Here is a 144,179-nt window from a genome sequence, read left to right as displayed (position 1 = left end):
AAATAAAAACTCTAATAAAATAAACCGTTTAATCAGTTATTAAATTCAAATATCTTACAGAAAGTGGTACTGCATTTTAATATGTATGATTAACATAATTATGAAAGAGAAACTGCAAACACTTAAAATACTGCTAGATAAAATAAAAATAAATAGATGAAATGAATGCCAATGCTTTAAGAATCAGAATTAGATTCAACTCTAAAAAGTCTGTGAGTCACAAGGACTTTGTTGCACAAATAAACTGTTTGGATGAGGAAAAACAGGTTAATGGCTGGAAAACCCACCCTGAATTTAAGGCTAAAACTTTTATTTTAGTCTGGAAGAAAGAAGCTTGAATTAGTATCAGTTCCTTGCTCGCTGGGATTAGTGAGTGTTTATTTTGATCAGCGTCTGGCGCAGCAATCTAGTCCGGACTTAGCCAACCCGGCAAATCCCCATGTTTTGGCTCCCACATCACTGCCTTTTAAGGTTATTGTTGACTAGACTGTAGCCTTGCACTTGACATACGGGCTGTACCTAGAGTTTTGTAACCCAGAGCATAATCTTAGAGGTCTCCTTTTTATAGAATTGAAAAACCTTAGTCAGAATATAAGAATTGCTCCACATTTTGTATATTTCCACAGTTTAATTTTTTGGCCATTAATTTTAAATTTACCAAAACTTCACTAATTTTGGAAGAAAAACCACCAAACTGACTGTAATTAGTCAATTTTGGTTGCAAAGGGCAACTTTGACTTTTTAAGAGTTTGCAATTCTTCGCTGATATGATATGTGAATCAACTGGTCTTGAAACCAAAGTTTGATCATGACACCTCTAATAGAAGCTGAATCATCCATTTGTTGGAAATACACATTAAAGAACTGTCCCAATTACTCATGGTTATCATCTGTTTGAGTGATTTGGTGATGAGAATCTCTGGCCATTAACTCCAGAGAGAAGGGCAGCAAAAAAAGAGGAGGCTCTTCAAGTTGTTCACTACTTATTGAAGATAAGAGCCCTTTAGCCACTGTCAATTAAGATATGATGGAGGTTATGTTTAGTTGCATCACTGCAGCCATAAAGTGTCACACAGATTCTAAACTGGGCTGTTTGCACTCAAGCCTTCAGGACCTTTTTTTCGGGTGACACCCACCCAGTATCTCAACTTTAAGAACAATGTACAAAACAAACAAAAATTAAAAATCGGTAGCACCAAAATAATTTCTTTTTCGAGGATTCCTTCTACTAGGCACTAGCTCAGCTCTATGTATAAATTTCGGGGATTTCCGCAAATAGAGCCTGACGCTGTTGTGGGGGATTATCCGTCCCATACTCGCGACCTTTGACATTTCAGTTCAAACATTTCCCGTTTGTTTAGTGAAGTGTGTGTTGTGTTTGGTTGGGTGTGAATTGTTAGGACGTGTATTATTCTATAGTGATTGATAATAAAAAGAAAGAAAAAATATGTATTATTATCCATGACCTTTATCGTATACAATTTATTGCTTTTTACTTTCGATGGGTTGATACCACCAACTTCCACACCGGGTTGCCAGCCAAGGTAGCTACGCCACTGCATTATGTAAGCGACATTATTCTTGGTTCACATTATTGATCATATAGAAATTGTATTATAGATCAGTTAGGGATGATCGCTTCTATAGATGCAATTGTTAGTCACTTTGGTTTAGTACATCAACACACAGCTTGAATATTTATCAGCTGTGTAATCATGGACTGTGGTAACTACCACAGAGTTAATTAGTATATCTGCACACAATTAAGAGATAACATTTTGTAATTATGGGATAACTGTTGAGTTCAATTATTTTCATTTCGTAATAGTTGTAAAAATGGGGTTCGAGATAGTTCAAGGTGATTGTTAAAAACTGTTTCTCTTCACCAAAACTAAATGATATCTTCTAAATAAATTTCTGTTCAGAGAGAAAAGAATTACCTTCCTCTTAAGTGCAGCATCTGAAATCAGATGGTGTTGCAGACTTGACTCCTGGATGTGTGTCTGAATGGGATCCAAAAATAGTCAGCGACGAAGAACAAAGAAGTCAAAATGGCCTCCTTTCATCATTTCGACGTCAGGAGATACCTAGACTACAAAATAAACTATAGTGTAATCTAAGTGAAGAGGTATCAGAAGAACAATCAGAATATGATGTTGTGGCAAACAGTCGGGGAGCTAAAAAACAATTCCTTAGTATGATTATGTATGAGGTATCATGAATTCTGAGCAAACATTCATACTGGTAAAGGCATTTTGGTTTAGCATCAATTTTCAAAACAATTCTCACTTTCATCAAAACGTTTTTGAAAATAACACTAAGGGTATTTTTTACCCAACACCTCACACTTGTTATTTTGTTTGAGTTACAAATGTATGTAACTATGAAATTGGGTATAACTTCAAGGTATAAATGTTCACAAGTGTTTTAGTAAAATTTCATTTTGAGAGTTCCTATTTTCATTTCATTTTTTAAGACTACAGGGTGTAGAACCCTGGGATCAGATAGAAAAAATCGTTTCTTGCATGAAAATATAGTGGGTGCCTGCATTATGGAAAAAAACATAACTTTTTCTATTTTAGTTATGGAAGTTTGGGTTGGAAAACTACTGTCCTAGCTAACCCTAGGACCCTTTATTAATATAGATAATTTATCATTTTCTTAGAAACACAAAGTAGAGCACCTGTTAAGTGCTTGATTTTAGGCATAAAAAAACCTGTTTATTAGAGGAGCAGGAGGCGTAGCTAAAGGAAGGATGAGGGGGATATATAAAACTCCTAAACTTTAAAAATATATTCATAAAAGCCGCAATCTAACTTGTTTGAAATACAGCATTTAAATGATTTACTTTGAATCAGGCTTATCTAATTGTATTAAAGTTTAGATTTATTCCATATTGCCCTAGTGTGGTGCGTTCTTCAATCAAATTCATACAACCCCCCCCCCCAAAGCTAAGTACTAGTTACGCCACTGTAGAGTCCTCTCGAGTCAGCTGTTTCAATATTAGCAGTTAGAGCAAGATAAAAAGAGAAAGAAGAAAACATACACAGTAACATGTGCTCAAGTAGTTTATGAATCCATTCTAAATTCTTTCTTCTTTTGTTTTTAAACTTTCTCTCTGTTTGGTCCCAGATTAAAATGCATAAAGTATAAAAAATTAAGCATACAAACCATAAGGGCTACTTATAGATTTAGTCTCTATCCCAATAATGCAGTAGATCTCTTACTTACATTTATTATATCAATACAACTTGTTTGAAAATACAGCAATTAAATAATTTACTTCCAAATAAGACTAATGCAATTAAATTAATTACATTATTATTAATTATAAAAAATAAAAAATATGAAAAAATTATTTTAGTCTTAGTTACTGATTGATTTAGATTAATTGATTTTTATCTGTTCAAGAGAGTTTCTCAGGATTATATAATGTATTTCGATTTTGAGTTAATATCTAAATTAAAACAGGAACTTTTCATTTGAACCTCTTTATTTTGAGACTTTTTTTATTATCATTATAAAATAAATGTAGAATTGACAATTTTATTCTCAGAGGAATGTTCAATATATTTTCAGGGTTAAAATGTATAATAAAACTATCGTTTTACATGCTCACGTTTGTTTATATCAGCTGTTACTGATTATGTGTTTTTTTTTTCCTTCCCTACTACAGTGTTGTCAGTCTACAAATAAAATTATTTCATTCCCAATATCACTTTACTTTCATACTGATAGCAACAAATTGTTATTATCAAAGTAGGCCAATAGTTAATCTTTCGTTTGCTGAAGTTTTACTCCTGAATGTAGAATCAGTGGATTCTGTTTCACATGGATCTGGAGAAAACTAAATTCTCAACACGCAAGGGCACTACATTTACAGAGTTGTAAAAATATCTATATTCAAGAGTCCAATACATTTCGACGGTAAGTCAACAAGATGTCACTATGCTTTATGATATAAGCTGTGTAATAAAATATCACCTAACTGAAATAAACAGTAAAAACTGAAAACAAATATTTATTGGTTAAAAGAATTACGCTCGTCATTAGCAAAAGTTTGCAAACAGAGAACGAGATGTAAATCCGTACTGAGAATTTTTTTCATTCCAAGAATTTTTTGACAGGGATTGGTTTAGCTCTCAATATGTGTATTAATTAACAAACTATTTATTACCATAAATATAGAATATTTTATTAAGTCTGATATTGGATAATTATAATCAACTATCTAAGTTCTTTATGTGACTATTCATTGTACATTCTGTGCATTTGTTTGTGAATAAAGAATTTCTGAATCTGCATCTGAGATTGTGAACTCACTACCAGGAAATGGGAGGCTTTAGAAATTCGATTTGTGGTGTGGCCTTAGTTTTAGAATGAAGTGATGGGTTGTGAAGGGAGAAAAGGAAGTTAAAACTTTCGCCCTTTGTGGCAGATACATCCACAGACTGCAGACTGCAACCGTTAAAGCCTTTACATCGTACTCCGATGTCAAAACAATGTAAAAAGTTGATTTGGAACCTTCCTTCGTTGCCGACTTTTTTTTGGTTCTGTTTAAGACGAACATGACTCCGTATCAAAGGAGTCACAGTCTGTGATAGCGTCAGATTTCAGACGCTGCACTAAGAGGAAGGTGAATTGGAGATGAACTTAAAATTCACATTAAAATCAACGCTTCCCACCACAGCTACGTTATGTGTAGTCAAAGCTGTTCATAGATTTACTTAGGGGAACAATGTAATGGAGTTTCTAAAGAAAAAGTTACTTCTGTTAGGAATTTTAACAGACGAAGGACCTTTCTAGGACTAGGACTAAAGATATTGATGAAAGGTCTGCAGATTTTTCAAGTGGGGGGAAGTAGATCCAGTGGAAATGAAGGAAGTGAAACAGTATTTTTCCGGACCATTTGTAATCCTTTCAGTGATACGAAAAATAAGCATTATTGAATTTTTGTATCACTGAACGATGGCAAATGCCAGGAAAAATCCTGTTTCCTACACAATCCTTCCATTGTCAAAGCCCAACTTAAAACATAGAAGAATAAATAAGTAATAAAATATATAATAAAGTTAAACTCTATTAAAAATTTCTGAATATGTATTACTTATTTTTAGTAATAGTGCAAACATTTTATCCACCAAAGAGATGTGGTGTCCTTTTTATGTACAATAAATAATTTAAGTGAAATAAAAAAAAGTACTGATACAATTATTTAAATTATTATTAAAATTTATTTAATCTTAATTCTTAAAAACATCAGTTCAGTTCAATGCACATTCTTTATGCCTTATTCATGTTCAAGCTTAATGTCTGGTGCAAAATATTATGCAAAATATTAATTAAAAAAAACCAATTTCTAACTGTTTTCAAAAATATGAAAAACTTAATTTTTGTACGCCCTTTAAGTTGTTTGAGAACTTGGCAAATGCAGCGGTCATAAATGAATGAAACAATACCATAAATGGGCGCATGAATAATGTTGTTTACTCCGCAACTGCTCAAAATAGTGAGCGACTGGGGACTGGGGCGAGGGGAGGGTGCGAGGACACCCAGATGGACGCTCCTGTTATGGTAGTGCTAGAAATAACCTGACTAACTCGCTTGGCTCGCAAATTGCCTCTCAGAGCCAAAACTGTCTACTCCCAACTCTCTCGGTTTGTGTGGTATGGGGTCTGTGAGTCAATGCATCATCATCTCTGGCAATTTTCATTGTTTTGTTTTAATAATTATTAAATATTTTAATTATTTACTATGTTATAGTAAAGAGTTTATTCAGTCTCAAATTCAAAATAATAATACAATTCAAAATAATAAATAATAAACATTTCTGTAGTTCATTGTAAAATTCCATCTACTTCCAAGCTCCATCATCATGAAAACTCTACGCACCATACATTAGATGTACGGAATATTTTAAATAGTCCGAGTAAGGTAACAGATTGATCAAATAAGACACCAAAATTAACAGATAAATATACATACATTTATTTTACACGATATTACAATGTTATTGAAAATAAACTGAAACGAAACATAAAAACTTATCTGTAAATGTTATTAGAAACACATAGGAATTGCATCTTGAATCCAACGCCTCGCCTCGTAAACAACAAATAATAAATATCAATCTTCTGTCAAGTAGACTAGAGGTCAGTACAATCTCCGACACAGTACACATGTGTTCCTCCGTTACAGCCACACATATACATATACATATTTACAGTAGACTTATTACAAGTTTGTGCTTTACCTTACAATGTTACATTTGTATAATTTAATATTGGTATTAGAGCTAGCATAGCAGGTGTGTTCGCTTGCGACATCGACCACTGGCCTAACGGTTAGCCTAAACAGTTAAAACACGCTGCTAAAGGAATATAACATGACATCAATAATCAGGTACACATTGTTACAATATACCTAACCTATTCAGTTAACTTAGTGTCAACTCAGTGATCTATGTGTCTTCATATTTGGAGGATTTTCTAAAGAATGGTGACAATAAACATCTATTAGACAGTAAATATTCTACAACTAAGTAAGAAAGTATATTTCTAGTAGTAAGTAATTTTGTTTAGCTATACTTACATTTTCCATCTAAACTCACTTAAATGAAACAGTTTCCATACATACATGAAAAACCCACATGGTTTTTGTGACAGTTTTTGTTGTCTGCTTGAGTGAAGAAGAATAGACACATTCAACTGATTGCAATAATATCAAAACATCAATATAATTTTTATAACTTTAATGGAGCACACTTTTAAATAAATAACTTTTAAAGAAAAATTAAAACTGCCATAGTAAAATAAAAATAGGACTGGAACAAAAAGGAAATACTACGTTAGTCAGTTGGAGATCAGATAGTGACGTATTGGAAACACCTGTGCAAAACCTGTGTAGATCACATCCAACAATCTGACGACATCAGGATTGGCCTTGACTGACCTTGTCCTGTTACCTAACTGATAAGTGACTATCTGACTTATTACTCACACCACTGGTCTCATAATCCATTGCCTGGAGGACCTATCCGCTCTTACCATGAACTCCACTCCACTTTGAGTGATTTGTTTGGTAATATTGTCATTCTGAGGACACTACACCACAATTATCACTCTTATGTGACTGCTGACACATTACAGTGACTGTCAGTCTGTGTGAACTGGCAGACAAGTACTGCCTGAGGGCAACCTTAAACCTTAACGAATTACATACATTTATAACATCCAGACAAGTTGTAATTTAACAACTGCATTTCTTCTCATAACCAGACATCTGTATTCAAATGTCTGTCAACTGTAGACAAAGCTAAACAACTGCACACAGCTATATAACCAGGGGACACCTGTCATAAACTGCTTGGCTGGTTTAGAGATCAATAAATACTATACATAACTAATTTGATAATATAACTAGATATAAGCCAAGACATAGCCCACATAAGCCAGCCATATATATATATACAAAAACTAATTGACTATGGACACCAACAATATATGTCAGCACACACTTTGTACTCAGTAGGCAGCTTAGTATTTGCTAAAATAAAAAGCGTTATCCCTATTGGCCAGCTGTAAAATCAGAAAGAGTAAAAAAATCGAAGTCGAAAAAAAATATAAAGTACCAAGTCACTTTTTTTGGTGATAATTACTACTGCCTTTGTCAAACTGAACGAAATATGTCAGTATTCGGAGTATAAAAAAAATTCATGGCAAAATCAAACCTGACAATTTTAAAAATCATGAAAAATTTAACGGAGGCCCTAAAACTGGCTGAAATTGCCTCAAATAAATAAACAGCTATAAACCGCAGCCCACTGGAGAATGAAACAGAAGGACCCTCTCATCCCTGTACTTTTAAGCAAAAAACTAATAAAAATTTAACAGGAAATTTGGGCAACTTTCATCAACTCCATTGTGGAACTTGAGAAAATAGCCTCATTGAAAGTAATCTCTTAGAAGATTCGAGTATCGATGACCATATAAATTACAGATGGCTGCGAAAATTGGATCAGCCCCTGTTAGAAGAAAATAATGTCCTAAAAGAAGCAAAGTTTAAACTAGAAACCAGATTATTGATAGATGGAATGGATCAAAGTTAGGGGAAATGGAAACCAATGAAAGGAAAGTACATTGACAAAGTTGAATTGCTACTACAACAGACTGCTGGATTACAGGATCGACTTGAAGAAGAGAAGAAACTCCGTCAAGAAACACAAGCTATCTCTGAGGAGCGGACCTTGAACTATGCCAAACTCATCAACAATCAATCAAAAACAATAGACGAACAGAAAAAATTTACAATTCTTACTCTACAAAAGAAAATTATAAGTCAGGGCGCAATAAATTAAAACATACCAGAACTCATACACACAAACCAAATACCCCAGTGAGTGACAACACAAAATATTCTGTATGCTCAGCACAAACTTTTGATTGACCTTGAAGAAATTAAAAACTAAACTTAACCAGATGGAGGCAATGCTCAGGTTTCTGAAGACTGATTTGAGCCAGGAAAATAAATTGTCCACTGCAATGCAAAATAGCCAATCTCTTAAGAAAATAAAATGTACAGACAGAAAAAACTAATGTTTATAGTGTCTCTCTCCAAGCTGCCAAATACGCACAAGTATATCAGAAAGAGGTGACTGGGACACCTGAGTCGATTCTATTCATGGACTCCCACAACAACCTCGGCTGAGGAGACTGACTCCGAGACACACATACCTACCACGGCTGAGACACCTGTGATTACCGCAGCAGAAAAGACTATTGAAATTACAACTAATAGTTCTGAAAAAAACCTCAGTAAAGACTACTTGGGAATACCCTGAACTGACACAAACATGGCTACTGCGGCCTGAGAAAATTACGACTGCAGGATCCAAGACATGCCTACTACCGCAGCTGAAAAGCGCATGTCTACCGTGGCTGAAAACGAACCTAAACTGTAGCTCTCCATTTTCAATCCTCTCAAGTTTCCCCCTCAGGGAAAAAAAACCACCCCATACATCCACAAAACTAAAGGATGGTGAAAACATACCAAGATTTCTTCAACAAAAATATTGACAAGGCCAGGAAACTGCGGAATGAAATACTTACTGCCTCAAAACAAACCATAACGCCGGTAACAAAACCTGTTCATCAAACTCCAAATAGAACTACTACAAAACTAACTAAGAAACCTTTTTAGCCCTTCGCCAGTGGAAAGAATACAGATACAAAAACAAGAAAATTTCACAACTCACACCACCACAGAAAATACAACGGAGAAATAGTAAAAGGGATATAGAAGTACTGAGAGTATTCCATCAAAATGTAGATAGAATATCGAACAAGGTAGATATACTAAACGACACTCTACAAACAAATTATGAATCCCGATGTGCTGGTACTTACTGAACATGGCCTAAACAAAAATAAATTGAAGGAAACAAGACTAGACGGCTATGTCCTTATGGAGAGCTTCAGTAGAGAGAAATCACCTCAAAGGAGGGACAGCCATCTATGTTAGGGAAGATCTAGCAGGTAGCACATCCAACTTAAACATAGCAGACTGGAGCACTGAGCTTATATGTGAAGTGGCAGGAATAAAAAATCACCATAAGACAAGACAGACTACCACATCATTGGGGTGTACAGACCTGAAGGAGACTTTACCACAGCAGCAGATACCCTGTCAAATGTATTGGAGGAAATTCCAACATGGAAGAGCCCAGTAATAGTAATGGGAGACATTAATGTTGACTGTCTAGGCACTGGCCCGAAACAATCAATCTTAAATGATACACTTACCAGTTACAAACATTATCAGGCTAAACCTACCACCAACCAGGATTACAGACCACAGCTCCACTTCAATAGACATGATCTGCACAAATTCAACCGGACTCCAAAATAAGAGCTACAGTAATACAAGCTTATGTCTCAGATCACACAGGCCAGCTATGCAGCATCTATGATAAAGATAAGTCCCAACCACCCACAACAGTAATAGAGGGAAGACAATTCAGTAACAGGAATATACTGCTGCTGAAACACCTCCTACAAAAGGAAACCTGGGAAGATGTAAACGGACAAGAGTCTGTTGAATCCTCTTACGACTGTTTCATAGAAACCCTCACATATAACTTAAATATAGCATGCCCCAATATCAGAAAAACAAATCTCACAAAAACGAAAGCCTCAGATACATGACTATGAACTAAAGCTGAAGAGAGACAGCTTCCTCAAAGCCAAAGAAACCTATACTCTTACGGGGAGCGAGCAAAATAAGATCGACGCTAATACAAGGAAAAAAGAATACGATCTCCACCTAAAAAATGTAAGAAAACAAAGAGCAGCAGATTTTGTTAAAGACTCAGACAACAAATCTAAAGCTATGTGGAAATTAAATCAATAAAGAAAGGTCAAATAACAGCTGTGGAAATGAACTGTACAAACTACATGTTAATGGGAGAACAATAGAAAAACCCAGCTACGATCACTGACCATTTGAACTCATTCTTTGTGAATATAGCCAACAATACCTTGGCAAATATTGAAAGACCTGACGTAGAAGTACCACACACACTAGATGACTCAATACTTGGTAGCCTCTTCTTCTGGCCAACTGACAACCAGGAAGTGAGCAAGATAATAAAGACAATGAAAACAAAACACTCCGCTGGTCCAGACTAGATATCTCCAGCAATAGTGAAAAAATGTGAGGAAGAATTGGTACAGCCACTAGTTAACATAATGAACAAATCGCGTAGAGCAAGGTATTTTCCCCGCAAAACTCAAGCTAGCCAGAGTGTACCCGAAACTCAAAAATGGAGACCCTACCGATCAGGGGAACTACAGACCAATATCCTTACTATCTACTTTCTCTAAGATCTTAGAGAAAATTGTATTGACCAGACTTCTTACATCACTTCACCATAAACAACATTCACATGAAGGGACAACATGGTTTTACAGCGGGGCACTCCACAACCTCCGCGATTGCCAGCCTCGTTGAATTCATTATCCAAGCTACAGAAGAAGGAAACTCAACATCAGCAATTTTCCTAGACTACAGTAAGGCTTTTGACTGTATCAACCATGAGATGTTACTAAGTAAACTGAATAAACTGGGAGTCAGAGGCCTAACTGCCAAATGGTTCAAAAGCTACCTACAAGGAAGGAACCAAACAGTTGAAATAACTAGAACTGCAGATGGTGTAAAAAAGAAAATCAAGTCAAAACCATTGCCCATACAGAGAGGAGTCCCACAAGGATCAGTCCTGGGACCTGTTCTCTACATCATCTTTGTCAATGACCTCCCAGACTACCTAAATAATCTCTGCTCAACACTAATGTATGCGGATGATACAGTGCTTTTACTGAAAAACAGAACACCTGCACACATTGAGGTTGGGTCATACATTGCTGTCAATATGGCACAACAATACTGTGAGAGAAATGACCTAATATTAAATGAAAAAAAGAGCCAGCAGCTAATCATTTGGAAGAGCAAAAAAGAAGAGGTATGCGTGCTACCAGAGATCCTAGAACAAAATTGGAAAAGTTAAGTACCTTGGGGTCACAATTGACGACAAATTAACATGGACTGACCATATAAAAAAACCTATGCAGCAAACTTAGCTCTGCCCTATATGTACTGAGGAGACTCACTCACATCTGCAATCAAGACATGGCGAAGACTGCTTATTATGCCGTCTTCGAATCGCACCTCAGGTATGGGCTTGTGGTTTGGGGAGGAACCTCCAAGGCAAACCTCCAGAGAGTCCTAGTGCTCCAGAAAAGAGCTGTTCGCATCCTCACTGGTCTGGGACCAGAGACTCCTGCCGAGAGGCCTTCAAGGAACAGAAAATCCTCACTGTAATAGACTTATATATACTGGAAACAATACTCTTTGCTGTGCGGCAAAACCCAACAAGAGGTAATGAAACTCACAATCACAACACAAGAACAGCAAATAACTTTACCTTTGCCAATACATCGACTAGCAATGTTTGAAAAGCAACCCACATATGTAGGCTCTAATTTCTGGAACATCCTACCTGAAGAAGTGAAGAAGGAAAAGACGCTGAAAATGATCTCACGCTGGCTCCTCGACCGTCCCTACTACACAGTGGAAGAATTCAAAAACTGGAGGAGGGACCCTCAACCGTGGACTGACTAAAATCATGCCAGAAAACTAAGTATCACAAACACAACACTTACACCATTATAACACAAACACTATTTTTTGACTTTTAATCTGTTCTCAAGGAATATGACTAATAAATGGTTTCTGATTCTGATTCTGATTCTGATACATCAAACATTGTCTTGCTCGTTCACAGGTATAACCACTTTCTCTAATTCTGAACGTTACGGCAGTTTCAGGAACACATCCATCGAGCCAAAAAGATCCCTTGCCAAAGGGATCGTAATTTTAACAATGTTAAGTATACAGAAAGACAACTTCTCAATGATCAAAATAAATACATGGGTATTCACCTTTAAAACACAATTTCATTAATTTCTTTACATATTATTAATGTGCAAGATCATAATTTCTTTTAAGCATTAAAAATATCTATCCATATTATATTTATACATTAATAATATTATAGGTAAACAATAATAACGAACAGGCAGTGTATCAGTTTATTTACAGCAATGTACACATTTCTTAACAAGTATTTTGTGAAACAAACTCAATACCCGAGACATTAAATTCGTCTCTCCACAACTATTTAAGAATCGATTATTGTTTTGTTGCAGTTTTTAATAAAATAAAATTACTTATGATAAGTTTTAAATAATTTAAATATTAGAATAGATTAATTTTTATACGATTATATATAATAAGAGCTAATGTTTTACAAAATTTGCAACAGAATAAAATTGGTTACATGAAATAAATAGAATTTTTTTAACAGTTAAATTCATACTCAAGAAACTATATTTTATATTGAGGAAAGAATGAATAATAATTTACGTAAGAAAGTTAATAATTTGAGAAATGCAGACTAACAATCATGGAAAGACAGAACAATTTCCGGTAAATCGTTTTAATTTCAAACCAACTCCTCTCAAATTCCCAAATAATTAAAATTTATTTTAACTAAGGGAACTGAATGAAACCAATTTTGCCCAATCATCTCTCCAATTTTGTTAGTCAAGGCCACAAGGAGGCGATAATAATCCGAATAAAATATATTACCATTGATAGTTAGTAAGCTAAATACGGCTACTACTTGAGCTGCTACTTGGCTATCAAACTTTAATAAAACACCATTTAGGTTCTTGAAACACTGAACGAAGTTAAAAATATGAAATTTTTCAACCGTCAAGAGTATGATTTAGTAAGAATCCGTGTGGGCAAAAAATTAGTTTGGCAGATAATCGACTACAGATAACACAATAGACATGGAAGTGTCGTTATATTTCTGTTACAATAGGTTCAGTATGAAATACTTCCACAACTTATTATCTTACGTGTGGAGAACATGAGCTGGAACTGGACTGAAACCCGGATGGAATGGCTGGAGATACTTCAGAGGACCCTTAGGCCCCTACGTTGACAAGACCGTTCACTTGGAAGCCATTGGTGAAACTGCTATCTGTCATGTCCAACATCTGAGGAACAATAAACAGTGATTAATATTGGCCACATCAAAATATTAATTTGTGAATCTGATAAGGTATGAATAGGTCTACAAGAATATTTAACAAAAATGCCTAATCGCGCATTTTTACAAAATTATAATTACTTGTGTTATTGTTAAAATAAATTACGAAAATAAATTTGTTACATTTTCAGTGGCGAGTTACAGTTACAATACAAAATAACAGTACATTTTCACAAAAACAGAAGACTGCAAAACAAATTGATTAAGATATTAACGACCAGTGGAAGTGTCTACTCGCGAAATGATTGAAAAAACCTGGGAAATGATATTGAATGATCAGCGAATTAAGGTGAACGAAATAGTTGAAAACAGGTGCAGTCGCTTTAATTTTCCATGAAAAACAGTTAGTAAAAACAATTTCCGTGGGATGGGCTAACCGAGGACAATAAGAACAACCATGTGGTTGACAGCCTAATTGGCTGAAGTGAAGTTTGAAACATTGTAACACCCACTGTATTCGCCAGATTTAGCCCCCAGTAACTTTTTCCTGTTTCCAAATTTTAAAAAACTGCTTGGCAGACTAAGCTTTACTATAAACAAGTAGGTTACTGAGCAAGCAAATGGTTATTCTGAAGAATTTCCTAAATCTATTTTTTGGGTAGTTTACAAAACTTGGAAAAAAGATTTGATAAATATATAGAGCTGAAAGGAGATTACGTTAAGAACCTGACCAAAAAGTTGCCAAAAAACTAGTCTTTCTATCTTTTTCTAAGGACTTATTGTACTTATGAAGGTCCAAACGAGGCTGAATCACTATTACCTAATTTTTAAATATTTATGAGTAAAACTCAAACCAAACTCAAGTTATCCACACCTCTCTCAACTCACATCGTCGTCGCTGTCGCTGTCACTGGCAATGTACGTGTCCACACCGTGGTTGCGGAGAGCGGACGCAATGTCCTCGTTTATGTCCCAGACAGCCTGGTACGCTGTATAACCTGCGTAATTCATCTCATCTGCATCTATCCCGGTCTCGCCCAACAGGAACATGCAGAGTCTTGCATCTGCACGCTCTACCGCCAAATGTAGACATGTATGTCCTCCTTTCCATTCCTGTGGAAGAGATACGATCATTAGATACAGTTTGAACAAAGATTCAAGATTTTTATTGTTGGAAGACTGTACAGCAAAAGAATGGTCAAAGATCACTAGGGCTAGAATATTTTCCAATTAAAGTTAGATTTAATTACGTCAAAATACTCACAGACCATGTATAGACAGTTTTTGACTAGGAAGGTCAAAAGATTTAGGTCAAAAAATAAAGATGATATTATATAAGAATACCAAGTAAACTTTTGGATACTCAATATTTAACAAAAAAGCATACGTATCTCTAACTATTCACACTTATATTTAGCAACTTAGAACAAATTTACTGTGTTTTCTTTTAAAAGAAAGAAGAGTTCAATAATATTAAAAGGCAAAATTACTGCCTGGAAGATTTATTAAGAGACTAAAAATTTCTTTTTACAAATAAAAAAGTGACAGGGTTATGTTTCCGTTACAGTATTTAACTTTCACAATATTAAAATTATAGGCATGTGATGCATACATGTTGTACAGAGAATTTAAACATTTGTCAATATAATAAATATTTATTATATTGTATTTTATCATTTGCAACAACAAATTCTTTAAAAAGACACTTAAGAAATAAAATGTAATATATTAGAACAAATTTAAACGCTTCTTTACAGGATTAGCTATACACTATGTAAGAATTTGAAAATACAGTACTATTCTTTTACGATAATATTTTAATTTTGAATTGAATTTAACACTATTCCATTGACAACATTTGCTACATATTGATGAGAAAACATAACCATTGGCTACTACAATGCATTTATAGAATTTATTGTGTCTACCTTTAACACAGTAAAACTGTTCTGTACTTTTAAATCCATATAATCTTCCAGTAACTCTTCTCAAAATTAGTCATCTAGCTAGAAAACTAATTTTTACAAACAGAAAACATGATAATCGTAGTCGAGTGAGGAAAATATATATGGTGTGATTACTCCCAAAACACCATTACCATCTAACCTTGAATAAAACCGCCTTGTGAACCTTATCAATAACTGACCTCGATGGACAATGTTATCTTCTACTAGCGTCATACTAGTTAGCGTCAGACACAAACTCTAAAGTTTACTGGTTACTGCAATAATATAACTTTAGAAGATCGTAACAAATGCATCGCTAATGACAAGCGTCATAATAAACAAGATAAAAATCTTGTTATTGTAGGGGACATGTCATTGCAAGCCTGGACATGTGGATTTATTGTTTACTAACAGTTACCCACGAAGTTACTAACTTCACATGCAATTTCGTGGGTTTGCTCATGAATGAGCACTTCTGGTTCAAGTGAATTATATTTCTGATGCCCATGTTGAGTTTGCTTTGTTGCCACGATCATGAAAATCTGTCAAAAACTGTATATTTATGACCATTGTAATTTAATTTTACGTTTCTTTTTTTTTCTTCCTTAGTTGATTTTGCCTGGTTACCCGATCAAGAAGATCAAAAAAGCCTCTTCTGTCGAAAGACAATTATAATGGGTTTCATAGCAGTCTTTCAATTTATAGTAAAATTTAGATAGTAACTTTGTCTTTTATATCTAATATTTTATATTTGCTAAAAATGTACAATTTAAAAGAATAATTTTAATAAAACTTTAACTTTTTTAAAAGGACTTGGAAAAAAGGTTGAAATAAGAAGTGTTGTTACTATAAAGCTTACTCTATGTTTCCACACTATAAATTAAAACAAATATAAAGAAATATTTAAATTAATTAAACATAAGGTTGTGATGTCTTAGAACAATGTTTTCAAAGAACAGTTGATTACATTTGACAGGCTCTTCCAATTAACATATCACAACTTTAGAAATCAAGATAGGATTTTTCGCTACTTCAGAAACCACTGGGGCATAGCCCGGAGGGATTTTCGAAATAAGCTTAGGCCTATATTCATCCCAAGGACCGTATGAATGTCCATGTAAAATTTAGATAAAATCAGTTGAAATGTTTACGCAGCAAAACAAAACAAACAAAGGCACTTTCGAATTTAATAATGTACTTGTGATATCGCCAGAAACCAATCTATTACACTCATGCAAACTTTAAAAAGTATATCTCGGGCCTTAGTGCACTAAAGAACAGTTTATTTGCCACCAGCCAGGCTTGTAATGATATGTCTCATATTATTGTATAGATTTTTTATTCCAAAATTTAATTCATACCAAGAAAAAGAGCTAACTACTGATTAAAGAGCGAAAATAAGAAATCAACGAAGACACTCAGATAGAAAGTGTCTGTAAGTTTGAGAGAAATGCCAATTCATGAATTGTGGGATTTTCGCAATCAGCAGATACGGGAAATCTGGCCTCAAGTTATCAGGTTTGACCCTAACCTGCTGCTTGGTGTAATGTCCATCATAAAACTCAATTTTATCTCTTCATTGCATTAATTTAAGTTTAATTCCAACTCTAGTTAATTTATTTCGAATGTTGAATAGTTAATCATTGTGCGCATAAACTTTCACAATTCTTGACTATCATTCTGGACTAAAACGCAAAAGTGCTTGCCTTAGCATTGATGTCTGCTCCGAACCAAAGGAGGTGACGAAGAATCTCTACGTTGCCATTAAGAGCTGCCAAATGGACACACGTTTGACCTGAAACAAGAATAATAAAATGACGATAAAATTAAAAATTTATTACAAAACAAAAGCATTATACCAATAAGTAGCTGGTTAAGATTGTTCAATCCACCCTAAATTTACAATAATTAAAATTTGTAGACTAGTTCTGTATCCTAAAGTTAATTTTATAACAGAATGTAGAGTTTTATAACGGAATACAACTACAACTACAAATTGATAACCAATGGTTTACTGTATTATAACAGTAATATTGAAGGTACACATTAAAAGCACTATTACTAAAATATGTTTAATTTAATACTTTACAAACTATTTAATAGGCAATCTGTCATCCTATTTTTGTTTCTATTTAAAATCAAGCATTCATCCATCAATGCTGAAGGATGAAATATTATTTTCACAGCGATAAGTACCTAAATGACATGGTGGAAAGTTTCACGGCTCGAGAGAGGATGGTGGCATTGGTAAATATTTACTAGTCGGTTTACATAAACTCTACTTGCAGATAACCTGTGGTTTTCCCAGATAAGGCCACCACAATGAGGTACTAATGGTGGGATAGTTGGACAAGTGTAAAACTACATAGTACTAGTACTAGTACTCCAGTACTCCTTTGAGTGTTTAAAGTAAAATAGCAACACAAAAAAAACTTTGCAAACACATAAAACTGTTGTAATGTTGAAAATGAAGCTTGTATTGGGTAGTAAATATAATTATATTACTATAATATAAAAATACATATTGCTATCAGTAAAACAAGCATATTTATATAGTATAATTCCAGTAATGATTTTATTTAATTTTACACACTACGCCACACAGGACAAATTAATATTAAAATCACATATGTCTAACTATTATTTTTTTAAATGTACTTTTGTGATGGGTCTGATGAAGATAACCTTGCTAATCGAAAAGCCTCAGAAAGATATAAAGTTTTACGTATTGGTTGGTGTGTTGTAAATGTATTCATGAACATAAAACTGTAAATTTTAAATATACAGGCATTATTGTGAAAATAATTTGTATTAAGAGGAGTTTAACAATCTGAAACAGTTCAGATATTTACAAGTTGGCTGCAATTGTACAAAAAATGAGGTTGTAAACAAGATTATCTTAGATGAATTTTCTGAGAATTTATTAAGTTTTTTTTGTGACTATTTAAATTTAGATGTACACACTCTTTCTCTGTATTAGCTGCTAAGTTATTAGTTACACACTCATATACTTGTACAGTAGAACCTCGGTTAACCGAGGTAATTGGGACCGAGGGTACCTCGGATACGGCGAACCTCGGATAAACACGGAACGTAACCTAAAAATCGTTACCGGGGCTAAAAATAGCTCAAGATATACTAAAAACATGAACAAAAGTTATTAACTGAACTGTTGTTTAGTTTATTAGTACAAGAAAATGTTATTAGTACGCAATAAAACGTGAGAGGAAACGGTAACACTCACAATACTAAACACTGTTTAATATAACACTCAATTTATTGCACAACTGAATACGTTATGATATAGGCTACACAATGTACAGAAGTTTAGTTACAGTACAGTATTCCTGTTTACAAAAATTAAATCAAAGAAATGAAAATTAATTTACTGTACATTGTACAAAAATAAACAAAGTAAGCTAATCTTTTTTCCCAAAGAAATCAGTTATTGTTTTTTTGACTTAGATTAGAGGATCTTAGGGCTACCGCCCTGTTGCGCCAGCGTCGCAGCCAAACTAAATCGTTTGTTGTTGCGGTTTCTTGTTGTTCAATGTATGCCAGTGCTCCCTCGATCGTTCTTTAGACCTTCTGTATGTGATATTTTCTCAGTCGCCCCATCAGGTTCATCGCTGTAAAAAAAAACTTTTGTTTTACGTAACCGTAACGCAATTCAAAAGGCAGCAGTTGGAATTGGTATGAAATTAGTTTTGGATTGATGAATGGGCAACATTTAACTAAAGTGTAACAAATATACTGTAGTTGTGTTAAAAAATTGATGTTGGATTATGTTTTTATGTTAAAATTTTGCATAAATAAAAAAATCAAAAACTTACTTGTCATCATCTTCTGGTTGGTTGAGCATCTGGATAATCACGTCATCAGTTAGGGCCTGATCCTCATCTCCATTGATCCATTCACTGATGTCCTCTGCACTGATGGGCTTCAGCCACTGGAAGTGGTGGTTACAAAGATTCACAAGCTCTTCATTTTCAGGAGGACATGCTCTTGGCTGGTTTTCAGGAGCAGCTGTCTCTTGGCGGCTTGCCTTTTCAATTCCGAAAAAGTTTGCGCCATGACCTTCTTATAGTGTCCTCCCTAACGTTATCCCAAGCTTCTGACACCCAGTAGACAACATCTTTCATTGTGATTAACTTGAGAGCATCAGTGACACCCAGCCCGTCCTCTAGCTTCTCCAGTAGATTTCTAAGCAGCCTCTTTTTTGTAGTTTCGCTTAAAAGTTTCTAGAACTCCCTGGTCTAGAGGCTGGATGAGGGCAGTAAACGTTTGGAGGCAAAAATAAGGCTCTAATGCCCATCGCTGACTAGCTCATCAGCATCTGGATGGGAACGAAGCGTTTGTCAAGAATAAGAAGGGCCTTGCGAGGGAGTTTTTTTGTTTCTCCAAGAAAGCTTCAACGACTGGAACGAATTCCTCAAAAAACCATTGTTTGAAAATCCGCGAGGTCCATCCATGCGTTTTTCTGGTTTGTGTATGTGCTGGGAAATGTGTCCACATTAGTATTTTTAAAAGCACGTGGCTTTTTATACTTGCCTATTACAACTGGTTTGAGTTTCAAACTTCCTGCAGCATTGGCACATCCTAAAACTGTAACTCGATCTTTAGATTTCTTATACCCAGGAGCTGATGTTTCCTGCTGACTGGCTAAAGTTTTTTGAGGGCAACATTCTGAAGTTAAGGCCTGTCTCATCACAGTTTGAATATTTGATCGGATGTAAGACCCTCACTCAAAATCAATTTTCTTATTTTTTCTTCAAAAACTGTCACATCAGTTTCATTACCTGAAAGTTTTTCCCCAGATATATTAAGTTGCCGCACTCCATAACGGTTCTTCCATCGCATTAACCACCCGGAACTAGCGGTAAAAGGTTCATCGCCATCGCCAAAAGATTTATGGAAATCTAGCGCTTTTGCCTGCAAAATAGGCCCACTTATTGGACTTCCCCTTGCTCTCATTTCCGAAAACCATAAGAATAAAGCCTCGGAAGTTTTTTCATACTCACACTTTTTTAAACGTTTTTTCTCTCTGAATTGCAATTGGAATTTTAAGCTCTGAGCACCCCATTTTTCTAACTCAGCCCTCTTCCTCCTCCAATCTCCGACGGTAACCTCACCAACACCCAAGTCTTTAGCGACTGTTCTTATTGACTCACCATTGTCCAGACGACGAATCGCATTTAGTTTAGTCTCTAAGGACACAACGACACGTTTGCGTTTAGCACTCATTTACACCCTACTGTAACTGCACTTAAAACACACAATAAAAAAAAACAGTGATAGACACTTGACTTGTAAAAAGTAAACAAAGGACTGCCACTGAGACGAAATGGCGTCTTCGGGCAGACCGATGATGATGCACGAACACATCCGAGCTGAAGCTGTACACCAGGACAGCCCACTAGATGCGCAATAAGCTACGGAGTCGAATCGGGGTGGTGGGGAGAGCGAGTGGCTCAGTCGCGTCTCGGCATTGAAACAGTTCGCATTGGTCCGGCGGCGAGCGGTGTCGGGTTACAACACCTGCAGCTGCTCTGGCGAGCGGTGTCGGGTGACAGTGCCGTATGCATTCGGCAAAGATAAGCGCTAAGCTACGCAAATATTTTGGCCGAGGAAACACAACAGTTGCCAACAATTTACTGTACAGTAGTTTTAACGCATTGCAGGCTAGCGTGCGTATTGCGATAAAAGGAGCACCCAAACGCTCATTACTGTACGTAGTTTGTGCGTGTTTTCTTTTGCTTTTTTAAATAAAAAAAATCGTCCGAGGACGGCCTCGGTTAACCCGGAGTCTCGGTTAAGCGAGGCTCGGTTAACCGAGGTTCTACTGTATTCAACATAGCTTTTTTAAGCTAGTGGGAGGTGAAATTTAATTTATTAGTAAATAGACATGTATATAACCGTCTGTTGCACACACAAGGGAAATTATTTCCTTTAGACTTGACAAGCTCAATTTGTTGTTAAAATATACATAAAATAGACGGATGGATATACAGATGGACGTACTGCCCTTTAAATCCGAAACCAATAGGGTTTCCTTTGACCTGGAGGAATCAAGTACCAAGTTTCAAGTCTCTAGGACCTTTCTGTCCAGATTTATCCACACAGACAGACATACACGAGTCTGAGTCTAACAAGCCCGTGTGGGCGCTCGATAACTAAACTGCAGTGATGTGACCCTACAATAATTCTGAGGTCGTGGAAATATGGTAATTTTTAGACTGAATACCGATGGCGGTGACGAGCAAAGAGTGTCCGAACTTTGATTGATTTCTGGACGGGGAGATGGGGGAGGGGTAAATTCCGATATCCCCACTACGCCCGGCGACGTAACAGAACGTAACACAACAAGGTCGAGTTGTTGCGTAGCGACGTGACATGCAGCGGTTAACACATCTGGGCGCTAACAGTGCGGAGTCAGCTGGCGGGGAATACCGGCGACACTCGGCGGGATAAGAAAGCTTAGAAAGTCCGGGCGGCCGTGCCTCGAACAATTTCTCTCTTCGGGTATTAGGGAAACCCGCTGGCGATATAGGATAGCAGATAGCGGCACAAGTCCACGGTCCTGTCTTGTGACCAACGCAGGTCAAATTATCCTCAAGTCCATGTCAAACACATTTGCAAATCCAAAAAAGACGTTTTTCTTATCTATTTCCTTATCTCACCAGGTCCCTTATCTGTCGGATATACGATGTTTTTCTTATCTTTTTTATCTCACCAGGTCCCTTATCTGTCGGATATAAGATGTTTTATCTTTAATTTCGTACAGAGACATTAGGACGAAATACTGTCGCAGGAAACGAGAAGGCCTCACACTGTAGTACACTCCTTTTTACATTGCAACATAACCTGTCCAACATAAAAAAGACGCCACCCTTCTGTGACATATTATATTAGTAAGAAATTCCCTTATATGTTTGACCCAAAGTGGAATTGTATAACACAAGCTCAACATCTGGGGTATTTGATCGATCAATTATGTATATATAGGGGTTACGGTCAAATACGTCTTTATCTGACTCTTAACCTGGAGACCAGCGGCTTAAGGTGACTTCTGAACGACCACGACTGTGTAGGCGGGCGGCTTGCAAGGTCAGGATCGCTCAGCGGTCACCCATCCAAGCAGAAGCCACGCTCAACGTTGCTTGACTCTGTTATCTTGCGATAACCCCTGTACCCGCTCCACTGCGTCATCGACCAGTGAACGAATATACGTGAGGAACATCCAGTTAACAATTAGCGTCAGAAGGTACACCCCGTTGCCTTGAACCTACCCGAAGGGTATACGCCCGCCACGAAGAGCCGTGTTATTGAGGGGCACGTGGTGAGGACGAGGGTGAGGACGTCATGTTTGTCGAGTATGGCAAGAGGAGTCAAGGTCACTCACAACTCACCCGCGGCAAGCTAACGGTCCCGCGCTCGAAAATACCCGAATGTAAACAAATGACAGTCCGATGTAGTTGCGGCGCCTGCGCCCACTGTGAGATAGCGCAATCCGGAGTCCCGCGACCTACAGGATAATTAGCATACTTAGGCATTCCCGGCTCGGATATAAAACGGGCATTAAGCGGACAAACGGGCGCGTGATAAGCTAATCACATGCTGTGGGTGATAGTGGAGGGAGGTCGATGGAACGGTTTCCTATTCCGCACAAACAAAACAAACGAGGATAACGGGACTAGACCGGCAGCTGTTGTCCTTGTGTAAGATACGATGCTCGTGGCTGTCTTATTAATAAAATTCTCACCGTGTTTGGGTTACAACCACCAGGAAATAAAAAAAAAAACACTCTGAAATTTATTTTGAATTTGAAAAATTAATATCGTATTAATAATCGTCAGTGGGGCGATGGCTTGTTTTGCTCATAGTAAAGTAGTAAATTGCCCGAGTATTTCCAATACTCCGCAAAGTATGTTTCTGTTGACAGGTTGATTCTGCGGCACAGTAGCCAAGTATTATTGGCACATAAACGGATTATATAAAGCTATGTTGCCTTTACAAAAATACTTAAACGATACACGATATATGTATATTTAACGCTCGCTAACCTCAAAAATATTTAGTTTGCTGCTCGGGAATTTGTGCATTACAAAGTTAACCCGATCGTTTCAGGTCCGGCGTTCCTCGGACAATAACAGTTCAGTAGTGTCCACTGACCAAGTTATGACTGCAGAGGCCTCGGTGAACCTTTTATTGTTTCAGCTCTCTGAATTGGAAAAATGTGCAACTGTCTGGTTTTGATGGTCAACCGGAGAAAAAGAAAAGGTTGTTGTAAAGATCATAAAATAGTTCGTTGGACACGAGTCGCAAATGCACGCTAGTGAAGCTGCGACACTCATCTACGCCGTGTCGTGGAACAAACAACGACCGAGAACCATGGGACACGGTCCGGTTGTTTGTGGACGGCGGGGAAGCCCGAGCCCGCAGCCCACTCACTGGAAGGAAGCGAAAGTCCGACAAAATGGCCGCCGCCCAGCCGAGCCTCCGCTCATCACTGATGAGAACCAGAGTGGCGGTGTGGGATTTGGAAACCCCCCGAGATGAGGACAAAGACCTGGGGTTCCACACCACGAGAGCTCGGAATTTATTTCCCGTTTCCAGCTGTCTACCTGGTAAATACTGACCTGGCCGATGCCGAATCTATGTTCAATGTGATCTGAAAAATGAATCTAATTGATAGTAATCGGCGAATCCGTGAATTCTAAATCGTTCAATGAAACTGCATAGAAGCAAAAATTTTGATCGAGTACTGTTATCCTAACCCTTTCTACTCTTTGTTTTTGACGATGGAAGGATTGTGAAGGAAACACGATTTTCCGGACATTTGGCATTGCTCAGTGATAAAAAAAAAATCAGTAACACTGCGTTTCGACATTTACAACCTGATGTTTTCTTCAGGTAAATAACTAACCTAACACATAATTAAAAACTAGGTTAAAATAAACTACTCATACCAGAGCGTTGAGACACGTTTTGTGTCAACTTCACTAACTCTAAAACATGCACTTAATAGAAAACAAAACACAACACTAATTATTAAAACTGCAGAAAACAGATCTGCATTCGCCGACCAATGATCTCGAAACAGTAGTGTTACTGATTTTTTTTGTATCACTGAACGATGGCAAATGTCCGGAAAACCCTATCACAAAAATTAATCTAATCATAATTTTGAATGTGCCTTTGTTCGCGCCCATGCCGAGTTCTTAGAATTGAAACCCCACTATCTCGAAACTTGTCAATCGGGTCAAGAGCTACTCGGCTTCTAATTAAACTGCATTTAATTCTAGAAAGCCTAACAGGAGACGGGGATATCTGATGGAAAGTACCTCGTATTCCGGATTTCTTGAGTTAATCCCGACCCAAACAACTTTATCGCGCATCTAGCACCGTTAATGTGACAAACACACGATTGCCAATCTCTAAAAATACAAAATACTAATGAACCGTAATCTTCTTGTCTGCCGAACACTGCACCCTTGTCGTGTTTACTCCCGCAAAGGATTTACCTAAGAGCACATACGTAAGTGTTGACAGAATTTCTTGGAACTTTCGTCAATACTTTTGACAGTTAGTAATTTACGACCGCTACACTTGAAATGGAAATTGCCATTATGTAGACAATGAGGCGTGAGCAATCAGTCAAATGACAAAAAGATAGCGGCACGTGGACGCGATACAACACAATGTGCAACACCACGCATACGTCTTGTGCTGCTACCCAACACTATAAAGGTCAAGTACACAAGTATTCCGCGATTTATGGAAGTTTCCCATCCCAAATGTAACATTGCTACGGACTAAGTCGAGATCAGTGCACAGTACTTTTATCGTGATCAGATAATGATGTTGATTAACAGCTAAAAATAGTAGCTTCCACTGGACTGTTTTTTCTCTCTTTGTTGAAAATTAAATAACCTAATAGTAAGTGCAGTAAAAGAGACGGTTACTAACATTGGATGTAACATTACTGTATTATTATTAATTAATTTTCTTCGTGTCCCATTTGAGACACAGAACGTATCGTAATTTGAAGAATTACAAGGGAATGTGTCATGAAAAAATGTTGGGAATATCGTGACATTTATTGACAAAATAATAATGTTTTCTGCTATTTTCTATAAAATAAAACTCACAATAATTGTCCAATAATTTTGATTTTTTCACACATGAGATTTTTTAGTGTGAAAAAATTAAAATTCTTGGACAATAGTGAGTTTTCTTTTATAAAAATAGTTTTTTCCAATAAGAAGAGCTCCTCCTTTAAGAAAATAATGCTTTACTAGTTATAAATAGCTAGTAGACCATTGGTAGTGACAGTTAGGTAAAAATCAACAAAGGAAAGCGATGCTAATATTTTGTACTATATAGGTATCTCCAGCCACAAAATTAAGCTTTGAGGCAGATGAACAATTGCTGTCGCCCACCCCGAACGATTAGAGAGGGCGGACCACACGCGCAGCGATGTGAATGTAGCAATGTAGCGATGTAGCATCCAATCTGAGTGCCGCGATAGCGCCACCGCGGCACCGCCTCCAGGGCAGTCACTGTCGCTGAACGGTAAACAGACACGGGTTCCGAGAAGTCCTAATGTGGACCGGCACTTTTACAATACGCCTTTCAGCCGGGGAAACCCCTTGATCCGCGGCGAAGGGGTGGGTCGTCGAGGCCGGCGACTGAACACAGAAACACTGGGATGTGCCTACGTTCGGTTTGTCACACCTTGAAACTCGATTCTCAATTTTGGCAGCAGAAAACTTCAAATGAGGAATTTTAGTTTCGGCACCTATGTTAAGGTATGTTTCTAGTGAAATCGACAGAGAAAAGAACCGAGTTAGTTGTGGAGGTGGTAGGGGTGCGTGAAAGGTTCAAAATACAAGATTATTTTTTCTCGCATCATATTTTTTAAACATCGACTTGAAACCAACCGTCAGGCAAGGAAATAAAAGCAAGGTTAGAGTCAGTCAACTTTATAATAACATTGTGGCAATATTCGTCTCTCAATCCGTGTGAAGGATGGGTCTGTTGTGCTGTACGGTATCGGATAATCCGCGTGAAGGATGGGTCTATTGTGCTGTACGGTATCGGATAATCCGTGTGAAGGAAGGTAAATGTGCTATACGGTATAGGATAATCCGCATGAAGGAGAGGTCTACTGTGCTGTACGGTATCCGATAGTTCGCGTGAAGGATGGGTCTACTGTACTGTATCGGATAATCCGTGAGAGCGAATGGGTTTGCTGTGCTGTACGGAATAGGATAATCCACGTGAAGGATGGGCCTGATGTGCTGTACGGAATCGGATAATCCACGTGAAGGATGGGTCTGCTGTGCTGTACGGTATAGGATAATCCACGTGAAGGATGGGTCTGCTGTGCTGTACGGTATCGGATAATCCACGTGAAGGATGGGTCTACTGTACTGTATCGGATAATCCGTGAGAGCGAATGGGTTTGCTGTGCTGTACGGTATAGGATAATCCACGTGAAGGATGGGTCTGATGTGCTGTACGGAATAGGATAATCCACGTGAAGGATGGTCTGCTGTGCTGTACGGTATCGGATAATCCACATGAAGGATGGGTCTGATATGCTGTACGGTATAGCATAATCCACTTCCCTTTCTACTGTTGTCTATTTTGCTATATTCCGTAGTCTGCGTTAATGTTGTTGACAATAAATAGTATAAATATATAGATGACTCAACACAAGTCTATTTGGAAAAAATATATGTCAGCCGTATTAAATGTACGAAGATTCCGAAAAGTCTTTTGTGTGTCCTTTACGATTATTTTAATATATCCCTGATTCCACATATATTTACACTGAATAAGTTGTTTCAGTCTGAAATACGCGTTCATCCTTCGACATGTTCAGTCCGATCCCAGAAGATCTTGGATGTGGATAATGCGTGGATAAATACTCCACACCCGTTATACAGTGAAACAACATCCCGCAGCATAAAATACCGCTTTCTATTATTTTCGTCGGCTTTCCTCGTGTTATTCTATGAAGAACGAATTGTTGAGCGTTATTTGCCATAGAGAAACCCCTAATGAAAGTGAGGCCACCTCGGAGCCAGGCTTTCCCGGCATGCATCATTTCCCAGAAACAAATTTCACGTATATTCCCGGTGACGTGAGCCGGAAGTATGAAGAAACGTGTTTATACGAATGTGTACACACTCGTCGCATTACATACATGTTTTTGAGTTTGCAGACTAGAATGAAAAATAAATTGGACGTCCTTTTAATATGTACCGACGTATTACACGTATAATCGTTATTACGAAGTTTAGTTTACGCTACAATTACACTATTATTGTGCTTGTTCAAGTGCACTTTTTTCAACAACAGCAGTGATTCAACGCTACAAATTACACGAAGACGTTGTAACAACGTTTTTGCGGAAAACAAGTTCGTAATAAGTGGTTTCTAAACTGGTCTGAAACGGGAAAGAAACGATACAGTAGTGCTCTTCCTGGGCAGAGACTTTATGTCCCATTGAGGAACCCAGAATCTTGTACCTCAAGGCCTGTCGACCTCAACACAAGAATTTCTCATCGCTATTCAATTTTCCAATCGAATTGAATATTCGCTGAATGTCCAATCACAAGATATCGTGTACGTTGGTTTTAAACTCTCGTTACTCACAGTGCATTGTGGATAAACCAAACATTTCCTCAATTTCAATGCACACATCCAATCGCTATTTATAATTAGACGGTCGAGGCCACGCCTAAAAAGTGTAAGCCTCGACCGCCGTAATCGCCATATTAGGAAAGACCGGAGTAACTGAGACCATTGGTGAGATCAGATCGGCCAGACTCGCGCTGCAACGTCGTCATGGAATTCCCGAGCTCTGAACATGGAGGCTGATGTTCTTATCGTGATTCATCACGGTTCAGTGGATGTACTGGCCACATCAACCGAGCTACAAGCCGACTCACAAACCACAAATGTTATCCAAACGAGACTATTACAAACATACGATTCTGTGTAAAAAACATCAGTGGTGCTAGGAATGTAACCTGATGTACTCCTAGTTTAAAATTGCTTAAATGTTATTTAATTAAAAAGGAGTGGTTGCCACTGCTTAAATAAACCTTTCCTAGTAACAAATGAACATGTTTTTAATAAGTACACATTTTCTAAGTACAAATTACTATGGAAATCCTGAAATATGCAATGTTTCTCTACATTACTTAGGTTTGTAACATTTTTTGAATTAGTTAGTTTTTACAAGGAGATACGAACTCAATTGACTGAATATGACTTGAAAAATTTTAAAAAATTAAAAGTTTCTCATCAACAAGGCTACATATATATATTCCTTTAATGCATTCCTGTGATGATTCTGGAGGTAGAGAACTCCATAATTAATAGTATTGTGCCAAAAAAGCTGATTTAGGTGTAACTGTTTAAACTGTAACGGTTTTAATTGTAACTGTTTTAATAGTAACTGTTATAATTGTAACCTTTTAACAACTGTAATAATTGTATTTTAAACTTTCTCTATTTCCTGTGATATATTTTGTATTTTCTGTAGCCTAAGTTTGTTTTCAATATACGAACATGTAATTAAATCTTGATACTATTCTTGTATATGTGTGTATATGCTAAATGAATAAAGCTGTTTTGAATTGAATATAAAATTAATGGTTTTGAGAGGGGCAGTCTTTTTACATTATTTTCTATTTCTCTAAAGCGGAAAAGTTTAGTATATAGCTAATAACCTTGAATACAATCCAACCTCTCCTAGCTCACATAATTGTTAATCATAACCACAACCTCAATACTATGATAAACAGTTAAATATAAAACAACCAAAACCACAACTTTAGAGTGCATATTACTAATTGTAATAACTGAGCATTATATAAAATAATGTGTACACACCTTAATATATTACTTGGTAATAACAACTAAAATTATTTCAAATATTTCTTAAAATTTACATGGATTAATAAGGAACCTGTGTTTACTCTTTTTGATCCTCACACAAAACATTTCTAATCAATAACAAAATTATTTCTGCACACAATAATTAAATAGTAGGGACAAAAAGGAATAAACTTCAATTTATAGCTTTTCACGTTGTTCAGTAATGGCACCATTAATTAATAAATATTATTGCACTTTAAAATGATGCCCTGTATCTACTGTAAGGCTGGTGTTTATATAGATGAATCATATGTATTTACTAAATAAAGTATTATTTATTTTATTAAAAAAAAAAAAAACTAAAATAAAAACGTTACTACTGATGAGCTGTGGTCATCTATGATTATTGATTATACAATGTATAGATGTATTGGTATAGTGCGTACAATATTGACACAGATGGACTCAAGAAAAAAGTAAAGAATTAAGAACCGACCAAGGATGCACGCACACATCTCTATAACCTTGAACAGTGATCATGGATCCTGCAGTGACTCATGGGAATTCCGAGTAGTTTGCAACTGATTCCATCATTCAATGTTGTTCTTCTACGTTTTAACATTTTAGAAAAATTCCATCTTCGTAGCAAAAGTTTAAACCAAGACGGAACACGGAATCACGTAGATAAAAAAAAAGTTGAACATAATTTCTCCTGTTATATATCTTATGCAAGCACAATTGGCACAGTTCCAATTCCAAATCCTTGTAAATGTAAATGATGTTCAATTTTACAAGAAATTATTTTAGGCAATTATTATTAATTTATGGGTTTAAATTATACCCAAACCAAATAGTGTGTGTGGATGTGTATGATTCAAGAGGCTTACATATTTTTCAAATTATATTTTAAACCCTTTTTATTTTGTTTTAGGAAGATAATACTGTAGTTAAAACAGTTTTTTCATATATATATTATATATATATATATATATATATATATATATATATATAACTGAACTTTCATTGGTTGTATTTAGGTTTAAAGTTTTGTTAGGGTTAATTTTCTGTATCTCTTATAACGTTCTGAAGCAACAACATTTTTCAAAGCTGCTTAGAGCACATGCAGCTACAATCATATGATAAAAACATTAATGTCTGAATTACAATTATTTATTTTGACTTTAAAGGCAGTTTGAAAATAAATTTCAGAAACTCAGTAATTATCATTTTCATCCTTTTATTAGGCACTGCAGTAAAGTAAAGAATTAAGAACCGACCAAGGATGCACGCACACATCTCTATAACCTTGAACAGTGATCATGGATCCTGCAGTGACTCATGGGAATTCCGAGTAGTTTGCAACTGATTCCATCATTCAATGTTGTTCTTCTACGTTTTAACATTTTAGAAAAATTCCATCTTCGTAGCAAAAGTTTAAACCAAGACGGAACACGGAATCACGTAGATAAAAAAAAAGTTGAACATAATTTCTCCTGTTATATATCTTATGCAAGCACAATTGGCACAGTTCCAATTCCAAATCCTTGTAAATGTAAATGATGTTCAATGTTACAAGAAATTATTTTAGGCAATTATTATTAATTTATGGGTTTAAATTATACCCAAACCAAATAGTGTGTGTGGGATGTGTATGATTCAAGAGGCTTACATATTTTTCAAATTATATTTTAAACCCTTTTTATTTTGTTTTAGGAGATAATACTGTAGTTAAAACAGTTTTTTCATATATATTATATATATATATATATATATATATATATATATATATATATAACTGAACTTTCATTGGTTGTATTTAGGTTTAAAGTTTTGTTAGGGTTAATTTTCTGTATCTCTTATAACGTTCTGAAGCAACAACATTTTTCAAAGCTGCTTAGAGCACATGCAGCTACAATCATATGATAAAAACATTAATGTCTGAATTACAATTATTTATTTTGACTTTAAAGGCAGTTTGAAAATAAATTTCAGAAACTCAGTACCGTAATTATCATTTTCATCCTTTTATTAGGCACTGCATGCAAGCAAATTTCTTAATTTTCATAAAATGTAAACGACAAGAAACACAAAAATACATACGTTTTTCTTTTAATGAAGGACTTATGCTTTATAAAACGTTCAATCATTTCACGTTTAAAGAAAATTAGACTTTATTTAAAGTTACGATAAAATATTTTGTTCTAGGCTGTAACTGAACCATCCTAACAAAAACTCCATAGCCACTATACCTAGGAAACCAAATTTAAATATTGCCTGATTCGAATAAAAGTTCTCACTCTCATAACACGTGACTCGTGTACATTTGAAATCTATATCTATACTGATACAGTACAGATAAACATTTGTAATCAATAATGAAACTATTATTGTTACAATACATATAAAAATCTAATTATATGTACATTTGAGTAAACTTAATAGTTTTCTTTTTGTATCGTAATATGTTACTTTACTGGATTTTTATGTTGAACAGGTTTATAGAATTAAGTATATAATTTTTTATGCCAAAAAGTTATTTTTTGTCCTTTTTCAAATTTTTGTTATTTTTTATATATTGTCCACTAAGTAATTTTCACTCTTCATGTTCGTGTGATAACCGTGTAAACGAAGGCAAAAGCCTATTTGTGTATTGTATATTTCCATAGTACAATAAACACTAGAAATAAAACTGTATAATATTCCTGGACGGGTGACATGCAACTACATGCAGTAGGTATCTACACTAGGATGTACTTACATCTAGTAAAAGAGCTGTATAAGCTGTATTAAAGAGAGTATATATTAGTTTGATCGGGGAAACAAAGCAAAACCAACATTGGTGCCAGAGATATAATTCACTCGAACCACAAGTGATCATACACATGCACAGCCTAAGAAATTTTGTGTGAAGCCACATAACTGCTACTGTATAGTAAATGTTTATTATATAAAAAAATATAGCTCAGATTGAAACTGAGTAGTGACTTGATAAAGACAGGCAACATAGGGTTGTTGGTGAAGCTTGTGTATTCCCAATCTAACATGATGTTAAAAATGAGGATTATCCCATAGAGTATTCGCAATCCCGATCATTAGTCACGGCGAGGTAGAGGTGATTATCCTGCTACGTGATTGATTGAGCGAGATACGACAGCCAGGGGCGCCAATGTATTTCTAATAGCTTCCTGAGCACTAGTTATATAAGCATAACTGGTGAAGTCATGTGTTCACAATGCTGCTATAAAACTGATAAGATAGGTGATGGTATAGCGGCCATATTTCCAATGCTACGATCCACTGGGAAGACTATTTTCTCTATAAACCTAATAGGGCTAGTGTTTGAAGGCAGATATTCGTCATTAATTTATCAACATAACAATCTATCACGCCCAATATCTTTACAAGAAAATATCTCCCCAAAAATCATTCATAAGCTTCGTTAAAATGGCAAAATATTGCAACGATTGGAAAAAATAAGGATGACCTAATGACAACTGAACAGACCTGGGAGCTATTGGGGTTCCCCATAGAGCATTTTCCTGCAGCCAAGGTCAGAGGCTCTGCCACATCAAGTGGCAGAAACTGGCTCAGATAAGGTCAATGGGGGACCTTGGCATTTCCATCCACTACATCTCAGTCTCGAGCTGTTTGATGGTTATTGGTCTTTTTTGACTGTCCACTGCGGTTTTTCGACTCAATCAATGAAACAATATTAATTAACTCCGTATAAACTCTGAGCCATTTCATTACGGTTATAATTATCTGGGGTCACTTAATAAACTCAAAAAAATTAAAAAGAATTTTTATTCAGCATTAAGACTTTTAAATATTCTTTTAAAACTGCCAAAACTGTATTTGAAGGAAACCTCTAAAATCCTATTTTAATATTTCACTCCTACTTGAAGAAAAGGGATTAAACCGATCTCAACACAGGAACTGAATGGAATATTCAATCCTCTGTAGGTGAAGACCATTAATAGCTTTCCGCCTGCTTTTAAATCCACAGGGACACTTCTATAAACACTAATCATGACATTCATTCCGGCGTCATCAGCATCACAAAGGAGCCTATTCATTAGTACCTATGAATTAATGACCTACGCTACATTCAGAATTAAGGGGCCTTTCTGGGTTCACGATTAAAACCGTATCTACTATAGTGTTATTTTCCATAATTTTAACTTTATATTTATAATTCCTAATAATGACTTATCTGCCCAAATCAACACTGATTATTTTATCTGTTAAAAATAAAAATTATTGAGACAATTATTTGTATTTTTAAATTACTGTTTCCGATGAAATAACAGTGTTTAAACTCAATTTATCTATATCTAATACAGCACAGAACTAACAAAATGTCAAATTTTGTGTAGGTGTTGAACATAAGTAAAACCATTACTTGCAGAAAATTCTATAGGCCTAGTAAAGTTAATGCTAGAAGAATGGGTCTTAACTTGTTTTACTTTCAAATTACTCTTGGAGATTCTAATAATTACCAGTTACCACATAGTTGTTACCAGTAACCACATAGTTATCAGTTACCAAATAGTTAGCAGTCTTCACTGGTAGTCATAATAATTAACACTGGTAATCCACCAGTACTGGTGCCTTCATAAAAGTGGATGATAAATTAAAGCGCTAACAACACAAGGCCACACAATTGTAACTGGTTCAGAGTATACACTGGAAACAAGAGAATTATGAACAGATAAAATGATATTTTCAGTTTACTGGCGACTGTTGTGGAGTAAAAGTGTTATGAAGGGAATCAGGTTTGTCAGAAATGAATAGGCCTACTTTCTACTACATTTATGGTCCGAGAATTGCAGTGTTTAGGTCCATTCATTTTGCAGAAAATTTTTTTTCACTTTAACAGATTATTCAGAACTTAGCTGGAGTTACTATTGTCTGACTGTGCAACAATTTAATGGCACTTTAATCTACTTTGTCTTGTCAACTTTCCACTTTCCCACCGCTCAGAGAAAGCCAATAGTACTGACAAAATATCACTTTATTCTGATTTACTTAATCTTTTTGTTACATACTTTTATTCTTCCCTCTGACATTGCAAATAAATCTTCTGGACATAACCAGATGTAGATTTTGTGTAAACTTCTTTATACCTAGCTTATGCTGCACTTCACGTAAAAAAATTTACAATGACTAATAATTAAAACAATAGAATAAAACTGCCTATTTAAGTCACTTTGGAGTACTCTACAGTCAAAGGAAACATTTATACGTTAAAAGTGAGCTATAAGATTCAAGAGTGTGCAGACAGAGACCAACTATACTGCCTCACCTGAAAAAAAAAACAACCGAAAACATGCAACATGCAGACAACACTGAACTAAACGCCTACCTTCATAGTTGTGGACATTAGCGATTTCTCTGTGTACATGGAAAGGCGTGTACTGCAGATGAGCCTCGAGAATCTCAGGAGTGGTGATGGGATCTATGATGGCTCGAACACTGTTTAGGTCATCAGCTTGCACTGCCAGGTGGAGTGCAGTGTTTCCTTGTCGGTCAAGCTCAGCGGACGATGCTCCCGCACAAACTAACAGGCGCACCAGGCGTGGCTCCCTTGTCAACACTGCCAGGTGCAACGCCGTCTGTTCAAACAATTCAGCACTTCAGTTTGTGTTTTTCAATTATGGCAATAATTTCATGTCAATAATGTACCATATTACACATTTGTAAGACACTATTGCATATTATCTCACCTGACGATCTTCATTTTTGATGTTCAAGTATTTTGGATGGGGGACCATCCGTACGAGGGCGTAAACGGCCTCAATAAACTTGTGGATGATGGCAAGGTGCAGCTGTCTGTGGACACAACAAATAATTTTGAGTGAAGCTTCAACTAGGAGATAAAAGTAACAGGTGCTGTAAAACTACTTTTGTAAGTTTATGGCATATTACTTTATTAAATAAACAAAAAAACTTTATATTTCAACCTGCAAAACATTATATGGATAATAATATTGTAAATAGTTGTGATGCATCCAATAGGATGTCCTTTTTCATTAAACCACACAAAATAATCAATCTTTTAAATAATTTCTAATAGGCTATTTAAAATAAATTAACCTAAACAACTAGGGATTCATGTACTTTACATTGGTTCAAAACTTTAATGAAACATGTACATCTAACTATTAATACAAATTTAAGGCTATATATTAGTAATAAAAGTTTTAAAATTCTCAATTGGGTCAAATATTTAAAATCAAGTGACTTTAATTATAAATTTGTCTGCAAGTTTGTTCAGCTTCCTAGAATTTAACTTTGTGATGCCAAATTTCATGTTTTATTTCAACATTCATGTCGAACCAAATTATTTTTTCATTAAATATGTAGCTTAACCATGTAATATTTTAAATTCTAGACAATCATTAACTAAATCACTATGTACTCACAAGAATATATTAACTTAAAGGCCTTGTACTTAATGTTGCACTGATTCTGACAGGTGTGACAATTGAGTTAATGTAACCCTAGGCTATCATTAGCTTTCTTATTAGGCCTACAGCATTTTAATTTTATAATTTAGCTTTACTTACGTGTCTCCATCTTCATTTTGTTCAAAACGCTCTAACAGTGGTAGCTTGTGAACAGGGGTTTCCAGAGTTTTTTGACCACTTGTAAATTGTTCATTGATGTTGGTTGTAGGTCCCTTTGTTTTTGATGAGGGATCATTAAGATCATTGTAGGACTCGGCATCCTTAACACTTAATTCACTTAGATTCTGGCTCACACTGTTAACGTCAATCCCACTGTCTAACCTCATGTAGCTTGCCTTATCACCCAACACTTTTTCAGAGGAATATGTAAAATCACTGGATTTCGACACTGGTGACTCTGGTGTATTTAGAATCTCTTCTGAATGTATGTTCGATCCAGACCAAACACCGGAATCCGAAAGTCTTGAGTCATATACACACTTTTCACTTGATTTTAAGTTGAACGAACTGGTTGGCTGCTTAAACCTATCTGAAGCTTCTGCCTGTGCGTCATGTGGTTGTACACTGTACCCTTGACCAGAGCTGGAGGTACAGCCTGAAAACAAATACGGATTTATTATTTTCACACAAAAATAACTTACATGTTCACTTATATAACTTACAGAGGCTGGCTATTATACTAAATTTAAGCACTTGGTTTAATTTTACTTAAAACTTTTTTGTGTAGGAATTTAAAAATAATTATGAATCAGTTATAATTTGTGTCTAGTGACACCAACATTAACTAAAATGATAGTCAAAGTCAATCACTGTGTAATGTATATTACCATAAAGATAGGCTAATAGGAATATAAAGAGTATTATTATTATATGCTACTAGAATAACAGCTGTAAAAATACGAGGTTCTACTAGGCTTTGCAAATATTTATCTGACATTACCCTTCACTATTATGTTACCCCCAGACTGAAATAACATCATTAGCCTATGTCCCAAAATGTAAAATGATCTTATTTTAATATTTTATTTGTTAATTTTAATTAGCAGAGAAAACTACGAACTACTGCAATTAGCCTAATTAAGACAAAAACACAATGGGGGTTTCTTCCAAATCTAGTCTTGTAAATATGAGCACCTTAATCATGTTAAACTAAAAAAAATCACAAGAATTAGGCCTACTAATTTTTTTCTGTGGCATGTAACCTCTAAACACAAACAACATATAATCAATTATAGAATCTTTTTAAATATTTCAACCCTTGATATTATTATGAAACAAAATTAAGAGCTGTTGAGCTTGGCAAATAAACCAGATGGCTTACATACCAATTCGATTTGAAAACTGACTACCATAAAATGACCCATTTTGCAGGTTATAAATATAAGTACATGTTATGAAACTGAGTCAGATCTAGAATATCCCCAAAAATGATTTGTAAAATCGTATGGCAAAATAGAACAAGAATAAAGCCATGAAAGTAGTTATGTAGCAGTAACAGCCTTGGAAAGCTATGTGCAAAATGGGGAATTCCAGTGTTGGCAGGTAGGAAACCCACTTAAAATGAACGAGTTCAGATTTTGAAAATCTTACCAAACGAAATGTCTTCCTTTCTGCTCATCTTTTTTTCACTTAACTGCAAACTGAGATAAAACACAACTATGATCTAATGAGAAACTATAACGAACATGATCGCACACACAATATCAACATGCGACAACACAACCGACAACACCGAATGAGGACTCAACACTGACTGAACTAAATGCGATTGCCGCTGTGGTAGACCGTGGCGCTGATGTAGCTTGAGCTTCTGATCAGAATGGCATTGGTGAAACGGAATGGGAAGTCTAGTCTGGTTGTGTTGTGGCGCATGCGCACTGCGCACCAAGGCAGAGGATTGAGAGGAATTCCCAACATTGATGGCCCTATTAGGACTGTGTTTACTTTCTATTGTTTACCAAGGGAAATACCGTTATTTCGGGGGTTTATCGTTTTTTTTTGTGAGAAAGTTCCATCGATCCATACTCCTATACTAACGTAGGTATCCCGTGATTTTTTTACTTCTGATCAGAAATAAACATTTGTGTGCCTAAGATTTACAAGCTCCTAAGTATGTAAAACTATGAATAAGAATAAGCCACAATAACAAATTTTCTCTGTTAAAGTTTACATTTTTATTAGCATTTCGCATTTCTGAATTAATTTAGTTCAATAAAGTGTCCATATCAATGCATTAAGATACGAAAAGGTTAGGTCAAACTGCTCTTAAAGCTAATAATTTCGATCAATATTTTGGTAGATAGGTATTACGTTTAAAAGCCCGCTTCTTTTGGTTACGCGACTTATAAAAAAGAAAGGCTGTGAATTATAAAGCTGACGTATGCTATAAACTATCAGTAACAATTTTCAGTGGAACATTTTCAAGCAAATTTCACTTTTACTTACAAAATTATTTGATGAACAAGAAAAATAAATAGGTGATAAATGTAACTTTTTTCCGTGTTCTACTTTTCATACATTACATATAGTAATAATTCCACCATAACAGATAGGAATAACATTAGATCCTCTATTACAAGATAATGCACAACGGAACCTTTAATTTTGACTCTAACGACCAATTAATTAATTGATTAATTTCCTTCTTTCTGTGAAAGACTAGAAATTAAGACCTAGTTAGCTTTAGGCCTAAGCTGTGTTAAGTGCATGTTCATTGTATTATATGTTGTATTTATTGAATTTCTACTGTTATTTGTTAAATATTATATATTATATTTTAATTTATTAGCACTATTTATTTATGTTCGCTCTTATCAATCTTATACTTTCGTTAGCTAGTTGATTGCTTGTTTCTGTTGCACAAAAAGTGTTTATAAATGTATTTTCCTTTACGTAATTATTTATTATTCTACATTTGTTGATATCTACCTATGCTTTAGTTGTTTCTTTATTGTTTTTTATGTAAAGTACAATTTATTTAAATCAATTTTCTGAGTTGTTTCCATACTTGAGTAATTATTGTTGTTTGTTAATCTTTATTTTTATTTTTTGTTATGTTTTGGATATTTATAACTTGTTATATCTTTGGATACTTATTATTTATTATCAAATTTTTGTATACCTATTTTGTTACTTTAAGTAGATTTTTCATCTGATTGTATTAATTTTATTTTCCGCTGTATTCTACCATTTATGCTTGTCTTTGTAAATTGGCTGCTGCCGTTGGAAATAAAAAAATAAATAAAATTTAAAAAAATAAAAATAAATAAAGCATTTATAAAGACCATCGAAGCGGTAGACCGTATCTCAGACTTTTATTAGTGGATGGGAAATCCACAAAGTTGTTACTGTATACTACCAACATTAATGAATGTACCAGTTTAAGTTATTATTTAATTTTCAAAACAAGTAACCTAGTTCACCTTTTTTCTATTTAACTGTGGTTACGAGAAAGTACACAGTGTAAGTACATCGCAATGCTCTGAACAATGAATGTATAATTAGAAAACACAACAAATTATGTATCTACTGTAAGAGGTTGTATTTGAGGTATCGACTGTAAATACCTATCAATTTTTAAAATATATTTAAAACTATTATGATGCAATCGCAGTGTTACTGTACACGTATCCAATGAATTATATAACATCCTACAATGAGGCATAGATAGGACGTTACATTATTGAACATTAAATTGTTACATAGGGTTTTGAACTATCTGTGATTAATACCGGTACTACATCAATTATTTTACAACTAGCGACCCGATTCGGCTTCGCACGGGTCAATTAGAGTTTTTATTCTTTTAATATTTCTATATTAAATCATAAATGATTAATGATTTTTATCTTTATGATTCTGATATTTATCAGAATTTCCCCCCGAAAAACTCAAAATAATATAATGTACTAAATTGGATAGTAATAACCAACCGCCTTACTAATCAAATGATATCATGAAATTAGATAAATTTACAATAATTTATCTAACATTAGACTATTTTTATTACTAATAACTGCAAAATATCTTTATACACAATATTTACAGTAGGTTTTTCGTTGGATAACACTAATAGGTTATTCTTGGAAGCTACCCGTGAAAGGGCAACATATACGAGTAGATGTCCATGTGAAAAACATCAAGCGTTTAAATCTAATCCTGCAACATTGAATATTTGACTCTGTCACTCATTAATGGTCATTAGAAATTAAAATTTCACAGGAAATTGCTGCCGCTTAAATTGGAAAGGCAAGTCTGTACGGATTAAAGGAATCCGAGGAATCAAAACAACTTCTCCACTTCCACATCCAGTCAGTATTGTGCATTCTATTATGTAGGTTTTTAAAGATTTTAAGTGTACCATTGCTTAATTTATGCGGAGGTATTTCAGAGGGCTGTAAGGAATTCAAAAATTCTGTAGGAAAATGAACTGCCTCATCAAGATCTAGTTCAGTGTCTACAGAGTAATTTGAGATTCAATTTTAGAAACAATCAATGTATTTGCTTTGCCTAATCGTTCGTTTGTTCGTGATAGAATTGCTCTCTCCCTATACCAAGCTATAGTCTTACAAAATTATGCAATTTTTAATTACCACATAAATACTACTATACCTACTAAAACAACCCTAGTAAGAATTAAATTGCTGCAAAATAAAATGTTATTTTTTACTATGTTATAGTAACAAAATAACAAAATTTGAGGATCTAACGGAATACTAAGGTAGAAACTCTAGTAATCAGTTTTATTTAACTTTAGTTAAAGATTAGTTAATCTTGGATTGCATTATTATGCTTCGCAAAGAATTGGTAGGCTAATGCCCGCTCGACCAATCAGAGAACAGGCGCCGTTCTTGGGTCATAAGTCGCGCAACCAAAACACGCAGGCTTTTAAACGTAATACCTATCTACCAAAATATTGATCGAAATTATTTGCTTAAAGAGTTCGACCTAATCTTTACGTATCTTAATGCATTGATATGGATACTTTATTGAACTAAATAGTTTCGGAAATGTTACTAAAAATGTAAACTTTAAAAAAAAAATGTATTGTTATTGTGGGTTATTTTTTGGAGATAGATATACATGCCACCGAGGACTTTTTTGCAGGTCTTTTTGAAATAAAGAATTCCGTAGTAAATTATTTTGTTGTAAGTCGTAATGCTTAGTCAGTACTAACAATGTAAACTACTAAAAATATTAATTTTCACATTATACAAACTTTTCTCTGATTTCCATGTTTAAAATATTGATGTATCATGCCTAGGAACGTACCCTAGTTCATAACGAAGCCGACAATGAAAACCGTATCAAAGATTGGATTTTGACAGACCAACACAAACAGCGACTTTAATTTATACCATGTTTTGTTACAGTAAAAACTTTTATTATAAAAACATTAAAAATGAAAATCCATTCTTAGGCCCAATGTCTTCAAAATCTCAAACTTCTGACAAATTAACTTCTATTTGCATATTGAAAACCCTTATTACAAGATTATCGGTAAATTTGATTCACCCTGACGACTGAATTTAGAGCATTAACAGTGGTACGGACAAATTTTAGCCCAAAACATTCAAACTTATTAAACGCTAATGTTGACATTTTGGACTTCATATAACGTCACAAAACTAAGTGAATACTATAATATTAAACATATCAACGTGAAATTAATTTAGTTAGGAAGCTGATCAAACTGGTTCCCTTCTTCTCTACTCAGTACTCTCGTTGTTGAAAAAAAATATTTATGCGAAACCAATTAACTGTGGTACCAACTAAAATTGAAAATACCCTTTACTATTAAACAAATAATTTATGCCATGAAATTATTCATTATCACTACATACTTGTGAAGTCTTCTTGCGACATCGTGTGAAGCTGAAATCCCAGCAGAATCACATAGCTTAAAAACAACCGAACAAACAAACAAACACAGGCCTTGGTGAATTCACAGCGACAATAATGAACAGAGAATATAACCTAGTCTGTGGACAAAGCTTCGCGGTGGCAGTGGCTCTGGGATCAGGGTGGCATTGACTTCAATTGGCGGGTTTTCCCAGCTGTGACACAATAACCGACGCTAATCCAGATAAGAAGGACGTGCTTGAAAACGCAAAATTTCGTAATAATTGTTTAGAAACAAAAACTTATTTAATGTTGGGCAATCGTATTACTGTACTTTGCTACAGGGATTCCCTTTACGAGCGAGATCTGGTTATTACGAGGAAAATAACTGTTATTGGAAATTATACGTGTTTGTTTGCAGAACGTGGTGGAAAGCTGCATGAATATCAATAGGGAAGCACTGTTCCAGAAAGAGGAAATACTTTTTTGGCGGGATCTATTTTCTTTAAATAATAGCTTAGACTTAAAAAATTGGATTTGTTTAAAAAAAGTCCAAAACATAATTAAAATAGCAAGTTTATATCAAGTAAATCGTATTTGAAAATTTTTACGATGCACAAGACATACGTATAGACATCTGTGATGTGGAGATTTTGTCATATGCATGCAATAATAACCGATGTGTGTGAGTACTTTCTAATTTTGTTACTAAATATGCCATCCTGAATCAGTAAAGTCAATAATTTTGTCAAAAAAAAATTAAAATTAAACCCCACCACATTAAAGAAACATTTATAGATGGCGAGGCAGATTTTTAAAGTAACTAAATGCGTAAGTAATCTTAATAAAGAACCCATTGAAAAGAGTCCACCCGTAGCTAAACATTATAAGAAGTTTACAAAATGAACGCAGTTTTCTCTCAACTCACCGAGTGTTTGTTGCTGACAGAGATGTCCACATGTGACTAGATGGGAGAGACTGCCACAACACTTCTTCCACGGACATAACTCTCTATCTGTAAGCTAATATGCCATATTAACTCCCACCAAGTTCGCTGGACCAGCTGTTGTAATCTAAAGCAACATCTGTAATAATTGTTTTTTTTGTTCTGTCCTTATGTCTGTAATTATGTTTTTTTGTTCATAGTGTGGACTTATGTCCACAGCATGAACCCACGACTCTCTTTACGATTTAAAAATTGCTTTCAAAATTTCCAAGGATTGGTTGAGCTAGAAAAATGCAATTAAAGGTTTAAAACATCTGTAATTGTAGGTCCTTAAAATCTTTTGTAGGAAAAAATTACCTAGAAGCAGCTATATCGGCAAAACTAGTCCCCCGCGAACCCCTTTTCTAAGTCACCTTAGGGAGGTTTCTGACGTGCCTGAATACAATTTATTTTCATCCAAGGTGATTCAAACTTTACCTAATTCACGTGGGCCTAAACGTGAGCATGGAAACCCTTATAACAGTTAGATTACGCAGTGCTAGAGAAATCAGTTATCCCAAGCCAATATAAATAAGGAATACTGTTGTCATAAATGTTACGAAACGTACCTAGGAATTTCTGAATACGTAGTTACAAAGTTAAATTAAGAGATAAAATTACCCATAATTAATAGGCTTTCTGTTAACTTTTGTGGGGGATAAGGAATCTAAAATACGTAAATCCTGAAAATGTTTAAATTTTAGTTATATCGTAGTATGAAACATCCGGACTCGTGAAACGATGTTTGCTTGTTGTAAGTATTCGGTTTGTAGATACAAACGAAGCTGTACGTATTCTGTTTGTAGACGCACACGAAGCTGTAATTATTCTGTTTGTAGATGCACAAGAAACTGTAAGTATTCTGTTTGTAGATGAACACGAAGCTGTAATTATTCTGTTTGTAGACGCACACGAAGCTGTAATTATTCTGTTTGTAGATGCACAAGAAACTGTAAGTATTCTGTTTGTAGATACAAACGAAGCTGTAATTATTCTGTTTGTAGATGCACACGAAGCTGTAAGTATTCTGTTTGTAGATACAAACGAAGCTGTAATTATTCTGTTTGTAGACGCACACGAAGCTGTAATTATTCTGTTTGTAGATGCACACGAAGCTGTAAGTATTCTGTTTGTAGATGCACACGAAGCTGTAAGTATTCTGTTTGTAGATAGACACGAAGCTGTAATTATTCTGTTTGTAGATAGACACGAAGCTGTAAGTATTCTGTTTGTAGATAGACACGAAGCTGTAATTATTCTGTTTGTAGACGCGCACGAAGCTGTAAGTATTCTGTTTGTAGACGCACACGAAGCTGTAATTATTCTGTTTGTAGATGCACACGAAGCTGTAAGTATTCTGTTTGTAGATAGACACGAAGCTGTAATTATTCTGTTTGTAGATGGACACGATGCTGTAAGTATTCTGTTTGTAGATACACACGAAGCTGTAATTATTCTGTTTGTAGATGTAAGTATTCTGTTTGTAGATGACACGAAGCTGTAAGTATTCTGTTTGTAGATACACACGAAGCTGTAATTATTCTGTTTTGTAGACGCACACGAAGCTGTAAGTATTCTGTTTGTAGATGCACACGAAGCTGTAAGTATTCTGTTTGTAGACGCACACGAAGCTGTTAGTATTCTGTTTGTAGATGGACACGAAGCTGTAATTATTCTGTTTGTAGACGCACACGAAGGTGTAATTATTCTGTTTGTAGATGCACACGAAGCTGTAATTATTCTGTTTGTAGATGCACACGAAGCTGTAAGTATTCTGTTTGTAGATAGACACACGATGCTGTAATTATTCTGTTTGTAGATAGACACGAAGCTGTCTGTAAGTATTCTGTTTGTAGATAGACACGAAGCTGTAAGTATTCGGTTTGTAGATAGACACGAAGCTGTAAGTATTCTGTTTGTAGATAGACACGAAGCTGTAAGTATTCTGTTTGTAGATGGACACGAAACTGTAATTATTCTGTTTGTAGATGCACACGAAGCTCTACTTATTCTGTTTGTAGATGCACACGAAGCTGTAAGTATTCTGTTTGCAGATACACACGAATATGTAAGTATTCTGTTTGTAGATACACACGAAGCTGTAGGTAATCTGTTTGTAGATGGACATAAAGCTGTAATTATTCTGTTTGTAGATGCACACTAAACTTGACAAACACGCCATATTATAATGACCCTTACGAATTTACTTTCGTCTTCTTAAATTAAGGCAAAACATTGTTTTAAAATGAAATAAATTTCTGCACAATTTCTTTTAAACATGATTTTAGGAATTAGGTAATAATTTAACATCTTTTTATCGCATTAATCTAGCAATTAATTTGCGATCAGGATATCACTAATGAATAATCTATTGTTATCTTAATGTAGTGTTTTACCCTCACACACTCCGTTGTGAAGAAGAAAGTTAGATACTGTAAGCTGTGCCGTTGTATTACCATATTTATAAATTGTAATCAAATTTGTAATCATATTTTTACAAACCCGTTCTACGTTTTTACAGTTCTCGAAAGAACGTGAGTACGTGGGGTATGATGTGTTGTAAACAGTGCGTAGTCGGTGATTCAGAGCCGACCTTTAGTCCGGAGACCTCGGCAGATTTGCGGACTAAATATATCCAAAAAGGCGGGCTAAGTCGGGAGCTGGGGGATTCCCGCGGGACGAAAATAACGGGAGAGAAGGCGAAGGCATTCCGCAACTAAAAATACAGGGGCAACGATCGGCAGGAGTGTGTCATGGAGGGGTGCTTTCGAGACGGTTTGGGACATCTGCTTCTCGGAAACGCGCTGAGGGGGACACCGCATAGAAACTTCCCCAACCGCCTCGCGTGACCAAAAAGGGTGTGGGGAAGCACGGTCGCCCCCCTACTGGGGATTTTCCAAACCCAGTCATCGCTCCCTGCACGCATTGGTGCACGCTGAATCAATTTCAATTCTCATCATTCAAGTTGAATTTGTTTCAAATATAGTGCAAATTTTTAAATAATAATACAGTAATTAAAATTTCTAGCAAAAGTAAACTTACATTCCATTTTTACTGGTGGAGAAATCGTTTTTTGTTAAAAAAGTAAAATATTTATATTTTGAATTTTTTTACTCCCTCGATTTCTTCTTTATTTGCAAGATCGTAAACGTATGGAAGTACGTGTGTCAATCTCTTTATTAGGCTCTATTTAAATAATAAAATGACAACGTAGATAAAATGCTAAATATAATATAGTTTTATTTGACGAGTTAACACGAAATATGTATTGAGGGAACAGGACTTTTCCGGACATTGCCATCGTTCACTGAAACAAAAAAATCAGTAACACTACGTTTCGAGATCTGCAATCTGATCTCTTATTCAGGTAAATAACTAACCTAAGACATAATTACAAACTAGGTTAAAATAAACAACTTATACCTGATCGTTGTGACACGCATAAGTCAGGAATCACAACCACCATGTTGTGTGTCAACTTCACTAACTCTAAAATATGCACTTAATAGAAAACTAAACACAACACTAATTATTAAAACTGAACTACAGAATACAGGTCACAATAAGTCTGCATTTGTACACCAACCACCTATCTACAACTGACCAGAGGCCAATAGCTAAAGGATTTGTGATACCTGACTTAGGCGTGTCACAATGTTCTGGTATGATTTGTTTATTTTAACCTAGTTTGTAGTTATGTGTAAGGTTAGTTATTTACCTGAAGAAGAGATAAGATTACAGATCTCGAAACGTAGTATCACTGAGTTTTTGTATCACTGAACGATGGCAAATGTCCGGAAAAATCCTGTTCCCTTCACAATCCTTCCATCGTCAAAAATAAACTTCAAACAAATAAATATGTGTATCAAACCAGACATGGAAATCTGTTAAACACGTCAAGAACGTCAAGAGAATATATAAAAAAACAGATGTATTGCAGGAAAATAAGTCAATTGGATGACGACTCCACCTTTGTCCAGAAACGACACTTAACTAGTCCTCTAAATGATATTAAATCTTTTTAACGAGAATTTTGGTACTGCTTAGATTGCCTTCTCTAGAAACCATCATGCGGTTGGACGATGGGAAACTTTAGTTTACGTCTGAGATAAATACTACTTCTTTGTATAAGTGGATTGCGCGTAAATTTTGTAAAGTAGATAACTTTATTATGATAAAATTTCAACAGCTTTATTGTCGTCTAGAGTAATGTGACAGTCATTCTGAAATTGACTGTACATCTATTTGTGGAGATATACCAATGCATTTATTAATACTTTCAGGATTTGAAAAAGATTGCATCATGTGATTAACTCTTTCAAAACTGTTTGTACATTTACTTTAACAGGCACTTGTTAGAGATAAATGCAAATTGCTGTATTTTAAGGTGAACTCTGCGAGGATTATTAGGGTGAATAATACTTGACAGAAATTAAAACTAAATTTCCTCAGTAAAATCATTAGTTACCATTAAACTTTGTATGTTATGATTAAATGTTTTGTTCCAGAGTGTTTATTGCAAGTTTAAGGATGCCTGCCTGCTACTGCAGGACACTACATCCATTCACAACTGCGCATAATCTGCAGAAAGTTAGAGTAGGCGCTTTATGTGAAGTTTTTATGAACTACTATAGTACGAGATACTATACTATAGTGCAAGCCTGCCCGTTTGGATTTGTTTTATGAACTACCATAGTACGGGACACAATACTATAGTGCAAGCCTGCCCGTTTGGATTTGTTTTATGAACTACCATAGTACGGGACACAATACTATAGTGCAAGCCTGCCCGTTTGGATTTGTTTTATGATCTACCATAGTACGAGACACAATACTGTAGTGCAAGCCTACCCGTTTGGATTTGTTTTATGAACTACCATAGTACGAGACACAATACTGTAGAGCAAGCCTGCCCGTTTTGATTTGTTTTATGAACTACCATAGTACGGGACACAATACTATAGTGCAAGCCTGTCCGTTTTGATTTGTTTTATGAACTACCATAGTACGGGACACAATACTGTAGTGCAAGCCTGACCGTTTGGATTTGTTTTATGATCTACCATAGTACGAGACACAATACTGTAGTGCAAGCCTGCCCGTTTGGATTTGTTTTATGAACTACCATAGTACGGGACACAATACTGTAGTGCAAGCCTGTCCGTTTTGATTTGTTTTATGAACTACCATAGTACGGGACACAATACTGTAGTGCAAGCCTGCCCGTTTGGATTTGTTTTATGAACTACCATAGTACGAGACACAATACTATAGTGCAAGCCTGTCCGTTTGGATTTGTTTTATGAACTACCATAGTACGGGACACAATACTATAGTGCAAGCCTGTCCGTTTGGATTTGTTCTATGAACTACTATAGTACGGGATACAATACTATAGTGCAAGCCTGTCAGTTTGGATTTGTTTTATGAACTACCATAGTACGAGACACAATACTATAGTGCAATCCTAGCAGTTTCGATTTGTTTTATGAACTACTATAGTACGAGACACTTTACTATAGTGCAATCCTAGTAGTTTGGATTTGTTTTATGAACTACTATAGTATGAGACGCTTTACTATAGTGCAATCCTAGCAGTTTGGGTTTGTTTTATGAATTACTATAGTACGAGACACTATACTATAGTGCAATCCTAGCAGTTTGGATTTGTTTTATGAACTACTATAGTACGAGACACTATACTATACTGCAATCCTAGCAGTTTGGATTTGTTTTATGAACTACTATAGTACGAGACAATATACTATAGTGCAATCCTAGCAGTTTGGATTTGTTTTATGAATTACTATATTACGAGACACTATACAATAGTGCAATCCTAGCAGTTTGGATTTGTTTTATGAACTACTATAGTACGAGACAATATACTATAGCGCAAGCCTGGCAGTTTTGGATTTGTTTTATGAACTACCATAGTACGAGACACAATACTATAGTGCAATCCTAGCAGTTTGGATTTGTTTTATGAACTACTATAGTACGAGACAATATACTATACTGCAATCCTAGCAGTTTGGATTTGTTTTATGAACTACTATAGTACGAGACACTGTACTACAGTGCAAGCCTAGCTGTTTGCATTTGTTTTATGAACTACTATAGTACGAGACACTTTACTATAGTGCAATCCTAGCAGTTTGGATTTGTTTTATGAACTACTATAGTACGAGACAATATACTATAGTGCAATCCTAGCAGTTTGGATTTGTTTTATGAACTACTATAGTACGAGACACTATACTATAGTGCAATCCTAGCAGTTTGGATTTGTTTTATGAACTACTATAGTATGAGACGCTTTACTATAGTGCAATCCTAGCAGTTTGGGTTTGTTTTATGAACTACTATAGTATGAGACGCTTTACTATAGTGCAATCCTAGCAGTTTGGATTTGTTTTATGAACTACTATAGTATGAGACGCTTTACTATAGTGCAATCCTAGCAGTTTGGGTTTGTTTTATGAACTACTATAGTACGAGACAATATACTATACTGCAATCCTAGCAGTTTGGATTTGTTTTATGAACTACTATAGTACGAGACACTATACTATACTGCAATCCTAGCAGTTTGGATTTGTTTTATGAACTACTATAGTACGAGACAATATACTATAGCGCAAGCCTGGCAGTTTGGATTTATTATTTATCATTCAGTTTTCCCCTGAATTTTCTGAGCAAGTAATAATGCCTAACTAAACATTGTAACAGCGAATCATTGCGACATAAAGCTCATCGAGAGGAGCAAGCCAGTCAAATGCGACAATGTGAGAAGCCAACAGAAAACTATCCGTCAGGTTTCCCCCGTAATATTCCAAGTAAACACTCGATTTGCATTAAACCGATAATTATTCATCAGTCTGACTCATTTAACAGAAACTGACGAAATGTTCCTTATTGTTACGCGGTGTAAGGCTGGGCATTCCAGTTGTAACTGTATTCACCGAGAGAGCAAACCACAAAGTATAAGTTATAGTGTCAGTTTGGTTTTATTATTTATTAATAATGTAAAGAGATCGCAATTAATTATTTTCATACCAGTGTTATTGCACTAATCTAATCTTCCATACTGGTGCGATGTATACAACAGTGTATTTACCACAACTCAGTCTGCAATGATATATCGTACTGTTACTAAGAATATCACATTAAATTAATCTCTCTGTCCAAATCAAAGTTAAAATAAAGCGTTTTCTATTGAGCATCTATCTAAGAGGCTTCTTGAAAGTGAGCTAAAGGCGATTTAAATCAGTTTCAGACTGACCGACCTAACCTTAAACCTTAATTGTAAAAGTTTAGTCAAAATTCTTCTGTTGGACTTTGGAATCTGGGTTCCATTTTTTTTAAACTACCTAGCTCATATTTGACCAGATTGACTGGGTTGGACCTGTACTAAAACCCTCATTCTAAAAGTTTAAGTAAACCTCTACTGCAAGGTTTTGCGTTACATTTTCCGTAATTAGTTCATACTGCACCAGCTACCAAAGTGGTCTATGGGGATACCACATAGCCTCCTGAATTTTGAGTTCCATTTTCCAAAATTATCTTATTTTAGACCTACCTATGCTTAGTAGACCGTCCTAAAAGTGTTGACAAAAATCCTTCTGCAAGATTTTGAGTTTAATAAAAGTTCAATAAAAGCCAGCTTATACTTGAGCATAGAATATCAGGTATACCAACTTATGTTACAAAAATGAAACTTTTCGGAGGGTCACGAAATTTAGTATCTAAGTCCCATAAACCCTTACACCCGGAAGCTGAGGCACTTTTTGTTTTCGTCTTCTGAGAAGTTGAAATTGCAGGTTAAATTAATGACTGCATCAATGTGTTAACTAAATTGATCATTCCCCGCATTTCAGGATGCAATCATAGTTACCTTATCCCCATGCTAACATTTTACAATTTTACAGTTTACGTTTATTAAAAACTGATTTTTGCTCAACCCCATTTTCTTAAAGTGTAGGCAGTTATTCAACTGGATTTCGCGATCCATTTTGAAGAATTCATTCACATTAAAATATAGGATTATATTATATTTTATGTAATATAGCGTCCAGATTAAATCCTGCTCAATTTTGATCGTATATAAAGAATGCAATAAAGTATCTTTGATTAGTAAATCCTTGAATTGGTACTTAGTTCTAGTTGTAGTAATTGGTAATGTAGTTGTAGTTCTGTGTAGGCCTTTATATCATTACATCGAAGAAAATTATTTTATAGTCTCTACAGAATTTTTCTTTAAGAGCTATGGACATAATTATAGTGCATTGAAGCAGTGTAGTCAATATTTTTTGTAACAGGTTGTACTACAGGTTGAACCAAACGAAATATAGTAGGCAACTTACACCCAAGGCATACATGTCATTGCGGTGTATAGCTGACTAATTAGTGATTCAATACAAATATCGTATGGCATTTCATTGCAAGCCTGGGTTGTGGCAAATACACTGTTGTTTAATGCACTTAAGCCTTGGATATATTGTTTAAACATCACACCAGTATAGAAGACTAGTTTTGTATGATAACACTTCTATGAAAGTAATTAATTGCGATCTCTTTTGCGCATGTTTGCGCAAAATTATTTTCAGCCATTTATGTCTTGAGGTCTTTAGCCAAGTATAGCCCAGCTCAGGTTCTGATGACGGCTTTATTATGGCTTAATTTACCGCCACCTTGCCTACGGAGTGGTTTTGTGGGGGGACTGTGCAAACAACCATTTCGTGAGAGTGTTCAAATTGCAAAAGCAAGCGATTCGAACAATCGCTCATTTGAATTTCAGAGATGCTTGCAAAGAAACCTTCAAAAAGTCTCTAAATTTTCGAAACAACTTTGTTCTATATGTGTAAATTGCACCATGACAATTGGCCAAGACGTTCATTCGTATGAGACCAGAGGCAGGGAAAACTACCGAACTGGTAGACGCAGAACGGTGGTTTCGAACATCTGCCCTCACAGGCAGGTGTTCATTTCATCAACAAGCTGCCCAGTTGAACAAAGAATGCAGCAACACCCAATGTGCAAAAACACTCGTTTGAAACTCTTTTTAGCGTCACAAGCATTTTATAATGTTACCGAGTTCTTGACTTTTGACTGGGAGATCGCCCAATCGGGAGATTGAATTCGGCTCTGTAGGTGGATAATTGCAAGGAATTTAAGATGCATGAATGTTGTTAAATTGTATGTTTGAATGTGATCCTGATGTGGGGAGAATGTGCCAAATTTTAGCTCTGAAATTTGAATATCGACGTTTGCTATACATGTAACTCATGTCTTTAAGAAGCTGATTGACTGATTGATTGATTGACCCAATCTTGCGAATTATAATGTAAGAATTACTAAGCATTTATTTCACGACATCATCATCATAGCTTTACACAGTTTAAAAAAACAGTAGAATTTAAATTGAAGAGTTTGTGGCTGAATCTTTTTTAATGTTGTCTGTTCAAATGTTATTTATTTAAAATCAAGGGAACATTCCGACAACGGTCATTGTTTTGAGCTGTCTATCAAAACGAAGAGTCATTGTCAAAACACACTTCAATGTTCTTAGAGGAACGTGGAGCGCAAAGAACACAATCTAAACACCTCTCTCTTCTCTAACTCCCACTCCGTCCCCCTCTCAATCTCCCTTCACCTTCCCCCCATCACCCCCTCAACCTCCCACAACATTCTCACTCTTACTCTCTTAGGGTGCCTAAAAAATACGATGATAACAGTGTCAGGACGTGGCATAAATAAACATAATTTTGTAATATATATATATATATATATATATATATATATATATATATATATATATATATATATATATATATATATATATTTCCAATTTGTCGTATTGTATATTCACCCAATTAATATTTAAATAACTTAATCATTTTAAGCAACCAGACAATAATATACTATATTATAGCCTAGGTATAATTTGAATGTCACTAAATGCTTAATAAAATTGTGGTAGATATTTCACTAATATATTTTACGAAACTCTCTGGTCTGTTAAAAACATTGTAATTATTGCTTACTAATCTCTCCAAGCCCAGATTTTCATGAACGAAATTACTTTGTAAACAAATTTATCGAAAGTAATTTATAAAGGGGCGGTTACGCCATGAACGTAGCTAGGAAATAATTTAAGTGGAATCCAGACAACTGATATTTTCCCGTAGTGGACAGAGAGTAAGGCCCCATTTTGTTCCTTAAAAAGTTCATTAACTGTTTCTGTGTTGAGAACGATCTTTCAGCAGTACGTAAGTAATTATGAATTATTTAAACAATAATAATCGTTAAACAAAATTAATTGCAAACTTTGAAAATTTGGGGGGATCCGGCCCCTTGGACTCCATCGGTGGCTACGTCCCTGGATTACTTTAAAACTAAAAAACCGCAGATTGTAAATCTCTGTACATTTTATTTTTTTTTAGCATGATAGCCATAATAGGTACTTTTCTTACGGAAATGCTATGATATAGATTGAAACTGTACTCAATATAACGATTAATCACTTGCTTAATTCAATTTGCACGCACGTCGATTGATTAGATGCATAGTAAGTGCACCATACCATTCAGAACAGGCAGTAAATAAGTATATACAATGTACATATGATTCACTTACACATATCAGAATCAGCACAGCGACTGATAGAAGACCATACGCTCAGAAGCCCCCACGGTGTAGAGTCCAGCACTATACTGCCTCTAACGACAAGAGTACAGTGGAGGCTAGGGAATTCCTACACAACCATTCCTCGCTTGACCCGGAAACAGATTAGGAAATGTCAAGAACCCTTTTCCGGAATCCTGGCTCCATTTCCAACTGTTGCAGGGAAAGAATGTTACAAAAGAAATCAATTTAAAAAATGTTGGGACTACCACGCTATAGGCCTAAAACCACAGAGGGGTTTTTAAGCAAGCTTCCGCGTACTTTACTTTGTTGCAACTCATTTGACCACTTCCAACATCGTCAATCGGAGACTTATTTGATTCGGATTTCATTTTAAGTGTGGAATATCTTTATAGTTATTCTTATCACCGAGGTATTATTTAGTAGGGTAGTGTTCCGGAATTTGGGTGGTGCTTACATCTCCCCCTCCCCTCCACCCCTCACAATCACCCACCCCCTCTCACCATCCCTCTCCTTCCCTATCTACCACTCTCCATCCCTCTCTCCTCACTCTCTCTCTCTCTCTCTCTCTCTCTCTCCCTCTCTCTCTCTCTCTCTCTCTCTCTCTCTCTCTCTCTCTCTCTCTCTCCCTTTTTGTATCACTGAACGATGGCAAATGTCCGGAAAAACCCCTGTTTCTTTAATCTGTTAATCTGACAATATCAGTATTCGCAGTTAGTTCATGCATAATTTACTTAACAATTTTATTTAGGGCGAAGGGTTTTTAATTGAAACAATAACAAAAGAAAATACTTCATTTATACTGGTGGCGAAGAACTATACAATGCTCACAATCATAAAACTGCATTTAATAAAACGATTTCTTCGGAGGGTTCAATGGCAGCGATTTGTTCCAATGTAATTTTTTAATAATATTTAAAAAATCAATCTTCAAAAGGTGAATACACACGAGAGTCTGTAGGTTTCAAACCAACAGCTACTTCCTCAGTCATCGGTGTTTCCCTGAAGAATCAGACCTACAAGAGTCACAACTTTGGTATTTGACAACTGGTCGTTCACTCACGCTCTCGACGGATTTGTGGACTTGAATGGACTACTGGCTGCATGCACATGAGCCACTCTGTCTAGTCATCTTTAGGTCAGGGACTGGAGGTGTGACAGTTCCTGGTAGTGATGACGTCACAGTAGTCAGCTGATCGCACGCGTCATCCGCGCTTATTAGATCAGCTGTTATTGACTCACCTGGTTGCACTTTGAGGTTATGTTGTGTTCTTTGATAAACCAATTATACTCTCTAAGAATATAATATTGCTGCTCTTTTCTTATGCTCCGATCAACGTAGATCATTGAATCACTTTGAATTCTTAGCAAATACAGGTTTAAAGCAGAAATGAAAGGCTTGGAGTAAACGAAAACAATATGTTCGCCTAAATTCTGAAATGGTTCCTAACCTTAAAATTCACGCAAGGTTTACATTACTTGCCTTATAGTATGAAATGATTTACGATGTATGCTGTGTTTTATAGAAATAATAACACTTTTACAGTCTCAGCGTAGCAAGGAAAATATTTTGGGAGGTCAAGACAACTGATATTTTCCCAAATTGGACAGAAGGTAAGGCCCCCCCATTTTGTTCCTGAAACGTTCTTGACCCGTATCTGTGTTGAGAACGATCTTTCCGCAGTACATGTCAGTAATACTGAGTTATTCAAATAATCGTTTACTAAAAAAATTATTTTAGAAAATTTAAAATTGGGGGTCCTAACCCCATGGATCTCCTTGCTGGCTACGCCCTTGGGTTACGTTAAAAATAAAAAAAAAACACCGCAGCTTGTAAATCTCTCTCCAAAAACGTACTTTTTGGAAACTTACTCACGATATATTGTGAAGGATGGGGTTAGTGTAATTGAAACAATTAAAAATGTGGGGGTCCGGGTTCTTTAGATCCCTTTGCTGGCTACGTCCTTGTCTCAGCAAAATATGTATTAGTGCGTTTTTATATCATGTCTGGAAATTACTTTTAAGTTTCAAGGTCCGTTTCACTCTATTGTGTCCGCTTGGTGAGAGCAACGCTTGTGCAAGTTGGATTCAAGTGGAGAAGAATACGACAGCTTAGACCAGGTGAATTTAAAATTAGTTTGAGGTGAGAGAAGGGTAAACGTATATCCTTTCTGATCTTAATCCGCTTTCCATAAATGTCCAGCTATGATTCATGAATCTAAATGACCAATGGCTGCATTGGATTCAGAAAGACTTTCGTCCTAAAGAATTCCAGAATAAAATTGTATCATATGTAATTCCTATTAACAGTTTATTCAAGTATCTAACGCTAAAAAATTCGAGAAAAAAATCTAGAATTGGAAACGGTGGGGGAGGAAGGAAATTGTAGAGTGGTGTTTATTTAACATAGTCAACAAAACATTCTTTCTCAAATACAAACCCCAACGGTAATTGTAATACAGTAAGTCTTATTATAGCCAAATGTGTAATTATTTTTACTTAGAGACCGAACCACAGACATTGCGGTCCTTGCCCTGCTAGAATGCCATCAACATATCATACTCGCCCCCAAATTAATTGGTTTACTAAATTACACCATAGCAGTGCGCCATAGTCGAAAAACGCACCTTGAATTTTGTACCACATAGCATAATTAACGTAAATAATTGTTTTGTAAAATTGTTTATTTGCTCAAACAATTATTTATATTTCAAACCAAGTAATATAGCTACACTATTTTGTTTGCTACATGTAAAAAAGACGTAAAAGAAATGAATATTGCTTCCAGAAGGACTTGATTCGAACCTGATAAGGAAATAACAATTTTGTAGAATTCTGAAGGAACAATTAAAAAAGGATTATAATCTATTTTGAAATTACTTGGACTTACAATAACAGATTAGAGAACTCAGAAGGTTCAATGGAACATTCTTCACAGCACTGTCCGGCGGCCTGACCTAGGACTACCAGCTATTGACGGTACGTAGCACATCACTAGCGAACTCTATTGACTGGTCCTAGGAACTAACCTCAGTAAGACGTCTAGGTTTGGGATGTCTTTGATCAAAAATGTAACTAATTTAGATACGGATCATGATAAGGGGAAATAAAAGTTAAAAGGATAAATTAATTAAAGTAACTAATTGTCTTGAATCTACATTTCCTAGCCTTCGGGTTACTCCAGAATACTCGTTATTACCATACAATACGGAATTTCCTACTGATTAATAACGCTTTATAGATGTCGAAATCCCGACAAATCGCAATATCGGATTCCCAGATTGCAGAAACACTCGCGATATATCCAGGAAAGGAGGAGACCCCTCCCCCTACAATCCAGTAATAAAAATGGAAATAGAATTTAAAAAAATTATTATTTTAGTTATGAGTGACGTCAACTATAAATAAAGTTACTTGGACAATCTTACGTTGATGTATTATTCCAGTCAATGTGTTCCGTAAAACAGCAGATGAAAAAAATCATTAAAAAACAATATTTCCCATATCAACTGTACAACCATATACTCGTAGACAAATGTCCGGCCCGTCTATACTCCATTATGCTCCATATTCCATCCATTTTTTTTGGCAGCTGTTAATTACAAGCGTAACTATTTATTGTTATCTATAAGCAACGTCCTATTTTTAAAAAATTTTAAAAAATCTAAAATTGATTGAATTACACCTATTATAGCTAGACAGTTATTGTACGTCGTGTATTGTCATATTCTAGAGAAATAAAGCATTTCAATCATAAATTTAGAACATAACCTATTAAAAAACCTAGAATTTCAATCCGCAATTATTCGAACTATAATCCATCCACAGCGACGCACTGATAACAGCGCCAGCGAGGGGTTTACTTAATAATTTTACAAAACCAAAAATACTGTTTTTTACTGTTTAAAAATGCCACAATTTTTTTTCAACATAGTGCTAGAGAACTGAAATTTTCACAGAATATTTTTAAAACCTATTTAATGAATTTTGTAGAGTTTGAAAATGTTCGTTGCATAAATGGGCAAGTAGTATAAAATCAAACGTTTAAACCTCTTCGTGGGACACTGTATATTACGTTGTAAACACATAAAATGGCACTAAAGGAAATCCATAAGTTTATTTTTTAATTTTTTATCACTTAAAAATGCAGCTGGACGAAATAAAATACGGGTTTTTACTGTTTTTAAAGTATAGCTTTCAAAAACGCCACCACTTTTTTTCAAAAATTACTAGGGAGCTGAAATTTTAACAGAATATTTTTCAAAACTGATTTAATGAATTGTGTACAGTTGGAAAATGTTCGGTGCATTAATGGGCAAGTAGTATAAAACCAAACGTTTAAACATCTTCATGGGACACCCTGTATATTACATTGTAAACACATAAAATAGCACTAAAGGAAATCCATAAAATTTTTTTAAAATTTGTTATCAATTCAACTGGGCGACCAAAAACGATTCGGACATATTGCTTACAAAACGAGTTGATCGAGGCCGAGTTTACTACTCAGGGCACTGCGCAGTTACATCTGAGACTTGTTGGCCAATGGGGGATACCCCTGCTATCATGTCCTATAACGACAAGGTAACGTTTATCGGTAAACACCTTGACAGGGGAAGTCCGTAGTCGGCCGACAGTGTCCTCGACACGGGCTCACTTTGATAACAAATGATAAATAGTGAACATAATCTCCAGAAAACAATTCAGCAGTCGAGAGCTAATGTGTGTAAATCACCGGTTCAAGATCTTTAGTAATTTACTACTTCAAGTTCAATAAATTAGTCTAAACAATGAGTTGTATTCATTTCACTAATGTTACCACTACAAGAGTTGTAATTATCTGCAAACTGATAAAAGTCTTTCAAGACTGTCTTCAGGACGGAGCTAGTCTAAGCAAAATTACGCTTTTCAATAATAAACTAAGAATTGACTGATGTGGCGTCATCAAAATAACACAATTTGTAGAAGGATACCCAATTGAAGTTTATTTTATAAAGTAACCAGAAACAAAAAACATGATTTTATTACTTTTACACGTACATTGATTGATTGACAAGGTTCGTAGTTAGAAATAAGGGGAACATTGCATAATGAATAAACGACTAAATAATTTCTGACGTCATCATATTAATTCAATGTGAATGTTAAAATAATCTATCCATTTCGTTATTTCTTTACTACATTTGGTAATAACCTGCTTCGAACATTTAAAGTCTGTGCTAATAAGTTGCGGTGAGCATGTACAGAGGAAGCAAGGTCAAGGTTAGGTTATGTTATGTTATGTTATGTTAGGTTAGGTTATGTTATGTCTAAGTTAAGTTATGGTTAGCTCTAGGAATACAGGATTACAGTTACGAGTTATTATTGAGAATGCACAACTGGAGGCAAGGAACTGGTCTTATTCCAATAGGCTGTTACCGCGATAAATTAAAACTCCGAGATTCTGAGCTTATCTGGATTAGTTGAACTGGCTTGGTCCAATATCGATAAGAGAACTACTTCAAAACAATTTCCAGAGTGAGTTTTCTGTTTGGAAATTGAGAGACTTAGGCTAATATCTATGGAAGTATCTGTAAAAGTGTTACCTACTTTGAATTGCTTCGATCTCATATTTCATATTGCCTAATTCTTCGAGGACACACCCATCTACAGCTAATTATTGTCAATTCAATAAACAGTTCTAATTACAATTTATATGAGACTATCACAAGATCACTGCAAACCATTATTCATACATAATAAAACATTAATCATCTTTAATCTATTACATTGTACATCCTAATAATGTTATAAATGCGAAAGTGCCTTTAGTTGTTTGTTTTGCTTCCACGCGTACGTAAACTATTCAACTTGTTTTTTCCGTGGACATTCTTACGGTCCCTGGGATGAATATAGGCATATTCTTCTTTCGAAATTCCCTTCGGAATACGCCCTACTGGCCTATAAAGTAGCGACAAATCTCACCTTGGTCTCTAAAAGTTGTAAAATAATAATAAAAAGAGCATGTTTAGTGTAATCAACTGTGTTGTGTTAACATTGTTTATTTTAATTTTTTTTACATTTATAGTGAGTAGGCCTACATTTTCAAGGAATAATCATTATTTTTATACCGTTTTAGAAGTTCAGTGATTAGGTACTCATCTACTTTAGAAAATACCATAAATCATAAGATGATCAGAATTTTACACTGAAGACTCCCTTTAAAGCATTCGGCAAGTACTATGCTAAATGAAGGTTTGCTACATTGTGATGCTTTGAACTAATGTGCTAATTCCAGCTCTATGTGTTCTCAAATATTAACAATATTTTTCAGTGTATAAAGAAACATTGTTAATGTACTTTTGACTGCACATTTTATCAAATATTAAATATTAGATCTAATGACAATGTTATTACCTAACTTTTACTATAAATTTAGAGACTGATATAAAATCCATCTTAGTTCACTTTTTACAGAAGTAGGCTTCTCTGATCTGTAGTATGTATATTCTCTTGTTCGAGAACAAGGCAAAATGAAGCATGGAACAAAAATACTAAAAACAAATTAAATTACAATGGCCATAAATATAAACGTTTTCACGTATTTTCTTGATCATGGCAACGAGCCAAATTCAAGATTGGCGTAATTCACTTGGAGTTAATTCATAATTAACTCGAACCAGAAGTGCTCGTACAGGTACAGACCCTACGAAATTTCGTGCGAAGCCACGGTTAACTGGTAGTTTATAGTATTTTGCTACACCTAACCATCATTCACTCTCTTACAAGCATGCCTTTAATTCAAACTCTCCAAAGGCATAACATTCATTCACACTTTTCAAGATACAAATGTAAACTGGACCTACCTAAACACATACTAACGAAAATTGGATCATCACACCAGGTAAATTCAGTAACAAATTATAATAATTTCCATATCAGCGCTAAAGGTACCTCTTTAGAAAATTTTAAAAACATTATACTTAACTGACTGCACGCCAATCCAGTTTATTCTGTACAAACATGTTTTAATATTGCCGTGGAGCGGGGGTTTTAAATTAATTTAACACATCCTAACTCATGAGCATACAAATTTTCTTATTTAAAATGTTTGTCTAATAGATTAAAATAAAAATTATTAATATAAATAATGTTTTGAAAATAACATTGACTTTTTTGTCTTAGGACAAGAAGCTTAAAAATTGCACTTAGTCCTATAAGAACCTTAGTGCTGCTTCCGGAGTGGCAGGATATTCAGGATGGGTAAGGTTAGGGGGTAGGGGCCGCCTCCTATTGAGATCCATGAGGAAGAATTAGGGCACTAATCTGAAAGTCATGTCTCCCCGGAAGAAGGGGAGGCCAGCTCTGAACAGCCTCTTCAGTCAAAGCAGGCAGGGGGTGCCACACCCTTGTTGAGGCTAGCAAGAACCTCTGATACTTAGGGAACGAACCCCACCAACTCCAACAGTCATCTCTCGCAGCAGACTAGACCTATCGAATTACCCTTGCACTCCAGAATCTCGACATCTGCGGTTAGTGATGTGCCGCTCCTGGACATCCAAAGGGTTGCCCAGATTTAAGTGACACATCGGTTTTTGCTGTGCCCAGTGGTAAGTTCAACTGGAAGGTATAAACCAGCCAGAAGTGATTTCTGCTAGGTAAACATTGATCTTTACTATTTGATGTAATGGTATGATCAATGAAAATACAGATATTTGACTACGTGACATTGAGTTTTACGTTACAGTGCGTGAATAATTAATCAGTAATCTCAAAAATTAACTGAAGATCATTACAAGCTCGTGCTACATCGTTTCCGAATAAGGTTTAATACAGACAAAACTGTCCCTACTCCAACAGAGTTAAACAACAATTTCTAAACTGTAGAACATACCATAATAATGGGTGATTCAAAAAGAGCGCCGGTTTCGATATATAAAATTAAGATAAATATTTTAATGAAAAGAGTAAATATAAATACCTACGCCAACATCTTCATATAACCTTCCGATTTCACGTATGAAACATGATATGCACGTCACCTCTACTGTGCTGACACGCAACAACTCTGTCCATGAAATTCCCTATGACTGCACAGCAAGTGTCTTATTTCCATTTTACCGACAACTCTTCGATTTCCTCCTTCAAGCCACTGATGTTCCTAGTTTTATTGGTATTCAACGATGACTTCACACAATCCCAAAGACGAAAGTCACAAGACCTTGGTGGCCATTCATGGTCTGATTTCCGAGAAATGACGCGATCCTGGAAAAAACTTTTCAATGGTTAGACACAGAACGCAAGAACGAGAGAAATACCAGCCGTGTCAATAATCTGAATGTTCCAGGAAATAGATACGAGAACAAACATTGTTACCAACCGATAAACGAAATTTTATCAGCCGTTTCAAAACCGGCGTTCCTTTTTAATCGCCTGTAAAGAAGTCGTTTTAATCATTAAACTTTATCTGCATGGACATTGAGGGCCAGAATTGTTAATATGCCATAAAACAAGAGCCAAGTCTCTTATAATAGGTGCCAGAAGTCGGATCTAGCCTTGGGGAAGACCGGCTTGCCTGTACTGTCGGCCATATTGGTTTTAGCCCTATTGGTGCAAAGTTAAATTTTGGCAGTTACAACAGTTTTTGGTCGTAGAAGTATGGGAGATAACCCATTTTATAGATGCTATTAATACCCGTTATGGGATAATACAAGTATGGGAAATAACCCATTTTAAAGAGTATGGGAGATAAAAAAGTTTATAGATGTTATTAATACCCGTCCAAATGTTTCTTAAAAGATGAAACAGTAGAAATATGATATAATAACCCACTTTAGACCTGTTATTAATACTCGTTCAAGCGTTTTTTTAAAGATATTTCTATTGATCTTTCAAGAGGAATTTCAAACTAGTTTTTACCTTATCGTTTGAATACTAAGAAAATAAGCTTTATAAGAAGAACGGAAAGAGTCAGTAGACTATACGTATTACTATTATCTTTATAAAAGATATGTTAACTATAATTCTACTACCATACCGAAAAAAGTAAGGACGTAAAGAGTTTCAATTATATTATTATCGTTTCCTGATCATTAGAAGATTAAATAATATACATACATATTCATGTTTATGAATTGTATAAATTTAGTGGATTGGCAGATTAACCTACTGGTAATCGTCTTTCTAACCTAAACATAGTTAAATATCCACAAGAACATTTAGTAAAAGCGTGAAATCATAATCATACGATATCATCAGTGGTAGGTAATTCCTATAAATTTCTTTGCTAGTGGGGTTTTTACAGACAAATCGTAAACATGCGTCTAAATTACGTTATCGCATAAAATGGCGTATCTCATTATTTGGCAATGATGCAAAGAACCAAGCTGAAAGATTAAGATTATTTATAAAATCATTGACGTTTTCATATACCAAGTAAATATTATACTAACTTAACTGCCATATAGTAATAAATTACGCATGTTAACAAATGTAAATTTAATTTCGTACAAATTACGTTTTATATTTATTTATTGATTTTATATATCGTGTAATCCTTGAATGATTATAGTTTTTAGTGTAAATGTAACAAGTAGAATGCTGGTTCTTGTTACGTAATTGAATAGTAAAATAATCATTGTTTATGAATATCATCACCGAATAAAAAGTAGAAAAACATTAAATTGTAGTATTAATATTAGATAACAGTTTATCATGCTCTAATGCCTGATGGATCTCTTATCCCCTTTTTCGGAAAAGAGCCAATATCAAACACTTCTACAAGTAAACTTTAAGTAGCCTATTTGACGTTTTAGGCTGATTCTTTTAATTAAAAAATGTATCATGTAAGTAAACTACACAATCTGCAACTTTATATAACAATATAGAATACCTGTTAGATACAAATTTATTTTAAATTATGTAGAATACAATTATGTTTTCCATTTCTATATTAAGGTGGTAATTAAAAAAAGTACATGCATTTATTCATGGGCAAATTATTTTACCTTATACTTTAGTATTTTTCCATAATAAAGGGGAAAGGGGGAGGTTTTGTGTGTTTTGAAAACGTTTAAACAGGGACATAAATATGTCAAGTCCTATAACTTATAAAGGGGTGTTGTTTTTTTGATAAAAATAAATTATATAACCTCTAAAAAAATTTTTTTATCAAAAAACAGATACAGTGTATTTTAATAAAAGAATTCGAAAAAAAACGAGATTTATTTTAATTGTGTTTAATGACGGTTATTTACAAACTCAATTTACAGATTATAAAATGTAACCAACTGAACACAATATAAATAATTAAATACAGTTAAATCTGTAACAGTTAAAAATGCACAAGCAAAGATGTATTGTATTAAAAAAAATACCTATTGAACTCTGGAGGAAAGTGTGTGTTTGTGGACCACTCAAAATAAAAGTATTGTTACAGTAGTAGTACTAAAACAAATGTTAGATCATCTAATTGGAAGGACGAAACTAAAAGGGCAAATTATAGGTAGCAACGAACTTTTTAACGTACAGGCTTTTTGATTTTAATAGCTCAGCCGTGGGAAAACATTCTACTCTGTTATTTCGAAGATGAACAGTTGTTTAGTTCCCGAACCGGACTGGGAAGGTCAACACAGTCAGAGAACCAACCAAGGTCTGCGCGGCGGTCAGTATCTGTTATAATTGTTTACAACCAACTGATAATTTATCACTGATCTAATCTCGAATTCCTTGGGAATGTGCGTCTAAAACCAGCCATATTGATACTACTAATGCAATGAAACAAATTACATAATTGTTACAAAGACTGTTATTTTGTAAAGGTTTCTTAGAAAAAGTTAAGGAGTTTTTGGCTGTTGTTATCAGTGAGGAGGCCGAGTCCCTTATCTCTGTTGACTACAGATGGACATGATTAACTGACAATATTGTTCCTTCTCTTTGCCAAACTAAAGATATAAATTCTTTTTCCACTAATCAATTATTATTCATTTTTGTTCACTCATTATTTTTATTTTCCTCGTTCATTTTTTTCTACATTATTGCTAATTAACAGAAAATTCTCGAATCATTTATTCTACATGAGATTATTTCTTCAAATTAAAAATTGTATAAAATTAATCCAAACACTGCTCAAGATAAAAATACGAAACCTAAAATCTTCAACTCGAGTCTACGCACAGGCCATTAAGGCCCTTGTGGGTTCTTTTCCCAGGTATTCTTAATTATACAGAAATTAGGTAGCAAAATAATTTATTCTAATCGTAAATTCTTTTTCACTAGGCACTTAAAACAAATGTAATTATCTTTCTTAATCTTGTTCATATATGGATTTATTTCGTTTGTGATGTAAGATATTTTTATTATTTAGCTTTATACTATTTTTTGTTAATGGTTTAGAATTATTACATTAACATCTGTTATAAAAATGCTACATTTGTTTTCTTTTTTAATATAAAATATTTACTTTTGTGTGTTCAGTAAGTTTTTGAAATAAATGTGATCTTGATTTGATTTTTGTAAATTCAATTCGTTCTGATGAGATATAAAACGTAACCTAGTGATTACTCTATGAAATCGGTTGCGCTTGAAATTCCCTTTCGACCCAGTCCAATATAGCAGTTGTATTTATATGAAACCGTCTTTCAATTCCAAAATATGGAATTATAAAAATACAGCGTTTCAAAGATGTCAATACTATGTCTGCTATAAAATTTAATATTTCTTTTTGCTGAGTTCAAAGTTTTTATATAAAATCTTTAACGGATCAATTTTTTTCCGAGACACGAAAAATATACCGCCGCAAATATACCCATATTTCCTTGATCAGGAACGATGCAAAATCAGCCATGGAACAAAAAATACTAAGATCGGAGTAAATTACAATGACCATAAATATATACACTTTTTAACATATTTTGATGATCGTGGGAAGAAGTTAACCCAACATTGGCGTCGGAAATATAATTCACTCGAATCAGAAGTGCTCGTACAGGTATAAAACGTACGACATTGCGTGAGAAGCCGCGGGCTAGTCGTTTAATAATGAGGACACAAGTTTTCATATCAGCTTTTAAAGAGATTGGGTTTGAAGGTCTAGTTGTTTAATTAGCGGAAATGTAAAAACAAACTAAATGTTATTTCTGATAATAAAGTTGTAACACTGAGCAAATTTTAACAATTTAAATTCCTTGAAAGAATAACAGGATTTTGGACATTTGCCATCGTTATAGGTTATAAAGGTGTACCACAACGTTTCGAGGATTAGAATCTATAATCTTTGTCAGGTGGGAATAAATATTCCAATCCTCGAAACGTTGTGGTACACCTTTATAACCTATAACGATGGCAAATGTCCGAAATCATGTTATCCTTTCAAACCTTCCATCGTCAAAAACAAACTTTAAACCCCTTAGTAGGCATTTCAAAATAAACAAAACGTTAAAAAATATAATTATATCCTGGATGAGATAGTATTAATAATTATGTGTTCTGAAATGTAACCGTATTAGAAAATGTTTTATCTTATAAGTTATAAGTATATTCAACATTTAAAAAACTGATATACTCATGAGTTACGATAGCTCAAAATCAAGTATGTATAACCCATCTGCAAGATGCGGTAAGTAGACATTCTAGACAGAGATAAACAGCTGGGCACTCCTCCCCAAATCTTCTTAAAAACATTTTTATAGCTTGAATACTCCATACAGTTTCGTGAATTTTAATTTTCAATCCGTCACACTTTTTTGTTTCCTTTTAAAACCTTCCAGCTCAGAATGATAAACTACAGAAAAATATTTACCTAGCAAATTCTATGTTCATACTTTTATGTACTAGGATTAATGACGTTATTTCCTTATGTCTAATTAAGTATTGCAATTAAATGGAACTGTTAAGTTCCCAATTAAATATTTAAGTACAATCTCATTCCAATGTTCTATTAAGATTGGATGAGTGCTCCGTGACCTACTCGCCCGTTAATATGTTCATTGTTATGTTGATTGAAATCGTTGCACACTTATTTCGTTTAACAAAATATTAGGAATATTAATAAATAAATATGAACATCAGAAATAAATGAGCTAAAATTACTTATATATACGATGTGCCACCCACAATATACAGTTATATCTGTTACTTTAAAACCAAAGTGTGCATATATAGTAAATATTCCACAAGGAAATAAATTAATTCATATTTCCTAAACTTAGGATTACGTTACAACAAACTTTAATCGATTGAAGTACGATTACTCACTAAGTTTGTCATCCAGAAATGAGGATTTTTAACTAATTTAAACTTTTTGAATGCCTCTTAAAATATCTGAATTTATTGTATGCTCCCACTGAAAGTTCATACACGGAGTTTTTATTATTTAAAACCTTAAGACGCACAAGAATGATTCCTTTGCTATCGAGAAACTCTAAATGCAAGAAAAGAGAGCATAACTTATTTTTCATTTTAGGAATACCTGTTATGGCTTCAGTAAGAGTAATAAAAACTCATAATTAGTGAGAAATGCATCAAAATAGTTGTAAAAGGTTGAGAATAGTTTTCACAATTTCTTAATTTGGATACTTATCAAAAGGCCTGTGCTAGGAATAGAGTAGGCTACATCGAATTCTTGGAGCTCTTATCTCTACAAGGAAATAACCCAGAATGCTCTGGATGATTTTTTTTCTTTGTATGTAATTTGAATTGCAACTGTACAAAATACAATATTGCGTGTATGTATCGCATTAGAAGACTTATCAAATTAAGAGATCGTTAGATATTTTAAAATGTTTTGTGATGTAGCTGTTGCATCACATTTGAACAGTTAGGTACTTCTTTGAGGTAAGTTAATAAAAACTCATTTTTATTGAAAAATGCATTAAAATAGTTGTAAAAGGTTGCGAATCGTTTATCACAATTTCTTAATTTGAATACTTATTAAAGGCCTGTGCTAGGAATAAATCGAATACGTGCAGCTTTTATCTCTACAATGAAATAACCCAGAAATGTTATGGATGTTTGTTTTTTGTTCAGTGTATGTAATTTGGATTGAAACTGTACAAAATACAATATAGTGTGTGTATATATCATATTAGAAGACGTACAAAATTAAGATATCGTTAGATATTTGGCAGTGTTTTATGATGTAACTAGAGCATCACATTGAAAAATGAGGAACTTCTTTGAGGTTAGGAAGACCTTAAGAAGAAAGTACCCTATGGAGACCTACTGGAGAAATGCCCTAAATAGAAATACCACTGAAAGTCGTGAATGGTGAATGGTGAATGGTGATAGAATAAAGAGGCACAATTGTCATACCTGAGAGCAGGAGGGACGGCATATTGCGGAGCGGCTGCGGCGGTGAGCCTCGACTGCGGAAATCCCATCATGGCCACCTGCCTAGAGTTGCCAGGGAAACCCAGGAGTCATTATCCGGCAACGCCACCGCCAGCCGTCCATGGAGTGCGCGGGGTCCACGGGCAGAGTGATACACGAGCACACATGCCAGAGTCCGTGGCCGCACAACTGCGTCCTTGTGTCGCAGCTACGAATTGATGTGTGGATCAATTATCAACACTAAGGGTGTCATTTATACAACTCACCCACGACTTCGCACGCTATTGCCTTCTGAAAAACAGGGCAACCTTGAGCATATTTTTTTTGAACACTCCTGAGATAATTTATGGTCCCCGAGATGCATTCCAGTCTCCTGATCCACTTCAGATTTATGTTTTGGAACCCTCAGAGTGAAACAGTACCTGTGAAATAACTCGAAATCCTCATTATACATTATATAAACCCAGAAATATACGATGACCTCTTTATTTGATACGTCTTTTAATGTGATACGACATATATACATAATATCGTGTTTCTCATTATACATTATATAAACCCAGAAATATACGATGATCTCTTAATTTGATTCGTCTTTTAATGTGATACGGTATATACATAATATCGTGTTTCTCATTATACATTATATAAACCCAGAAATTCTCTTAATTTGATACGTCTTTTAATGTGATACGGTATATACATAATATCGTGTTTCTCATTATACATTATATAAACCCAGAAATATACGATGATCTCTTAATTTGATACGTCTTTTAATGTGATACGACATATATACATAATATCGTGTTTCTCATTATACATTATATAAACCCAGAAATATACGATGATCTCTTAATTTGATACGTCTTTTAATGTGATACGACATATATACATAATATCGTGTTTCTCATTATACATTATATAAACCCAGAAATATATGATGACCTCTTTATTTGATACGTCTTTTAATGTGATACGACATATATACATAATATCGTGTTTCTCATTATACATTATATAAACCCAGAAATATACGATGATCTCTTAATTTGATTCGTCTTTTAATGTGATACGGTATATACATAATATCGTGTTTCTCATTATACATTATATAAACCTAGAAATATACGATGATCTCTTAATTTGATATGTCTTTTAATGTGATACGGTATATACATAATATCGTGTTTCTCATTATACATTATATAAACCCAGAAATATACGATGATCTCTTAATTTGATACGTCTTTTAATGTGATACGACATATATACATAATATCGTGTTTCTCATTATACATTATATAAACCCAGAAATATACGATGATCTCTTAATTTGATACGTCTTTTAATGTGATACGACATATATACATAATATCGTGTTTCTCATTATACATTATATAAACCCAGAAATATACGATGATCTCTTAATTTGATACGTCTTTTAATGTGATACGGTATATACATAATATCGTGTTTCTCATTATACATTATATAAACCCAGAAATATACGATGATCTCTTAATTTGATACGTCTTTTAATGTGATACGGTATATACATAATATCGTGTTTCTCATTATACATTATATAAACCTAGAAATATACGATGATCTCTTAATTTGATACGTCTTTTAATGTGATACGGTATATACATAATATCGTGTTTCTCATTATACATTATATAAACCCAGAAATATACGATGATCTCTTAATTTGATACGTCTTTTAATGTGTGATACGACATATATACATAATATCGTGTTTCTCATTATACATTATATAAACCCAGAAATATACGATGATCTCTTAATTTGATACGTCTTTTAATGTGATACGACATATATACATAATATCGTGTTTCTCATTATACATTATATAAACCCAGAAATATACGATGATCTCTTAATTTGATACGTCTTTTTAATGTGATACGACATATATACATAATATCGTGTTTCTCATTATACATTATATAAACCCAGAAATATACGATGATCTCTTAATTTGATACGTCTTTTAATGTGATACGGTATATACATAATATCGTGTTTCTCATTATACATTATATAAACCCAGAAATATACGATGACCTCTTAATTTGATACGTCTTTTAATGTGATACGACATATATACATAATATCGTGTTTCTCATTATACATTATATAAACCCAGAAATATACGATGATCTCTTAATTTGATACGTCTTTTAATGTGATACGGTATATACATAATATCGTGTTTCTCATTATACATTATATAAACCCAGAAATATATGATGACCTCTTAATTTGATACGTCTTTTAACGTGATATATACATAATAATGTGTTTTGTGAAGTTTCAATTCAAATTACAAAAACACGAAACATTCCAAAAGGAGCAAAACACAAACGTCCAAACATTGTAGGATATTTCCTTGTAGAGATATGATGATGCATAACTTTGATGTATTCCGAGCACTAGACTTTAATAAAGTATTCAAATAAAAATTGTTGATAAACAATTGTTTTTATGGAAGTTTTACTCTTTCGCAACTTTTTTACAGCTATTTAATGTATTTCTATGCATATACATATATAGGGTGTTCACTAAAGAGTGGCACAAACTTCTGTGGGTGATAGAATTCATCATTTCAAGCAAAATATGTTATACAAACATAGGTTGAGGAATGTGTTGTTTAGCATCTAGCCGCCATTTTGTATTTTTTATAAGAAAATTGATATCTCTAGAATTATTTCAGCTAAAGAAACCAAATTTGGCACACAGGTTTGAATAGATACGTAAAAGGAAATTTAAAACAAAATTGTATAATTTAATCTAACATTACTGTTTAAAGTTAAGTACCCAAAACATCCAGTATTGGTATAAAAACATTTATAGGATACCAGCTATTTAAACAGGTTTATTACAATTCCAACGGTACTTTTTCTAAAAGAACACCGTCAATGCATAAGCGAGCACGGCCACTTTTAAGGTAGCCTACGCTTGCACAAGCTGGGAGCACCAAACATGTCATAGTTGAGACATCAGTTGTTGCTGCTTCGTTAAAACAAGAGCCGTTGGAATTGTAATAAAAATTTGAAAGTAGCTGGTATCCAGTATATGTTTTATAGCTATACTGGAAGTTTTGGGTAATTGACTTTAAAAAGTAATATGAGATGAAACATCACAATTATGTTTTTATTTTCGTTTTATATATTCAAAAAATGTGTCACATTTGGTTTCCTTTAGCCTAGTTTTTAAGATAATAGTATTTTTATAAAGCATGGCGGCTAGCGGCTAAACGAGACATTTCTCAACCTACGTTTGTAATTTTTATTTGTTTAAAATAATGAATACTGTCGCCCAAACAAGTTTGTGACATCCTTAGTACGTTTAAATAGGTACTTAAATCAATTGCGTTGTAAATAATGTAATCAGACAACAAATGATCGTTTTGCAATAATGTTTACATAGAAAAATTGATTACATTTGGACAGGTTCTTTCGATTAATAACATGTGTTTGCGCAATGCGTTTCCTATGGGAATTTTCACACTTTCGAGGCCTGTGGGGCGGAGTCCTGAGGTCGTACAAAAAATCCTTCCTTTGTGCCACAAGGGCCTATAGGGCACAAGATAAACCAGTAAACAGTACCAAATTTATGTCTCTATCTTTCATGGTTTTCGCTGTGCGCTGATAAATCATCAGTCAGGACATCTCTTTATATCTTAACGAGCATTTATAACTTAAATACTGACATCATAATATGATGTCAACAATAAAATAAAGGTTTTTTAGTGACAAATGTTAATCAATTCTATAGTTGGCTGAGCGTTAGCGAAGCCTTTCACTCGAGGGGCTGGAAAGTTTTCATTTCTATCTCTTTGTCTATCCGTGATATATCTCGAAAACGAACTGACCTAAAGATAATTTAAGGGTTTGCATGAAGCTTCATCTATATAAAGGGTGTCCCAAAAATTAGTGTCAAGCAAAACCCCAGAGATAGAGGATCCTTAAAGATACTCAAATAACATAAAATATGTTATCCGATTTTTTTACTTTTCGAGTTATTAATTTTTGTGTGCTTTTTTACTAAACTCTGGACTGTTATAACGTTCTTGACTATAGCCACACGTAAATAGTTAAGATAATATCTTGAATTTTTCTTCAAAACTGCCTGACTAGTAAATGTATCTGACAGATATAAATTTGTCACCATACATCTATCCATGCTGTTTTGAAAAATTCATTAAATGTTAGTAAACGAGAATTCTTCAACTATTTTAAAACCATTGAGAAAAAAAATAAAAACTTTATTATTATAATAAAAAAAAACATTTACGTTTTGTCAGCTATTTGCCTTACAAATATGACAGTACTATCCTAATCACATCATACCTCAAATTCTAATCAAAACGCATAGAGCCGAAAATTCCAGTTTTATTGGAAGTAGAAAATCAGTTAAAACTTATTCAATCCTACCAAATTACATCTTAATTCCTACATTTGTATTCATAGTTTTTAGTTGTAAAATACAACTAAGTTACTAGTTCTGTGTGACAACACAGTTCAATAAATGAATACATTAATACAAATATCAATACAATCTATACAAATACAATTTACGTTTAAACAATACTATGAACTTTAACATTACAAAAACCTGATGTTACAATCAATAATAAAGACAGTTCTAATAAAAATACTCATACAATAATAAAACTCTTTAGTTTTAGCGGTGGGTTTTATCTGAAAGACTATCTGCATTATTCTCAAACTAGCTCTACAGTACCAGTAATTTATTTGTAAGAAAGATAAAAGTTCTCTGGAAAAGATAAGAGAGATAAGGGGCAGCTGTGCCAAATATAAATTTAAGAATCGTCGCAGAATTACAAACTAGATAATATATCAAAGATGCTTTCGGGTACTTTGAATAGCTCTTAAATGGAATTTACTCGCAAACATCAAAAGCGATTTGCCCCCTATTATATTGAGATAAAAACTATTTGTTATTATAAACCTGTTATTGAGCCAAAAGGCTAACTGGATATCGGACATTAGTCATTGCTAGCAGTTATACTAAACTAAAGCACAACGTTTCGATAGGGTATTTACCCTCTTCTTCAGTTATCAAAATTTTAAGGTTAACATTTAATTACGCTTAATCATCAAACTATCAGAAACTCATAAATATATTCCTTAAGTCTTTTTTAACAACTAAACACTTGTATTTACAATAATGAAATCCCTGACTTTACACATTTTCTCTCCTAAAACCACTACACAACACAGAACCAATGCAAGTAAAATATAATGCGAATTTTGTGGTATATTTCGATTTGATGTTCTTGTGATATTAACCTCATTTAATATGTGTACACCCGCACACCACAGACAACCAACCCATGGGGTCAGAGCGTAGGACAGCCGCGTATTTTATCAGCGTACTTTTATTTTGAAGGCGTTAAAGTCAACTCCCTCGACAAATACGCTCTAAGTCGTAAAATATGGTAAAAGGTATCAATAAATTTGGTGTATAGTAAACACTATAAGAAATTTAAAATTCTTGAAATAACTGTTGCGGTTAATTGTAAACATTTAACATATAAAATCGGAAGTAACTGTGGGCTACATTTTCATTAATCCTAGTTTTAGATATTTACATTGCTAAATATAAATTAGGTTTTGGGACGACCTAGGCTTGTAATTACTTTTTATTGTTTTAAATTTATAACCATTCATTATATAACATTTGTATATTAAATGTTTATGTATTTTCTAAATTTAGTGAGATACTATTCAGTAATATATTGTTTAAAATTGATGCAAAAAGTGAACAGGTCAACCATCGAAATGCCTGACTACATAACGTAGCTATGGTAGGAAGGGTTGATTCAATTGAATTTTGAGTTTAGCTCCAGTTCACCTTCCTTTTATTGCAGCGTCTGGTATCTGTTCTTTGTCTCGTCAGACGAGCATGACTCCAGATACCAGGAGTCATGTTCGTCTGAAGAGATCCAAAGAACACATACTAGACGCTGCAATAAAAGGAAGGTGAATTGGAGCTAAACTCATAAATTCAATTCAATTAACCCTTCCTACAATATCTACGTTATGTGTAAATATTTTATTCATATCCAACATGATGAATTTGCATCACCAATGTCAGTCAATATTAAATATAAATTCTTTGAACTAGACGTGTTTTCTACTAATATATTACTATTAAAACATAAATCAAATGAATATAAATGAGTATAACCTTAGAGATATCCAAATAACTGAAGACAAAATTTTTTAGATGTATAAAATCTTAAGTTTTAAATTTGGTTATTTATACAATTTTATGTTCCATAAGTTCATCCACTGTGTTGAATGTCCTGGAAAACAAATATTTATGTGGTTTCTTCTGAATTATATGTTAATTGTCTTTAATTTAATACATCTGACTTCTGCTTGAGAGGGAAGGTTTCTAAATTTTTTCGTCTGTGTTGCTGAGGTCTGGGTATTTGGTTATACCGTGTGTTGTGATTGTGGTAGTTCCCTCAAATGATTTATATTTAAATTTAGAATTCAGTATTGTTTATACAATATACAGAGTGTCCCGTAACTCTCTGGACAAAGGTATACCATGTTATTGCTCAGGTCAAGACAAACGTATTTCACCATATGAACATGGGTCTCCGATGCTTAGTTTCCCATCTGTCTGTCTGTATGGGTTTGTTATAAAAAAGATAATATTTAAAAAACTAATTAATAAAATTATACTAAATTTGGCTCAAATTGTTATGATAACAAGGCGAGTTACTGAAATATATATATATATCATGAAATTACCTTCAGTGTTTTTAAAATGGCGACCATTAATACTTTTAAACTTTGAATATCTTAAGAACCTTCAATTTTCCCCAAGAATTACAAGAATAGAAGTTTTTAAAAGATTTTATCACAAATCTAATGACAACAAAATTATTTAAATCGAATAATAAATAGCTGATTTAGAGCAGATTTTCTGTGACAAGACATGGCCCACATTGAAAGCTGCCGTTTATTCAGTATTTGTATTGTTGGCTATTCACTGAGAACCTGAATGTAGGTCACGGGTCTTATTCGTTTAAGGGCCAGCACCTTACAAACATACTATACCTGACTGACAGTGCATTTAATCGTTTTTTTGGTGTTATTAGTTCGTAGGGCAGTAGTCCAGTTACTACTTCTAGTATAAACTCGTCTTATCTTATCAGTGATAAACGCGCGCCGCTTATCTTTTGCCTGTAATGAAACCTGCGTTAGTTCTATGAGTTATACTTAGTTTTTCTTGTTCAATAAAGCGTGGTGAGTTGATCTGGGCTTGGACTTTGCAAGCTCGAGTTAATGTTTTTCCTGAAAGAGCAAGCAGCGCCTAGCGCTGCGCAGCGGGCAAGCATCGCGTAATCTGAGTTTTGAATAGGCAAGCTAGGGTCTTTTGTGCTGGCCCAAACGAAAAAGACCCTAGGCCACTGATGTGGGAAACTAAGCATCGGAGACCCATGTTCATATGGTGAAATATGTTTGTCTTGACCTGAGCAATAACATGGTATATCTTTGTCCAGAGAGTTACGGGACATTCTGTATAAACAAGGCAAGGTCAAACGTTCTAATTCTTTAAAAGCAGATTTACTTGACTCCACCAACTGTACTTTTTCAATAGTTATACTATTCGATGATAATCAAGTCCATGTTTGGGCATGTCACTACATGGAATTTGGGTATGCGTTAGAGAACACTTTTACATTGGTCTTGGGCCATGATGTCGGCGAGAAAATTATAAAATAAATGAATTTCTAAACAAACTGAGTATAATTATATGATATAGCGACACATGTAGCTTCAGTGAATCCTGTCTAGTGGTACGTGTATTCCGGTTTTTGATTTGTTGGTCGAAAACATTACAATATTTTTGTTCTTATCCGTGTTTTAATAAATCGTAATGTTTTAATGGTCAGATTCCGTTATATGCCCCCAACGCTTGAACTTTTTTCAATGAATTTAGAACGTTATAAAACTATGTAGTTGAGTAACAGAACTAACATTATGCCCCAAACGCAAATTGTTCATTTACGGATGAATATAATGAATTACAATTGGTTACTAAGATAAGAAAAAAGGGTACTTACGTATTATATCGACCACACCCCTACATTTCTCCAAACACAAAAATTCAACAAAAACAAACATTACCAAACAAAAACTAAACTCTTTATTGAAAAAAACACACAAATCTTGTTTTTATTCTTGATCACACTCCACCACCCAAAATGCGAGTGCCTCCGGCCATCGGCGCGGGCTTCGGCAGCCCCGCGCTGATGGCAACGAAAGAAAAAATATCAAATTCTAGAGGGGCTGATCAGAAATATAAATTGTATTGTAATGGAAAGGCAATTATGTACCGTGCAAAAAACTTAAATAATCATGTGATGTCGCGCGGCCTGCCGTAATCAAGATCCTCGAGAAAGATAAGATAACAGCGACAACAATACCGATCTCAATACCTGGAAATGCTTGTTGATTGATGGAATGTTAGTTCTGTTACTCAACTACATCGTTTTATAACTTTTTATGTTCATTGAAAAAAGTTTAAGCGTTGGGGGCATATAACGGAATCTGACCGTTTTAATATCATGCACGTACACTGTTATGATAATTGCACGATAATGTACGTAACATAAAAACCGATGAAAACATAGAGCAGTAATTTATAACAAACTCAAGCTAAAACTTGATATTGTAACGATACTCATGTTCCAGATAAGTTTGGTAGGCAGTCTCATAGAACAGTTTCTAAATGACGGTCGCTAGCATTTGTTATTACAACATTGTTACTTCTACCGGACAATAAAGACAAAAACACACAGTTATTCAAGTTTTATCAGTTCACTAAGCTCAAACTTGGTTATTGCTTTAGTAGAACTAAATACAAAATCCCAACTGTTTTTGATAAGTAAATTTGACAGTATTGCTATGTTGATTGATTATGTAACAAAAATTAAAAGTTTTAATTATGTTTTCCGTGTGATAAAAACAGTGTTTTCACTAAACGGAGCAAAAGTATCTTTAGGCGTTTAATCAAATAATCAATCATTGTTCGTTAATTATGTCTATTTATGCAATGTATTATATATTTATACACAGAATGTTCCGTAACTCTCTGGACAAGGTATACCACAATATTGCTCAGGTCAAGACATACATATTGCACCATATGAACTTGGGTCTCTGATGCTTAGTTTCCCATCTGTCTGTCTGTATGTATTTTTTTTATAAAAAATTAATATCTTAAAAGTAATAAATTAAATTATACCAAATTTGCCTCAAATTTTTATGATAAAAAGGCTATTTACCGAAAAAGTATAATGAAATTATCATAAGTATTTTCAAAATGACGACCATTAAAATTAAAACTTTGAATATCCTATAAGCTAGCATTTTCTTCTCAAGAATTACATGAATAACAGTTTTTAGAAGATTTTACAACAAATCTAATGACACCAAAATGATTTAAATCGAAAAATAAATAGCTGATTTATCCAAATTTACTGTGACAAGACATAGCCAACAATACAAAAACTGAATAAACGGCAGCTCTCAATGTGGGCCATATCATGTCACAGTAAATCTGGTCTTGTTATTAGATGCTTAAGAAAAAATGGAAATTTGACAATCAAAGTTTACAAGATTTAATTGCCGGCAATTTAAAAATACTAAAGTTAATTAATATATATTTTTCAGTAACTGACTTTGTTATCATAAACATTTGAGCCTAATTTATTCTAATTTAAATAATTAGAGTTTAAGATTTTAATTTGTTTTAATAAAAATCACATACAGACAGACAGATGGGAAACTAAGCATCGGAGACCCATGTTCATATAGTGAAATATGTCTGTCTCGACCCGAGCAATAACGCCGTATACCTTTATCCAGAGAGTTACGGGACACTCTGTATATTATTGTATCCAATTTTAATCGAATATCCATTTTATTACAAGTTTTAGCGTGGGGGATGTTTTTATAAATTTGTAAAACACGATCCTCAGTTAATTCAAAATAGTTAAACTATTTTAAATGAATATTGCTTTCAATACAAACAATTTTCATTAAGATTTTGATTTTGTATGAAATAGAAACGAATTGTTAATCCACTTAAAACAATTCTACACTCAATAACCAATCCTTATAGAATTCATCGATGTACCTTCAATACATTTTATACAACCTCACTTGAAGTGTACCTATCTTTTAACTATAAAAAACACATTTTGGGGAATGCATCTTTCATATCAGTAGTAAAGTTGAATATTATTTTAACTAACAAGGAGATATTATTATTATCATGATAGCAGACCTACAATGGGCTGTGGAGTGTTTTTAAATATAATTACAAAGCGTCCGAGGTTTATTCTGCGGTTTCCTGGACAGAAAGTCGCGCACACGAAATGACGCCTTTTGATGACGCAAAATTACACTCATTGCGATCCCGGTGACGCATTTTGCAAAGTGATGCGCGTCAGTAATAATAACTTAAACTTTGGAACCACAAATCATATTTCTGTAAGAACGCATCATGCTGGTTTGAATTCTCGATAATAAATATTTTCAACTCGTTCTTTGAAACTCAACCTAAATATAGCCAACGTTCTGGACTTGTATAGATTTAGACTGCAGATTTGTACAACAGATTTAGACTGCAGGCATGGTTTTGTGAATGAGAATATTGGACATTAAAAATGCCTATTTTTAACTATACAAGGAACTATGTGAAATGTATGTACTACCACTTAGTAATCCTAATGTTTGTTTTCTTTGTTTTCATGCGTAAAATTCTCAACCGATTGTACTGAAATTTTACATGGACATACTTACGGTTCCTGGGATGAATATAGGCCTGATCTTATTTCTAAAATACATCCGGGCTGTGCCCCACTGGTGTATAAAGTAGCGAAAAATCCCATTTCGTTCTCTAAAGTGATTTAATATTATTGAGTGCGCCTGTCAAATGTAATCAACTGTTGAGTGTAAACATTGTTTATTATTTTACATGTATAGTGAGTACATTTTCAAGGAATAACCATTATTTTTCATGCCGTTTTAGAATTTCAGCGTTTAGACAAGTACTCATGTACTTTAGAAAATGTTTTAAAAAATAAGATGGTCAGAATTTGACTCTGAAGACTCCCTTTGAAGCAATCGGGAAGAAAATATGCTAGATGAAAGTTCGCTGGACTGTGCTTTTGAAGTAATGTACCAGTTTCAGCTCTAAATGTTCTAAAATATTAACAATATTTTTCAGTTTATCAGGAAACAAAACGCGTTGTGTCATTGTCAGTACGTTTAACCGTAGGGCCTACATGCTTATTAAATATTAAGTATTAGATCTATAAGGCATGTTAGTATCTAACTTTTACTATAAATTTAAAGACTGGTATAAAACCCATCTTAGTTCACTTTTGACAGAAGTAGGCTTCTCTGATCTGTGTTATATATTTTCCTGATGGAGAAAGAAAAACAAACCAAGAGCGAACGAAGTAAATTAAAATGTCCATAGTTATAAACTTTTTGATGTTTTTCTTGATCGTGGCAACCACAGAGTAATAAGGTAATATACCTTATTACTCTGTGGTGGCAACTACGCAAATAAACATTGACGTCGGAAATATAATTCACTCGAACCAACAGTGGTCACAAACGTGCAACGCCTAATAAAATGCGTGCAATGCAGCGGGTAACGGCTAACAGTGCATATATAAAAGACAATGTAGTCTAACTTTGACTATACATTTAAAGACTGTAATGAAACCTACCCAAGTTGTCTTTTGACAAAAGTAGACTTCTCAGGACTGTGTATGTATATATATTTTCTTGATCAGGAGGAAAGCAAACCCAGCTTTGAAAAAAACACACTGTTTAACATATTTTCTTGATTGTGGCAAAAAAGCAAATTCAAATCGGCGTTGGAAATATAATTCACTGAAACAAGAAGTGCTCACACATGTGCAAACTCTTTGAAATAGCGTGCAAATCCGCGGGTAACTGCTAGTTTAAAGATAACTATAATCTCTCACCTTCAGGAACAGAACTAGATTCGCAGCGAATATGGTTTTCAACTGTGAACTGAGCTCAAACTGAACAAAGAGGCCGGCGAGACCAATATTGCTGTCGTCACACGAAGACCTCGACCTATAATTTTCTTGGTGATAAGAAGGTAGCTACTTTCTAGCCACTTATTTTCGGCTACGATTGCACTTCTTTACAGGTAAATCGCGCACAAACCCTCGTACGCTCGCAGTGTCTTATACGAGTACATCGTCATACCCGGTGTTATCACTACCTCTTATTGACAGAATGAGTAAAATGTGTTTTTAGTACACATACAATCTTCGAAAAGCGAATACCAAGATCTTCATTCAATACTAATTAATTTGGTATAATACTTGTATAAGTATTTTAAATTAGTTATACAGTATACAAGTAGATATAGGAATGATACCGTTATAAGTACTTTAAAGTAGTTATACAGTATACAAGTAGATATATAGAGAGAGAAGACGGAGGAAGAGAGAGGGAGATGACGGAGGGAGAGAGGGGAGGGAGAGGGAGACGGGGGAGAGAGAGAGGGCGGGAAAGTGAGTGAGGGAGAGATACAGAGTGAGAGGGTGGGAGGAAGGTAGAGAAGAGAGAGAGATGAGGGAGGGAGGGGGTAAAGGCGGAGGGAGAGAGAGAGATGACGGAGGTAGAGTGAGGGGGAGGGAGGGAGAAGACGGAGGGAGAGAGTTACGGGGGAGAGAGAAAGGGAGGGGGGAGAGAGGGAGTGAGAGAGATACAGAGTGAGAGGGAGAGGGTGGGAGGAAGCTAGAGAAGAGAGAGAGAGATGAGGGAGGGAGACAGATTGATATAACTTTTTCAAGTCCATGACCAATAGGGTTTTACAAATACTCGTATATCTTCTTAAACCATGCAATCATCTCCAGTTAAAGCTACAGAAAGATCTATTTTCGTTTCATTTGGTTTATTCTAGGAATCGGTATGTGCTGACAGAAATTTCATCATGCGTCGGTTTAACTATTTTTATCTACGTATCATTGCCAATGACCTTTGTTGAAGGAAATCCTGTGAAGCCATACAATGCAAAGACAGCATTACTAATAACAGTGAGCTTTCAAGATAGAATTTCACATTAACTAGGCCTATCACGCGTGTAGTCCGAAATTCTAGCGTCTTATACCACTTGGGGTGTTGGAGTGAATGGGGCAGTATTTCATTGGGTAGTTAAAGAATTTAGTCCCTAATAGGCATCTGAAATGTTACGTTGCACTAATTTGGAAATTATGATTATTGTTGAATTGTGATCAATAGTCTTAAACCCATAACGCCTGCTTGAGACTCTCGGACACTAAATGTATTAATTTAGTAGGTCGGTGAAGATTCAGGTTTGCTGACGAAATTTTAAATATCCAAAAACTTGGAGTTATGAATCTTGCAATACTTATTCTACAACAGGACATCGACATGGGAGTTGTGAACTCGACTCCGTGTTTTCTGGTAAGTACGAGACTTGGCGATATCCGACGATTCCAGGAACCCGTGGATTGTCCGAGATCCGCCTTCCCCAGATGCCACGAATATTGTGGCCTCAGACTCGAAGCGGTTTCCTCTTAGATAACCCAGGGGTATCAAGAGATACAATATAACCAAGGTGCTCTAATCCTAAACTAATAGTACCCGGAGTTCCCCAGAGTTTTCTAGACAGCTTCCTCCTTAGTTATCAAATGGCAGTCGGACCATTAAGTTAACACGTGGACATATCATCAAATGTTAATGATTTAAAAGATTTGTTAGGTTTTGTATCGAGTGAGAAAGTTATATGTGGTGAAGTTGTTAAATCACTTTTTCGATTTTGCTTTAACTGACTCATTATTATAATTACTCGACATGGACTATTCGGAGTGATATTTCCCTCATTTTCTTAAGTTCAGTAAAAAATGTCCAATCCAAGAGAAGAAGGAATGGTTTTATATTGACTACGCTAAACACTGGATAACATTTTCTTTTTTGGTCTTCCGAGTTTTTTTGGCCATTTGCCAAAAGTCTTACCTTACAATCAATCCCACCCGTCGGAAATTGTTCTACCTCCCTTTTGACAAAATGCATTTTGTAGCAAACCTATTGTATTGAATAATAAGGTTAAGAGTATTTTTAATAAAGTACACATGTTACATTCTACACCTTAGTCGGTTGGTTGGTACAATTACTAAAAGCAACGGCCAGATCAGCATATGTCAAAGACACATGTGTTTGTTTTGCTTAGAGATTTCAGCAGTGTTTTCAGCATAGGATTTATTTCCATGTATTTGTTTGGTTTGTCATGCTTTCATATAAGCGTTTTTTTCCTATATCACGAGTATTTATTCTTTTGTCATTTTGCCAATCGCGGTTAAATATCTTTAATATCCAGTTAAAATTGTGTGTTAACTTATGGTATTTTTCGAAATTAGGCACCAAATGTATTTTTAGTAAAATCCATCAATTTGTAATGATTTATGTTTCCCAATAGTTAATTTTTTACCAGTTACAATTGTTGAAATAACTATTTTAAGGGCTGGTTTCTACAAAAAAGATGTAATATAAATGGAAGCGTGTAATAATATAAAATATTATAACTCCATTTTTATGCATTCCAGAAAAAAATATATACGAGTTTTTTTTTTAATTGTTTTATTTACTTTACTAACTAGAACAAGAACATCTACCTATTGTGCCCATAATGCAAATATTATATTTATATAGCCCACTTATTTTTATCTTGATATTGCGAAAGTTAAACTTTATCTTTTATTTTCAGGGAATTCTATCAAAGTTTCGAAACAGAATTCCAAAATGTCCGTCCACTTGTTTTTGAGGCACGACTGTTACGTCAGCACAGTCCTGCCGGAGTAACAAGGTTCAGAGTAACAAACTGGCCGATCGTTGCTAATGGCACCTAACCTCTTGCACCTGGAATATAATTTCTTCGGTCAAGGTCACTGCTTACGCGCTCCGTCCTGTGGCCTGTGATTCTACTTCTGTTTACCATTTTACCAGTAGGGAATTTGAATTTTGTTGACAAACAATCGATGGTTTCGCCTGACCTTTTGGATTTGAAAACTGGGACAATAAAACACAGTGTATAACATTGCTAAATAAGGATTGCAGTTTAAGAGTTAGGTAGTCGCCTCGCTCGCACGCACACATACACTTACGAGCGCAGAGGGTTGGGGCCAACCTATTGTAAGACTTTAAGTCCACGCCTAATTTTGAGTAGTGTTACTGACGTCACGTTTCCACATCCGTGGACTACAGATCATATTTTTATCAGCGGTTGTACAGTTCACGCCTAATTTTGACCAATTGTAGGACTGTAAAAAAAAAAAAGTAAAGAATGTCTTATTTTTACCAGGCGAAGTTAGGGCTAAGAAGCCCTCTCTAACACTTAACCTGGGGACCAACGGCTTAAAGGTGACTTCCGAACCACCACCAATGGCCGGGCAGGCGGGCCGCCGCTTGCAAGGACAGGATCGCTCAGCGGTCACCTGTCCAAGCAGCAGCCACGCTCGGCGTTGCTTGATCTGGTTATCTTGCGATAACCGCCGTACCCACTACACTGCGCCATTGGCACAGTGGACTGTAGGTCCACTCCTAATTTTGAGCGATCGAGGACTGTAGGTCCATGACTAATTTTGGCCGATCGTAGAGGACTGTAGGTCCACTCCTAATTTGGAACGATCGAGGAACTGTAGGTCCACATCGAATTTTGACTTATTCAGGACTGTAGGTCCATGCCTAATTTTGGCCGATCGTAGAGCTGTGTGTCCACTTCTAATTTTGAAGACATCACGATTCCACAGGGTGGGACAGTGAGTCCACGCCGATAACGATTTTTGTGCACGAATTTTTGGGAACTCGATATTTGTGGATTTGCGCTAAAATTTGCTCTGGAACAAGTAGTGTGAGGTAATTAGTTTGTATGATTGCTAAATATGTTTCCAGTTCAATATTCATATTATAAGTACTGTGTCAAAAACAAATACATTTAATAAGTTTACCTTTGCACAAACGATCTAAATTTTATAAAAAGTTAGAAAGACTGGCCAAAATGGGCTTGCAAGTACAGTATATGGCCAGTTGGAGGATCATGAGATATTTTATATGTCTGATCTTTGAAATTTAGTTGTGTTTAGAAACTTGTAAAACCATGATTAGGATAAGTTCTTTTCTTTTGTGTGTATTTTTGTAAGATAGGAGATTAGAAATTTCGTACTACACAAACTTTAACCCTTATTAATTGAAAAAATTGCATTTGCCTATAAAGTAAGACTTCATTATAATTAGGTTTTATTAATTATTTTTGCCCCAGTGGAATTGTACGAGTAGTTTGTATTAGTACACTTTTTACGGTGAAGAGTAAAACTCATGTGTTGATGTTAATTGACCTCCTCGAGTCACCGTAATTGTTTACATAAAAAAGAAGGTCAGTTCTTTAACCCAAAGGTCACAAGTTGGATTCCCTGGAACCCCTATAAATTTAGTGGAAGATAAAATTAAATTATGAATAAATAAATTTCCTATAAAACTGAGGCTTTAAAGGAATACAGTACAAAAATACAATGATATCACCAAAATAACATGCGAATGTTGAGATGATATATGCCTCTGACTATTACTATAGATTGGAGGTTATTTGTTCTGATGACTATTGCAGATTTCCTTGAATAGGATACCTGAAGAAAAGTACATATTGTAGATAACAGATATTCACTACGGTGTTTGTTTACTTCTGCTACTATATTTCCTAGAAAGGTAAATATTGATAAACGATGATGCTTGTTTGAATTCTGCTGGCAATATTGTGACGTTTTATTGCGTTTGAATGTACAAAGATTGTTTGGTTTCTCCAGTTAAGTTAATGAATTGAAGGTGTAAATATCGCAGTACCACGCGAACTTGTGACAGTAAGTGAATGGTTTTTCTTTTTACTCTAAAATGCCATGGACACTCAGAATGTTGAATACTGTTGTGGTGTCTTTTTTTAAAATATCAACAAGTGTTATAATTTCTGTGCGATGTGTTGAAATCGACTACTGCTCACTCTCGTGCTACGGCATCAGCCACACGATGTGCGACTACCCAGCAGGAGGAGGACCAGGTTGTAACATTTACACAAGAGGTTTGTTTGAGGAAGAACAAGAGATGATACTAGACCTGCACAATTACCTAAGACAAAAAGTAGCGACCGGTAATGAATTTCGAGGGGAGCAACCTTCCAGTAGTGACATGCTGGAGATGTTCTGGAGTCCAGAGGCTGCCATGATAGCGCAGCGATGGGCAGATCAGTGCACATCCTTCGGGCACGACTCCTGCAGGAGGACCATGGAAGAAGAACACGTAGGGCAGAACATAGGATGGCTGAGTGGTTATGGTGATCCGAGGGAAGCAAAAAGTAGAGCAGACGCTATAAAATACTTTATAACAGAGTGGTACGATGAGGTAGAAAACTACAGAGGTGATGTGGATCTTTTTGATCCAAACTTGGAAGAGCTACAGAAGATTGGCCATTACACACAAATTGTTTGGGCACGATCGGCTGGAGTCGGGTGTGGATTCTTAGAGTTCACAGATGCAACTGAGTACGAATACAGGATAGTGTGTAACTACGTCCCGGGAGGTAATTACAGATCGATGAAAGTTTACTCAAGAGGAGCACCGTGTTCTAGATGTCCATCAAACTCAACATGCAGTCGAAGATGGCCTGGACTTTGTTCGATGACCAATGCGGAGTATGATGACGGAAATATTGAACTTGACGAAGATCTTAGTGTTGAACCTGAAGTGACTACCAAACTCACAGACACGTACAACAGAAGCGTGACTTTCCGAACACCAGAAGAGAGTTTGGAACCTCAGCATGTTTTTGTAAAGGAATCAGCAGATGAGAACAAGAAAAATCTTCTTGAAAATGCTACGAATAACTCAAATGCCAGCGTTACAGTTGAAATTCCCTCGGAAAATCAAGAAGGAGGCAATGGTAACTACAATAAAAGCAATATCCTCCAGAAAAATTTAGCATTGACTTTAAATTTAGATATGTTTTTAGTAATGCACTGTTTTATTGTTTATTGCATTATTTTTTTGTAATTTTTAAACGAACTTTCCATGTAAAATATGTCAGTTGTTTTACAGTGGCTTCTTACTAACCACATAAATTGTGAATATATTTTTGTTTTTGTTTAGCAATTAAAAACTTCTTAATAGTTCTAAATTTGTATTATTGCACAATTCATACTGAATTAATAAACTATTTAAATCTAAACCATTCAAAAGGTAAGCTCATACAATTCAACAAAACAAGTAAACCTGCGATAATCTTAGATTTAATATACTAAAACTCACAAATTTATTCTATTCTCAGTCTATTTATAGTTAAAATAAGAACAAGTAAGTTTGGATTTGATGGGGATATCTGTATGTTTGTAAATAATATATAAACGCATTAAATCCAAATCTGCCATCAAATCCATCTCAATCTTAAAAAACCCCCAAAATAAGTATTACTCACAAAAACATTAATTTTATGTAAAATTGACACCTGATGATTATTTGTAGCTCTGTATTGGAATGGTTTAAATAATACAAGAACTATTTTGTCATACAGAGAACACTTTTAGATTTTTAGACTGTGTTATTATCCATAAATATATTTTTTATAATCATATTAAAACTGAATCATTTTGAAATAACCTCTTACGTATCATTAAACATACATTTGTTAAAAATACGAGCATGACAAACGTTAGGCTTATAGTTAATTTACGTAGTTAACTAACGTATTTCATGAATTCTGAAATTCTCCCTTTCATTACTTTGCCTGCTATTGCTCTTTTGGGAGATTTTTTTGGACCTGAAGGTATTCAAATAAAAAAATAATTAAGAACAACAAGTAGTAAAAATACGTTTTAAAATCAAATTTATTACGCATTTTATAGCGCTGTACTTTATTGTGTAACACTTGGAAGTAAAAGTTTTCATGTGAAAAAATGTGCATTTCAGCTGAAAACTGTGATGAAACATTTTGTTTTATAAATCAGATTGTTTATTTCGTTTCTGGACAAGAAAATATAATTATTGTTACTAAGCACAATATAGTGTAAATAAATCAGATGTGTTAACTGACTGGCTACAGGATTAAAGTAAATTCCTACATCGATGATGGGACAAGCAATCTAGTCTATACGCAGCAGCAGAATGGGGTGATCGCAAGTGGCGGAGAGAAAGAGTGGGGGCAGAGCCAAGCGGTTCCGACAAACTCTGAACATGCTGCTGATAGCGACCTCAGTTCGGAACGGTTCTGATTTCCATTATCTATTACGAATTAATGAGTCGTTTTATATCCGAACATATCTGCAAAACATAGAAATTATATAGAACGTATACTACATTAATGTTTATCGAATTAATTATATTAATATTGAACTTTCATTATAACTCCAAAGACATTTGAAAAAATGTGATATGATGCACAACGAATAAGGTGTCATAATTTCATCATATTTTGCATATAGCCTACATACGTTTTTGTAAAACGACGGTGCATATACTTTTTTTATTTAATTGGAAAGCTATTAAAATTAATGTGGGCAAAGCAATACATTCATAAGCATAACTTTAACATATCTTAATATAGAGTCCTTAATTGTTAGTACATAAATTAATAATTATGCTACAAAAGCTGTAATAAAGAGTTATCACAGTATATATGTTAAGAACTAGAAACTAAGTGGATTAAAACAAAACATTAATATAGAGTATAAGTATGGTTTATAATTTTTAACACCACTTTTATGGTTGCGTAGAAGTATCTGTATAATAAATATGATGAAGATAATTGAGTCCTACTTATCTCTAATGCTATGAATATTAATTGCGTTGTAAAATCAAGGTTTAATGAAATAAATGTAATTTTATTGTGCTGCATCCTGCAACATTCAGTTTGAAAATGTAATTGGAATATATGTATGCTGTACCAAACTACTGACAAGTAGTGTTCAACTCAGAGTGTAAGCTGAAAACACAGTGGTACATCTTAATAGGTTTACCGGTACTTAACTAAATTAAATCCATAATGGTAAGGAGCGAGAACGCGTGAGACTTCTAATTCCACTATTCCAATGCACGGGCTATCTGTAGTTGTCAGGAGGGGCCCCTCCATCCCCACTCTGTCTCTGTGTGTTCCGTGTTGTATGATCAGTCCATGCAGGTGGCCCACGAGAAGCTCGTCTACGCGCGCGAATCTGCTGGCGTTTGATGGGTTGGCGGGGGAGAGGGGCGTCTTTTCCAAGAACATCAGGCTTTCCTTCAGAGCGCATCCTTTCGGTATTTCTCGTGACTCATTTTTAAATGAAATTCTTGAAATTATCAACCAAGAAGGAAAAAAGAGAACTAAGTGGAATTAACGTTTTTAAAACGAAGGCCGTACTTTCGTTCCACCCACCATAAAACCCAATCACGAGCCAAATATAGGAGTCCGTGTCAAACAACTACCACGACAATGTCAACACAGAAATGGTTTGTGCAATTGGTACCTAAGAAACTCTGACCTAATTTAGAACCTACAAATGTGATTGAAACAGACAAGTGTGATTATAATTTTTAAGTGGAAAAGACACCAACTTCAAAAATCTAAAAACAAGACATTAAAGATTGGCTTGGAAAAAATAACATCTCTTATAGTGATGACTTGTTTGTCCCTGGACTTTAAAGATCAATGACCTTAGATAAACCTAGACTATACCCAGCTATTGGATGAGACTGTAAAAAAATATGGCAATACCATTTTTAGTCTACTCCTTATCGTCCGGACCTTAATCTTATGTATTTGTTGATCATGATATATCATTTATTACGTTGTCAATATTGTTAGGAGAAACAACTTGTACGGAAAAAATCTTATTAATAATAGATCTGATTTGATAACCAGCGAATTTATATTGAAATAAAACGTGTTCCAGTAGTTCAGATCTTTTAAATCAATCACAGCCCATAGGTGAGGTCGATGTTTCTTGAATGGTTAGTACAACCTCAGCTGCGCGCGCAGATCACTAAGTCCATCTGTACTAGATACTAGATCGACCAGACACCAACTTCTGGGGAACACTTTTGTTTGGGTCTACAATCATTAAATGAACTGGGCTCTAGAGTACACTACCCCAGGGAGTACCAACTTCTAGGAATGTTATTTTTGGGTTTACACAGTCACTGAATAAACTGTACTCTGAGAGTACACTACCTCAAGGACACCCTAACCTATAGGAGCGTTCAACCTACTAGATACTAGAATCAATCAGGCACCAACTTCTAGGAATGCTATTTTTTGGGTTAACAATCACTGAATAAACTGTACTCTGAGAGTACACTACCTCAAGGACACCCTAACCTATAGGAGCGTTCAACCTACTAGATACTAGAATCAATCAGGCACCAACTTCTAGGAATGCTATTTTTTGGGTTAACAATCACTGAATAAACTGTACTCTGAGAGTACACTACCTCAAGGACACCCTAACCTATAGGAGCGTTCAACCTACTAGATACTAGAATCAATCAGGCACCAACTTCTAGGAATGCTATTTTTTGGGTTAACAATCACTGAATAAACTGTACTCTGAGAGTACACTACCTCAAGGACACCCTAACCTATAGGAGCGTTCAACCTACTAGATACTAGAATCAATCAGGCACCAACTTCTAGGAATGCTATTTTTTGGGTTAACAATCACTGAATAAACTGTACTCTGAGAGTACACTACCTCAAGGGCACCCTAACCTATAGGAGCGTTCAACCTACTAGATACTAGAATCAATCAGGCACCAACTTCTAGGAATGCTATTTTTTTTGGGTTAAACAATCACTGAATAAACTGTACTCTGAGAGTACACTACCTCAAGGACACCATAACCTATAGGAGCGTTCAACCTACTTGATAATAGAATCAATCAGGCACCAAACTTCTAGGAATGCTATTTTTTTGGGTTAACAATCACTGAATAAACTGTACTCTGAGAGTACACTACCTCAAGGACACCCTAACCTATAGGAGCGTTCAACCTACTAGATACTAGAATCAATCAGGCACCAACTTCTAGGAATGCTATTTTTTGGGTTAACAATCACTGAATAAAACTGTACTCTGAGAGTACACTACCTCAAGGACACCCTAACCTATAGGAGCGTTCAACCTACTAGATAATAGAATCAATCAGGCACCAACTTCTAGGAATGCTAATTTTTGGGTTAACAATCACTGAATAAACTGTACTCTGAGAGTACACTACCTCAAGGACACCCTAACCTATAGGAGCGTTCAACCTACTAGATACTAGAATCAATCAGGCACCAACTTCTAGGAATGCTATTTTTTGGGTTAACAATCACTGAATAAACTGTACTCTGAGAGTACACTACCTCAAGGGCACCCTAACCTATAGGAGCGTTCAACCTACTAGATACTAGAATCGAGAAGACACCAACTTCTAGGAATGCTATTGTTTGGGTCTATACAGTTACAGGAAGCTACTGATTCCTTGAAGGTCTTTGTCTCTTTAAAACTTTTTCTGAGAATCTGAATCTGATTCCAGCAGACCTTTAAGACTTTCCAGCCAGTCCCAGAAGATATCCAGCCTCTATAAGGTTCCAGTTCCTGAAAATCATGTACATAAAACCTCTTTACTCAGATCTTCTGTTTTGCCAACTGGCTAACACCGTATACACTAAGGCAGTCATATAATCAATAAACTGACACCAAAGAACGTTTATCTTTGAGTTTAGAAGATTAAGTAAACATTTACGAGATAAGATAAGATTAAACATCCATGACCTCACAAGCATATCTCACCTGATCAAACTATATAAATAAGACAGTTTAGAACATAATAGGTCGGACATAGGTTGTCAGGTTTCTCAAAATATGTTGTGAATTATTTACACCACAATAACTTTTAAGTTTCACTCTCCTTACCTTATGTTCTGGATGTGCCTAATCTCTAATCATTTATGTCCTGCATTGTTTAACAATAACCACATTATTAAATAGTTGACAATAAATCTTTCGTAGTTCTTCTTTCTTATCCATCATACCCACGGGAAGCTAATCTAGAATGTTGCCTTTATATATATACGGCCAAGAATTCCTTTTTCACACTCAAAGTAAATCATAATTTGATTACTACAATTTCTTTATTTTCAGTGCACGATTAAGATAAATACTATGTATAGTTCTAGTTTTTGAAAATCTGAAGAATTGAGATCGTATTGATGAAAATAAAAAGCCAATCTTAAAGTGGAATTTGCGGGATAGTTCACTAAAGAGCTTTATTGATGTGTGAGACGTACCTAATCTTGAACAGGCGATAGGAACACCAGGCACACTCTGGAGAAACTGGCAACAGAGGAAGTTGCAGCTGGGAAACCCAAACCACGCAATGCTGATAACCAACCTTTTAGGTTATCTGAGGCGCTTTTAATAGCCCACTTCAAGGCGAAAATCATCCGAAGTCGAAAAATTAGGAAAGCTGAGTTTTAGCCAGTGAAAGATAAATTCCCTCAAAAGACTCCTCATATAATGAATTTATTTCTCATGAAATTTAAATGTACACAATATCACAACACAGTTAAGAAGAAGAATCGAAAATGACCTTGGCCAAGAAATTAAAAGATCAATTTTGTACAAAATTTGAAATAGTTTCAGCGTTTTCTCCCAATGTTTGATGGATGAAACATTCTTATGGATTAAAATTGCTAATGTATTAGTTTTCAAGAAATGATTTTTTATAATAAACACATACAGACAGACGGATGGGAAACTAAGCATCGGAGACCCATGTTCATATGGTGAAATATGTTTGTCTTGACCTGAGCAATAACGTGGTATAGGCTACCTTTGTCCAGAGAGTTACGGGACACCCTGTATATCTAGTAAGGCTATAATATAATGTCTAGAGTTGATTGTGAAAATATCATAGAACACATAGAAAATGGAATGGAAATTTTAAACCAATTTTGAGCTATAAAACTGTCAATGAAACAAAACTATAAAGAGCCGCTGTAGCCTCATCCTTCACAAATATTTAACCTTAACTCTTTAATACGTGCTTAATCAATTTAGATAACTCTTGAGGGGGCACTTCACCCAAAATTGTTTTTATTTTATTTTTATAGCAAAATTAATATTATTTTATTTTTTTATATATGAGTGTTAGTTATGGGTAACTTTATCCATAATTTTTGGTCCCTCACCCCCCCCCCCCCCCGCCACTCGGGGTAACCTTTTACGGATAAAACTAGGATTTACTGTGGCAAACATAACTTAAGTTGTATTTGAGATAGCCTCATAATTTATTTTTTATGTTGTTGAATGGGATATTTCATTGTGCTACCTCTAGTATGGATGCTAAATTATATAAAATATTTCTGTAAAAAAAAAGTTATTTACTTTTTGTTCAAAATATTTTTACAAAATTATTTTTTGTAACTTTAAAAAAAATGTTTGTTGAAGGAACTAATGTAAATCCATTACTACAGGTTGCAGAATGAAATGTCCTCTTTCAAATAAAAAAAATATATAAAGCTATCTCAAATACAACTTAAGTTATGTCTGCCACAACAAATGAAAACGCGTGAAACCAAACTTTCGGAAAACTGCTAGCCTGAAGTAAGTGTTAGAGTTTCATTTATAGATAAAAATAAACAAGTTATAAGCATTTGAACTGTACTTGTTATACATCAAATTGTTCAGAAAAAGTACAAGCGTCAAAACTAGGCAAAAAAACTTTTTGTAAATTTTTGGCATTTTCATCGATTCTAGGGTGGAGTGCCCCCTTAAGCGATTGTAATATAACAATTTATGAAGAATTGACTATTAATATGATGTGTTATACAAATAACCGGCAACTAAACAATTTTAAAATTAGTGTAGTCGTTAATCTAGGGATGAAATTAAGCTCTTCACCACAAGAGCATTTTAACTCCTGTCTAAGGACGAATATTACAGTATCCGGAAGAACAAATAAGCACAGTAAGTCTGACGCAGCTTTTGAAGCTGACAAGAGCCTTAAATCAATTCTATGTGACACCCCTTCTGGACCTTAAATTAACTACATAATCGTCGAACAAAAAGTCTAGTTAATACAAAAAACATTATATTTTTTAGTGTAAGTGTCTCTGATGTCGAAACGATGTAAAGAGTCAATTTTGAGCTTCTTCGTCGCTGACCTTCTTCTCGACCTCTTCAGAAGAACATGGCTCCAGATTCCACAAGTCAATCAGAAGAACATGACTGCAGATTCCAGGAAACAAGTCTGAGACAAAGTAAGATTTACGTAGAGCAATGATGGGAAGGGTTGATTCAATAAGAATTTTCACTTCAGCTCCAGTTCACCTTCCACTTAGTGCAGCGTCTGAAGTCTAACGCTGTGACAGAAGTGAAGAGTCAAATTTCAGATGCTGGACTAAGAGGAAGGTGAATTGGAACTAAACTCAGGAATCGCTGTCAACGGGAGTCCCTAAGGGTAAAGAACAAATTAATAAATATTTTTTCCAAATATATACATTTTTGAACTCCACTAAATGTATAGACTTCCACTAAATAAAAAGCTCATATTTTAAAGTTGAAATGTTATGGCACAGAATAGAATAGAAACATTTGTTTATTGAGACGAAATTAGGACCGTATGGTCCTTTCTTACATTTCACCTCTTAAACAAAATTAATTTTAATAGTACAAAATAAGGCTTATTAACTAAAACTTACTAACACAATACGGTATTCCATTCACACAGTCCCGATTCAAAGAGTAGCCCTGCCGCCCGCCACGATCATCCGGTCCAGGTATCTTCGTCTCAGCTCTGCCACAAACAGTTCCCGGCTCTCAATTTGTTTGACAGGATCTGGTAAGGCGTTCCATAATCTACAGTCGGTAATGGTGAAGGATCGGTTATAGGTTATGGTTCTGTGTATTGGAATTCTGGGACTCAGTGAACCAGACCGAGTTTTCTTGCGCCACTCCCCGCCAAAAATCTGAAAATTTTCAGATAAATATTTTAGTGAATCCGTATTAATAATAGAGTACAACAATGACAAAATGCGAATCGATCTTAAATTAGCTAGTTTTAGAATTGATGACGGAATAAAATATGGCGTAACATGATCCCTTCGACGTAAATCAAACAGAAAGCGAATGCATTAATTTTGTGCTCTTTGCAGCTTAGTGCTAAGGGCTACAGTCCAGGGCTGGATATACATATGGGCTGAATGGGCTATAGTCCAGGGCGGCAGAATTTAGGGGGGTAGCAAATTTTAGTAAAAAGGTAAATTATTACAAATTTTAAAGATATTTAATTTGATTGTTCTTTATCCAACAGAAATGTTTCGAATTTATTTTCATGATTTTTTTGTAATTTGTCAGTTGATAAATGTTGTGACATCTTGTATTTTATGGTAAAACAATAACTGCAACTATGAGAAGCGTAACTTTAATGTTGACAGTTCAACCTATTTTATTTTTAGTTTTATTACAAGCTTAGCGTGGCCCCCTCTCTGCCGCCGACGTCGCGTCGACCCACCGCGGTACCAAGGTAAGCCTACATGGTTTTGGGGGGGGGGGGGAGGGCGCCAAATTGTGGATAGCCTAAGGGCGGCAAAAAGTTTCAAATCCGCCTCTGCTACAGTCATGTTATTGGTTACAGAGTTGCAGTAGTTAAAATAGGGAAACATATCTTTTTTAATTTAGATTCTGCAAGTGCACGAGTTAAAATTGGCGACACAACTCTTTAGAACAAGGAACAGATCTGTCTTCCGTGAATTAATTAAACATTGTGGACCAATAATGCTGTTTGGCGCAGTTTCCTATCTTTGGCCGGGCCAAGACGGCCGTGTCAGTCAAGCGAGTTTGGCTCACGGCTACATCGCCAGCCAGTCTATCGTGCACCTGGGGTACTGAGGTAAGTGGATCTTCGTTCTCCACTCCTAAATTGAGAAATAGGCCGGTGTACTTTTAATGGCTAGCGTAATGGGCAATGTAAATGAAAGTTGTTAAGTTAAGAGTTGATGGGTACCAATGCAAAGTCTTAATATTAATGAAGTAATGCTTTTATGTGTGTGTTTTTTTATATAGATTGATAAGTAAACTAAGGATATTTATAAGTGTACCTTATGTTATTAACTCCAAATTATAGGGTTTTCTTTATATTAGAATAATGAATAGTCAACTAGTGAATTACATATCTATATAAATTATAGCAAAGATCCTCACAGCATTTTTAAATATCAATCTAAAAAAATAAGACAAATCCAATCTTTGAAAAATTCAAGTATTGCATACAGAAAATTACAACTGTGTCATATAAATTAAGATCTGCTTAAATGGTCCACATGTGTATATTTAGTTATTTATTGTTTGTTTAGAGGTTTAATGTTCACACTGATGATGGTTTAATACCGAAACACGTGTCTGGAAACAAAATAATTTTTATAAGGGTTCTAGTTGACTGTTCATTATTCTACGTGTACCTTAATATACAGGGTGTATATTATGTCTGGAAAACACCCAAATATATCCTTTAAATAATTTAAATATAAATTTGAAACCTCTTACAATCGTGATAGAGATTGGGCATCTACTTTTTGGAACAATGTTTTGTTATGTCACACCAACGGGGGACGTCCTGCCGAGGGTATCGTGAATATTCTTAATGGAAGCCTATACCTTGTGATACATAATTTTAAAGGTAATAGCTTACTGAATTGAATGCCACAAACCGCATCTCAAAGGAATTATTCTATCAGAAAATAGAGCATTTTTAGTATTTGAAAATTTACTGATGTTCAACAATGTAATTTTAACATGGTTCTTGCCACAAAATGTGTTACACTAATTTTTTAGCATTTTTTTTAAATGTTCAATTAAATAAAACAAAAATTTCATTTTAAGCTGGTTCTATTAGCACAAATTTGCCAGTTTTTATTACAGTAAAATTATGGAAATACTTATGTTATTGATTTCTTATTACAAATAAAAAATAATGTATGCTGTTAGAAAAGTCTTACAACACAAACGTTTTACCTGCATTTGGTGTCAAAGCAATTGTTCGAACTGTGTTCCTTCTACGGTTTGACAATGAGCCAATCTTGTGTAAAATGATTCGACAGAGTTGCCTAACATTTCTTCAGTTATCAAAGCAATCTCCTCTATAATCCTGTTTCTTAGGTCTTCCAAATTATGAGGCTTTCTTCTATAAACATTGGATTTTAAATGACCCCATAGGAAATAATCGATTGGTGACAAATCCGGAGATTTGGAGGCCATTTCGATTTCTCCTCTTCGGCCAATCCATTTATGAGGAAACCTTAAATCCAAATACTCTCTTACCTGTCTCCCATAATGGGGTGGAGCACCATCCTGCTGAAACCATACATTATCAAAGTATTCTCCTGATGCAAATTTGAATAGCTGGGATTATTTCATTTTGGAGCATATTGTAGTAAAGTTCGGCATTTAAATTTCCATTGATGAAAAAGGGTCCAACAATTTTTTGTTTACCTAAAATTCCACACCATACGTACGTTCAGTTTTTGTGGTTGCTGTGAATGGGACTCAGTAATCCAATGTGGGTTTTCACTAGCCCAGTAACGGCAATTGTGCCTGTTAACATTGCCATTTAGGAAAAAAGTTGCCTCATCATAAAATAGTATGTTGGTCAGAAAATCTCTATTGTCATCCACATTTGCGCATCACAAGTTCACAAAACTCAACTCTTCTGTCGTAAATCATCCTCACTTAACTGTTGGACTAAATGAACTTTAAATGGTTTTGTATTTATTAATTTTCAAAATCTTACTCACAGACATAACATAGGGTGCATATCATGTTGCTGTGCAGCTTTTCTGAGCGATGTATGTGGGTCTTCAATAAATGTTTGCAAAACATCTAGTGCATGTTCTTCATTCTGTTGCAGATTGTATCCTATACCCGACTTTGGCCGATTACGTACACTCCCTGTCATTTCAAAACGCTCAATAGTTTTTGATATTGTTGAAACACTTACGGGATTCCTTTCTGGGAAAGTGTCATTAAAACAAATTACAAATTTCCCGATAAGATCTTTGACGATCGCCATATCCTCGCATCATCAACAGAGTAATTCGTTCTCTTTCAGACAATTCCATTAAAATGCCAAATAAAAACTGAACTACTGTAATTAGATAAACTTGTTGACAGCAATGCTTCAGAGACACTGATTAACTCGACAGGAATGATATGACCTTTGTCCATTTGTAATTCCCAAGCTTAGACCTGTCTAGTGAAAGCTCCATGCTCAACAAACTGAAAACCTGTAGACCAGATGATTAATAACACAATAATGTTTCTCATAGGCTAGTGACCTTTGTCTCTTTAAACCTTCCTGCTGACTGGAAAACACCAAGTACAGATTCATAAGTAATCAGAGAAAGTGACTCATAAGTTTTATTCATTGTAATAAAAACTGGTAAATTTGTACTAATGAAACCAGCTTAAAAATAAAATTGTTTATTTTATTTTAATTGAACATTTAAAAAATGCTAAAAAATTAGTGTAACACATTTTGTGGCAAGAACCATGTTAAAATTACATTGTTGAACATCAGTAAATTTTCAATACTAAAAATGCTCTATTTTCTGATAGAATAATTCCTTTGAGATGCGGTTTGTGGCATTCAATCAGTAAGCTATTACCTTTAAAATTATGTATCACAAGGTATAGGCTTCCATTAAGAATATTCACGATACCCTCGGCAGGACGTCCCCCGTTGGTGTGACATAACAAAACATTGTTCCAAAAAGTAGATACCCAATCTCTATCACGATTGTAAGAGGTTTCAAATTTATATTTAAATTATTAAAGGATATATTTGGGTGTTTCCAGACATAATATACACCCTGTATAAGTTGATAGCATTATGTATTTGTATTACATTTAATTACTACGATTAAACTAATTTACAGTAAACCCATAATTGTTATGAAAAAATCTACTTAAACTTCCAAATTTATAATAATAACAATACAAAGCAAAAGTATCGATTAAAATCTATGGACTAAAATAGATGAAAAGTTAGAGAACAAGATTGTTAAAACTATGTGAATATTTGAAGACGACATAAAGCTACGTTCACAAAGAAAATTAAGTCTCATAATATCACCCTAGTTAAATGCATGAAACGGTTGTTTGACTTGTAAATATTACTCAATTTAAAACCATAAACAAACCAATAATTATGGAAAAACACATACACATTCTTTGTTTAAAGTTTTTTTACTGACGAAGGAAGGTTTGCTAGGATAACAGGATGTTAGGATGTTGTTATATGTTACAAAAGGTATAACACAAAGTTTCGAGGGTTGGAATCAACCCCTTCTTCAGGTGGGAGAGGTATTAGTACATACAAAAATAAAGAACGGAAAGAATAAAAGAGGTAAAGAAAAGGGTTCAAACATACCCAAAAGTAGTCTAGTCTACGCAGAAATTGATTTTCGTGTTAGTATCCCACTTTCATCCGTGCCGGTGTGATTGTGATTGTGATCCTCGTACTCGTGACTTGTGCTCGGGATTTGACAACGCCTGGAAGTTCTCAATGAATAGCCAACAATACAAAAACTGAATAAACGGTAGCAGCTCTCGATGTGGGCCATGTCTTGTCATAGTAAATTTGCTATTAATCAGTTAATTATTATTCAATTTAAATCATTTTAGTGTCACTAGATTTGTAAACAAACCCTCAAAAAGCTGCTATTCTTACAATTTTTGAGAAAAAAATGCTAGTTTTTAAGATATTCAAATGTTAAAAGTGTTAATGGCCGCCATTTTGAAAGTACTAAAGATAATTTCATGATATCATTTGCAGTAACTGGCCTTGTTATCATAAAAATTTGAGCCAAATTTGCTATAATTTAATTCATTAGTTTTTAAGATATTAATTTTTTTCTAAAAAAACTCATACAGACAGACAGATGGGAAACTAAGCATCGGTGACCCATGTTCATGTGGTGAAATATGTTTGTCTTGACTGAGCAATAACGTGGTATACATTTTATCCAGAGAGTTACGGTACATTCTGTATAATGTCTTTATATACATGGAACTTATTAGGTCGGAATTGCGCTATTGCGTTTTCCTAATCCTTTAATTTTATGTTCTCTTTGATCTATAGTCTCATTTGAGATTTTCTTTTTACTCCTTGTGAACCTGCCACGTGACATGAAAAAATAAGGTATTTGCACAAAAAATATTTACGTGTGGTATTTATAGCATATTTGACTTGGTTATCAGCTATTGTGGTCATTATTTTCGTGGTATTTAGTGTTTATATTCATGTTGGCAATTTATTAATTTACACCAAGGTTTTGTTTCCTAAACATGGGCATGGTCCTAATCGTCCACTCAACAATAATGTAAATTGTTTTGTATTACTTTTGGAATTACACAACAGTTCCAAACATCTCAAAACGTACCTACAGATTATCCAAACTATATGCGCGCGATGGCCGACCGAGGCCGGTCACTTGATGGCTGGCGGGGGGGGGGGGGGGAGAGGATCTTTTCCAAAAACATCGGGCTTTCAAGAATAATATTCCAAGAACAATGTTAATAATAGTCTGTTTTATCCTAAGCAAAGTTAAATCCAAATAACAGGTGTTTCTGTTGTTCGGTTCTTTTAGACAACAGAATGACAGCGCGAAGGTGAACTCAATGTTTCTTGGATGGCTAGTACAGCCTCGGCTGCGCGCACATAATGCTCGGCCCATCTGTAATAAGTTGTATGTAGTTCGTAAACGGGAAATTTAAAATAAAACTTGGCACGAATAACAACGTTTTAAAGCGTTCTTCAATGACAACATGAATATATTATATGTTGCAAGAAAATATATAAGTTAAATATATATTCCATAAGTATGTTAGAGTTAGCCACCCTATTAGAGAATTGCAACCAGTTACTAATAAAGCAGCTATGGTGGGAAGGGATGATTCTATGTGAATGTTGGATTTAGCCCAAGTTTACCTTCCTCTTACGTGCAGTATCGGAAATCTGATGGTGTTGCAGACTTGACTTCTGAAATCTGGAGTCATGTTCGTCTGAAGGGATCCAAAAATAGTCAATGACAAAGGACGAAGAAGCTCAAAACGAACCTCCCGCATCGTTTCGACATCGGAGATCCTTTCAGACGACCATGGCTTCAGACATCAGGAGTTAAGTCTGCAACAGCATCAGATTTCCGATGCTGCACGTGAGAGGAAGGTGAACTGAAGCTAAATTCAACATTCCCATCTATTAGGTAGTTCTAAATTCACATTTTTAATTGCCGCAAAGTAGGCTATTTGAAACCTTCCCTTTAAACATTCCTATAAATTTATTCGTTTTTGAGATGCCAGTAATGGGTAAAATGAGCACTCTGTATACAGTCAGCGTTGTCTGGTCGACATTAGACATGAACTCATTACAACCAGTCTGAAAGTCCAAACAAACGACCCTTCCATTTCACTGAGGTTCCTGGAAAACCCGACGCGACGCCGGCCGGCAAGAACAAAACGTTGCCCTTGCGTCGAACGATTCCAGTATGTCTGGTGACAAAAGGCTACCACAACGAGTACGACAGAAGTGTTATTGTCTCTCGCGGTGACTCAAGGGACAGCCCAGGCGGGACCACAACAGTTGCAAGAGAAAACATGTTCCGGGAACAGCTGATAGTGTACTGGGAGGGAAACCCGATGTCAGGAGTAATCGGACAAAAGTCATTTCTGGTATTATAAAACATTGCATACTATGATGATACACTCGTAAAACTGTCATCAACGCCCTTCAATTTATATATTATTACCAACTTTATACGTTGACAATGTTGGGAACCTAACTTATGCTATAATAATTACTATATGTTGAAATATTTGACTCCAACATTAGATTTGTTATGCAGACGAAACGCACATTTATCGGTCAGATTCCGTTATATGCCCCTAACGCTTAAACTTTTTTCAATGAACTTAGAACGTTATAAAACGATGTAGTTGAGTAACAGAACTAATATTCCATCAATCAACAAGCATTTCCAGGTATTGCGATCGGTATTGTTGTGTTATCTTATCTTTCTCGAGAATCCCGATTACGGCAGGCCGCGCAGCATCAGATGCTTATTTGTTTTTTGCACGGTACATAATTGCCTTTCCATTACAATTCAATTTCTATTTCTGATCAGCCCCTCTAGAATTTGATATTTTGCTGATAGGTACTATCTCGAGGGATGTTTTTTTTTCGTTCACATCAGCGCGGGGCACCTGCCGAAGCCCGCGCTTATGGACGGAGGCACTCGCATTTTGGGTGGCGGAGTGTGATCAAGAATAAAAACAAGTTTTTGTTTGTTTTTTTAAATATAGAGTTTGGTTTTTGTTTGGTAATGTTTGTTATGTAGGGGTGTGGTCGATATAATACGAAAGTACTCTTTTTCTTAGCTAGTAGCCAATTGTAATTCATTATAATCATCCGTAAACGAAAAATTAGCGTTGAGAGCATAATGTTACTCAACTACATCGTGTTATAACGTTCTAAGTTCATTGAAAAAAGTTTAAGCGTTGGGGCATATAACGGAATCTGACCCATTTATCAACATCGGCTACTATGAATGTTGTGTTTAGCTCCAATCCATCTTCCTCTCGGTGCAAGGGGTCTGAAGAGATCCAAAAAAAGTCAGCAACGAAGCTCATAATGGATTCTTTACATCGTTTCGACATCAGAGACGCCCAGACTACAACATATAGTGTGATCTAGATGAAGAGGTATTACCATTGACTCATCTGGAGCAACCGAGTTTTTCTAATCCTTCCCACCATAGCTACGTTTTGTGTAGGACATTACTTCAATTACGAGTATTATTAGTTATTAGGAGCTGGTTGTATTGGTGGACATCTTTATTTTAGACACGCAAGAACAGTTTTAAACCTTTTCCACTGTTACGACATTTTTTTATTTGTAGAATTATGAGAGATGTCCCATTTTAAAGACGCAATTACTTAACATCCAAACGCCTTCTAGATTTTTAATATTTTGACAGGTTTTTAGAAACAAATTCTTAAACTTTTGCTATAGTTCATTGTATTACCAAAATATACACTTCACCAAAAAACCAATAAAAGCTATTAGATGTAAATTAATTATATTATTCTTCCCACATAACGGTACAATAAAAAGTAAAAGCTTAAAACGGCATGAGGTTTAACATTGTTATCATAGGGTAAACTTAAGGTTGTTTTATTACAGCCAGCTCAGTGGAGGGGTCGATTTTGGATTGAGTACATTTTTTAAATGTTATAGTCACAATCCTACAAGATATAAGCCTTCCTGAAGACAGAAAGAAACAGAAATGTTTTTTGAGTTACTTCATGAAAAATTGTAGACATTAAGTAATAATTAGGGATCATTATATAAGTAGGTATGTAGAATATGATTGGAGGGATTGACATATATTTTATTTGGGAAAAAAAACTGGAGTTAATGTTTCTACCTTGTATACAATTTTAAGGAAAGAAAATTTTAGAATTTAAAATATGTCAATCCCTCTGGAAGAATGATATATACAATTTGGCGTTTTTTAAATTTTTTAAAAACGTATCCATGTAGAATTTGTGTTGATTTTTAAAAGAGGCCTCGCGCCTTCGGATTTACAGTCTGCTTCTTGCCGCACTGCTCGTGGAGGGACAAGCAGGGGCGCACTCGCCCCCCCCCCCCCCCCACGACAATCAGTTCCTTCCTTACTTCACTTTCCACGTGATGTCCGTTGTCAGCTCTGTTTTAACTAAACAAATAGTTTTACAACAAGGCTAATCCACTGAGCCTTTGCTCGCATTAATATGAACACACTTATTTAATTAATTGTCGAATGAATATTAGTGTATCATGTTATACTAATCTGTTTCAAATAAATACGAGCCGTTCCAAATCATCTTTAGATGTGAAAATTGCAATGGATTGAATTGACTGAACTATGCTGAACAAATTTTAAATTTTTATCACGCAAAAGAATAATAAAAATTGTTGGTCTTCTTTGATAGTAAAAAAGAATAATAAGAAACACATTACAGTACAAGTAGGATATGCATTTGGCACAGAATTTAGGATCATCTCATAATCAGGTCCAGAGTAAAAAATATTGGAGATAATGATAAGAGTTTTACGAGATATATACGAAATATACATACAGAGAGGAATTGACAAGTGTTTTATTTTAAAATAATTAAATTCTTAAAGAATAACTTGTATCTGACAAACATGTCACTTTGTAAAGTTATTTTTATTAAAAAATTATAATGTCCTCTTGTCAAAAATAATTAAAAACTGTGTCATTTTCTGAAGGTATAATATTTAATTATAGTAATTAAACAACTAATACAATTAAATATTTAACTCACATACATGCTGCAAACTCAAATTGATAATGTTTTTTTATTCGCGTTAGCGAATATTTTTCCAATAGCCTTATGGGTAGTAATCATGATGGCAACGAGAAAATCATAGAACACAAACAAATTTGTAAACAGGCTGCTTATTCATATGATGTTTTAACATGTGATCTTTGGTAGATCTTTGGTTGGTTAAAATTTTGTTACATTCCATCGATATTCCGTTGCAGCCTATGACTGAGCGTTAGCGAAGTCAATCAATAACTTGTGAGGCTAGAAAATTTAATTTTTGTCTGTCCACATATATGTATACCTCGAAAACGACATGACGTATAGACTTTAGATTTTGCATGAAGTGTCTCACAGCCAACACTGAGTTCAATAGTAGTAAATGTAACTCCATGGATTTGGCTGAGCTTTATCGAATATTTTTACATTGGTCTGTTAGGTAATCAGGATGGCAACGATAAAATAAACTTTTATGAAATTTTAACATGAGACATATTAACACATGTAACCTAAAACATACCCTACACATACATAACCTTTTGGTGGCATTGATTATTTAAACACTGTTATGAAACCTGACTTAATGAACTGAACAAAAATGAGAATTTATCTTGTGGTAAGAAATCTCAACGAATATTCCATTTGTAGGCTTTAAATTTGGCAAAAAAAACCTTATTCCTACGTAGACAGTAATGAGTTCTACTTTAATGCATGCCCAATCATGCAATTTGGCTGAGTTTCATTGAAGCCTATCACCGACACAAATTTTTGCATTATTATCTGTCTGTACACAAGGCATACCAAGAATTAAATAAGTTATATTCTTGAAATTTTGACTGTGACACATAGTGTGGCAGTCACATACCTCGTTTGTATTTTGACAAGATAAAGATAGTGGTTTTCAAAATAAAAATAATCCAAGGTTTTGCAAACACAGCAACTCAGATAAAACAGAAATCGTTGGAAAGAGTCCAACGCAGATTCGTGAGATTGATCGGGATACGGCAGTGTTTCACTTATTCTTCCGTCCCTGTAGATGTAGGTTAGGGTGTCTTGGGATTATCCACTCTTGCATCAAGAAGGAAGGAGAGACAAGGATAAAACTTTCCTCTTCAAGATCATCAATGAATTTATTGAGTGGCCTGAGTTGCTTGAAGAAGTGGATCTAAGCACCAGATCTTCTGAACTGTTTTGTAGGAGACACTTCTGCACCCTCTATGATTTCTCCAGCATCTTCACTCGTCTGCAGCGCTCTGGAAAGATTGTATGCAGTCATATTGACTTTTTCAGCCTTTCCCTCCACCCATTCAAGAAGCAACTGCGTGGTCAGCCAACCACCTGATTCATATTTCCTGTGTACTCAAGATTATTCATTACATGCACATTACCGCGCGCGCGCACGCGCTGCGTACTGAAATAGTTATAAATTAAGGCTATCGTGTTGTCCTATATACTGCCGTAAATCCCTATACACTATCGTACTGATAGCATTCAACAGAGGACTTCCGGTTCAGAATTTACTATCCTTCTTACTTGAATGTACAAGTGTTAAAAAACCTCATATCAAATTTCACGAAATCGGACAGTTATAACGTATTTAAACTCTTGGCTCTTGATTCAAAATGCAACAGCATCAGATTTCAGATGCGGACGTAAGCGGAAGCAGAATTGGAGCTAAACTCAACATTCGCATTGAATCAGCCCTTCCCAATTCTTCGCTCAGATTGCGTGCTTTGGGATCGCCATCATAGTGCACTCAATTGTACACCTGATGAGACAATGAGAATACCTCTTCACCTAGATTACACTTCTTTTGTAGTCTGGGTGTCTCTGATGTCGAAACGATGCGGGGGGTTTCGTTTTGAACATCTTCGTTCTTCGTTTGCATACTGTTTTTGGATCCCTTCAGACGAACATGACTCCAGATTTCAGGGGTAAAGTCTGCAATAGCATCAGATTTCAGATGCTGCACGTACGAGGAAAGTGAACTGGAGCTAACCTCATCATTCGAATTGATTCAACATTTTAGAAATGACGCATAATAAATAACACGCCTGTTACATTGCGTGTATTCTACATTTTCAGTTTTGCATAACAGTTCCGCGAATAGATAAACATTTGTACACTTAACCACGAGTAAATAAACCCACAAAACTAGATAACAATAAAACACTAGATAACAATAAAACTAGATAATAGATAAACAAATCTGATAACTCAGAATATGATGGTTATTTTTGTAATTACCACTTGTACACTTAACCACGAGGAAATAAACCCACAAAACTAATTCAAACAAACAATAATTAAATAACAAATTAATGTGGATTCTGTATCAGTAAAGACGGACTTCCCAGCTTATTTAATCTCTAAACGTTATGTCACATCCTGTCTACTGGAATACTGTATGTAGCTGTATCTGTAACACGTTCGAATTTGAATATTTAAAATATGGTAGATTCCGCTGGCACCACCGGATGATTCCGGAAAAGAAATGAATTTCAACATAGAAGTTTATCCTTCAAAAACCACTATTTATTCTACTGATTGGTTTTAAAAACTGTTATAATTATGAATTGTTTAAACAGGAGAACACATAAAAGATGGTACCAAACTATACTGTGGAATTTAGAAAATTATTATAATAGAGTTACAGAGAATCACATGTTACTGAGTCAGAGGCATGATCTACCTTCCAGCACAAGCAGGTGCTGACTCAGCGTTGTCAGCAGTTTTGCTGCTGTCCTACTCACTTATTTTTAACACTGCTTTACGTTTGTAAATAGTGGAGACATAATTAAAAAAAGACATAATTATTATGTCTTTAGTTAAATAGTAAGACTTTTTACAAGGATAATGAAATATTTCTATATAAAACGAATAAAACCATAATTTCCGTATAAATTATTGTATATTCATACAGGGTGTAAAAAGATCCGCACTGGCTTGGTAACCCCGAACGATTACAGTTAAAGCAATACGACTTGGTGGCATCATTACTGCACCTATAAATCTACTTTATGAAGTAAACTAACATTTTTTGTCATGTTGAAAGGATGGCCCTCAAGGAGTCGGAAGAAAAATCTTAAATAAGAGGATAGGTCGAGTAGTACATCAAATTAAAGGTCTTTATTAGTAGAGTACAAATGCCGAAAAATCCGACATCAAAGGGTTCACTCTCTTTAAAAAGTTACGCTGGTTTAAAGTTCGTAAACATTCACAATATAGGTCCTGTTCTAGATGGTGTTAATATTCTTGTCTTGGCTCAAGTTTGGAAAGTGAAACTTAGTAAATGAATACTGGGACTTTAAGAAATAGTTTTTAAGGTAGTAGACATCCAATGGAGAATGGTCTACAAGGAGTTTTTACCGTAAGCTTAGCTCAAGATGTACATCATTATAAAGGGGTTGTTTACCAGAGATGAATGCTGAAGGGAAAAACTTGGAACTAGTTATTATAATAGAAAATTCTTATTTTTAGGTTGGACTTTAGAGTTCACTTGATCTTACATTATACTTTTAAAAAAAAATGCACTTATTGAGCTATGCTTACGTTACATTGTTTTGCCGAAACTCCTTGTAGACTATCCTCTATTGCATGTGAAGAGTCACTAACTACCTTAAACACTATTGTTTTAAAAAATAGTGTTAATTTTTTAATTTACCTAGTGGAAATACTCGAGGATAAAAATTTTGTACAGGTGCGAATGGCTATCTTGAAAACCCTTTTTTTAGCCTGGGGGGGGGTGGGGGGGGGGGGGGGTGGGGGGGGGGGGGGGTGGGGGGGGGGGGGGGTGGGGGGGGGGGGGGGTGGGGGGGGGGGGGGGTGGGGGGGGGGTGGTTTCATCTTTTTTTTCAGGAAGTGTCCTAGCCTTTCTATTTTTTACAAGTTCATTTTGCGGCTTTGTTCCTGCATAGTTTTCAAGTTTTTTTATTTGCTGCAAACTAGATGCTCTCCCATAGTTGGACTGTCCTTAGTAAGCTCTTCCGCATTATAATGACTCTAAGTAAATTTTTACGGCCCATAATTATAATGTGTGCAAATTGGAAAATAAACACCATTATCTTCAGTTATAGAATAGCGGCTAAATAAAAAAATATAATACTCTTTTTGGTATAACTAAGATATTACGTTATTTAGGGTTTTATTTTTGAGTCCTTGGGGGATCTGACCAAAATCCCTTAAAATAACCTTTTGTTTACAAGCATCTCTTATTCCTTAAGGGGTGACCTGTCCAATGTAAAAAAACAAATTTAAAACAAAAAATTATTTTTTACTTATTTTATATTCCAGTAGCTCTTCCTGAATACATTCGATAACCAAAAAACATGTTATTCTAGTGCACATATTATTCACAGCGTTAAAAATTAGTTTTAATTTTACTATAGAGTAACACGAAGCCGAAATATGACATATGTTGGCCACATTGTCATATAGTATAACAGTTGTTGATGGATGAAATCTACACTAAAGCATTTTTTTGGTGATTCACATTGCCAATCAGCTTGTTTTTTATTTCAGCTACAATCCCACGTTAGCAACACATAACCTCAAATTTGTTAAGTCCAAATATTGTTGTGTTTGAATAATATTTTACCAGTTTATTGTCTTAGTGTTTTTTGAGAGGATGGCTAGAACATTGGTAAAAAAGTTTGGAAAAAAATTGGCCGTAATATTTCAAAAACTAAAACAAATAGTAGTGTTGTAAAAAATAATAGTGTACAATAGTAAGTGTTGTTAAATAATAGTGGTAAATAGTTGTTTCTATCCTTCAAATAATGGTAAGTAGCATCTACTCAGCCAGTGAATCTTTTTCATAGCAATAAGGCCTGATGCCCTGTCAAATGAATGGTAGGCCTGTAGTATTACCAAGTTCTTTCATGCAAAGGAAGACCCTGCAAGAATGATGTAAAACATATGTAGCAGAAGAGCCTGAGTATTATGGACATAATTTCAATGTGAATGGTAATAGTTTTTAGTAAATATTTCAATACTAAACAGAACAACTGTCAAAAATTTGCGGTTTGTAATCAGTGGTTATCTCTGAAACTTTCCATTAGAAAATCTGTTTTTGAATATCCAGAAAAACAACCGGAAAGAGAATAGTGTACCCTAGATTATCACTCATAATGCAATAACTGTGGGATGCTAATAGTAGATGTTTTATGGACTTCTGAAAAAAACTGAAAGTCGGTTGTTTTTTGAATAACAACCATTAGGTTAGTGTAGTGCGATTGAGAAGTATCGGCAAAGGACGTTCAGCGGCACAGACATTTTGTTCGGTAATGAACTTACCCCAACCCCCCTTGAGATTTGATAGTTACAATAAAGAACTGAGTAAAATGTATTTCTGAAGTAGCTAAAGAAAGCATGCAAATTGCAAAAAGAGAAGCTGTAAATGAAAATGACGATAACAGTGATCTTAGCGTAAATGCTATTCGACGGAACCTGGCAGAAGAGAGGTCACTCATCATTGAATGGTGTGGTCCACCGTGACAAGTGTAGATACGAGTAAGGTACTTGATGTTGAGTGTATGTCTAGAGTATTGCAATATTTGTAAGGGTAAGCAAGTTCTTAGCCATGAAGGATGTCTTGCTAATTATAGAGGAACCAAGTGGAGGGATGGAAATAAATGGTGTTGTCAAAATATATGAAGCGCTCTGACAAAGGTAATATTCCTACACGTTATGTGAATTACTTAGGCGACGGAGACAGTAAAGCCTTTGAGGTTGTAAACAATAGTAAACCGTATGGACCTGATATTACAATACAGAAACTTGAATGTATTGGACATATCCAGAAACGTATGGGTGGTAGGCTCCGAAGACTGAAGGAAAAGTACAAGGGTGTAACATTACCCGATGGCAAGCCTTTATCAGGAAAAGGAAGGGTTGAATGATAATATAATAACAGAGCTACAACTTATTATGGAACAGCCATTAGACAGAACTGTGATGATGTAGATAAGATGAAACAAGCAGTATGGGCTAATTTTTTTCATAAGTTGTCTACTGCAGACAAACCTCAGCACGGCCTATGCCCAGCAGGCACAACTTCGTGGTGTAAGTATAATCGAAGTAAAGAATTGAATGTTGAACCACCATTACCAAAGAACAATATACCATCTACAATCATGGAAGTAATCAAGCCCATCTATCAAGACTTAGCTAATCCTACCTTGGCTAAAAAAATGTGTCCATGGAAAAACACAAAATCACAATGAATCATTCAATAATATGATTTGGACGCGAGTTTCAAAAAATAATTTTGTTGGATTAGAAACATTGAAAAATGGAGTGTATGATGCTGTTATATGTTATAATGAGGGAGTTTTAGGAAAGGCAAAAGTTATGGAAAAGGTATGTGGAAAATCTGGTGCAAACTGTATTGTGGGACTAAAACGTCAAGATTTGAAACGGGTCTACGAAGCTGAACAGGCTATGAAAGAAATTGAAAAAAAGGGCTCGTGCGGCAAGACTAAATGTAAAAAGAAGACTTCAAGACAATGAACAAGTATCCGATGATCCAGACTATGGATATGGTGCTCATTAGTGGATATAAGTGCGATTATTGTGAGTTATAATCAATATTTTTTTTTTTATTTTTGAATTTCCTAAAGTTGTGTATTTTATTACTTAGGTACCAATATTTCCTAAAGTATTTATTGGTTTTTTATGAAACTTTTCACAAGTTATTTATAGTATTATTAGCAACAATAATAAGCTTTTTCTAGAAGATTTGAATAAATTATGAAGTTTTTATAAGAGTTTTCAATTTTAATTGTATTGATTTATTTATTTGATATAAAATACATGACATTAAAAAAAAACCCATGCTACCAAAACTATTTATATTCCTTATTATTATTTTTAAAGAACTATACGACATCAGGTTAAAATTTTCATGAGGTTTTATGCATTAGTTGCTGAGAAAAGTGTACCACAATATGTGTAATTTAACATGGGCGAGATAGGCACTGACAGGTCCCCTTAAGCTAATGAAAATGTTGGTAGTGATTTTAAACAGTTTCATCCAGCAAACTTTGCATAATCATACTATGTTCCGTCTTGTTTTGGACAAAGTTAGATGTAGTTAAGAAATTGTTTTCTGCAATTTTCAGTGAAGACAGGAATAAAATAAACATACCATTGAAAATGGGTAGTATTAAAGACTAATAAACAACAAAAAACAAAATTGTAAAAAATTTAAAACACTCGTTTGGACTTCACTTTAAGCCCAACCTCTGGTTCGATGTATGACAAAAATAAATTGTATTTCTGAACTTTAAAATTTCTTCTGAAATTAATTCCAAATAGTTTAACAATTTTATTGAACTCAAATCACACATTGGGCTTAGAGGTCTGTTGAACAAGTCTTGAGTCAGAATCAATGTTTTTAAATTTGGCACTTACAAAGTAAGAAAATGTTATAGTTTTCAATGAACACAAGCATATAGTAAACAAAACAGTGATGTTTTTACAGCTAAAAGGGAAAGAGTCAATTACTCTCATTAAGTGTTATAATAAAAAAAACACTAATACTTCGAGGACTGCGATATACCCATTTCTTCAGGTATGAAAGGAACAAATCACAGTTTCTTTTATTGAACACTAAACTGTGAAAAGAAATAAACTGATACAAAACTTTAGGAGATTGTAGTAGAGAAGTGAAAATCTTGTGGTACTTAGTAGTGTCAGTCCTAGTAGGGGGTAAGCTTGGCATTCACTGATTTCTCTTAGTTTTCTACCACGTCTGGGCACATTAATAATAAAAATCATTTTTATTTTACTGAAGAGTTTAAACATTTTAACTTTGTGTAGTAATGATGTGGTGTTGAATAGCATGGAAATTACATAATTATTCAAGACATTAATTTTTAATTTGGCTTTAGGAAATGTTATAAAGAGTGACAATGAACACCTATTATCATATTGTTGTGTAATTAAAGAATACATTCAATTATGATAAAACGTTTGGGTTAAGTGCACACAATAACATTGAGACGCAGAAGTTCCATTATTCATGAGCGTGACGTACCTTACCACGCAATTCTGAGTTGACGTGTTTAACGATTTCGCTGTGGGATAACAAACTTGGGAAGATCTTTCGTACATTGAATTCCCATTTACCGATCATAAAGTGAGACCTTGCTGCATTGTTATGGTCAATTATGTAATAAAATGTTATCAAGAGTAATTATACGCCTGGCTATGATACATTTTCCCACACTGGATGCCTTCATAAAAAGGAACATTATTAACCGCTAAAGAAAGTTGAAGGCCAGGTTTAAAACAATTTCAATTGTGGATACTTTGGTTTTTTACAGTGGTACCACTACACTTGAGTTTTTTATCTTCATACAAATATCATTTACTATAAAACTTACCTGGATACATATTATTTATATTTTATATAATACTCTATAACAATTTCCCAGAAGTATAGTGAGAGATTGATAATTTAAGCTATACGCTAAAAAGATTAAAACCGATTGTTCAAAAATTAATTACCAGTAAAACTTTTAAGTATCTTGTTTATTGCAGCATGCAAAAATCAATTGAACTGTGCAATAGTAAAGTCAAATATTGAAAATATTAGTTTTTCAGAAATAATTTTGTTAGAGATTTTTTTATATTGCAGTAACAAACAGTAAAAGTTATTACACGTTTTCATTACAAACAGTATGCTGACCAACCAAATGTACTTATTTAAGGCAAGAATGAATTAATGAGTGTGATTAGGGCAATGAGGTATAACCACACCCATGTGAATTTCCATCCTAAGCCTGAACACCAGACATCCTCAAACCATCCTTTAAATCTGACCTCTAAGTATCTGGATAACAATATAATGGCCCATCATACTAACAGAAAATGAAAAAATTAAAACATTTAATTATTATTAAAAATGACGTACGGTATTGTTTATACAAGCACATGGGTACGCATACTCAAATTCATGTGATTCCTATACCAATATAGATTTTAAAATGTACAAAACTATATACAAACTACTGTATAATAAATTAATGATTTTTTTTAAATTTGGTGTAGACATTAGAATCATACTTAGATAATTCCACTAATCTTTTCGACAACTATTGCCAAAACAAAACACTAAAAATCCTTATGGTTAACTGGACTGGTACAGATCGAACCATACAGCTTGAAGCTCGATCAGCGCATGCGCACTAATCATCGTTTCCTTTCCAGTGCGCACAAAAGCATGTGGTACAGTCAAAACCAAAATTAGTGTGGAGGCAACGTGTATTGTACGTGGCGCGTGGATTTTGGACGAGCCGCGAGAGGGGAAGCAATTTGTATGAGGTGGGGGGGGGGGTATGTCACCTTCCCCGCGCCTCACTCCTTGCTAAATGGTTCGGCGGTCTGTACCAATGGTTATAGCTGACCGGCTCGAGAACTAAGTAGAACTGATGTTTCTCCTTGGCGGGCTGCATCCCCCGGACGTTGTCGGTGAAGTAGGAGTCCCCGAGGTAGAAGTGGGGGAAGGAGGCGAAGGCGGGGGCCCCGAAGCGACAGGAGGTGACGTTCACTACCCCTGAAGGCACGCACTCGCCGTTACAGAAGCACTCGTTGTCAGGGAACACTGTTCCGTTGTCGAGCATGGACAGGCCACCGACGTACTTGTAGCCGGGTATATCGCTCACCACCGTGTCTTCGTTGTACTCAAACGATATCGATCTGTAGAGAACAAATTCATGCTTTAAAGCATTTTAGTTTACTTTATTGTCGTACTGACACATAATTGTGTATGACAAAGTCAGTGGTACAAATATATCTATACAATAATCTATTTTACATACAACAATATTGTACTAAAAACTAAACTTAAACCTAACCAAATTTTAAAATTCCTAAAATATCTAAATCATTTTAAAATAAACAGGTTAAAAAAAGTCAAATATAAAATCAAATTTACAGGACCGGTTAACACAGCATGAAATAGAGCAACAAAAGAGCCCAGACAACAACAAAAACACTCTAAAACTCTAAACCAGTGTCAAAGAACTCCCCAACCGAGTAAAACTCCCCACTGATCAAGAACTCATTCAGTTGACTTTTAACTCTTGTTTCTATGGGTTCGTTTTTTATATTTCGGGGCAAACAAGAGAAGAACCTCGCTCCAGCATTGTGCGGTAAATTGCCAGCTAAAGCTGAACGATGAGGAGTGTGACGTAAATTAATGCCAGCTCTAGTGTTGTGCTCGTGGATTTAATTACCTGTTGATATATTTTTGCTTATGAATTTGGAAAAAAACGATGGTTTCGTAAATGAACAAAGCAGGAAATTTCATTATACTTAAATTCGAAAATACGTTTCTACATGAACTTCTTCTCCCTGAGTCCAGCTATCAACAGAACCGCACGTTACTGAAGCACAAACGCACTTTTCAACAGCGCCTGAGATGCTGAGCCCCAGACTATCAGACCGTATCTCATCCAAGACTCGATCAGTGCGTGGTAGATAAGTTTTATCACATACTGATTCATGTATTTTGCATACCTCGAGAGCAAAAATATTGAAGAAGGTCTGTTGATGTATTCATGATCTTATCGACAAATTCTAAGGATACATTGTTTGTCTTCTGGATTGATATTTGACTAAGGTTACGCACCTTAAAGCAGTATATTTAATTTATCGTATTTAATATAATTGAATATTTTAAGATGTGTACGTAACCTTATTTAATGTAATTTTCTAATTAGACGCCTATAGTGGGCAGGTTAAGTACAAATGGAACACACGTAAAAAGTATCTTGGAGAAAATGAGTTAGTTATACAAAGCTATGAAACATTCGTGGTTGGAGTTAAATTCTTGAAAAGTTGCAGTCAATTTTGAACCCAAAATGTAACAAAAACTAACAATATTATTGATCTTAAGGTTAAAAGATGTATTTGTTTATCAATTCCTAAACATTTCTTATACTTAAAATCATATAGGTTTCCTTCATGTCTAATTATTTCATATTTGAACAACCTCAAGAATACAGAAGCACAAGGACGTAACCAGCGACGGGTACAAAGGGACCGAACTCCCCCCCCCCAATTTCAATTAATTTTTAGTAAACGATTATTATTTTTTAAATAATTCATTATTACTTATACGCATTGCTGAAAGATCGTTCTCAAAGAAAAAAAACGTGTTAAGAACTTTTAAGGAACGAAATGGGGCCATACTCTCTGTCCACTACGGGAAAATATCAGTTGTCTGGACCCCCCCCTCCAGATGTTTTCCTGGCTACGTTCTTGCAGAAGCATATAGTTTCGTTACTGAATAAATAGAATGTACTGTGCTTTAATAAATTAGAAAGTAATCCTAATAATTTGCAAGTTATTTTTGTGCCTAGGATGGCTAAATTTTAAACCAAGTTTAGGACTCTACTTTTTAAAGAAGCGATCTTAAAACCTGTCAGAATAATGGCGGTTTTACCTGCAGAGGTCAGGGGAGAACATGTGCACCTTATCGGTACGTGTCTGGCCAGGGGGGAACAGCTGCCCCGTGGTGCCCTCTACGTTTCCACATTCCCCAGGGAAATAGTCAGTGCTTGTACGGTAGTTCCAGTTCTCCAGCTTGCCTATCTTCTGGATATCCCCTACCCCAGTGTTCATGTTGAAGGTACCGTCCATGAAAGAGGTGCCGTTCCTCTGTTTCAAACAAAGGAAATAGTATATCGAAACAAATCGTTTATATCATAAAATCATATTTTGTTCCAAGACCTATAACTGTTGGTAAAGAATTGTACAAAATTCTGAAACCTTATATAGATAAAAGAACTCTTACGAAATATTGTGGTGTTATTTTGACATTTATGGATCTCAACACATTACATTCTTCTGGCAGGAAACACTCTTGAAATTACTAATCCATTCGCACTAATGCTTTCGCCAAACATTAAAATATGACGATTGGCGAGAAATTGTTATTGGATACACATAGTGTTTTGTTATTTTAGATAATTTCACTGTGAACAGTCATTAAAATAAAAATAATTAAATTAAGCCATTAAATTAAGATAAAAATACGACCTGCACATTCTAATTGTATAACGACATGCTATTTAAAAGATTAAAACAAAATGGAATCCAAAGTAATAAGTAAAGAAACATTACAGAAGTAAATGTATGGAATTTTAACTTGATAAGGAAAAGTACATTAATACAAATTATAAATTTCACATGAATATACAGGTTGCAACGGAAAGATTGGGCTGGTTATGTGTTTTCAAATTCTGTGTGTGATTCTAAGCTAAAAATGGAGAATAACCTTTTTCCACTTTCCACTTTGTTTAGTCGCTAGCCACCATTTTGTATTTTGATTAAAAAATTATCATCTCTAAAACTAGTAAGGCTAAAGAAGCCAAATTTGGTACATGGGTAAGAGGAAAAAAAAATTGTGTTATTTTATTTAATATTAACAAAATGGCGTTTGTTGAAAATGTTTAAGTCAAATAACATAAAACCAGTATATTTGTAAAAAATGTACTGGACACCAACTATTGGAGAATTTTATTGCAATTTCAACGAAACAACAGTTATTTGACTTTTAAAATTGTCAACAGACGCTATTTTGTTAATATTAAAGACAATAACACAATAATTTTTTCATCTCTTACCTATTAAAACCTATGTGCCAAATTTGGTTTCTTTAGATTTACTAGTTTTAGAGATAATAATTTGTTAATAAAAAATACAAATGGTGGCTAGCTATTAAACGAAGTGGAAATTGGGAAAAAAATTATTCTACATTTTTAGCTTAGAATCACACATAAAATCTGAAAATGCATAGCCAGCCCAACTTTTTTGTTACACCCTGTATAGATACAACAGGAATATGCTGGACGCAAGAGATACAAATCTCCACATTATGTAACACCAATCTTAGTTGAGTCAGTTTATTTTTTAAACCTTGATGTATCATACTTCAATTTTCGTATCAGTTAATGGATTTTCAATAAAAGTATGAAGAAAGATCAAAGTACCGAGCCTTTGCGGAAGCCCTCACTCACCTTGTAGAACCATGCGAATTTGTCGAACGGCACCTTGACACTGGAGAAGACGGGCATGGACCGCGCCATGTTGATGAGTCTGTCCGAGTAGCCCTCGAACAACAGCTCCCTGACGGTGCGTCGTATGTGGATATGTTGTTCCGTCATACGGATAGCTGTCGATACGCTGGTTCTCAAAAAGTAGTTCCAGTCCCTTACCGTGAAAGCTGCCGTCTTGATACAAGCAACATAAATGTTTTAAATGTTAGCTTTAAAGAAATTATATTATGGATAATACAAACTAATCAGCAGGCCCGTACTCACATCGGAGTTTCGGACAATAATTGTACAGGGGCCCAGGCCCCCAGAAACTTGTACAGATAGACCAAGCGATCTACGAGCCGGCCGCCTGAATGGTAGGCGGGGGAGAGGGGCGTCTTTTCCAAAAACATCGGAAGTATAGTAGAGAATTTATAGCATGACCGGTGACTTCGAGATGCGCCGTAGGCAAAGACGGAACTAAAGTGGTGGGGATTGGAGCGGTTTAGTCTGTTGCCGTATTTAGCCTTGTGAACTTCGGTCTCCAGTCTTCTATACGTGCCGCCCAAAAAACATTCGCTTGTGCCAATTCACGAGTTGTAATACAATTTGTGAATTAATTGCGTTGTGCTCATTACGTTTTAAGTAAAGAGTTTGAGATGGATCATAATGTAAAAAGTAAAATTGGAGGTAGAAAGGTTATACACGGCCAAGCAAGAGAAGTGCTTCCCATTTTATGAAACGGGAAGCAGAAAACCAACACACTTATAAATTTGAAGAAAGTTCAACAGCGTGTCGTAGAGGCAACTGGAATTTCTGAAAGTACGCTGAGACGAATTTTGAAGGAGGAAAAAAATAAGTCCAATTGGCAATTCTTTTAGTACGCCCAACAAAGTAAGAAAACGCAAACATACTAAAAGTAATCTGGACAATTTTGATTTGGGTGTAGTTCGAAGAACAATAAATAATTTTCATTGACAACGGTGTTTTATTATGTTAACTATTGCGTGTGGATCGTTGGCGTTATTGTTATTTTAAGTATACATCATTAAATTAACTTGATACAAGTTGGTAGATAAAACTGAGTTTTTTCTTATTCTACTGTGTATATTGACAAATTAGTTTTAACCAGTTTTATATTAATTTTTAATTTAGCAGCTAGGCTATGTCAGTTGAAAATTTTGTTGTGTATAATTTGTATCGTAAATCCTGAAGCTTACACGGTTAGTATATGATAAATTGAATTTTAATGGCTAACAAAGCGTAACAATTACAATTCTGAACTGTTGTCGTCGTTTGGAGATCAAGAATAATATAAATTCCTACCCTTTCCCAATTTATGAGAACCCTTTCTTACCACCAGGTATCTCTACTGCGAACTCATTAAGAAGGGTGAGCTATGAACACAATTTCGGCAGAACATAGTCATTGTTAAGATCACTTACATCCGGTCCCAATATTTCCAAGATTTCCTGTATTGAATTCCCCCCATCATAAAAAGTCCGTCGCCGTAACTTCAAAAAGAGTCTAGAAATGTTCAAATATTCTCAAGGTCTCCTATACTAAATCGCTCATCATAAAAGACCACCGTGGTAAGAACATAAGGGTCTAGAAATGTTGGCAAACACTACAATATTCGGCTCCCGCCACCACTATGAGCCGGGAGCCGAAAACTCTCAGTAGGGTTAGTAGCACCGTATTCCTTCCCCTACTTTAGATTGTGCCCCCACGCGCTCAACTCCTCCACTCCTCACGCGCATCCCACCGGTCATGCTATAACTTCCCTAGAGTACAGCCTCGGCCGCGCGCTCAGATACCTTGGCCCATCATGTACCAACCCAAATACTGGGCCTAATATCTTTTCCGGGGCCCGCCAAAGCAGAGTACGGCACTGCTAATCAATGAAAAAGGCAAATAAAACGAGAGAGCGATAAGAATTAATTAGACATACGTAGTTACATCAATACAATGTCCCACAGCAATTTCGTAAATTTTCGAAAAAAGTCACAAAATGGAAGGAATACAATTTTAACGTAGTCAGAATTTGATCGGCCTGATCAATTGCCCTATTTGATCAGATCAATTGATACCTAATTGGTTCGGAACCCTTGTAAAACTCTTGGAAACTTACAGATCCATTTCTGAGGGCGATTAAAATTACTAACAGCTTCCATGATCATTATATACAGCGTACATATAATCCATAAATGTTGAACCATTTTCTTTCAGTATATTATTAACTATTTATTAATGCAATTTACGTTGGGATTCCTTTAATTAAGTTGGTTAACAGGTAATTACTTTACCATTAATTCTTTCAAGGGTTCCTGTTCTTATCACTAAAATTATTAAACTATTTTGTAAATTATGCTGCTCGTAAAGAAAAGGAGTAAACGGTTGAGATACTTAATACTTCGTACTATTTAGTTTTAGTATTAAACGCCCATTAAAAAATGTAAACTAAAATTCAGACTTACCAATGAAACAACATTAAGCGTGACGATTTCATCATCCAACGAACCCCTGGAGTTCTCCTGATCGAAGTACCACCACTTGGCTTGTTGGTAGGTTATTGTGTCGTTATCGTTCCATGTGACGTTCACTCGTTCGATCTTCTCCCTGCGGCGTCGCGACGTCCATCAGTATAAAATATACATTTCACATTTACAGGTAAACTGCTAAATAGAAATGATAGCAATCATGGGTACATGAAATTTCTATGGCTTACACGAGTATTTAATAGCGTCTATTCGTTATGGTCAAGTCAGGAGAAGAGTAGGCTATACCTTTGATTTTATCATCTGCAATAAATAAATTATTTAGTGTCAACAATTCTGTTTTAAAATACAAAGTTAACCAGTTAAGTTGTCCCAAATGTATATTAGAAGAACGGTTAGAGCTTACAGTAAACAAATAACAACAAAATTGTACCACCCATAAATTATATACCGGGAATCTATGTAAAGTAATGTCATACAATTAAAGGAACAAGATGTGCCAAAAATGGAGGTCTCGGGTTCGAATCTGAAAAATTTTAAGTGTAAAATTGTATTATTTTGCACATTGTTTTACAGCTCTAGTTGAAACAGAAATATTTTGGTGAATTTTTTTCCAGAAATATTTTACCATTTTAAAATTACGGACCAAAATATGAAAAAAGTTTGCATAAAGCCTCTATTTCTTCAAATTTTTAAATATAGCAAAAAACCAGGAAACTCTCAATTTTCAATAAATACACTTTGAAATGATATTTCACATGAACATGTATAAGGTAAAATGGTATTATAACTAAAATAATGTAAATGGAAGGCTTCATCATGTTGTACCTCATTTTAAACGCATTTGAAAAATAAACGTTTTTTTATGTATCTATCGCTAATCGGTTTTGAGTGAGAACTAAAAACTTATTTTTACTGTAAAAAAATTAAAACATACCCAGTACTACTTTTGTAGATTACAGTTATTAGACTGTTATTTTACTAACTCTATGCCACATGGTACGTGGCCTTGTAAAAACATGTGTAATAAAATATGTTTCTTTCAACTCCTAATAATGTGCATTTTTAAGGTTAGTCAAATATTATAAAACACGTTAATGTGCAATGTCATTGTGAAAGGAATTCATTGCAACTTAATTAATTACAGGGCTTGTAATATAAATACAACAATTTATGATAGAACCCTAATTAAAAAAAGCCTCACGCATGTTTGAGGACAACGAAAAAATAAGGGGATAGAATTCGGTTTGGTCGTTACAAAATATTCAACGTTTTGTTGAAAGATTTAATATGACGTAATCCACTGTGTGCTTCTCATTAAAAAGGTTTGAAATAGAGATAGTGTAAAGAATATTGTATTAAAAAATATACTGTATCCTTAATACAATTATCATCTGAGCCTGAATAACCATCCAATAATCCACATGAATATATTTCTAGCGTTTCAGGCTGGCTAGATAAAACTGGAGGGAGGGTAATATATTTCCCAGCCCGATATGTGCTTGGTACAGGACTCTTTATCAAGAACATTCCCAATCCTGCCATTCCTGCGGCAACGAGATAGGTTTTCCAGCAAAGTAGATTTATTCCTGAAACCTAATGTGACATAGATAACATATTTAACAATACATTAGTGCCCACAAACCTTTTAAATATCTTGGATATGTTTTACATGATACTGTACCTAAAATGGGAAAATCACGTAAATTAATCGGCTTGAAAAATGTAATTCAGTAATGTAATACTTGGTTTACATTGAATAGAAATGGTTATGTCTTTTTGTGGTAATATTTACTTTTAACTGTAACATTTACATTTTATGTAGTATTTAATAGTTGCATTTCTTGAAAAGACGTATCACAATGTAATATTCTCTTGGGCTGATAAAAAAACAAACAAAATATATAAAGAAGATCTGCATATAAACCCTACGTGTTCACAACGCTTCCAAGAGAAAGACTTGCCGATGATCTTGGTTTATTAAAATTCAGAGCAAAATCAAATAACGCTCTGGAAATAGAAACTTTTGTTGAACTGAATTCTTGTATTCAGTATTTCTCGGACTTAAATCTTAAAACAAATAATACAAAAACGAAGTATATAAGTTTTTGTCTCCGTCAAGAAGTTAACAAAATTCGACCCATTGTCATGGTAGAGGACACCCTTTTAGAGGAAGTGTAATCCACTCGATTTCTAGGAATATATCTCGATAGAGGATTAACTTGGACCGATCATGTTGAGCATGTATGTGCAAGGGTTGCTTCAGGCGTTTTTGCCCTGAGGAATTTGGCACAGATTTGCTCTTTTGACGTTCCAAAGATGGCCTATTTTGGCCTTTTATAGCCTCATTTGACCTACGGCATACGCCTTTGGGGTGGATGTGCCAGGATCAGATTCAACAGAGTTTTCAGGCTTCAGAAAAAAGTCATCAGAATCATGTGCAAATTGAATCCTAGAGAGTCGTGCCGCGATGCTTTCAGGGAGCATGATTTTCTGACTTTACCCTGCCTCTATATCTTGGATGTAGCTCTGTATTGCCGATTCCGATGTGAGTTAGTGCGTGGCAGGGACGTCCCACAGGTATGATACTAGAGGTGGGGACAGCTACAGGATGCAATATCATAGAACACTGGCATCTGAACAACTTCCTTCACAAGCTGGTGTCAGATTAATTAATAATCTCCCTGAGAGCATAAAAAATCTCAACAACCCAACCCTGTATAAAGCTCGATTAAAGGACCTTTTAGTGTCTGAAGTGTTTTACTCTGTAGATGAGTTCATGTTACGCCGCTGGGACCACTAATATTTCGTAACTTAGTACCGATACTGAAGCCATGTATGAATGAGAGGGAGAATGTAATTTAATGTATGTATGCGAGCAGTGAATGAATCTTAGAATAGCAAACTGCAGGATTTTTAGCTTTATTTATTGACATTTGCAAATAAAATGTAACATTGTTTGAACGCAATAAAAATATGATTGATTGATTGATCCTATTTGAATAAAAGTCTGTCTATATGAGAACTGCAGTGGGGAGTTGTCGTGCTGTAGCTCTTACAGTAAAGGTAGACTAATGTGTTTCCAATGTTGCCAAGAGGCTGCGCCACGCTGATAGCTTGAACAAGCTCGTTTATTTTGAGTAATGCTTCAAGGCTAGCAAGAGACATAAGGCTACTGGCAAAAAAGCTTTTATTGCATATAGTGAGAATGGCCACTACCGTTCTAGGAACATCTGTGAATTACGTAATTAATGGTAGATAATTTGTTCTGACACGCGATGCCAATATATTCACTTTGCTCAAAGGTTGTCTACTTTTTACTTTATGTGAAAACAACACTGTAATGTTAGCTTTTATCTATTTTTGATATAATTTAGCAGTTTAAACTTATCTTTAGATTTATAAGATAAGAGTTTCTTGGCAGTTCTTATGTTTTTATATATATTTTTGAATTGGAGTAAACAACTAACGTAAAATAAATAACATCTCACTGCCTTTTTTGATGTCTGGGTCTGGTTATATTTAATTACTAACACTTATGAGACCATCAATAACGGTTTTTTTATTGTAAATGTGACATATAAATCCCGAAACTAGTTTTGTTTTTTAACTATTCTATGTTTTCCGAATAATTAAAAACCTCATACGTTGTGTTTTATGTAAATATATAGGTTCAAGGTAACTGGAATGAAGATTTAAATTTTGATAATCTCTGTTGCTAGTTCAAACTTAGTTTAGTTTAGCGTTTTCAAGGTTACTGTATTTTTATCATAATTTTGTATTTCTTCTCACAATTACTTTGCCTTCATTGTCCGAAGGTGAATAAGGCGATAAATGAAACCAAATTATGGCCTACTAAGATTAACTACAGTAATCATGAAATCGAATGAATTCATTATTTTTATAGTAGTATAATATGATGATCTTATCTGATCTTGCTACCACGAAAACATAAGTTGTTTAACTGAATACTGTATAGGCTGAGAGGCCGCAAAATATATTAAACAGCGTAAATATTTATATTTTTTCCAAATAAAATTGTTTTTTTATTTATTCATACTCATTAATTTAAATGGAAAGAACAAGTTGCCGTTTCTAAAGATGGGAAACATTTGTATAATTGGTTCCAGGAAGCGTAGTATGAGTTTCGAGCAGAATTAATACTTGGAGAATTTGTTATTAATTAGTACTTAAAACCGTTCAAGGAAGGGACACATTATTTATTAAAAACAAATGTTTCTTTAAGAAAAATACATCAGAAAACAAAAGAAAAAAAGTATAGGTCTTCTTATTTTACCAGGTATAGTTAAAATTGTGAAGCCCTCTCTAACACCTAACCTATAAAAAATCTTTCTAAAATTATAATTATTATAAACAATATGTTACTCCCCAAGGCTTATGTTCATCCTGTAGACATTTAAAATTTTTATCGTTAGACCTTTTTATTTCTGTTTCATTACATAATTACCTAAATTTCTTACTTTAAGTACCTGTCGTTTCTCGTGGAGTAATCAAAATTGAGTTCTTCTCGTTCTGTTTTCAGGGATATTGTTGTTAAGGGATATGCATTTAAATTATAAAAAAGTCCTGATCGAAAAATCGATCGCGCCACCTTTTAATAAACATTGGAATGACAATTGGATCAGAGAATGTGACAACCGGCACTAAGAAGGTAGGTTAATGGAACTGGGTTTTTCGGCAGAAGTTATTGGATTTGTCTGAACAGAATGTTTGTGCAGTTGTCGAGCTTCAGCCATTCACGCCTCGAGAGTTACGTGAGCCACTACCTTGACTGCCGGTGACCCTCCCATACCCCCTGTAGTAGTGCGGCAGTTGCTGGAATTGGATCACTGCGTCGCTATATTGGATTAATTGTAAACACGTGTGTGCGAGTGTGTGAGTACAACCCCTGTAATCCCTGTGGTACAATGACCCTGACCTCCCCGGGTGCGAGGTCAACAGTACAACTCAGTTAAAATTAATCATACCATAGTCACTCGAGGATAAAACAAAAAAAAACAGATTAGAATCAAAGTTGCCCGTCTAAACATAACCTTTAAATATCACCATATAAAAAATAAAGAAAAATACAAAGATTATTTACATTTGTAAAATTTTTCGGTAATTTAACTTAGGTTTTAATTAATACGTCTTATTATTTGTTTTAAATATTGATAGACAATGTAATTTTCTTCTTGGAAAGAAAATCGTTTTGAATAGTCATACAATTCACAATTCGTAGTGTGAGCAGGATTGATTCAATGTGATTGTTGGGTTTAGCTCTAGACCACCTTTCTCTTAGTGCAGCGTCTGGAATTTGACGCTGTCCACAGACTTGACTCCTCGAATCTGGAGTCATGTTTTTTGGAAGAGACTAAAAAAGGTCTCTTTTATTATTTTTTGTATGTGAGACAAACATGGGACTTACATTCCGGTGAGTCATCATCCTCTTTCAAAACTCACATTATGAGAAAAACATGGGACTCACATTCCGGTGAGTCATCATCCTCTATACAAAACTCACATTATGAGACAAACATGGGGCTCGCATTCCGGTGAGTCATCATCCTCTATACAAAAACTCACATTATGAGACAAAACATGGGGCTCGCATTCCGGTGAGTCATCCTCTATAAAAAAACTCACATTATGAGACAAACATGGGGCTCACATTCTGGTGAGTCAACCTCTATCCAAAACTCACATTGAGACAAACATGGGACTCACATTCCGATAAGTCATCCTCTATACAAAACTATATCAAATGGACTCCAATTGTACTTATAAAATATAAATGTCTTAAAAGTGTATTTATTTTACATGACTCATATAAATTTGCAATAGGCTAAGTAATAATTTTAATGAAGCTTTAATTATTAAAATATGTTAAGTAATAAATTAAAAATACGTTATGCACTGGTTATAAAAATAACATTTTCTTAAAGTAACTTACGTTTAAATGAATATCAAGATGATAGTATTTAAAAAAGTTTAAAGTCCTGTTTACTTAACGGTAATCAATAGACATTTAATTTTATCTTTTAACGCATTCTGTACTCATCTTCCAAAGAATTAACACAATATGAGGGTGAGTACTGGTCTGTATTTAATTCGTGATTCCTTATAATAAAGACCCTCACATATACAGCACACATGAAATAAAAAAAAGCTTCAACACTATCACACAAGTGTCTATACATAAGTTCCGTTACTGATCTCATTGTAAGTAAAGTTTGTGGACGATCGTAGCTGAGATCACACAGTCTGGGCTGGGTGACCCTTTGGTGCCAATTATTCCTCTTGCACCAGGAAAGGTCAATTAATGATTGACCAATTAATTTCAGTTAACAGTTCGCTTATGCGTACGAAGTACAAGGTTCCGATATCATTAGCTGCTGTTACTGCATCGGCGATTTCATAAATGTCCTTCCCCATTCCCTACTTCCTCATTTCCCCAGTACAATAATCTCACGCTTGAGGAAAATACGAGACTGAAAAACTGCACTTGCTTAAAATGTATTTACAACAGTTAGTTAGCAGTTAATTTATTGAGTTGTACTAGCCTGTTTTTGTTCAAACCTAAACAAAGAAAGACAAATATTTTACAAATATATTAGGAGTTAAATATATTTCATTCAGTTCAACCCTTCTTGGATCATTATAAAACGAGGTTTACGTAGCATTAGTAGTGGATTCGGGTTTTTTTTGAATATTGGCTTACATCACTAGAATTCTGATCCTATAGTCGAATGGGGGTTGCTGCTTGGAAAAGCTTTGTGAAAATTAGCTAAGAATAAAGTAAAATTTTAGTGATATATTTCGGGAGGGCTAGTAGGTAGGCCCGGCATCGTTGAATTCTTATATCACTAAACGATGGCAGATGTGCTGAAAAACTATTTCCTTCATAATAATCAAGCGTTTTGTCAAATATAACAGTTAAATATTTAATAAAGGCAACATAATATAAAACGTACACATTTAAATAAAATGGTAGCTGTAATAAAATAATTCATAAACGTAATAATGTAGTGTTATGCAAAGGAATCTGCATTAACAGTTTTCAGGCAGTCCTATACAATCTGGCCGATAACATCTTGTCTTTTGAGGTGCGTGGAGTTAATTGCTATTAGGAATGTAGTAAGTTTAATTATGGGAACAACTTCCTGCACGGAGACCCTTCCATCCAGTGAAGTCCGCGTAGAAGGTCAGAGTTAACAAGACTGTTGGCAATGATGCGCTATTTACATAGTCACGTGCGCAAATAATGCTGTATCCACTTGCTTTAGCATAGACAATGAACTGTTTAAAATCCATGAACTTATTTAATTATTCTCATTTTACTCGCCGTAAATCCGCAACCCTTTCCCGCAACGTATTCGGGAGCGCGCTGCATGCCATACGTTTAATCCCGATAGCCATGCGGGAAGGGCTACGGCGCTAATCAGTGTTCACAACAATGTTTCGTGGCGAATAATCTCTCGCTTAATACGTATGCGATCTAGTAGAATGGATAAGGAATACTTTCAAGTAGTTTCCGTCGTTACCACTAGATCGCAGTTACTGTTTTGTTATTTATTTTCAGTTTTAGTTTACCACCATACGACGTTGTTCAATCAGTTATTCCAAGTAATCAGATGATTCTATTTTTGTTCAATTCAATTCTGTTGTTATATTTAATGTATGTTGTAGCCTCATTTTTGATCTTAGTATGTTCATTTTATCTTATATGCACATTTTGTAAATAGAATAACTTTTGTGCACGATTATAATAATTTATGTACAAATACACACAGACCCAAAAGATTTTAAACATAAAAAACTGACTTTTTAGGGCACCCTACAGAGACAACCCCCACAAAAGGGATAATAGATCAAATATACTGAGGGCATTTTTGATCTCCTATATCGTAATTAAGAATCACAAAAATACCAATAACTAAATCCTACAATTGCCAAACATTGAACACGTCAGCAGAGAGTTTGAAAGCCCAATTTTATTCAAATTTCAAAAAGTAATTTTTATCCCAAATCAGAGCAAACAGGTGATTTCTAAAAAAAAATGCCTCGAGATGCCATCGACGTTCTTAAGACAGGCACATATCCCAGCTGGATTGCTCTCGTAGTTACATTAAAATGAAATCCGCTTATCATAATACCATTTCCATTCTAATAATTATTTTAAACAATCTCCTATTCCAAAAAAGGCTAACATAACATTGAGAAAACAGATAATTTCGGGTCGAAAGTACATTTTGCAAAACACAAAAACAAAAAAATAAAACACTACGAACAGAGATTTCATACATCGCCATTACCGGTTGTGCAAACAAACAATTATTGTTACTTTGACAAGGTAGAAGTATAGAATGTTATTGAAACAACTCTTAGCCGATTTAATTTATTTTTGGACGAGGCATTTCGAAATCACAGGTTTTATCGTCAGGCGATTCCCACAAATAAATATTTACATTATTTTTATTACAATTAATACTAAAATACCATATTGTTTAAATATTCAAATACAAAAATTAGGTAATATTTCTACTAGTATGACAAAATATGACTACAGTTTAAAGTTTTGAATGAATTAAGAAGAAAGAAGAGTGGAATGTTAAAACACGGCCTTCTTTGTTCCAGTTTAGGTGTAGTGTTCATAAAGCATTTAAGTTCATCGGTTTAGTTAATTTTTGTATTAATTTTAGATTTTTAATTGATAATGTCCTGATTCATTGCAGTGCTTGGCTACAGCAGATTTTTCAACTATTTCATATTTTGTGTGTCAATTGTGTTTTTATTGTTCTTCTTGTTTGTCCAAAATTAAATTTGTCACAGTCATCGCATCCAATTTTATAAATTCCTGATTTATTATCACTTGAAATTTTGTCTTTAGAGTCTCCCTAATATTTGGTGTAGTTTGTTGCTTGACCTGTGAGTTTTTATTTGTATTATGCTATGTGAAGGCACGACATTACCTGTGTAGAAATAACGTTGCATGGAACATTTCAAGGGCATAGCTCAATTAATTCTTGATATATCATCCTGAGGCTTTGCTAACGCTCACCCAAGTCCTATGAAGGACCATGCACTATCATCGAGTCCTACCTTGTCTATGTACAAATAAACAAATACAACGGAGTATCGAAGGGCCAAAAGAATTCAAGGAAGGTTTTACCGACCAATTCACCAAATATCACATGTTTTAAAACATTGGTCTCAGTCTGTTTACATATTTATTTATTTTATAATTCTCACGTCGCCATCATGGTTACCTCTAAGACCAGTGTAAAAATGTTCGCTAACGCTCAGCCACATGCCATGGTGTGACAGGCACCATAATCGAACTAAGTGTTGTCTATATAGAAATGAATCTTCATGCAAAATTTCAAGTCTAATTTATAGGTCAATTCGAATTCGAGTTAGCGTGCGAACAGATAGGCAATTAAATTTTTCCAGCCCCTTGAGAAACACAGTAGGCTTTGCTAACGCTCAGCCAATGAACTATTTAATTATCATTTATTTAATTATTTGGGACTAGCTAACTCACCAGAAATTCAGCAGGCGATTTTCTATAAGTTTAAATTCACAAGCGTTCAGCAGGTGTTTTGTAAAATTGCAATTTTAAGATATATAATAAACTATAATTAGCAGTAATAGGTACAAGTAAATTTATCTAAGTGCCAAAAACAAGCAGTAAAATGCGTTGGTTGCTTTATCGATTACTAAGTTTCACTTGTTTTTTTTAAATTATTATTTAGCGATATTACGAAAATTTCATAGCCCGTCCCAAAACGTACCGTGACCAAAACGATACAGCACTATAAAAACACTGCTTTTCATACTTGTTAATATAAATGATTACACTTTACCATTTTGTAAAATTTAAATCACTCAACATCAAAAATACAACTGTTCTTGTGGATGTAATTTGTATTTTAATTATATCAATTACTTGTGATATTATTAAAATTCAAGGTTGTTGAATGTTACTGCTAGTGCCTGGCAACAACATATTTATTGACAATATAAATTTAATTTTCTACAGAACGTGAGAATAATTATTGTTGTTGTTATTAGTGGACATTAAAAATATATTGTTACTTGTGTATAAGGACGTGACAATGAAAATATAATAACAGTGTTGACATTGACGTTTTATTTTAACGATTGTTAAACCTCAAGAGAAGAACGATATTGACATAAATTAATATAAAATGCATTACTCACGTAAAACGATAAGGGCCCAATTCTTGTAACTGAGGAATGTGGAAACTTCCTTCTTTTTCCAAATCCCCTCGATTAGTCCAGTTGAAGAAGAAGAATTCTATGTAGATAGGCACAGGGTTGTCTTTCCACACTTCAAATGTTACAGAGTCAGGCGTCATCTTTAGTTCCTGTAAATGTATAACCCACGCTTTGTGTCAGTTTACATTAGTACTATGAAGGCTATAACAACGTTTCGAGGATTGGGAATCTATCCTCTTCGTCATGTGGGGGAGGTTATTAATATATACAAAAATAACGAACAGATTTTTCATATCTTGTATGTATTAATCCCCCCCCACCTGAAGAAGAGGATAGATTCCAATCCTCGAAACGTTGTGTTATATTTTTTATAATCTATAATGATGGCAAATGTCCGAAATCCTGTTATCTTTTCAAACCTTCCATCGACAATAACACACTTTAAACAAAGGAGTACTACTATGTTATGTGCTTTTAGACATGATTTCAATTGTAAATTGCAGAACACTTTTAAAAGTGGCAATTTAATAATAGGGTATTTTTCAGATATAAAATAAAAATTACGTTACACCAGATTTAATACGATATTTTCGTGTCTGTGGTCTTCTTCGTATTCAGTAAACAACACAAATAATACAATGATTTGTGACGTTGTCTCATAAAATATCCAGTTTGGACCCGAATGGAACGATGGTGTATGGAATTTCCTTGTAATTAATATCAGTACTGATAGTGAATAAGCTATGTAATTTATTGATTTGTAAAAGGAAATTACAAGTGAGAAAGTCTAAAACGTTTTACCAACCGTTATCCCATAAAAAGTTACTCATAATTTATATGCGTCTGTGGTAAACTAAAAGTATAAATAGCTATTTTTTGTATTATATATTTTTTAGCTTAGCTAATGCCGTCATCCCTAACGGATTTTTCGAAGTATCACAAGGGCATTTTAGAATCCGGCATTTTTTTTTTTTAAGGAAAAGCCGGTCCCCATTTAAGCCTTATTCTGCCCGTCCTCATGGGCCACTGGCCTGTGCGAGGATCTTATCAAACAGAATAAGGGGGAGAGTCGATACAGTACAAGGTCGATGGTACTGATAAAAAAGTGCAAGGGTCACAGACATTTGAACCTGCTCTATCTCTAACTCAGACCCAGTGTTCAACGCCTTAGACCGCTCAGCCATCGGCACTCCCAAGACAACAAAATGCTTGGGTATTATTATGAGTGGAAAACGGTTTTCCCCTCTAAATACCATTAACTATGTAAGTGAACTGCTAACGAAACATAAGCTTATATATTCTATTCAATAACGAGAAATTACCTCTATACATTGACAAACGAAAATGGACAAAACTAATCATTAAAATAGAATGGAAATTAATAAATCGATGTACTGTAATTGCACTTTCTGGAAAAAATAGCATAACATGTACAGGTATTGTTAAATTCTCCTCCAAACGCCCAATTTTATTACAAATTGTCTTATGTCAAAATTAATTCATCAACAAGCATTTTTTACTCTATGAAAAGAATTCAAATATATATATGAATGAATGTTTGTCTGTTTGCCCTTTATAGACTCAGAAAACTATTTGACCGATCATTATGAAAATGTGTATGAAGATGTATTTCTCCACGTTAGAAGGTTTATATGCTATGGCCATTTGATGTAATTCACCACCAGGCGGGGCTGGAAAATATAAAAAGTTATAAAAGCGCCCTGCACATTATAAACTGCAATTTACAAGACCGTTACGAATATTAAGTAACCAAAAACATTATTTGAAGGGCGCCAGTTTTTTATGTTTATTTTGTCTTTAAAATAACTTTCTTAAAGCTTGAGTGTTAGACTACTTCTATAATACGTGTATAGTGGCTATAAAACATACATTCTTGACAGATTTTCTTGATCGTGGCAACTAGACCGACGTTGGAAATATAATTGAGCACATCAGTGTTCAAAGAACATTTGAACCAGACGTGCTCATACAACGGGCACAGCTTACGAAAATGCGTGTGAAGCCGCGGGAAACAGCTAGTAATCTCACACAATCTTAAAATCAATAAAATGCTCACACTTGGGGGGGTGGGGGGGGGGGGGGGTGGGGGGGGGGGGGGGTGGGGGGGGGGGGGGGTGGGGGGGGGGGGGGGTGGGGGGGGGGGGGGGTGGGGGGGGGGGATTTGAGTGTTTTAATATTGTAGTCAGAAAACAACAAACCTATAATCGGAATTCGAATAAAATATCCGTATCTTTTATAATTTATTTTGTATTAAAAGTCTCTTATAGAATCGTGAATTTCTTACAATAAAGATTGCTAATACTCACCCGACACACTGCACGCATTTTAAAAGAAAAGATAACAGAGATGATAAAGAATAAATCGCAGATGACTTCATTTTTAGAGCCGCGAACTGATCAAGAGAAACAACAAAACTGACCTGACTTTGCCGGCTGGACCGTAGGTCGGTTTGTTATGGAGCACAATGTTCTGTCGTTAGACAAGCCAACCCAACCGTGGCTTGATCCCCCTTCACCAGGTTGATAAATGTTATATCCGCTAGGGGAGAGTGAGCGCTTTGCAATCGTGCTCGCTACTTGTGGAATATTTATAAACAAAACTAAACCATGTACTTTCTGCAGCATAAAACATATCACAGCTAAGTCCAGAATGTTCATATCATACAAAAATATAAATTTTAAATCAAAACATAATCCGAGTCCAGTTAATTTTCGTAAGGAAACAAAAAATTTAATAATTATATGTTGAGTATAATATAAAGTTTATAAAAGTTCGTAAAGTTAAAACAAATGAGCGTCTGCAATTATGCTTTTCCCTCCCTCACTTTTACTGTTACCCTTCGATTATAGATCCTATCATCTATAATCAAAGCTAGTTACGTTAGTTATTAGCAGGCTCGGTGAGTTTAACTAATTAATAGTCGAAGAGCTAATTATGAATTGTATCAGGACACAATCTAGTTATTATTATTTTTTAAGGCAGAAATAAATAGAGGGAATCTTCCCTCAAGAGAAACTAATATATAAACTTACACAACTTGAGCTAAGACGATGAGATATTAATCAACCTAGAAAAGGAACATGCTTAGTAAATGTTTCGAACTTTAAACCAGCGTAATTGTTTTAAAAGAGTGAACCCTTCGAGGATTCGGATATTGCGCCATTGTGCTCTACTAATAGAGGACCCTTTAATTTTATGTACTCACTTGACCTATGCTCTAATTTACCAGATGTTCCCTTCTGACTCCTTGAGGGCCATTATCCCTGACATGCGACAAAATATGGTAGTTACATTCAAAAAGTATATTCAATAGGTTGCGAGTAATGATGTAATTCACCCTCATAAATATAAAACTTTGCCTGTTAATACGTTCGGGAATTATCATGCTTGTGCGGGAATTTTTTATATCCGCCTGTATACTATGAGTTATTGTTAACACCTAAAAAGTTTTAAAACTCTTAGAAGTGGTTTCCTCAGTGTCTATACATGAAATAATTACATGTGAACAATCTTTTAAGAACAGCTCTGATTGTTAGAAAAATATGATTAATGTTCAAGTATCCTCTTAAATTAGTTATTTCTTCAAAAGAAGTCAATTTGAATATAAACTTTTTGGAGATGTTTACACAATCAATTGATTTAGATATTCTTTTACAATCGTGTAGGTTATGTGTTTTTAATCAGAAATAGCTTTTTTTACCATTGACCTCGCTTCATGAAAAAAATAAGGACTTTATTTTGGAGCGGTTTTTTCACAAACAGATAATTTTGCTGGTTTAACCAAAACGACTCATTGTTCTTATTTATAGTTTCTTAAAAAAAATTCCAAAATGCTTATTTTATTAGTTATTAATAAATCAACAACATTAATACTTAGACATACAGTGTATATATGGCTATATCACCTTTGTATTGTACATTAAATACTTAGTATATATTTTCTTTGTATTGTCGTATTCAGATATCAACACCTGCGGCCTGATTACGCTGGAAACCAACTACATCCTCCTGCCCAAAGCGCTGATCCTCTTCTAGTACTCGCGAGTAGATCGTACTTGAGACCTGTGTTTTTATTATTCTTTTTAGTTTTTTTCCTTCCTCAGATATATCCCCGGGCCTAGCCAGTGGTCAGGATTCTGTATAACCAGGCATGAGGTAGCAGTCAGGATACCAAAGCTATCAGCTACAGTCGAACAAACCCAGCGATCGTCGAAGGCCATCCGAAACATGGCCACAACCTTTTCTTTAAAAACCACATACATACCTTACACACATATTTTGGACCCTCTGTAATTTTTTCTAAATCTCCTTTAGACACAATTGTTGCCATAGACAGAGGGAGGGCAATAATTCGATTCAATCAGTAGAGCACAAGGGAGCCCGGACAAGGCGAAGCCTGGTCTCTCTAGGAAATCATGTGCCTATGCCCATGTATAGCATTCTCATGTCGACCAAGTCGTTCGCCGACAAACAGCACATTACATGACCAGATAAGTGTGAGGCCACTATCAAGCATGAGGCCCAAGAGCTTTGAGGATTACACACTCCTTCAGTCTGACACTGCCATAGCAACACCTCACCTCAATTGTCCTCACGAACCCACATTGGGAAGGATGCAACAACACACTACACTTATTCCTGTCGTTCAGTTTTAATTTCCCCAATGCTCTAATCAGACCAATACATGGGACCAGATGCTTAAGTCAGCAGTTCAAAAATGGGAAACTGCTGAGTTCAAGCTCTTCCGGCTTCATATGAAACACACAGTTGAGCATGCATTCGGCGGTAATTGAACACAAGCGACCTGATGTTTGCCAAGTCTCAACCCATAGTTGGCGGAAAACAGGGGTGAATAGAATGGGCCCGACCAAAGGCACATACTTCCCTGTGGGTAACACCAGCAAATCATTACTAAAAAGATGAGGAGAAATCCATCCCAAATTTTAACCTTTTTGTCTACCTATTCACCAAATAGGTAATCAAACCCAAGAAACCACCTCTGGTCGAAAACCATAATAAATGCATGACAGCCAACAACCATCCTGTGGTCTATTGAGTTCGAATTGCTAATGTGAAGAAGACCAGCATTGCAAGAAGTAGGATGACTTTCATATCCGCCTTTGGCGTGTAATGCATACCTCGTCCACAAACGAGCAAATGCGCAGTTGCAGTAACCTATGGTTCCTTCCTGTTCAAGCCCAGACTGGTGAAGGCTGGAAGGATATTCTCCGACTCCAGAAATGTGTTACCAATTTGTGAAAACAAACCAGCTTCTCCACTCAATTATCTATCCGACAGGGCAGGCAATACCGCAATCTTGGGCGGCAGCTCGGAACACGGATTAATGTGCTTTGACTTTGGGAAGAGGTCCGGAGTGAGCAAATTGCCTCCTTTTCCCCATGCATTTCCGGAAAAGTGAAAGTGGCCAATGACTGGTTTAGCTAAATTGTGGTTTATGGCCATCCAATACAATACGGTGGACTTACCATTTTAAAATCATTTTTTATTGATATGCCCATCCAGCTCCAACTGCCTCTGATGTGATGCTATTCAAAGCCTCCTGCCACTTTCTCTCCTTGTAACACTCCCTGAAATAGAAATCACAAAGTGGGACACTCTCTGATTTGTTTCTTTCATAGAACTGTACGCACTCATCAATTTACCATGATAATACCTAAGCCCGTACTAACGAATATACTTACTTGATTTCATATTACCAAATCCTTTTTACGAAAGTTGGGTATGGGCTGGATCGAATGGATCAGTGGACACCTACTATTTACTGTCCTTAGTTGTAGTCCAAAAGTCTCTTAAGAAGCTTTTACATTTCTTTCTTCTCCATTTCAGTTCTATCAATAATTTTGTTTGTTTAGGATCGTCTTATTTTCATTGTTGAGCATATTTCTAACCTCTTACAAATATGTTTTTTTTTTAACACCAGTTTCCATTTCCTGGTAGATCTAGCATTTTCTTCTTATAATAATCTTTTTCTATGATTAGTTGAGATGATTTGTTTATTTCCTCGTATGGTGAGATTTCTTTCTGGTCACTCTCCTTATTGTACTCAGAGTGTGCATTTTCATTAAAAACTTGAAATTTAATAGCAAGAATTAATATAAATCAAGAATGTCATCCAAAAAAAAAAAACCAATGTTGTTTTTTTCATTATGACATAGCATCTTCCCACCTAATACTGGACCGTACAATGTATCCATCTTGTCAAATGTCAAATTCGGGAGAAGTTCGACGGATAAGATAAAATCTAGGAGGCCTTCTTGATTTTCTTCATGTTTTTATATTCGACATATGTCCAATCTTGTGATCAGATACTTCGAACGCACACTCTTGAGTCTCTCTAGCATGGATTGGACATATCCACGACGTCACACACTTGTATGTATTTAACCATTGCACTATTTACAATAATGTGATCAATCAAAGTTGCACAGGTTTTAGTTAACTCCTTGTAGCAACTTTAGCCAACTGAGTCCACCTCAAGGCTCTTAAAGAGTTTATTTGCAAGAGGCGGGTCCTCTGGGGATGATAAATCTAACAAGGTTAATATTCAAGTCACCCTATTACCAATAAACAAATATTATGCTGCGTACTGAGCCATATCATATAAATTGCAAAGTGGTAGAGCGGGCTCTAGACATAGTGTAACGGCATATGCTACTAAAGTCTGTAGATAAATGCAAATACAGAAAGATTCACTTTTAAACACTTTCAATAATTCCACAAATCATGCTCTGGAAACATTGATCAATCTTTTCTTATTCAAATTGAAGTGATTTCAGTGAAAATTGTAAACAGGTTTCTTCACATATAGTGCCACTTCCCAGCCACCTCTGGAAGGCAACTGCATTTCCCTTTCTGTCCGCTCCTAAACAATGAAAATTTTATCCCATCTCATCGCAAACTCATCAGGAAGATTTACTTTCATATCAGCCAAGTTTCCGAAACACCAAAAACATTCCAGGTTTAAAATCCTCTACCACGTGCAAACGCATCTCTTCGAAGCCCGTGGGAAAAGAAGAGTTTCATATTTAGATTGTGCTCATCCAGATGAAATTTTATTCAAGTTTACATATCCGTTTTTTTTTGAACATGCACCACGATTCCCATCATCCACAAGTCCTCGGCAAGGCCAGATTTGGTCACTGTCAAACCGGAAGTTCAAACATTCAATACGTCTTCAACAACCGTCAAACTACAGTCTCCAGCAACGGCCAACCTTTAAACATCATCCACCTCAAGCTCACCCCTCGTTACGGCGTCTACACCGTCAGCCACAGGTTTTCAACAAGCAACCTCCGACAACATCAACTGGAAGCACACCACTCGTCACAGCGCTTTCAGCGCTAGACAAAACCCCATCCGAAGCCATTTCACAGGATGTAAGCTGCTCGTAGACATTTAAAAGTGCTGCTCCAAACACAGACACCCCCTTTCTGTTAAGGTGTCTGCCATCCCGAGCAAGATGATACCTTCGCACCAGCTGATTCCAGTTCAAGAAAACGACACCAAAGTTTCCAGACATCAGCTCCAACTGCTCATTAAATTGTGCTAATGCAGTTCCACTTATGTCAGACCTTGGCAAAATGCTGTCAACTAAAACAACACTGTTTGGAAAACGGATTCGTGTTGTGTATAACAGGTCCGCCATACAGTGCAATGCCTCGCGCTTGCCGCATCCCCCATTGTACCCCAGCACCACCGTTATATTTCAAAGGCAAGTTATTGGTTCCTACATGAAAATGAATTATTTTAGGTTGGTGCTGCAAGAAACCCATCAACTTATTTTTTACATCTTTGATTTTCGCCCTAGGGTGTACCCTAACAGTACAACCATTTTCCTTACAAAGGTTCCCCGAATATCGGAGAATTGAATCACCTATAAGCAAATAATCAGCATTACTTTGCTCAACGGTTTTTAGAGAGTGATTGTCCTCCAGAGTAGTCTGGCCTGCACATTCTACAGCCGGTAACATGTCATCAGTGGCACACAAACCACTCAAAACCATTGTATTATTTAGGCCTACTCTACAACTACTACTTTCAACATTTATTTTACTCTTATTTTTAGAGGGGTTTCTTTTATCTTTGCTTTTCAAATAGTCTGTTTTACGTTTTTCCTTGCATTTTTACATGACCAGAATTTTCACTCCATACACCTGAAGAGCTCTTAACAACCTTAACAACTGACTCAGTAACAGAAGTGTGGTTACTTAAAACTACAAATCTATTTTTACAAGGTACTTGATTATGTTTATTCGGATTTAAGTTTCGCCTGGCACATTTTTTACCTTTCACAACTTTCCACACTTTATCGTTTGCCAAATTTTGCTCATTAGATACAGTTAACCGAAAAAAGAAATTAAAAATATGTTGACAAAACTTTGGAACATAGAATATAATTACGAATTTTATGCTGTCGTTACGGAACATAGAATATAGAAACATAACATAGTGTATTGAAAATGAATTTTAGAAATGTAACTTATATGGATATCTACAGAGTTGTTTTAAGCTCTGATACTAACACAATGTCCATAATTAACTCTTTTTATACATTAAAGTAGTGTTAATAATTATTATTTAATTTTGCAAATAGCTCTTAGTGCTTCCCCTTCCGTATACATGACAATATATATTGCAATTGCAATTCACGGTATTTTTTGGTAACACAAATCACCAACTTAAAAGAAAGAAGGTTTGATGGAAATCAATCACTCTTATGACGTAAATTCTTAGAGTTTCTATTGTTTTCTCCCATTTTGGAGGCCCAGAGCCCAAAATCACTATAATTGAGTGGAGTAAATAGAGTATCAATATGGTCCAATGGAGCAGAGTGTCCAGACCTCTTGCCACTAGGTTAGTATTAAGCAAAATTGGTGAAAAAAGAAAACTTTCAAAACAAACAAAAAAAAAGGATTTTTCGGGACATTTCCCATAATTTAGTGATACAAAAAATCAGTAACACTACGTTTCGAGATCTGCAATCTGATCTCTTCTTCAGGTAACTAACTAATCTAACACGTAATTACAAACTATGTTAAAATAAACAAATCGTACCAGAGCGTTGTGACACTCCTACGTCAGGAATCACAACCATCATATTGTGTGTCTACTCCACTAACTTTAAAACATGCACTTAATAAGAAACTAAACACAACACTAATTATTTAAAACTGAATTACAGAATACAGGCCATAAAAGGTCTTCATTCGTCTACGAACCACCTACGACTGTGCTAATATGACAATAGGAAAAATGGGAAGACAATATGAGGAATTTACGGACCCCTCAGCTGACACTACGTGTCTAGAGGAGACATCACATACTGGTAGGATAAGGTCGAGTGTATTAGCACAACCTTTCTTTCTCATTCAGCGAATCACTTTTTCCAGTTCTTTGTTTTAATGTTTGCTGTAGCAAAGGGTCCTGTCATCTGTATACTGCATTATAATCCCAGGAATAAAAAATGGGTCGAATATAGATTCTTGGAGGACCCCGTAAAATCCACATCCGACTTCAAAACTGAACAATACGTATGAGTAAGTTGCTGTGCGTAATATAAGAGTAAAACCTTGGGAAGTGACTGCTTTGACAATGGACAAAGGAAATTGCAGTCAACAACTCCATGAAAGGCTAAGGTAACTGTATAGAAACACTTTAAGTGTGGGTGTATCATCCTTGTTAAATAAAAAAAAGTATTTTATACAAGTTGAATATTGTAAAAATAGTATTATTATATTCACAATGACTTTAAAAAAATGTGCTGAGTTAAGTGGGAAGTGTTCAGAAGATAAGTGTTCAAAATATTACATGCACCTGGGTAAAACGCCTAATAATATGAGAATGACAAGTCTGAACTTGTTAACAGTTGTTTGAAGAACAACTCAAAGAGGCAAGAAGCACGAATTCGTATGACCGAGAAGAGCATTTGTCCGTGTAGTAGAAGTCTGTAATTAACTTGTAATTCGAATGCAAGTTGATTACAGTTTGGGAGTGCCGATGGCCGATCGGTCCTAAGTCGTTGGACTTTGGGTCTGAGTTAGAGATAGATAACGCAGGTTCAAAATCCTGTCTGTGACCGTTGCACTTTTTATCAGTACCATTGACCTTGTACTGTATCGACTCTCCCCTTATTCTGTTTGATAAGATCCTCGCATAGGCCAGTGGCCCATGAGGGGCGGACAGAATAAGGCTTAAAAGGGGATCGGCCTCTCTCCTTAAAAAAAAATGCTATGCTTTCGCATTGGTCCGAAATCGTACTTGCGTATAAAACCTTGGGGATAAAGAAGCTCTTAATTATTTAATGAAGCAATAATTTGGTGCCATAAAATGTATTGGTATTATAAAAGAAAAAATCGATAATACCCTATAATTGTTATTACGGTTTAACAACCAACTCATTTTTCTGGTTATGGAAATATGTAAGTATATTAATTTAGGAATGAATATGAAAGGATTGCTCAGAGAAGAATGATGATTGAAGGAATAGAAATTAGGGGCAGTAATGTTAAACATTTTTTTTAAGTTTGCCAAAAAATAGAACATTATATTTTTGTTGTCGAGCAACAACAAGATAAGGCCTACATTACGTGCTACCTAATAAATAATTAATATACAAGATGACAATAAACATAAATAAATGAACTCAAGCTAAATTGCTGATTAGTTACCACTTTTATTTTTCCAATAATGGATTGCCGTTTGATAATTTTATTTTATTAAAGCTAACTTTAATACCGTACTTAATGTTGAAGAATTATTTAAAAATGGAACCTAAAATTGGAAAAACATATTTAATTTAATACATATTTATAGAAAAATAATACAAATTTAAATGGGATATAACATACTGGTATGGATGTGTATTAGTTAATTAAATTTTAATAGTAATATTATGCAACAATCCCATTTTATAAGTATGTAAAGAAGGTTTGATTACAGGACGCGAAAGATGATGCAAAATTTGGTAAGGTTGCGTAGAGTGGATGATGAAAGTGTTACAGTGCTAGGGAAGCCCTGCGAAACGTGTCCGGTGTTTACTGGGCGAGTGAGTGAGATTCCACCACGTGACTAAGTGTTATTTACCTGGACAAATAACAGTTATGTGTGCCTTGGGAAGGGGGAAGGGATTGTCCTCTTTCCGAACCCAACTAGCGAAACTTACACGGAATAAAACAACTGCAGGTCAAATGATGATATTTTATTTCTTGATGCATTTTGACTACTTTACAAGAATATAATTTTTCCTCTTTTTACGAAGAAAAATGAGATTCCTTTGTCATTTTATTCTATTTGATGAATGGTCAGATGTGGTTGGGTGACATATGTAACAGAAAAATAATAATTACAGTATGAAAAAATGTAAAATAATTTTTAAATTTATAATATTGGGTCAAGAAATAATTAGCTCATTTATTGAATTTTCTCGGTTCAGTTTGATTCAGTGGAGAAAGGGTCAATCACAAAAATGGACTTATAGCTTGTTATATGAGAAGATAAGCATTAGCCTAGAAATCATTACATTGGTTCTGATATGATTTTTAAAAATTACTAGAAACTCCATGACAAATTGAATACGTTGATTTTGAATATGAAATCATTTCAATAAACTGTCTTGGGCCATTATTGTTTGGGTTTATATTAAAACAAATTTCAGTTCTTTGTCCAGAGAGTTACGGAACACTCTGTATAATAATTTATATCATCACGGTAATTTTCCCCAAAACGCAACTAAATATATGCATCTTCAAGGTCAATAATGAAAAGTTAATCATTTCAGTTTGTTTACAATTGTATTTAGGTTTTTTAGCATTTCGTTACACTTGATAGTGAACTACTCTGATTACGTCAGTCATATCAACTAGTCATAATAACTAAAAACGCCACTAACACATAATTTAAGTTATGGTGCTAAAAATCTGCGATATTTATTTTGCTCTCTTACTAAAGAATTAATTAATAAACGGTTTAATCCTTCGAATATTTTACAATTTGAAAACATATTATCACTCTTAAGGAGTTTACCCTGGTTACGTTTGCAAATAGTGTAAACCATCGTGAGTGCAGTCCATCACTTAAATTACACTTGTGCCGAACTCCAAAGCGTCTACAAGACAATAAAACAAAATTACACGGCAAAGTCCTAATACTAGAATACTTATCTTACAACTTAACAATGCTACTCACAAAGAAACAGTAATTTATTACAAATGTATTCACAGTAACTATTTATAAAAATAACAGTACAATGGTAAACAATAATGTCTTTTACAGCAAGAAAGCTATCGGTTGGTCAACGCTATTAAGATCCCCTCCGCTTCTTATTACTTCACTTTACTTTACATATTATACCAACATCAAATAAACGTAAAAGTAATAGAAATCTGTTTTATTAATTTGATACTATAAATTAAATTCATTTCTTTTGCAACTCCATTTCATTTTTAAAATTATACCTTATACATAACGTAGATATGTTTAGAAGAGTTGATTCAATGTGAAAGTAGAGTCAACCTCCAGGTCACCTCCCTCTTAATGCAACAACTGGGATTTGACGCAGATATAGAGACTTGACTCCTGAAATCTTTAGTCATGATCGCTCATTGTATCATCAGATGTACCTCTTCACTAGTATTACATTATACCTTATAGTCTAGGTGTCTCTGATGTCGAAAAGTTTTCACAAGTTTATTTTGAGCTTCTTCGTCGTTGACTTTTTTTGGTTTTTTTCACAAGAACATAACACCAGATTCCAGGAGTCAACAGCGTCAGAACCCAGACGCTGCACTAAGAGGAAGGTGAACTAGAGCTTACACCTTATATCTTGTGCTTGGAGTGACAGCCACAAAAAGTCGTTTAGTGTATTTTTATTGGACAGTACTCGCAATGAGACTCATCTAATACAGTATAATGTGTTATAGTTTAACAAAATTAGTTCTTCGTATAAAATTTAAATCTGTTCATTACCAGCAGATCAGACCACTCAAGCCATTGTCATATTGATATAAGGACTATGAAAGAAAAAATGCCCAATGTTGTGACCTGCAGGTCATTCTTAACTTTCTCAGATGAAATTAAATTAATAATATCATATTCTTATACAATAATTATTTCCTCACCTGAAAAAAAAGGATAGATTTCAATCCTCGAAACGTCGTGTTACACATTTTGTTATGTACGAAATCCTATTATCCTTTCAAACCTTCCAACGTCAATAACAATCTTTAAACAAAGTACATGTCTTTGTTGCACAAATGGAGCTTATGGTCCATTACTGCAACAGATGGAATAGCACTAGACTAAAGATAGAAGATTAAAGTTTTTTCCTTCCTTCTTCAGCCTGCAAACCCGAGAACGCAGGACCTGAACAGCAAAGAGTTGCAACAGCGAAAACAACTCAAAAGGCGCATTTGTTTGATATTTTTTACAGGATATTAAACATTTATTCAAATAATAGTTATTTATTTTGTTCATTATTACACATTAGGCATTATGCATATTAGAAATAACAATTGCCTACTTCTGTTCATCGATCAGAAATAAAATACATCAGGTTAATCACTTATCAGTACGAGTATTTAAAAAAGTGTTTTGTAAATTCAAGCAGTTGCTTGATATATTTACAAGGTAGTAGTACGCCAATCTATAAGTACCGTAACAGATTCCGCTAAGGATGCATCACAAGTTCAGGTTTTTTAGCTAATTTCATTCACGAAGTGTCCTTTAAATACGACCAGCCAAACAGCATGGTTGCACATGCAAAACCATTGAACAAATTCTTGTCTATGTAAGACATTCATGCAAAATTTCGTGCAAAATATAAAATCTACAGATGCCAAATGATACATTCACATTTTTTTAATTAAGATAGATTTCACAATAGTGTTTAAATAATACAAATACCTGCAAGCTAGGACAACGCAAGAGTACTTTGAAATCAAATCTTGCCACCTAATTTTAACATTGATTTTCTACTATAGTCCTTTTTTCATTTTAGTGTACGAATCAAAATGCCATACGCTAAACCATATGTCTGTATAAATTTATTTACTCTGACATTTTATCGTTGGGTTTACTCATAAGACAAATGTAAAACTATTTATTAACGCTCAACCAATCGCAGAGAGAGATGGCCATCTAGAACAAAGCCTACATTGTAAATGTTTCAAACTTTAAACCAGCTTAACTTTTTAAAGTCGCAACCCTTTGGGGTCGGATTTGCGGCATTGTACTCTACTAATAAAGACCTTTAATTTGATGTACTACTCAAACTATGCTCTCACTAAAAATTTCTTTCTGACTCCTTGTGGACCATCCTTCTGACATGGCTAAAAATGGTAGGTACTTCAAAAAGTAGATTTATAGATGCAGTTATGATGTACAAAATTGTATTGTTTTACCTGTAATCGTTCGGGAATTAACAAGCCAGTGCGGGACTTTTTTTACTCCCTGTATATGACAACACTGTATATGGAAGAAATAGCGTGGACCGCCTGGTAACGCCGACATGCAAGTGTGTATTCCCAGTGCTGCAGGTTGTGTAACCTAATCACTCTAACAAGACTCGCATGTCTCATGTTTGATCGCTAAGCCAGTTTTAACAATCACCCACTTTAACCTTTATAACAGTTGAACCGCTTGCGCTAATCCCTACCTCGGAGATTTTTACTCAGTTGTATTGAAAAATTGCGCTTTCCTGCAAAAGGTGTGCACGAACAAACACTATGCTTTTAAAGTTTCATTAAAGATTACAACAAAAAAGAAATTGGCTCAGCTATTATAGCATCCAATTTAAGATTGCAAAATTAAAGCTAAGCCTGGACGGTACTAGCGGATAACAAGGAAATAATTAGTGCCGTGTTTTCAGAATAATTCATATTTAGTAAAATTTGAAAATAATTTTAGATTTTTAATACATTTCTGTATAGTTTAAGACTATTCTTTAACAAACTATTGTAACTATGAAACAGGAAGTTACAATATTTAATGAATGTATATCATACATTTGTATAGCTCAAATTATTATTGCTTACAGAACATTACATTAAGTACCGTAGGAAGCAAGGACGTAACTAGCGAGAGGGTTCAAGGTGTCCGGACCCTCCCACCCCCCAA

General features: G+C 34.9%; 3 protein-coding genes across 6 annotated transcripts; 1 reads left to right on the top strand and 2 right to left on the bottom strand.

Moving 5' to 3' along the window:
* Positions 1 to 12,630: 12,630 nt before the first annotated feature.
* On the bottom strand, positions 12,631 to 67,723 carry LOC124356582 (NF-kappa-B inhibitor cactus-like). Of its 4 annotated transcripts, none has more exons than XM_046807668.1 (7): positions 67,687 to 67,723; positions 36,024 to 36,519; positions 35,181 to 35,286; positions 34,820 to 35,069; positions 17,265 to 17,353; positions 14,501 to 14,725; positions 12,631 to 13,619 (listed from the first exon to the last, which is right to left on the bottom strand). In XM_046807668.1, the coding sequence occupies exons 1-7, from the start codon at positions 67,706 to 67,708 to the stop codon at positions 13,548 to 13,550; spliced, it is 1,260 nt and encodes a 419-aa protein (XP_046663624.1). In that variant the 5' UTR covers positions 67,709 to 67,723; the 3' UTR covers positions 12,631 to 13,547. The 4 variants fall into 4 exon arrangements, with proteins under 4 accessions (XP_046663624.1, XP_046663623.1, XP_046663625.1 ...); XM_046807667.1 differs by lacking the exon at positions 67,687 to 67,723 and adding an exon at positions 41,768 to 41,912; XM_046807669.1 differs by lacking the exon at positions 67,687 to 67,723 and adding an exon at positions 37,515 to 37,752 and having other exon boundaries at positions 14,487 to 14,725.
* Positions 67,724 to 84,634: 16,911 nt separating this feature from the next.
* LOC124358606 (venom allergen 5 2-like) lies at positions 84,635 to 85,942 on the top strand. The gene has a single exon (XM_046810911.1). It carries the CDS (start codon positions 84,741 to 84,743, stop codon positions 85,890 to 85,892), a length of 1,152 nt encoding a protein of 383 aa, XP_046666867.1. The 5' UTR covers positions 84,635 to 84,740; the 3' UTR covers positions 85,893 to 85,942.
* An 18,463-nt stretch (positions 85,943 to 104,405) lies between these two features.
* On the bottom strand, positions 104,406 to 134,759 carry LOC124358081 (protein peste-like). The gene is made up of 7 exons (XM_046810376.1): positions 134,750 to 134,759; positions 129,009 to 129,195; positions 118,764 to 118,905; positions 116,269 to 116,481; positions 114,693 to 114,907; positions 112,651 to 112,942; positions 104,406 to 104,558 (listed from the first exon to the last, which is right to left on the bottom strand). The coding sequence occupies exons 1-7, from the start codon at positions 134,757 to 134,759 to the stop codon at positions 104,406 to 104,408; spliced, it is 1,212 nt and encodes a 403-aa protein (XP_046666332.1).
* Between the last annotated feature and the right edge of the window lie 9,420 nt (positions 134,760 to 144,179).

The sequence above is a fragment of the Homalodisca vitripennis genome, chromosome 3 (genome assembly GCF_021130785.1).
Source record: "Homalodisca vitripennis isolate AUS2020 chromosome 3, UT_GWSS_2.1, whole genome shotgun sequence".
Taxonomy (NCBI): Eukaryota; Metazoa; Arthropoda; class Insecta; order Hemiptera; family Cicadellidae; genus Homalodisca; species Homalodisca vitripennis.
This window is presented reverse-complemented; position numbering and strand designations above follow the sequence as displayed.

What these genes read in the sequence shown, in the direction of transcription:
- LOC124358606 (XM_046810911.1), top strand. Translation starts at nt 84,741, where the DNA reads ATGCCATGGACACTCAGAATGTTGAATACTGTTGTGGTGTCTTTTTTT.
- LOC124356582 (XM_046807666.1), bottom strand. Translation starts at nt 37,542, where the DNA reads ATGAGCAGAAAGGAAGACATTTCGTTTG. An exon ending in GAGCAGACATCAATGCTAAG is followed by an intron (nt 14,726 to 17,264) that starts GCAAGCACTTTT and finishes TCTCTTCCACAG; the next exon opens with GAATGGAAAGGAGGACATAC. An exon ending in ACAGCGACAGCGACGACGAT is followed by an intron (nt 13,620 to 14,500) that starts GTGAGTTGAGAG and finishes ATTGTTCCTCAG; the next exon opens with ATGTTGGACATGACAGATAG.
- LOC124358081 (XM_046810376.1), bottom strand. An exon ending in TTGGGCCCTTATCGTTTTAC is followed by an intron (nt 118,906 to 129,008) that starts GTGAGTAATGCA and finishes GCGACGCCGCAG; the next exon opens with GGAGAAGATCGAACGAGTGA. An exon ending in TTCTCCCCTGACCTCTGCAG is followed by an intron (nt 112,943 to 114,692) that starts GTAAAACCGCCA and finishes TGTTCTCTACAG; the next exon opens with ATCGATATCGTTTGAGTACA.